General features: G+C 40.2%; 1 protein-coding gene across 2 annotated transcripts; it reads right to left on the reverse strand.

Annotated features, from left to right (window-relative positions):
- Positions 1–27,122: 27,122 nt before the first annotated feature.
- On the reverse strand, positions 27,123–79,702 carry LOC136881909 (gastrula zinc finger protein XlCGF57.1). 2 transcript variants are annotated; one of them, XM_067154364.2, is made up of 5 exons: positions 79,568–79,702; positions 59,350–59,418; positions 59,061–59,189; positions 44,533–44,603; positions 27,123–28,765 (listed from the first exon to the last, which is right to left on the reverse strand). In XM_067154364.2, the coding sequence occupies exons 2-5, from the start codon at positions 59,407–59,409 to the stop codon at positions 27,862–27,864; spliced, it is 1,164 nt and encodes a 387-aa protein (XP_067010465.2). In that variant the 5' UTR covers positions 59,410–59,418; positions 79,568–79,702; the 3' UTR covers positions 27,123–27,861. The 2 variants fall into 2 exon arrangements, with proteins under 2 accessions (XP_067010465.2, XP_067010456.2); XM_067154355.2 differs by lacking the exon at positions 79,568–79,702 and adding an exon at positions 79,430–79,546.
- Positions 79,703–144,179: the final 64,477 nt, after the last annotated feature.

Raw genomic sequence — 144,179 nt, forward strand, 5'->3', positions numbered from 1 at the left:
ATTATTTTTATATACCACTCTCCCATCGTCCCCCCATCACGAAGGGGACTGAACTTGAAAAAAATTCCGGAGTATCATTATTCATCTCAGCGACCCCAAAAGTATGGATTCGACACTACTTTCGATTATTTTTATATATCAACCCCTTCGTCCCCCGCCCCTAAGAGTTGCTGGGGGCGTCCTACACCCACGTGGTTTGTCTCCTGATACTAAAAATTCGAAGTGTACAATTCTCCCCGGCGACCCCGAATACTATGTCTTCGACACTATTTCCCCAAAGGGGGATGAACTTGGACTTATAAAATATCCGGAGTCTCACTATTCATCTCAGCGGCCCCGACAACTATGGATTCGACACAATTTTCTCCCATCGCCCCCACCACGAAGGGGGCTGAACTCGGACTTTAAAAACTTCCGGAGTGCCGCTATTCGTCTCAGCGACCCCGGAAAGTATGCATTCGACACTACTTTCGATGATTTTTACAGTATATCCCCAAGACCCCCGCCCTTAAGCGTTCCTGGGATGTCCTACCCCCAAGTGGTTTGTCTCCTCATACTAACAATCCGAAGTTTACCATTCACCTCGGCGATTCCTAAAACTATGTATTCGACACCATTTTCGATTAATTTTATATATCACTCCCCCCTCGCCCTCCACCCCAAAGGGGGATGAACTTGGACTTATAAAATATCCGGTTTTTCAATATTCATCTCAGCGACGCCGACAACTATGGATTCAAAAATATTTTAGATTATTTTTATGTATCACTCTCCCATCAACCTCCTACCAAGAGGGGGGCTGATCCGAGACTTTAAAAAATTCCAGAGTGTCACTATTCATCTCAGCGACCCCGAAAAGTATGGATTCAACACTACTTTCGACGAATTTTATATCTCAGCCTCCTCGCCCCGCCTGACCCTAAGGGTTCCTGGGGTGTATTACCCCCACGTGGTTTGTCTCCTGATACTAAAAATTTGTTGTGTCACTAATCATCTCAGCGACCCAGAAAACTATGGACTCGACACTATTTTCTATTACTTTTATATATTACCCCCAATCGCCCCCACCCCGAGGGGGGCTGAACTTGGACGTTAAAAAAAATTCGGAGTGTCACTATTCATCACAGCGAGCCCGAAAAGTATGGATTCGACACTACTTTCGATGATTTTTATATATCAGCCTCTTCGCCCCCTGACTCTAAGGGTTCCTGGGGTGTATTAACCCCACGTGGTTTGTCTCCTGATATTAAAAATCGGTTGTGTCACTATTCATCTCAGTGACCCCGAAAACTATGGATTCGACACTATTTTCTATTACTTTTATACATTACCCCCATCGCCCCCACCTCGAAGGGGGCTGAACTTGGAAATTAAAAAGTTCCGGAGTGTCACTATTTATTTCAGCGAGCCCGAAAAGTATGAATTCGACACTACTTTCGATGATTTTAATATCTCACCCCCTTGCCCCCCTGCCCCTAAGGGTTCCTGGGCTGTCTTACCCCCTCGTGGTTTGTCTCGTAATACAAAAATCCGGAGTGTACAATTCACCTCGGCGACCCCGAAAACTATGTATTCGACATTATTTTCGTTTAATTTTATATATCACTCCCCCCTCGCCCCCACCCCAAAGGGGGCTGAACACGGACTTAAAAAAATCCGGAGTGTCACTATTCATCTCAGCGACCGCGAAAAGTATGGATTCGATACTATTTTTCGTTAATTTGTATATCTGACCCCCTCGTCCCCCCATCCATAAGGGTTCCTGGGCTGTTTTACCCCCACGTGGTTTGTCTACTGATACTAAAAATTCGGAGTGTACAATTCAACCTCGGCGACCCCGAAAACTATGTATTCGACACTATTTTCGTTTAATTTTATATATCACTCCCCCCTCACCCCCACCCCAGAGGGGGCTGAACATGGACTTTAAAAAAATCCGGAGTGTCACTATTCATTTCAGCGACCCCGAAAAGTGTGGATTCGATTTCGTTAATTTGTAATATCTGACCCCCTCGCCCCCCCGTAAGGGTTCCTGGGCTGTCTTACCCCCACGTGGTTTGTCTCCTGATACTAAAAATTTGGAGTGTACAATTCAACCTCGGCGACCCCGAAAACTATGTATTCGACACTATTTTCGCTTAATTTTATATATCACTCCCCCCTCACCCCCCACCCTAGAGGTGGCTGAACATGGACTTTAAAAAAATCCGGAGTGTCACTATTCATTTCAGCGACCCCGAAAAGCATGGATTCGACACTATTTTCGTTAATTTGTATATCTGACCCCCTCGCCCCCCTCAACGTAAGGGTTCCTGGGCTGTCTTACCCCCACGTGGTTTGTCTCCTGATACTAAAAATTCGGAGTGTACAATTCAAACTCAGCGACCCCGAAAACTATGTATTCGACACTATTTTCGTTTAATTTTATATATCACTCCCCCCTCGCCCCCCACCCTAGAGGTGGCTGAACATGGACTTTAAAAAAATCCGGAGTGTCACTATTCATCTCAGCGACCCCGAAAAGTATGGATTCGACACTATTTTCGTTAATTTGTATATCTGACCCCTCGCCCCCCTCACCCGTAAGGGTTCCTGGGCTGTCTTACCCCCACGTGGTTTGTCTCCTGATACTAAAAATTCGGACTGTACAATTCAAACTCAGCGACCCCGAAAATTATGTATTTTCGTTTAATTTTATATATCACTCCCCCCTCGCAACCTACCCAAAAGGGAGCTGAACTTTTACTTTTAAAAAATCGGGAATGTCACTATTTATCTCAGTGACCCCGAAAACTGTGGATTCGACACCTTTTTCAATTTTTTTATACCTTGCCCCCCCTGACCCCCACTCATAAGGGAGCTACGGATGGCTTACCCCCACAGTGCTCGTCTCCGGATAGTAAATCATAAGTGTACCAAGTTTGGTTGAAATTGCTCGAGTGGTTTAGGAGGAGATGTGTCATTTACACACATACACCCATTTTTATATATAGTAAGATAAGATATTGTAGCAACTTTATTTTCCATCCTTGTCTAGCGATTGTCATTAAGTCACGACCACTAATAACATAAATATTTGAGAATTAAATTTAGGCCTTCCCCTAAACTACCATTTCATTTAGCGTGATGAAAATAATTTATAGCCTGGATTGTAGCGGTTCATCACCCGACTTTACATTCCGATTTTCATAAAATTCTCTTCAGCCGTTTTCTCGTGATGCGTGTACATACATACATACATACATACATACATACATACATACATACATACATACAGACATACAGACATACAGACAGACAGACAGACAGACAGACAGACAGACAGACAGACAGAAATTACGGAAAAGTAAAAACATGCATTTTCTTGTTACTGTGGACATGACCGATCCAGAAATACCATTCTTTTCAAATTCTGAGCAATGTATAGACAAAACTCTTATTTTATATATATAGATTACATTTCAGGCCTTCCCCTAAACTACCATTTCACTCAGTGCGAATAACATTATTGATAGCCTAGATTATAGCGACCTATTCCCCGACTTTGCATACCAATTTTCGTGAAGATACGACCACTAAAAAATAAATATTTGACAATTAAATTTTAGGCCTTCCCCTAAACTAACATTTTTCTTAGCGTGTATAGCCTATATTGTAGCGACATATTTTCCATCTTTGTCTAGCAATTTTCATTAAGACACGACCACTAATAACATAAATATTTGAGAATTAAATTTCAGGCCTTCCCCTAAACTACCATTTCACTCAGCGTGATTAAAATAATTTATAGTCTAAATTGTAGCGGTTCATCATCCGACTTTACATTCCGATTTTCATAAAATTCTCGTGAGCCGTTTTCTCGTGATGCGTGTACATACAGACAGAGACAGACAGACAGACAGACAGACAGACAGACAGACAGAAATTACGGAAAAGTAAAAAATGCATTTTCTTCTTACTGTGGACATGACCGATACAGAAATACCTTTCTTTTCAAATTCTGAGCAATGTACAGACAAAACTCTTATTTTATATATAGAGACTAGCTGATGTACCCGTGCTTCGCTACGGAATTCTAAATTTTATACAGAATTCTAGGTTAGGTAGTGTAAACGTTGTGAGCAAGATTGTATTAAGTTGCATAGCTCTTAAAGTTGCCCCAGAAGCACGACGGGCAAGTCACCAACGTCTTTTTTTATATGAAGACTGGGTTATCAGGCCTTTCCCTAAACTACCATTTCACTCAGTGCGAATAACATTATTGATAGCCTAGATTATAGCGACCTATTCCCCGACTTTGCATGCCAATTTTCGTGAAAATACGACAACTAATAAAATAAATATTTGACAATTAAATTTTAGGCCTTCCCCTAAACTACTATTTTTCTCAGCGTGTATAGCCTATATTTTAGCGACTTATTTTCCATTTTTGTCTATCGATTTTCATTAAGACACGACCACTAATAACATAATTATTTGAGAATTAAATTTCAGGCCTTCCCCTAAACTACCATTTCACTCAGCGTGATTAAAATAATTTATAGCGTAGATTGTAGCGGTTCATCATCCGACTTTACATTCCGATTTTCATAAAATTCCCTTCAGCCGTTTTCTCGTGATGCGTGTACATACATACAGACAGACAGACAGACAGAAATTACGGAAAAGTAAAAAATGCATTTTCTTGTTACTGTGGACATGACCGATACAGAAGTACCATTCTTTTCAAATTCTGAGCAATGTACAGACAAAACTCTTATTTTATATATATATATAGATTTGAATATATATATTATTTGGCATACAAGTGCTTACCTTGAGGAAAGGTTGAACTTGATGTAAGCGAGCGAGCTCCGCTTGATGAAAGAGGGGAGGGAGTATCGATCGCATGCTGTTATATGTATCCGCATTGATCAAAGTTCAATCTATGGTCATTATTATTTTAACACCGTTGTGCGCCCCGGATGTAGGAGTTTTACACTGCTTCACTGCTGTTGTCGAACATCGTAAATGATAATTTTTAAAAGAAAATAATCATTGGATTATTACATAATGCACACACGCGCACACACACGGCAGTTCAGACGAAACTGATTGGCTACTGCCTGCCACACTGATAAGCTCGCTCCCTGTACAGTCGAAATATAGCCAAGGATGTACCACATCGGAGCGGGACTGCACACAGCAAGAAATATTCCACATGAATAATCACGACCAAGAAGCAGCTGTGGCCTTAAGTTAGGTACCATTCCGGCATTTGCCTGGAGGAGAGGTGGGAAACCACAGAAACCACAGAAAACCACTTAGAGGATGGCTGAGGTTACTACCCCGGCATTTGCCTGGAGGAGAAGTAGGAAACCGCGGAAAACCACTTCGAGGTTAGCTCAGGTAGGAGGAATCGAACCAACCTATACTCAGTTGACCACCCGCGGCTGAGTAGACCCCGTACCACTTTTCAAATTTCGTGGCAGAGCCGGGAATTGAACCCGGGCCTCGGAGGTCTGTGGCAGCTAATCATGCTAACCACAGAGGCGGACACTGATATTATTATTATTATTATTATTATTATTATTATTATTATTATTATTATTATTATTATTATTATTATTATTATACTTAAAAAAAAAGAAACTGCAACACCATGAAGGCATTGGTCGTTTGTGTTGATTTTCAAGATATGGAGCGATGCCATGTACGTATGTAAACGATCAAAGTTTCAGACCCATTGGATTGTTGCTACAGGTCTCCCCACGTGATTGGTCGCGGAGGAATCAACTCCAGTATACGGACTCTGGTGTAGCGTAGTTGACTTGCAGTCTGTGCAGTGAAGTGTTCCCCGTCAAACATGCCTCGACGACAGAGAAGAGCACGCTATCAACAACTGTCGCCGTCTGAGAGGACTCGGGTAATTGGGCTGTGTGAAGCTGGATTATCGCTAAGGACTGTCGCTGCACGTGTTGGCCGACAGGCATCTACGGTACAACGTGTATGGCAGCAGTGGTCAAATGAAGGTACCCCACACTCGTAGACCTGGCACAGGCCCAGCGCGACGGACAACTGTGAGAGAGGATCGCCGCATCATTCGGATGGCCCATCGCCTGCGTGCAGCTGGCTTACTAGCCCGTATCCCTGCAGGTGTTTCGTCGACCCCACAACAGCGACGTATAAGGCTGGCCTGGTGTCGAGAAAGATCGACGTGGGTCGACGAATGGCATAGGGTCGTCTTTAGTGATGAATCGCGCTTCTGTCATGGCCGCAGTGATCGCCGGAATCGTATGCGCCGACGTACCGGGGAGAGGGACCGCCCAGATCTTATTGTCGAGAGGCACACAGGGCCAACACCAAGCATTCTGGTCTGGGGAGCTATTGGTTTTAATGTGAAATCACAATTAGTGCTTGTTGAGGGCACTATGACTGCTCGACAGTACGTTGATAGGGTACTCAATCCAGTGGTTGTCCCTATGATGGCGAACATTACTAATGGGATGTTTCAGCAGGATAATGCCCGGGTTCACACTGCACGCATCTCCAGAGAAGCTCTCCACGACACCACAACCTTAGAATGGCCCGCCAGATCCCCGGACCTCAGTGCTATTGAGCACGTGTGGGACATGATGGGTTAACAACTGGCCAACCGTCCTCAGCCACCCACAACTCTGGAACAACTGACCCGTGCAGTGCAGCAAGCATGGGCCACAATTCCTCAGGAAGCGATCCAGGGCCTTATTGAATCCATGCCTCGGCAAATTCATCAACGTACTGCAGCTCGTGGTGGGCACATTCTGTATTGATTGTTGTCCAAACTTGCGGTCAGAGGGACCTGAAAGTGTAATCATCGAATCACAACCGAACACTCGTCCTACATGTTCAATTGCAGCAATGTAGCACTACTCCTTCTGGGTGTTGCAATTTCCATTTTCTTCAGTGTTGTATTATTATTATTATTATTATTATTATTATTATTATTATTATAATTATTATTATTATACCGAGCAAAATAGCCACGCGGTTAGGGGTGCGTACCTGTGAACTTGCATTCGAGAGATGTGGGTACGATTTCCATCGTCGACAGCGCTGAATATGGTTTTTTCGTGTTTTCCTATTTTCCATCACGCAAATACTGGTGGGACTGTACCTTAATTAAGGTCACAACCGCTACCTTCCTAATTCTAGCCCTTTCCCATCCATGTTTTACCTTTGATGTGATAGTGCGAAGTAATAATAATAATAATAATAATAATAATAATAATAATAATAATAATAATAATAATAATAATAATAATAATAATTGTACCGGGCGGTACACCTCCACGCCGCTAATTTAAAATGTGCGCCAATTGAAACTCCTCTGCTGGAGGAAGTCTGAACCTTATTGATGGTATTAATTTTCAAGTTTCTCAGAAGATGTCACTACGTGGAAAATTTGGAGTTTTTGAACTGTGTCATTTTCGACGTATTTTTGTTTTGCTTGTAGTAAGAAGTGTGAACTTTCTCTTCTAAGAGGACACTACTGAAGATCAACAATAGTGCACCCTAGTGCGGAGTGAAAGAACTGTTTTTTTGGAGAAATTTTTATTTCAAAAGTTTGTTTCTTGTTAAATTTCTTTCTGTTATTGTTTAAGTTGGCTGTATACCCCTCTCTTTCCCCTTGTTTTATATGTATCCAATCCCGAATTTCTTCAATTTATTTCTGACCAATCCGAGGTATCTTCCCCCAACTTGAATATGTTGCTGTATCCTACCCAATAAAGAGTTTGTGGGAGGGTGTTTTCATTCCCCTAACGCCTCGAACCTTCCACGAGAGGATATAAACTGCTGATTTTAGGGTCTCCGGGCCACTTCTGTTCCATCTTTCTGTGTGTAAAGTACATAGCAGGGGGCGGGAAGCGCCTCTTTCTCCGGCAGCGGTCAACAGCCAGGTAATGGCCGATTAATTACTTCTTTTCTTGCTTGCTCAGCAGTTTAACTCTCGGGGCGGGTCCGAAGTTTTCCCATTATGTAACCTTCCTTAAAATGTAAAGAAACTTGTATCTATTCTATCTTTCAAACTACATATTGGGATAGAGAGTGCTTAACCCTCTCGAGCTCCCACTCACATTGTTTTGAGGTGAACTTATTTTCTCAACCTATTCTTCCATAACATTATGTAAATTTGTTTCTTTTCTAAAGTCACCTCCGTAGTATGGGATTAGCCCTTGCATCAGTGGCCTAGAGCCAAATTAGGTTTTGAAACAAATACATTAGGAGTGCAGATCGCCTCCTCTCAAATTGTTATTTTAGAGGTCATGTAATTATCCCCTTTTTTTATCTAATAGACCTCAGTAGGTTGGGTAGTTTACCCCTGTGTCTATGTCCAGAGAGGACAACTTGAAGGTGGAGTTTGGTGTGGCCTTTGATAGGCTTAAAGTTGAGAGCGAGTGGCTCTTTTTCTAAAACTGAGTGTTGTATGCCTCGAGGAGGCTTTACTGTGTAATTTGGAGCAAGTGCTCCAGGGTTTGATTGGGGTCTTCTGCCCCGTTGTTGAAATTGGTATATCGTAAAGTTGAGCTAGTTGCTCAAGAATTGTGTTTTCAGGGCTCGAAGCCCAAATCCTGCAAATACTGTAATTGTACTTTGTTGCCTTGTTACTCTGTACCTGCCATTCTTGTTATTTCTTTATTTTAAAAAGAAAATATAACCTTGTTAAATTTTACGTTAACTTTGATTCCGTAGTTTGAGACCCGTTCACGCCCGCACCTTCTTTCACCTCTACCTACCACTAAAACACGGTAACAAGTGGTAGCAGAGCGTGGTTGAATGGGTCTCATTTTAGTCCCTTTTGACGGCTAAACATTGTTTTGATCCCAACTCTAACAATTTTCTCAGTTGCTGGAATTTTTTTTTGATTTTTTTCAAAATTGTTCTGTCATCATGCCCGGCCCTCGCGAAGTTCTCCATCTTAACTACTTGCGCAAAGAGGAGTTGATCTATGAGTTGACTATCAGAAATGTGCAATCTGGAGGCACGGTTGCAGTAGACACCAATAAGCTTAGAGAGTCCCTTGATTTGCCCATTTCCATCCCCACCTTGGGAGAGAAAGAAATTGACGACTCTCTTTCCACGATCGTCGAGAATATTACTGGGCTAGCCTCTGTAGTTAGTTTTTTTGATGAAAATGATCCTTCTCCTAATCAAATTAAGCGTGTGCAAGCCAGGCTGTTTCATTTTTCAAATAGAGTTAACGATCTGTTGTCTCTAAATTTGAATGACGTTCAGAAGAAGGAAGCTAGTACGCTGCTTGAAAATATTTCTGAGTTATCTAGCAAGGTCACTCAATTGTTAACTGGCGAAATTCCTCCCAAAAGCGATCAACCCACCACAGTGAATGTGGGTAGTGAGGAAGAGCCTCCTAAGGGAGAAGTCAATAGAATAACCGTTGCTGCTCAAACTATCTCTGCCCCATTGGACAACGAGTCTGAACGCCGCACATCGTTGAATAATGTACGTGCTGAATTAACTTATTTGCCATTGAAACCTTTACCTACTATGTCACCCGGGTTCAGCAGCTTGCCTCATCCATTGGCAATGTTGCTCAGAGGTATATCGAAGTTTTCCGTTAATACCACCAGTGACGTAATTTCATTTTTAAGATTTCTAGTTGAATTTCAGGATCATGCCCTTGTGTTTTCTCTTTCCCCATGTCAAATTTTGCAAATCATCTATCGTTATGCAATTGGTATTCTCTCCGACAAAATAGTAAGAGCCATAGCTGAAGAGTCATCTATTGAAGATTTTCACGCACACTTGCTTGCAAATTTTATTCCTGCTCGCGCGAGGTCATCTCTGATTCAGAAGTACTATTATCGTGTACTGATGAAAACTTGGCTGATTTCATACAGGACATTAAGTTTTATACTAGGGTGTTTGCTCTTCACTTCCCTGAGGATCAGATTGTACAAGCCATTGTAGAAGGCATTTCACCACCCTATAGGTCATATCTGTGTTTCGCGGCGTGCCCGCAAACCTTCTCCGAACTTGAAGCGTTGGCCGTCTCAGCGGAAGGAGTGAGATACGCCGATTCCTTGCGGGTCGCGAAAGAACCCCCGCCTTCTTTTAGTAATACTCGGCCTCCACCTCGCCGATTAGTCACACCCCGTAAATGTTATGCTTGCGGGTCGCCTGACCATCTTCGCAATAAGTGTCCACTGATCAAGTCGAGTGGGACAAGGAATGGGGCTGGTTCATCACAAGGCTGTTTTAAATGTGGGGCTTTCTCACATATCGCCAAAAATTGCCCAAATTCAAATAGCACCCCCTCCTGCTCAACTTCTGGTGCAACTTCCAACAAGAATCAAAAGTGACTAGTGGTTCCGGCTGAGTCGACTAATTCTGCTCCCCAAGGCTCAGCCCCTGGCAAAAAGGTCGTGAATTCAGGGAACGTTCAATTTGCAAATCCTTCTTTTGAATGCCCCAAAGAATGTCTTAGGATTGCGGCGGATACCCCCGCACCTGTCCCTTTTCTTAAGATTGAGTTAAATAACGAGCCTGTAACCGCTCTATTAGATTCAGGCAGTGTTTGTTCAATTATTTCGGACCAATGGTATTCTAAATTGAAATCGGTTTGTAAACTACCGGACTATGACTCCTCTCCTGTTCAATATGTTTCGGCTAATTCATCCCCATTAGAAATTCTAGGTTCTTTGCAGGTCAAAATTCGTATTTTTAAATTTACATGGAAAACCAAACTGTTTGTGGCTAAGCACTTGTCTTGCCCCATCATTCTGGGTGCGGACTTCATTTCTCACACTGGTCTTGTGCTCGATCTTCAGAGTAAGTCGTGCACATTCAAGTTTGCGTCCAATTGTAAAATTCCCTTATTGACATGTAATTCTGTATCATGTTCATCTATTGCGCCTACCCAGGATGAGATGTTGTTAGACCTTAGACATCTACCTGAGGAGCAGGCTGATAGTATTCGGAAATTGTGTCAGTCGTTTCCCGAGGTGTTCTCTGATACTCTTGGTGTTACTGACCTTATCGAATACAAAATTGAGGTCACGGATTCGATTCCTGTTCGTTTTCCACCATATAGGCTATCTCCACCTAAAATGAAGGCTCTGAAAGAAATCATCGATCAAATGTTGAAGGATGGTATTATTAGGCCCTCTAAATCGGCGTATTCTTCGCCTATTTTTCTAGTCCCTAAACCCCAAGGAGGCTTCAGGCCTGTCATTGATTATAGGGCTCTCAATCGGAAGGTGGTGTTGCAATCTGTGCCCCTTCCCGACCTTCATTCTTGTTTTTCATGGTTTCGTAAGGCCAAGTTCTTTACTATCTTGGACTTGAATCAGGCCTATAATCAAATTCCCCTTGCCGAAGAGTCTAAACATCTTACTGCGTTTGCCACGGACTGGAATTTATACGAATACAACCGCGTGCCTTTCGGGCTCCCCACGGGAGCAGCTGTACTCACTAGGCTACTAGATAGGGTCTTCTCCGATATCAAATTTGAGTACTTATATCACTACTTGGATGATGTCGTCGTATTTTCAGAGACTTTTGAAGAACATCTAGATCATCTGCGAGAAGTTCTCAATCGCCTTCGTAAGGCTGGGTTAACTGAAAGTTGTCCAAGGTTGCCTTTGCTAAGCCCTCGATGTCATTCCTAGGGCATATTGTGTCACCTGATGGTGTTGCAGTCGATCATTCTAGAACACAGGCCATCCGTGATTTTAAACCTCCCAAGGACGTTAAAGGTATCGCCAGGTTCATTGGTATGGTGAATTTCTTCAGGAAGTTTATTCCTAACTTCGCTAATAGAGCGGCGCCCTTGAACCTTCTTCGTAGGAAAGGCATCAAATTCGAGTGGGGACCTTCTCAACAAGCCGCTTTTGAAGATCTTAAATTAGCTCTCTGTAATGCCCCTGTACTTGCTATGCCTGATTTCTCGAAGAAATTCATCGTCCAAACCGACGCGTCGTCGTCAGCAGTAGCTGCAGTCCTTCTTCAAGAGACTGAACTAGGGAGGCGACCCATCGCCTATGCATCTAGGACCTTGTCGGCTCAAGAAGCCAAGTATTCCATCTATGAGCTCGAAGGTTTGGCAGTCTTATTCGCCTTAGAGAAGTTCCGTCTCTATTTGGAACATGTCAAATTCGACCTGGAGACAGATAATCAAGCCTTAAGCTGGGTCTTAGGTAGGCCGCGTCGTACTGGTCGTATAGCCCGTTGGGCCATCCGTATTTCTGCCTTCCAATTCGATGTCAGGCATATCAGAGGTACCGAAAATGTTGTTGCTGATGGACTCAGCCGTATGTTTTCCAACGACGTCGAGACCCACGAACCGGCCAACAGTTCATCACCTCCCGAGTCCATACTATCTGGTGTTAATGCCATCTTAACAGATGCTCCCATGCTGTTTAGGGATATCGAGAAATACCAACGTGAAGATCCGACGCTGGCTCCGATAATGGAAACCCTTTCTTCTGGGGAACATGTTGTCCCTTATGTTCTGAGGAATGGTGTTCTATGTTGCCCTTCGAGGCATGATAAGATGATGAAAGTTGTCGTTCCAGCTGTGCTTGTGCCTATGATCTTCAAATACTATCATGAGACCCCATTAGGGGGGCATCTTGGAATCTTTAAAACTCGTGAGAAGATTCGTGAAATGTTCATTTGGAAAGGTATGGACGGTGACATCCGTGAACTTGTAAAAGCTTGTAAACCTTGTTTGCTCAGTAAACCCACCATGTCCACCAAGGTAGGCCTTTTGTCTTCGCATCAAGCGTCGCGCCCCATGGAACGCCTGCATATTGATTATGTAGGACCCTTCCCCCAGTCAAAGGGAAACGCCAACAAGTTCATCTTTGTATGTGTAGATGGTTTTACAAGATTTTCCTGGTTATTTCCGACTAAGCTGGCTACCGCTCAGTCCACCATTACTTGCCTAAATTCTATTTTTGCGTCTTTTGGTCCGTGCCAATATATTGTGTCTGATAATGCTAAGGCGTTTACATCAAATCTTTTTCGTAAATTCTGTTTTGACTTGTCCATCTCTCATGTAACTACTTCTGCTTATTACCCTCAACCATCTCTGGCTGAACGGGTTAACCGTAATCTCAGGTCCGCGCTTATTGCCTATCATCATGAAGATCATTCCAGGTGGGACACGTCCCTGCATTGGTTAGCTTTTGCTTTGAATTCGGCGGTTCATGAATCACATAAATTTACTCCAGCCTCTTTGATGTTCAAGTTTGTTCCCAACACGCCGCTCTCTAACCTCTGGTCTCTGAGTGACATTCTACCCGAGACAATAGATCCGGACAACATCAAAGATCTTTGGAAGAAGGCTAAAGCCAATCTTAAAGTCTCTCATGAAAAGGTTAGGGAAAGGTATGATCGTGGACGGAGACCCACCCCTTTGAAGGTAGGTGACCAAGTTATGGTCAAGAATTTTGTTCCCGCGGGCAAGCTTGCCCCCAGATTTCATGGGCCTTGTATCATTCTCGATTTTCTTACGCCGGTTACGTTGTTATTAAGTAATCCAGCCACCGAGAGGATATTTAGGGTTCACCTGTCACAGGTGAAACCGGTGTAATTTCTGGGTTAACTTGCTTCATATAATCGTGAAAGGAATATGAAGGTTAAATTTTTTTTTGAGTTTTCAATTTGTAGGCATTCTGCCCCTTCTATAATATTTTTTTTTCATATGTAAGTATTTTTGTAAACCCTCCCCGCACCGTTAAGCTGCCATTCTGTCCTTACCTCGGCCATTACCACGCTCCCGTCTCCTGCTATACACACTGCGGCTTGCTTATTTTAAATGCCATGGATATCTGCACGCCGCTGGCCCCTCAACCTCTCCACAAAGTCTGTGCCCTCAAAATGATGATGGTCCAACAAATTCTGCCGCCTAGTTTTAATGTTTCAGTGCCCCCGCAGCCGCGCGGCGCCGTGCCGCGACTGGGTTTGAGGAAGGGCCCCCTCGGCCCCAGCGAGGACGACATGTGCACGGCGAGCCGGAGCTCTCCTCCCGGCCTAGGCTGATGTGCGGCGCACGACCTGCTACTTGCCCGCAGCCTGTATATGTTCACCGCGGGCGCGGCGTGCTTCAACACCTCTGCTCCCCTCATAGTGCGGGCGAGCGGTATCTCAGGGTACTTGAGGGGTCCGAGCGGCCTCCTTTGGACGCAAGCTGCAACGGCCGGTCTGGCCATCCAACTTAATCAACATTAACTACATGAACTATTACTATCAGCAATTACTGCACTTGGGAATTCAACAGCAATATTTGGTGGACCTTGCAAAATTTTTCTTCACTTTCAAGTATTAAAAGTTTATCTTCTGAATTCAACTTCTACAACCATAAAGACTTTACTTCACCTGCAACAACAAAATTTTGAAACTGAATCAAACCACATTAAGAAAATCTTATAAATTTTTCGGCAATTAATCTCCATATCTACATCAAAACTTGGACCTTGTTTTCAAACAAATTTCATGTGTCACCCCTGGAGGAACTTTTGGGGGGTGAGGCCTGTACCGGGCGGTACACCTCCACGCCGCTAATTTAAAATGTGCGCCAATTGAAACTCCTCTGCTGGAGGAAGTCTGAACCTTATTGATGGTATTAATTTTCAAGTTTCTCAGAAGATGTCACTACGTGGAAAATTTGGAGTTTTTGAACTGTGTCATTTTCGACGTATTTTTGTTTTGCTTGTAGTAAGAAGTGTGAACTTTCTCTTCTAGAGGACACTACTGAAGATCAACAATAGTGCACCCTAGTGCGGAGTGAAAGAACTGTTTTTTTTTGGAGAAATTTTTATTTCAAAAGTTTGTTTCTTGTTAAATTTCTTTCTGTTATTGTTTAAGTTGGCTGTATACCCCTCTCTTTCCCCTTGTTTTATATGTATCCAATCCCGAATTTCTTCAATTTATTTCTGACCAATCCGAGGTATCTTCCCCCAACTTGAATATGTTGCTGTATCCTACCCAATAAAGAGTTTGTGGGAGGGTGTTTTCATTCCCCTAACGCCTCGAACCTTCCACGAGAGGATATAAACTGCTGATTTTAGGGTCTCCGGGCCACTTCTGTTCCATCTTTCTGTGTGTAAAGTACATAGCAGGGGGCGGGAAGCGCCTCTTTCTCCGGCAGCGGTCAACAGCCAGGTAATGGCCGATTAATTACTTCTTTTCTTGCTTGCTCAGCAGTTTAACTCTCGGGGCGGGTCCGAAGTTTTCCCATTATGTAACCTTCCTTAAAATGTAAAGAAACTTGTATCTATTCTATCTTTCAAACTACATATTGGGATAGAGAGTGCTTAACCCTCTCGAGCTCCCACTCACATTGTTTTGAGGTGAACTTATTTTCTCAACCTATTCTTCCATAACATTATGTAAATTTGTTTCTTTTCTAAAGTCACCTCCGTAGTATGGGATTAGCCCTTGCATCAGTGGCCTAGAGCCAAATTAGGTTTTGAAACAAATACATTAGGAGTGCAGATCGCCTCCTCTCAAATTGTTATTTTAGAGGTCATGTAATTATCCCCTTTTTTTATCTAATAGACCTCAGTAGGTTGGGTAGTTTACCCCTGTGTCTATGTCCAGAGAGGACAACTTGAAGGTGGAGTTTGGTGTGGCCTTTGATAGGCTTAAAGTTGAGAGCGAGTGGCTCTTTTTCTAAAACTGAGTGTTGTATGCCTCGAGGAGGCTTTACTGTGTAATTTGGAGCAAGTGCTCCAGGGTTTGATTGGGGTCTTCTGCCCCGTTGTTGAAATTGGTATATCGTAAAGTTGAGCTAGTTGCTCAAGAATTGTGTTTTCAGGGCTCGAAGCCCAAATCCTGCAAATACTGTAATTGTACTTTGTTGCCTTGTTACTCCGTACCTGCCATTCTTGTTATTTCTTTATTTTAAAAAGAAAATATAACCTTGTTAAATTTTACGTTAACTTTGATTCCGTAGTTTGAGACCCGTTCACGCCCGCACCTTCTTTCACCTCTACCTACCACTAAAACACGGTAACAATAATAATAATAATAATAATAATAATCTCCAAATTGAACATTATTAGGGTATGTGTTTAAATGTCTCCCCTGTCAGACACGAGAGGACAGGTGATGGACCTGGAGAACATTTTAGTCTTAAATCAACTTAAGTAGTTTGCAAATAATAACGTTCTCCTTTCTTGAATATGTACACAAGGCGACTTCATTCCTTTCCTGTTGACTGCTTCTATTGAATTGTAACTCACGAAGTCGTCTTTCTAATAATACGCACTTCACTCAAATCGATTAAAGAAAACATGCCTCAGACGCTACTCAGTTTATTATTCAGACACATACACATAATACCTCCAAACATTTTACCACATTCATTTAGCACGACAACCATTGCACGATCTTAGGCCAGTCTCTTCAACACACAGTCCCTCAAAGTTTATTATTAACATATTTTTTGTGTGTTTGTAGTTACGTATTTAACAAAAACATGTTCTTAATTGCTTCAGATATTGAAACTTCTCTTCAGCCGTTGTTCTATTTTTCTATGGTTCTTGGTTTAGCACCAGTAGCTTGGAATCGTTCTACAAATAGTAGAAGAGTACCTTGGGGTTATATAATCTCATTTATTATATTCGTGACGATTATGACCTTGTGGTCCATTTCTCTAGTCGACAGGCTGACAGAACACTCCATTCTCAATATTGGACGACAGAGCGACGCAATTGACTTCAGTATGTTAGCGTTTGCTGCTATTTCTTCTGTGATAATTTACAGCACAATTAGGAGGAATAACATCAGGAGGATAGTCGACTCATTGTACAACATCGACAAGCTCTTGATAACTCACGATTCATCAACTCATACCACGACAGCTCGGCGATGTTTAGCAAAACTCATGGTTTATTTCCTGGTACGAATAATTTCCTGTGCGTTTGAGTGGTATGTGCTCTATAATGGTACCCACGCTTTCAACAGCCCATTCTATGTCATAATATATAATTCATTTCAATTCATAATGCTGGCTGTCTACCTCCAGTTCCATGAGTTTGTACAAATTCTGAAACAGAGGTTTGCACTTCTAAATAACTTGATCAAAACATGTTGTAGAGAAGAAACTACTTTGCAAGAGAAATATTCTGTCTCACGTGGATGTTTTAAGAAACGTCAACATGGTGTCACCATAGCAGCAAGAAAATTACAACCTTCTTCAGCAAGTGTCTTACACATCTCAAGTCTACCGCACTGTAGTGTCAAGAACTGGTGGGATGAACGTAGAGCTGGTATATCAGGCGGACATGTTCTTCATAACCTTCGTGTAATACAAAACAAACTGTATGCTATCGGGAAACTTTTGAACGAAACATTTGGCTTCCAGATCATGGTTTCAATCGCTGCATCATTCATAAATCTCATTGATTGTCTTTACTTCGCACTATCAGTAATAGCGGGCAGGGAGAAGACAGTAAGTGGTTTTTCAGCGATCGTGGTTGTGAATATGTGTAGCAATGCAGCTGTTCAGTTGACAGCGTTGTTCATCATTACCAAGACCTGTGAGAGCGCCATCGGTGAGGCGGGCAGCACGGCAGATCTGGTAAACAAGTTACTGTTGGACGAGACACAAGAACATGACAGTATCCAAGAACTGCAGCTCTTCTCCCAACAGCTCCTACACTTCAAACTGAAATTCACAGGATGCGGGCTCTTTGATATAAATCTGAATCTCTTGTTTTCCCTTATCGGAGCACTAGTGACTTACCTCACTATTCTTTTGCAGCTTCAGCCCAATTCTTGTTCATAGACTTGTGTTTAGGTTTAGATCTCACGAACTTCCAGATCTGGGTGCACTTCTTCAAAGAGGATCTGGAAGATGAAGTAAATGGGGTAATTATTAACAACGACAGTTATTTTTTGTTTTGTTAAGAAGAAAGCTATACTTTTCAGTGTTGACTAAGTTAATGCAACTTTAAAGCTTATTAGTGTGTAGAAAACACTGATTATAACATACATGTAAACAAATACACACTACTAAATAATAACGTGTTTCGTTAACAAGAACATCCTCAGATTTTATATAATCACTTTAAATCATGCGCTATACGTGCAATATTGTTTACCTTGTGTATACGTGTCAATAATAGGTGATATTATGAAGACGTACAAACAAACTTTAGTTACTAATGGATATTTTTCTGTACTTATCTAAACTTCTAGGGCTGTTACCTTCAACAACTTCGTTTGCACTAAACCAAGTTTGCTTCGAACGTGTTCGCGGTAGTTAGGTACGGGTGGAAGGGGAAATCTATAGGTAAATACTCTGTTTTGTGGAAAGGGGAAGGGAAGTGGGGGTTGAGGAATGTTGTGGACATTGACTCTGAACACTGGGGACTGGAGGAAAAATGCTACTTATCAATCTTATAATGTATTTTTGTTTATTGGGGAGTAAATGTCAAATAATGATTTTGATGAAATGAAAGTAAGGAATTGAATTAAAGAGTATCTTGTAAGATATTATTTTTAGTGATATATAATTATCTACTAAAACGTCTCAATTGGTGAAGACGCTGCGAAAATTCAGAGAATTTACTACAGATGAGAATATCCTAATTCACAGACATTTAAGTCAGAGTACCCTACTGTGGAACTCATTACGAGCTACTGCAAAAAGTTTGAACTGTATTCTGGTAATGGAGAAAGTTCAGAATAGTTTTGAGAAGTGCTTTCGCCCAGTTGACCACCACTACAACCAGTTTGAATTCTTTCTCTGGGACTGCCTCCACAAAGAACAAGTTCTTCCTATTTTGTGTTTGCCGTATCAGAGCTGCCGTACCGAGCAAGTGACCGCGCGGATTGAGTCACGTAGCTGTCGGGTTGCATTTGGGAGACAGCGGGTTCGCAATAGTCACCAATGCAATCAATTTTTGTCTAGTCCAATAGCCCTCATTCTCATCAGTCATCTCCCATGATCCACCCTTTCAAAAGCCTTGGGTACGTCAATAGCGATACAGTCCATTTGATCACCTGAATCTAATATCTTGCTGGAAACCTACAAGTTGAGCTTCACTGGAATTCTCTGAATTCATTGTACAACACCTCAATTCCTTCACAAAACATTTCCCTTAATCTATCCTTCTGTGCTTCTCTCAAAACTTCGCTCATTCGATACCGTGCCAGCGAAAGAGTATAAATGCACTACCGGCACTTAAATTGCTTGAAACCAAAGGTCTGCTACCAATTACTATACCAGCCGTACCGGCGATTACTGGTACAAGTAAACAAAGAACAAAAATGACCAGAAATCCTAAGAAATTAACCATCAAAATTGTCAGTAAATACTCATCAACTAGTTAGCCGACGGCCCATAACACAGAGAATAGTTGGATCCAAAATTAAGCATAGGCACGTTATGAAATGAATAAAGTTTTGAAAGAAAAACACCAATTTTTTTCTCTAAACAATTAGACTTTAATTAATAATTCATTTGCAAAAACTTTACAATTATTTGAAAGAATACCTTTTTTTCTTTAAAAATTACGGTGCACCGTTTAAGACAAATTAAATTTAAAATTTTAAATTTAAAAGATAGAAATCAATTAAATAAAATAAGAATGGATTATGTCAAAACATTTTCCACTGAGATGAGGGACGCCCTCTAAGTTAAAAACTAAAATTATAAAGAATAAAATAATTCATGAGAAAAACTATCTCCTGGCAGAAGCCCCTAAAATAAACAGTTTTTCCAGCACATTAATTTCAAAATATTACAGGGTTTCTTGCCCTTTAATTTATTATCGGACTTAATAATGAGAGGCTACCGAGCTCGATAGCCACAGTCGCTTAAGTGCGGCCAGTATCCAGTATTCGGGAGATAGTAGGTTCGAACCCCACTGTCGGCAGCCCTGAAGATGGTTTTCCATTTTCACACCAGGCAAATGCTGGGGCTGTACCTTAATTAAGGCCACGGCCGCTTCCTTCCCACTCCCAGCCCTTCCCTGTCCCATTATCGCCATAAAACCTATCTGTGTCGGTGCGACGTAAAGCAACTAGCAAAAAAAAGAAAAGATAATGAGAGGCCACGGATTTTCTCGAAGAAACCAGAACTCAAGGGGACTCCAGGAAAAGTAAAAGAAAGTGGACCGAGTACTAGTTCAAACCCAAAAGAAACACCAAGGATAGCTTAAACAGGCCACAAACACGACCCAAAATTCACCGCGCTTCACTAAAGATACCAGGTACCTCGAATTTTGGGCGACAACCCACGCAAATTAATCATCAAACCCCTAAGATATAGGGTTTAAACACAACACAAGAACCACGCCCAAATCAACACAATTACATATATCATTAATACAGAGCGAATGCACTCCAATAAAATAATAAACGAAAGGGAAATAGCTCAAACTTCAGGCCACTGCCAAATTATCACTCCAATCTCACTTTCTTTCTTTTTTAAAAAAAATAATCATCATCAACATCATGCCAACAACTCATCACCATGAGCAACGGTTGCCATAGAAACAACCAACAAGAGCTAGAACCAAAATTAATTATATACTGCATATATTGCATACTGAAAAGGAGAACTAGAGAATGGAAATTACAAGAATAAGAAGATTCGGGTTTCCTGAGAAAATCGCGTGGTCTCAAGTTTTACAGCAGACGACTACGCGTTAGTAAAATTGTCATTTCTTGTTAACAACATATCTTTTACAGGGTCCGAAAAATAGTTAAGATTTACAATGTTATTTCTCACAGAAAAATGCAGAGAGATGAACAGGTTTTGATAGAGTTCTTCCTGCGGTACGGAGTTTGAAGAGGTGGAGTCAGTAAGCCGAGTACTTTTCACTTTACAAAATTTCCAAGTTCATTCGGAAGAAGATCAGTCAGAATTGTTATTCGTAGGACGGAATAATATCCACAAATTTAATCAAGTTTTGAGGCGAGGCAATCCAGGAACAGGAGAAAAGAACATAAAATTATCTTGAAAAACATAACTTACTTTTGGTCTTTGCACATAAGCTAACACATGGCGTCAGCCGGGATCTTATACTCACAACTTTCCAAATGAATAAAATTAATACGTGAGTTGCGGACATCCACTCCCAGAAGAATCATATACAACTTTTGAGGGCATAAGCCCCCATACTTTATGAATTACCCAGGCATGCTGTGGTATTTTAATGCTCTAGCAATGAGCGAACGCAAAACACGTCCAACATCCATGATGGACGACAATGAACTGGCCTCACGCCAATAAGCTACGCGAAGCCGAACTTAGCCGGATAGCGAACGAGCTGCGGGGGACAGACTCGCTCTAGAGTTGGTCCAACACTGGAACAGAAAATAACGAGGATAGGAGCAGAATACATCGTATATGGACAATGGAGTATAACCCCGCGGGCGGAGAAGATGCAATTAAATTTAGCGACATAAGTCGTACAGGAAATAAAATTAAAACTGAGTTGGGATAAAATTCCAAGGTGATACAAATTTCAAAGGTGAGTCACCTAGGCCTAAAATGTTTGGGAAGAAAGGCTAAAAACGTGTCCCCCTGGGACAGCCTCCCTTCGGTAAGCCGAGGATAATCTCCTTCCACGTACAGTGATCCAGAAACAAGCTAGAATTTCAAAATACTAGGTCCATAAAGGATAATGATCACTGCATCCAAAACCATCGTGATATATCACTAGAACACCCAGTTTCAATACATTTTCAATCACAAATATCAATTGCAACTCACAAGAGCAGTTCAATGTCCAGTGAGCACCACATTTACCACAGAAAATCATGACATAAACTAATGTAATTGATATACGCTGAACCTCCTTTGCATTCATTGGGGTTAATTCCTTTTCACTTCCTCACTTATTTTCCACCAGAGGTTACTAATTTCAATATAATTCGAACCAAATCAGTGTTTATAAGAAAATTTTCACCTTTCATTAATTACCCAAGGCACATTTACAACCAGAAACACACTTTTCCGCTTAACTAATTGCAGATTTTGGCATCTCAATCTTTAGTAACTAGTTATACACAATCGTCAGATCATATGAGAATGCTTAAATTAGATTTTACAATTTTTAATCTTCTTCTGAACTCTAAAGTAGTGCAAGTTCGTGCTTCATATTAAGCCTCAAGTTAGGCAAAACACAGAAATAACCCAAGGGAAAAGGGAAAATGAACACAGGGCAGAAAAATAGGTAAATGAGTCACCGCATGACGTCCATTACCATAAGTTAGCTTAAACATACCTCCACATTCAAATCAATCGACTCATCCTCAGAGCGCACCAACACATAAGGAAATAGGTGAAATGCACAAGAAACATAAGATAAACCATAAAATAAAATGGCTTAAACACTACAAGGCAATTAAATAATGTAGAGTAAAATACACCAAAACATCCTTTAGTTCACACTTACCATACAAATGCATACATCACAAGGTTCAATGAAATAGTTTATTTACATCCATCTACAGGCATACATAAATGCACAGATATTTCATCATCGAAACTCCCAGATACATTAGTTTAAAGGAGAAGGAGAAGTATCTCAACCCAGAGTACACTAATCACCATTACATGATTACCAAACATAAACCCAATAACCATCGAAATAGGTTTCCACAAATTATCTGAAGGGATCAAGAAATTAGAATTGCAGAATAAAGTAAAGTTCTAGCTGTGCAGAACTACAAATCAGTTATCCCAATCTTTTCCAAAACCTCAACGTTAACCACAATGACCATTTAACAATTTTGCAGTTAACTAAGTTTGATCATCTCACATGCATAATACACCACCTGCTTAGGAAAAGGGTAGAACTAGAAAACAGTGAGGTTGACTGATAAATAACATACAGAATTACAAGCTTGGAAAAATAATCAAAATCATGGTTAAGGTATAATAATTTCGTGTGGCTATTTCTAGCCGAGTATGTATGTTTAGTCCTCAGCCCGAAGGCTGGTTGGATCCTCAACAGCTCCACCATCAGCTGTCATAGATGGCCTAGGCATCACTGAAGAGGCGTACTAGGGAAATGAGGAGTGAGGTAGTTTCCCGTTGCTTTCCTCACCGAGCCAGCCCTTGTAAGGCAGACCCTCCGATGAGGTGGGAGGCATCTGCCATTTGTAGGTAACTGCGTGTATTGTGGTGGAGGATAGTGTTAAGGATACTGAATATCTCGGAAGAAGAGCGGGAGAGAAGAGAAAGGATGAAGAGGTTCTGGGAGGAGGAGAAGAAGAAAATGCAATCCATAAAGGAGCTGTCCATAGTCCTACAGAGGCCGTAATGCAAGAAGAAGAAGAAGGAGGAGGATAGTGTTATGTGTGGTGTGTGATTTACAAGGATGTTGGAAACAGCACAAACACCCAGCCCCCGGGCCACTGGAATTAACCAATGAAGGTTAAAATCCCGACCGGACCGGGAATCGAACCCGGGACCCTCTGATCCGAAGGAGGTACGCTGACCATTCAACCAACGAGTCGGACATGGTTAAGGTAATATCTATATATATATTTAGGCAAGATTGATCATGGAAAAACACTGTCGGAGATCTCTATGCATTACAAGATGGTGGGGTCTGGATAGGTTTGTCATCAACAACAGGTATATCCACCAGAATCAACCCAAAAATAAATCACAGTTTCAGTTAACACGATTACTCAATCACCTTAGACTCCATGAAAAACGGGACAGCATAATGATAAGAAGAAGAACCTCAGTAGAACAGAAAGGTTAGAAGTTACAAAACCTCCCAGCTTCATATAATTACAACAATTACTATCTGCCAAAAATATCTCATCAAATTTTAAGAAAAGGATTAATATACCTTCAAACCAGATAACCCAGAGAGTTACAATTAGCCAGGGCTTACGTCAGCCAGAAAGGCTAGGATATAAAAGGCCAAGGTCAGGGCCACTCTAGTAGTGTAAGTTGCTGCCTGGAGACTGATTACCTCGGATCGAGTCGCCTTGACAAAGAATACTGCAATGTATTCAAAACGTCGGCAAACTGTACGTGATGTACAGACAACTACAACACGGTTCAACCCGGAAATTAAACTAAATAAATAGTTACGATTAATGTCACACGCAGCACAATCTACCTGTTGCCCATAGGGCCTCAGTAGTTAACCGGCCTAAAGATAAGTGATATCAACCACCCTATCGCTTCGCAGCGAACAGGTACCTTCCTCCAAATCCACCGGAGGCCAGGCAAATAATTAAAAATAAAGGTAGATAATGATGCAGCATGCTAGGAAGCACAGGTTAATCCCAAACTTAAATCCACAGAACGGCAAGATGACTAGTCTACTGTGTCAAGAGACACAAAATCCACTGAGAAGTGAAACACCATAGAGTGGTAAGTTAAAATTAAATGAACTTTATATGGTTTTAAATGAAATTCCTAGAAGTCATCAGCTTGGCTGCTACTATTTACTATGTTGAGCACCTAAAAGGCATTACAAATGTCATAAATGATTGTGATGCCATAAGATTCCTAAACTGTCAAGTCCAAGAAATCGTTTGAGTGTCCCACTCTTGTCTCTTCCCTTGCTTACCCAAAGCTATTTTCCGGTTGCAAGGTACAACCCTGCCACTCAAAAGTGCTCTGGATATTAATAGAAATGAAATATATGGACCAGTGCATGTTCCTTGAAGCAGCAGTATATTCTTCACTGCAATCCTGGTTTTGAAGATATGAAAATCATCAGTTCAGTATTACAGGAAGAAAGGTATAGAGGAAAATTAACCCTAGAACATGCAGAATTAGAATCTAACCCTGACGTTGCAACAAGGTCATGTTCTGCTGAAAGAACACTTTTCAAACATACGTGTGTTACGTAATAATAGAAAATCATTTAGCCAGAAAAAGTATGCAAGTACACTGGCAGAAAATGAAATCCCAAAACCAAGAAGCAGTTGTACTAGATAAATAAAATTTGAGAGATGTTTGAACATCTGAAAGATGACACTTATTCAAATTTGCATACTAGTTGACGAAGAGTGGTGCTAGTAGGGTCACTATGCCCTTGCAAAGCAAGTTTGCTTTAAATATGTGCTGTACACTTAATGAGTGTTAATCATCCTCCAGTGTTAGTTTTGCAATATAGGTGTGAGTCAGACATGCTTTTAATTAAATATAGAAGCCAGTATCTTACAGCCTACCGAGTTTGAATGGCGTCATGCAATAGAACTACGAGAAGGTGGGTGTACTTTCAGTGATATTGCAAAAAGGTTTCACAGGGAGGTTTCCACAGTGCATCGATGTTGGCAAAATTCATGGTCAAGAAGAACAAGGGCAGCCGCACACAGGCCAATGTGAAGAGGGAAGATCATGATATCCGCCGCATGAATCTGTTGGATTGTACTTCATCTGCAGCAGCCATTACACATTCAGTTGGCACCAGAATAACAGCAAATTGCAACAAAGTGATCAAGTGACGGAAAGCTCTGAGCCAGACATTCTGGAGAATTCATGCCACTAACTCTGAATCACTGCCACCTCTGACTTCAGTGGTGTCGAGCTACAGAGTAGAAATCTGTTGTGTTATCAGACAAGAGACGTTTCTATCTTCGTACCAGTGATGACCACAGTTTGGTGAGGAGGCAGCCAGAGAGCACTACTGATCAAGCTGCCAGCAGGTCAATAGAATGGACCTACACTAGGAGTTATGAACTGAGGAAAAAATTGCTTTGACAGCAAGAGCACACTCATTATCCCAAGAAACTCTACCGTCAATACATGCTGCTATGAACAACCTCTTCCCTTAAATGAAGGCTGCAGTAGTCCAGTCTCTCGAAGACTCCGAAGAACTGCGAAAAATATCCAATCACCCGAGTGAGGTTAGATTTCATCGAGAATGACCCGGGGAAGAGCACTATTCGAATAGCCCACAAGCAATGTGTTTGTCCTTAAAAACAACAGTCGATCAGTGACTTCCATATTTACCAGACAGGCTACACAGTACTAGTGGTCCAAATATCCCAATCCTTATGTGAGGTTGCAACTACAACAATTTATGTACATAGCGATTTTACAAGAAGAGTACCACATTTCCTCCATGCCTCACCCCCGCAAGCATGCAGTCATACTTGGATTATACAACAACTTCCCCTAACCAACCTTACCTCACACCAACTCTGTCAAGCTACACCAAACTTAGTTTGTATTGCTGCCTGAAGAGTTAATGGAAACAAAAGAAAATTGGCTTTTTTATATTTAATTTTAAATTTAAAGGTGCCTCACAATTTCTTTCCACAGAGTGCATAGAATAGTTCAATCTATTACCTGTTAGACGGGTCTACTTTACTTATATTACATCCTGTAAATAAGAGAGGTAAGGAATGATTGATTTATCAATGTTATTGATATAATCACTCAACCTATTTGGATTCTCATAATTAATTTTTACATCCCAGATGTCTTCCCCACGGCTCACTTCCAAGGACTTCCATGTGATCTTAATGCTATGGTGACCTAATTATTATGTTTATAATAGGAAAAAATCTAGTGCTTTCTAATGTTGTTTATAATTTGTGAGCTCTGCTCTGACATTTCTGTACGAAATAAAAAGATTTTTTAAATTTTAAAATGCATACTAACTTTTTGTTGGTTAAACAATGGCATGACTGTCATCTGAAATTATAACAATACCGTCTAAGAGAGTCTAGTCTACAAATAGTTCACGGATATTATTTTACAATAATCTGCTATGGCAACAAGAACAGCAGAATTCCGACACATAATTATGCTTTTTACAATTTGCTTTACATCACATTGACACAGATTTTATGGCAACAATGGGATAGGAGAGGGCTAGGATGGGAGGAGGCCATGACCTTCAGGTGCAGACTAAGCATCCCAGTATGAAAATGCAGAAACCATACAAGACCATCTTCAGGGCTGCCGACAGTGGGGGTTCAAATCCACTATCTCCAGAATGCAAGCTCACAGCTGTGCAGGCCTAACCACATAGCCAACTCACTTGGTATGTTTATGGTTAAATGCAACTGCCACTCACAACCAGATATGAAGTTTAGCCAGGTGCAAACAGCATGTTAAGTGCTATATGTATTGAAGTACTGACGATTGAAACGTTGACATTTTCTATTCACAAACATAGCAGAATGGCAGTATATTGTATAATACATAGGCGCAAAACTTATTTTTAGCAGAACAGTATGAAGTGTTGAAAAATCTTTCAAACATAAGCAATCACACATAGATGAAAGTATTTTCTGACAAAAATTCTTATAGAAAACATTCAAAAGGTTCCACAGGCAGTCATAAGTCTTCGAAAAATAAGAATTCTTGTTTTTGAAACAAGAGATGACTGGGATGTTATAAAACATTAAAACTTGCAGCCAAATGAGGAAAATGGGAGGTGTTTGGAACGCATGCAATACCATAGGTCAGGTAAACATACAGCACATAAAATTCATAAATTGATGCAGTTAACACACAAACACAAGTATTAAACATGACCGGATTTGTAGGCCTCGAAATTATGACTTTTATATCAATCCCAATGGAGTTCTTCTATAAATATTTCAATGTCCTATCATAAATAGTATATATCGTCATTGCCGGGACGAAACCTCCTATGTGTTAATATTTTTGGAGATATACTGACCCGCAGCACATACATTATAAGAGCGAGAATGCCTTGACAACAGTCACACAATATTGGACCTAAGCTGACAAAGTTCTAAGCTAAAATATTTCACATAGGAGGTTTTGTCCCGGCAACGACGATATACATGTATAGTATAAAGAGAACATATCCTTAGTTCTGTACATTTTAAGAAGACATTACAATCTCATCAAGATCTCAAGTTATTAAATTAATGAATATCGGAGAAATAAAATTCTACCCTTCATAATGATTGTGCTTTATGTACACCGGTAACATGTTTTGCACGATTTGACCAATTCCTAAAAGCTTTCGGACAGTGAGGGCATATATAAGGCCTTAGTCCTGAATGTAGTATCATATGCTGTACAAGACCATGTCTCAAGCGAAATCGCTTACCGCACACCTCACAAACGAAAGGACGTTCTCCAGTGTGGACTCGCAAATGTTCGATAAGGGTATGACGTTGGTAGAAAGACTTCCCACATTCAGAGCAAGTATAGCATTTCACTCCGGTGTGTTTCACCACGTGTTTGTGCATAGCTGATCGTCGGCTAAACGCCTTGTCACACTGAGGACATTTATAATTCTTTAGAGAGCAATGAATTGCAGCCATATGCTGCTCAAGATTGAACTTGTGAGCGAAACGCTTATCACATTCCAAACAAGAAAAGGGTTTCATTCCAGTGTGACCGTTTTCATGGCTCTTCAACGCTCCTGCTTGTACGAACTTTTTATCACAGTATTGACAAGCATGTCGCCTCATTTTTGTGTGAGTGAGTAAATGATTCATGAGAGTGCAACGCATGCGAAAACCTTTATTACATTTGGGACAAACGAAAAGTTTCTTGTCACCATGACTAATCATATGCTGGAGAAACTCCTTGTTCGTGCAGAACAGCTTGTCACAATGACAACATGGTACAACTTGCCTCCCCAGATGGAAAATCATGTGCTGTGAGAGAACAATGAATGTACAGAAACCTTTCTTGCATATTTTGCAACAGTACAACTTCTGCCCTGCAGACCTGTGAAGCAGAAGAACTGAGGAGCTTGCATATGTTCTACCACACTGGATACACATACAATCTTGGTCAGAAGTGTAGCTTTCTTCACCTTCCATGCAAGATGAAGAAAGAGAATCATTACTGAAAGCAAGAAGACATTTTAGGGAAATTTGCAAATTATGTTTCATCTAAAAAAACAAGTGTTTAATTTTTTAAAAATTTTTTTTGCTATTTGCTTTACGTCGCACTGACACAGAGAAGTCTTATGGTGACGATGGGACAGGAAAGGCCTAGGTATTAGAAGGAAGCGGCCATGGTCTTAATTAAGGTACAGCCCTGGCATTTGCCTAGTGTGAAAATGAGAAACCACGGAAAACCATCTTCAGAGCTGCCGACAGTGGGGCTCGAACCCACTATCTCCCAATTACTGGATACTGACCGCACTTAAGCAACTGCAGCTACCGAGCTCAGTACAAGAGTTAAAAAACTTCTTAGCCTAAGTATTGCGACAATGAAATAATGTTCAGTATGAATACATACATCAAAGCTCCTTCTTCAGACCTTGGGTTGGCGGAGATAAACAGGGCGAGAATGCTGGCAATACTATACTAAACACAGAACAACTGTGAACATGAGGGAGGAACTGGATTTGCTCGCCTGCCAATGCAGCGAAAGGAATAGCACAGCACTGACTAGGTAAATAAATTAACATGCTGGCAAGCTGTGTTTGATATGTGGATTTCTTTCTGAAAATCATTGCAGATTCAATTGCTTTGGTGATTCCACACGCGAGTGCTAAAAATTCTGAAGCTGTCTGTCCACACCCCACAATTCTATGACCAGCTGTTCAGAGAACGCCATCTGGCCTTAAACTGAAGGGATAATTTCAATATCTGCTTCTCCAACATTAACGAAAAATATAAGAAGATACTGAACTATTTAGATTCGCTGGAGAAGTGTGTTTGGAGAAGATCCTTCGGCAAAATACAAGCTATGGTGAGAGTATTACAGTATCAGGTTAGTGCGGTGGAAGTGTGAGCTGAAGTTTTGTATTCATAATGTCTCTTAGCAAACCAAGTAGCAGGTGAATACTTGATAATCATATTACTCATAAAGTTTCACACAGTCAAGGAAGGAGTACAATTTACAATGTGTATGATTTTTAAAGAACCTTCCAAATACAGAAGTGCATGAGAACACAATCTTTCACAACTAAGTATTTTTATTTTCCACCTTGTCGATACACTAAAATTGATACTTTGTCATTATATGAATGTTTCATCTAAACTGTGTTATGTGGCTGAAGATGTTAATATATGAAACATGTACCACTTTTAATCAATTAGTTGCCTTAAGCAATTTAGTGTATAGACAAGGTGGAAAATAAAAAATACTTAGTTGTGAATCTGTTTTAAGTGCGATACGGACCATGTAGCTGAGTTTATGTAACACAATCTTTCTCAAAGCCTGGGTCTGACAGCTCAAGCTTGCAGTGTGAGTGTACACATCGTGTCCAGTATTCTTTCCATGGGCAGAAAGAATGTTGAAACAGGGAATACGGCCGCATTTAGAACACCAGGGAAAAATCACACAGTTCAGAAACATGCAACAAATTTGGGCGATTTTGAAAAGTGTGTTTTACATCAAACAATATTTGACTTGTATGATAACAAAGAATTTCCAACAGCTAAGAAACTGATGTACTTACTGAAGGAGAAAATTGAAAATAAGGACTCGGTATCTTCCATGTACACGTTATTGAAATCCCTCGGTTTCAAATACAAGTGAACTAATTATATTAAGAAATTACTTTTCAAAACAAGTGGCACTGTTGCTGCAAGACTAAAACTTTTGCCTAGAGTGCATACTCAGAATCTATAATTTTGACCATATTGGCCACTATTGGTCCATATTGACTGTAATCAATATTAAGTGTTTATGGACTTCCTTGTCAATACATTACAATACCATATTTATTCTCTTGACAGTAAATATGGTATGGTAGATCCAAAAAGACATAATATTGAATATGGTCAATACAGACCAAAACTGATCATGATGTGTCCGACTCGTTGGCTGAATGGGTTCGATTCCCGGCCGGGTCGGTGATTTTAACCTTAATTGGTTCATTTCTATGGCATGGGGCCTGGGTGTATGTGTTGTCTTCATCATCATTTCATCCTCATCACGATGTGCAGGTCACCTACGGGGGTCAAACAGAAAGACCTGCACCTGGCGAACCGAACCCATCCTCGGATATCCCGGCACTAAAAGCCATACGACATTTCATTTATCATGATGGTCAAAATTATAGATTCTGATTATGCCAGCCAGGCAAGGAAATTATTTTAATTAATTTAAGAACACAGAAGTTAAAATCCTTAGCATTTCCAAATTTTCTTTAAATAATTAAGTAATAAATTTACATCCAAGCATTTAAATCCCTCTGGAAGACAGGTAAATTACAACACCATGAAATAAGAACACAGCCTAAGGTGAATCACATTTGGATTAAGAATGAAACTTGATTTTTGAATCTTTAAAAAAATGAAGTTGAATAGCATACAATATGGTTTGCATTTATTAATTGCCAGTATAGTTTTGGATCTGGAATGGGAGGAGGTAAAGATTAATATACATCATTCTTTACTTGCTATTTTAAAGAAAAAACAGGAAACTTTAAATAAAAATACTAGAATTTTATTAATGAAAAACATAAGGGAAGAAAGGATAAACGTAACAAGATAAACGTTTTAACCACCAGCGAAAAATCTAACCAATGTCGACTTCAATGGAGATGAAGTTAACATTCTGGAAAAAAGGCCCTAAATATAACTGGGTTTTTCATTCTCATCCCCACAGAAAAGATTCGGATTATCAATCATAAGACGATCCACAATAGGAACTTAGATGAATTAATAGCCGAAATGGAGGTTGCATTAGCAAAGGTTTCAGTAGGAAAAAAGGAGACAACAAAGTATGAGGCTACCAAGAAATTTTTTAAAAATAATGGAACAAAAAACTGCCACAAACAGTAGATAACATAGGGAGAAATTTGCATTTGATCAGAAAATAAAGGATTACGACATAATCATTATGAAGGCAGACAAAGGCAATACTATAGCCTTGATCAATAAAGAGGCTTACATTAATAAAATGAACGATTTATTAACAGGAGATAAGTTTCGTCTTGTAGACTGAACACTGAAAAGTGATTTTAAACCAGGAGCTGAAGAAGAGAATTTTTTCATATTCTTGAACATGTATTAATATGTGTTGTAAAGTATTGACAAGGCAGATCCATAAAAACATAATATTCAGTGTTTACTCTACGGACCTCTGGTGATAACAGACCTTTCTTCTATCTGGATGAAATCTGGATTAATCAGAACCACTCCGGGAAGGACACAAGACAGGGCCTGAAAGTACCTGTAGGAAATGGAGGCAGGCTGATCAAACGTCATATAGGGTCAGTGAAAGCTGGCTTTGTATGCAACAGTAAGTGGGTTTTTCATTCTCGACCCCACAGGAAAGGTTCAGATTATCATTCAGAAATGAACGATGACTCATTTAGACTGGTTTGTCCATCACTTTCTGAATTACTTCGAAGAGGGATCAATCACAATGATAATAATGCTGTAACAGTGCAGAGATGCAGGCTGTGGTTTGATTTATGGCGGCATGGTTCTGGTTGTAATGTGTGCAGGGGTGTTTAAAAATTAAAAAAATGTATATCTGTTTATAAATTGTAGTAGTTGTGAAATGTTGATTTGTGTTGTATTATGGCTGGTGAATTGCTTGAATGTAGAGGTTTTGAAAGTGTATACATTATACGTACAATAGTTATTTTTAACCCTTTTACTCCCACTGGGACATACAGTATATGTCCCGCAAGGGCATCAATCAATACTAATGGGATTTAATTCAATTATAATAGCAAAGGACCGTGTCCCAGTGGTTATCTATATATTTGTTAGCTATAGCATTGCCATAAATTTCCAACAGATGGCACTTGTTCTAAGTTTTATTCATAAAACGGGAGATTATCGATACGGGTCACTGTTTTCGTGCCAATTCTCAGATGTTGCATTATTGTGTTCATTGCCTAATAAGCGCATGTGCTTATAGCGATAATAAATACCACTTTCTTGCATCTTACATATTATTATATCAGGTTAGTACAATGTTATATCTAATTTCTTTACAATGGGACACATATAACCCATTGGTAGTCTTCGTTGGGACATATAGTCCCAGTGGTATTTTATAACCTGGTTTACGGAATAGCTTTTGTTTATTGTAGCTAAGATGACTTCAAAAAGACGGCATTGGGAGGATGTCTTTTCGAATGACAACCAACTGGCAGAGTTCTTACAGACCAGTGGAGAAGATTCAGCGTCAGATTTGGACTTCGACTCTGATGACGTTGCGGATGTAAATTACATGCCTAGTGACAATGATTCGGTAGGTCTGGGTGGTGATACAGCCTCAGAAGCAGACAAAAATGACAATTGCAGGGAAATTTAGACAGGAGCCAATGTCAGTATTTGGCTAATGCTTCTGGAACGCTTGCTGCAAGTTGGCAGGATTCTAACAAAGTGGTGGTACTTAGCAACTGCCATATGGCAAACGAAGTCGAAGTGCTAAAAGAGAAGAAAGATAGAAGTAAAGAAGTAGTTCCCTGCCCAGAATCAACATCATTCTACAATGAAATTATGGGAGGTGTAGATCTATCAGATCGGAAAGTTGGCACATACGATTTTGATAGAAAATCTCAAAAGTGGTGGAGAAAGTTTTTCTTGAAGGTCCTCTTGATGGCTGTTGTCCATTCTTGGATTTTGTATCAAGAAACCAAGCATAAAAACATTCTGTTGCTGGAGTACATTATTCCCCTTGCAGAACAAATGATGGCTGTTTGCAAAGCAAATGCAACAGTAAAAAGGAAGAGAATATCCGGGCGACCTACCCTGGCATCAAAATTGATGTTGAATGTCGGAGATTACTTGACGGTGGAAGGCGATGTGTGAGGTGCTCAAAGCTGAAGAAAGAAACAAGAACCAAAATTCTCTGTACAATGTGTAAGCTCCCTCTGTGCAAGAACTACTTTGCACCTTATCACACTTGATCTGTTGCACCTAATCTAACCTACGTGTGAAGTGTTCTAAACCTAATAATTTGATCTTATACATCATCGTTTTAAGTTTGGCTATTTAGTATTCTGTTTACCATATTTTGTATTTTATACTCTTATACATAATGGTATTATAAATAAGGGTTGGCATCTTTCAAAGTATACCACTGGGACACATATGTCCCACACAGAAATACTAGTGGGGCACATATGTCCCACCTCTCTCAGAGGCACAACGTATCAGATATGAATTAGATATTGAAATTACATACTAACTGGAAGTTCGTTGACCAGTAAATGCAAAGAAATAACCAAAATTATGAAAAAATAAAATTGGTAGTGAAAAGGGTTAAATAACAACGGAAAGGGGAAAGAAAATTGTTGCCATGGTTACATTGTAGATATGAAAAAAGTAGAGACTGATTGATTGACTGATTGATTGATTGATTGATTGATTGATTGATTGATTGATTGATTGATTGATTGATTGATTGACTGGAGATGTATGTTGTATAAAGAAAGTGATATTGAAAGGATATACAGTACTAACTGAAGTACAATTTTGGTGAGATCATCAAGGTTTGTAAGTGTATCATGGATGTATGGAGTAATGATAGAATTAAGAAATTGGACAGTACTCTGAAGGAAGTCAACATGAGGGATATAAAGCATAATAAGGGGGTTGAGAAATTAGTAGTGCAGGAGAAAAATTAAGTAGTGAAGCTGAGAACATAAAACTTAAAAGAAGTCTATAAGGGAGTCTGGAGACTTGGAGTTTACTGAGATATAAGTGTCTCAGCAACATAGCATTACTCACACATTTGTATATTGGTGGGAAGAAGAAGAAAGTGGAGAAGTACTAAGGACAAAGAACTTCAGAGGAACTGAAAGCATTTATTTGTATATGTTGCACCCTGAACATTCTGGAGCTCCTATAGAGAATGTTGAGCAAGATAATGGAAGTCCTGTGGCTTCTTTTTCAGGAGAGAATTTTGAATATGTTATTGTGAAAGCTTCATATTGTAAAATTTTAGTATGTGCATATTCTTTTTTTTCTTTTGCTCTGAAAAATGTGCAGTGCATGGTAGTTTGGAAGTTAAATTAGGGAGCCTCGTCAGGTTTATGACCATCACCTGTGAAACAGAGTTAAAATTACTTATTGTACTGAAATAATACTAATGAGAATTGTGTTTCTTGCCCTATTTATCTTTATAACATATTCATAACTGCCTGCCTTAATGACAAAGGTGGTCGTGATCAACAACCAGTGAATTTCAAATTTGGTGTAAATGTAGGTTACTGCCCAACACTAGCTCTGCTAAATCAGATATAAATCAGAACACAACATGTAATATGATCCAACAGAAACAAAGGGCGAGTTACTAACCTGTGTCAAGCCATATAAAACAGGAATTAGGCCACCAAGTTATCCGCTTGCCTCCAAATTATTGTCAATATAATCCGATTGAGATGATATTGGCTAAAGTGAAGAATGAAGTGGCCAACTTTAACAATACATTTCGACTTGTGGACTCTTGACAGAATTACGATCAGGGACTAGGAGACATGGCTCATGCTGATAAACTGCAGGAGTGTTTTCACAGAGAACTGACATGGGACAACACAATTCGGGAACTTGTAATAGATCTTAGGGACAGTGATTTTGACTCCAACACAAGCAATGATGAAGACAAATAGGAGGAGGAGGAGGAAAAAGTCCTAGCAATTCCACTGTAGGGGGGTTTCAACTTATCAGTCTAAAACATAATGTGTTTTCTTATTCTTTCAGTAAACATAGTGTACTCCTAATATTACTAATAGTGCTAATAACGGTTAATTCAATAAACTAGAACTGGTCGCATTGAATTAATTTATGTATTTATTTTACTTTATAAAGACACCACAGGATATCTTACTCAGAATGACATGCGGTACAGATTGCATCTTTTCAAATAATAACACAGCCTCGCATAGATTGAGTATTGCATTCACAAATAACTTTCACATATCTTCCAGGAGATACTTACTCTATACATGCCTCATATCATGCATGAACATTTTAAGCACGGATAATCTTAGGATTGAGCCTTCTATCACATTCATGCATTTCAATTCAGAAAGCATGCTGTTTAAGGAGAATATCGTGTGCACACTGCAAGCATAGAACCGTGTCCAATCTCTCTTTCTTTCACCAGGCTGTTAAGACAGCAACAGCGCTCAGCAGGAAGGATGGTACTGGACGACCCCAAGTTCATAGTTGTTCTGTGTTTGGTATAATTAAAAGTACAATATAATGTAATACAGTCATAGGAAAATATTCTGGACAATCAAACACTGTGTACAGGAAGAAACAAAATCTGAAACAAGGTGACAGTAGCTAATCCGTGTTGCAGGTGTAAACCACTTCTGTATAGAACAAGTACCTTCTTCTTCTATATCATGTGCCTTGTACACACTTACTGATATTATTGATCAAGGCATCCAAACTTTCCTGATCCAATTTTTCCCATTCCTCTTCCACAACTTTGTGAAGATCTTCAAGTATTCAACGTGGAAGAGTGTGTCCTCTGAAGGCTCTTTTGAGCACACCACACAAATACTCAATGCACTTCACGTTAGAAGACACTGCAAGCTACAGCATCTTTGTGATTAAAACCTCCTTGATGAATGATTAACAAGAAGTGGACAATGAGGATATTACCATCATCCTGCAAGACAAACTCTCGACAGAAATTCTCCTGAAGATCTGAACACATTATACGAGAATGTGATGCTGGTATTTCCTGTCTGTTATTGTACCATGCACTGGTCCAAAAGGTTACAGGACCTCCATGGCTGCCTACATGAAGTATCTCTCTTTCTAGCTGTTACACACATGACTGAGTATTGTTACCCAAGGACTTCAATGTTTTCCCATAAGATGATACCATTCTGTGCGATCTTTCATCTTCTGGACGGTAGTTCTCTATGCTAAGTTAGTTATCTCTTTGATCTGACCAACCCATCTTTTTGAAACTCGTCCTCTTGAACTTTTGCCATAAATATTTCCTCGGACAACTTGTTTTTCCAAGTTGTCATCTTTTCTCCTTATAACGCGGCCAAATAACTGCAGGATTCTCTCGTACACAACTTGACATAGAACGTCTTCAATTCCTGGAAATATACCATGAGAAAAATGTGTAGTTCCGTCAGGGCCTCTCCATACATCTTGTATGAGAGATAAGAGGGTCTCCTTGGAGAATAACACATTGTACCACGTGTCCTCAACTAAACTGATGGTCTTCAGCATGGCACAGCACAGAGTGTAATGATCGTATGAGTCCAAAATTTTGTAGATAAGCTAACTAAGCAATGCATTCACAAATTATGCCATAAAAAAATATTAGTTCCAAATCTTGCCACCAGAGAAAAAATATGTTGCTGTAAGCAGTCAGAACATGCAATATTCCGTAACTCTGATGTCAGAATGTTCTCCTGGTGGAGTTGTGTTGTGTCAATTCCTTGGATGTTGCTTGGTGACATATACTGATTCCTTCTGTGTAGTGAATATTCGTTTATATAGGCCAAGTCATAAGTCATGGCAACTATTTTTTTCTCGCGAACAGGAGACAACACGGAAAATCTATGATATGCATTTGGAAACGTATGGTATGTACTAGCGTAAGATGCCACTAGATGGTGTACATAATCAACAGTGTGGGTCTAAGCATGCCCCCAAGTTCAGTGTGTGAGTGAGAGCATCACAAAATGGAAGTCAACAAACAGGAGCAACGATCGCATATTAAAATAGCAGTTCTCCGTGGCAGAAATGCACGCCAATGCCATGCAGAGCTGCGGGAAGCATTAGGTGTGCATGCCATGCCCTATAGAATAGTGGCGAAGTGGATGGAGACGTTCAAACAGGGTAGAGTATCAACTGCCGATTTAACTCGCCCACGCTGTCCAGTGTCCATGGACAAAGATGTACCACTGGCAACGCACAGTGGAAATTTTGGGTGATTATTTCGAAGGTCTGTAACCAGTGGGGACCTGTCCTTTGTATGTAGTCTTGTGTATTTGCTGTCTATACCATAATAAAACAATGTTTACCAATGGCCTGTGTTCTGTCACTTTCCAACGAGAATCTCCTGAAGTCAAAATTTGTCTTCAGGAACTATGCATAAGTACATGCCCTAGGTTTCCAAATGCATGTCTTAGATTTTCCACCTTGTCTCCTTTTCGCGAGAAAAAAAATAGTTACCATGACTTATGACTCAACCCTGTAAACTTAAGAAAGTTGAACTTTTCCCATGTGAAACGTAACGGCTATTGAGAAGAGAGACCGTGCACTGCTAGTGAAGTTGTTTTACCAGAATGGCAGCAATAGCAATGCTGCATTCTGGAAATATCACAGACAGAAAAAGATGAGAAGTGGTCCCATGTAAAAATTAATGGGCTAAAGAATGTTGTTTGTCCAACCCTTGCCCCGCTTCCTTACGGGGTCGGGTATGAGGTGAGATGAATCTGTCGTGGTGGGTTATTATGACCGGATGCCCTTCCTGACGTCAACCTCATCACAGGAGTTAATGAGATGAAATGAATGACATGATATATGATAGTAGGAAGAGGGTGAAACCTGGTGCCGGCACATAGCCTGCTCCTGTCGAATAGCACCAAGGGGTCTGCTCAAGGCTTAATGTCACCATCCGATGGATGAATCACCATCAACAGCGTCATATGCCCTCACTCCATATGAGCACTGCGGAGAAGTTTGGAATTTAATCCAGGCTTTTGGCACGCAATCTAGTGATTAGAAATTGTATACCACCATCTCCCCTACCCTGTCAGCCAACATTCTGATGGTGAAAATTTTTTCGACCAACAGGACTCGAACCAGCTAACCTCAGTGTCAGACCGTTTAGACTTCAGCGCCTTAACGATCATGGCCACCAGGCGGGCTATATGGGCTAATGAATATGACTAACAAATTTGAGGAAATAGGTGAATTAGGTGTCGCACCAAGGAAAGGTCAGTGGCCTATCCCCATGAATGAAGGCGTGAATATAGAGGTTCCAAACAGAGAAGACATAATGTCTTTTGTAAATTATTTTTATTAGCAACAATTTTTTTAGTATGTTTTTGAGCAGACTAACTTATACACACAGCGAGTTATCAGTAGTGCACTGCATACATTCATGAAATATTAAATCTATCAAGCTTGGAAACTTTTGACAATGACCGAAATGAAACAGTTTAATGGTTTGATGTTAGTTACCAGAATCATACAGAAACCAATCTAAAAATGTACTGGAGAGATGATCCTGTATTTTCAACACCTGTATTTTCCAAGACAATGTCCACGAACAAGTTTGAAAATATTTCGATGCTTTTGCATTTTGTGACATTAGTAACTATGGAAACAGTGCAGACAGGCTCTATAAAATCAGGTCAATATTACAAAAACTTTCAGATAAGTTTTCAGTCGTTTACAGTCCCGAGAGAAAGATTGCTTTAGATGAAGGCATGTTTGCTTAGAGAGGCTGGTTGCATTTTCGAGTGTACAATCCATCTAAAATAACTAAGTAGAGAATTATGGTTAGGATGGTTTGTAAATCTAAAACTGGATACATTTGCAAATTCCAAATTTATGACGCAAGTGCAATGGCCTTAAACACTACTGTCCTCGAATTTCTTAGTCCATACTTAGGCCTAGGGTATTCTGTTTACACTGATAACTACTACAACAGTGTTGCTCTTGCAAAAATCCTATGTGAACAAAATACCACGGTTTCTGGGACAATTAGGCAAAACAGGGGAGTACCAAAGGATCTAAGAGACTAACAAAAAAATCCTTGAAAAGGGGGGAAATGACATTCAAATGTGATGGGGAAATTCTTCTTGTCTCTTGAATGGACAAGAAAATAATCACCATGATTTCATCCATGCATTCTGCTGAAATGGTTGAAGTCACTTCAAAGTTTGGCAGAAAAACAATGAAACCAGTATCCCTAGCAGATTATAATCAGCACGTGCATGGAACAGACACAGCTGACCAATACTTTGCTCTATACACCTTCAAGAGGAAAACCTGTAAATGGCCGAAAAAAGTTGTCTTGTATTCACTATAGTGCTAGTTCACTTCCTTCCACTTCTTCCAGATATCCAATACCCAGAAACAAATTACCTATCTACAGTTCATAGAAACAGTTTCTAGACACTATATTGAAGGTCATCACCCAAGTCAGAACAGACTCTCCAGCGCTCTCTGACATGTCATCACTAGCATCTACTTCAGTGCAATCCATTCACCAGAAACCCCCACAAAGAGAACCAGCTAAAGATCCTCCATCACATCTAGATGGAAAAATGAATGAACACGTTCCGTTATAATTCCCACCACTGAAAAGTGACCCCTACCTGACAAGAAGATGTAGAGTTTGTCTCAAGGAAAAAAAAAAAAAAAAAGGAAAAAAAAAAACGTATCTGACACAAGATGGTACTGCAGGAAATGTGGCATCCCCCTGCATCCTGGAGCATGTGGCATCAGATATCACACCTTAATTCCTTCCCCAGGTATGTTCTAATTTGCACATTATTTCGAAGCATAATATAGGAGTAGTAAATGTTTTTGTTCCACAGTGCAGAAGGTAGGACTGGCAGGCAGGGAACTCTTTAAAAATGCCTAGGCTGGAGGTTTAAATACCCTGGCAACTTCCTGATAGTCAAAGTGTTAAGTGTACAGTGACATCTGCACATTATAGGGACCTCCTTGTGCAAGACCTGATTCCAGCTGTGCAACACATGATTCCAGCTTTACAAGAACGCAACTGTGACCACATCGTTATCTTCATGCAGGATGGGGCAACACAACATGTCGCTCACCAGGTGAAAGATTTGCTGTGAGAGACCTCCAGTAACAAGCACATCATCTCTAGGCATTTTCCAGATGCATGGCCTTCAAGATCCCCGGACCAAAAACAATGTGACTTCTGGAAATGGGGATATTTAAGGGATCGTGTCTATCAAGGAAATATCTGGTTTATGCCTGATTTAAAGGCTAGTATACAATGACATGTCGCTCTGATTTTCCCCAATATCCAGCAGGCAACTGTCGAACATGCCGTCTTACAGATGCAGCATGTCGCTGAGTTGGGAGGCTATACCGAACAGTATTTGTAACCATAAATCCTTATAAATCTGCCAGAACCACCAGTAACATATAATATCTGATCTTCCCTGCATTTTTTCTGCAACCTTACCACTGCTTACAGCCCCATATTTTTAGAGTGAACGCTGAAAGGCATAACAGTCTATAATAATGATGTATGTATGTATGTATGTATGTATGTATGTATGTATGTATGTATGTATATACGTATGTAAGTATGATTAATAATTTATGTGGCATAATTGACAAACACATTGCTTAGTTAGCATATCAACAGAATATCAGACTCTTATGGCCATTACAGCCCAAGCTGTGCCACGCTGAACACTGTCAGTTCAACTGTGGACACCCGATACCAACAAGTGATGATTCACTGTTGTTGTTCCCTGGTCCAAGCATCCTGGGTTCTACGAAGATATGTGGTGAAACTGAAACTATGCTGAGATCGTCTAACCTTCAAATTATTCTGAATAATCTGCCTTCATATTGGTGTGACAGTATTCAGTAGTTTCTTTTTGGCGATTACCATGTCCCTAAAGAACAGCAACATTTAAAAAACTTACATAAAATCATTTAAGAATTTGGTGATGCTGTAAACTGATCAATTGTATTCTATAACATCTGTCAAACATCAGTGAACAGTACAACTAAGTCCCATATTCTCCAACATGTAGAAGCTCCAAAATACAAATATGCCCTGTGTGAAGAAAAGTGGGAAGCTAAAAGGCAAGAATTGCCTAGTGCCCAACCTTTGGTCTGTTATAGATAAACCACAGTAAAAGTATTATGCAGCACAAGATAGAGAAAATTAGGATTGATATATCTATATGAATTATAAAATGTACAGGCATTTCAGGGACAATGAATGGAAGTGTATAACAATCTGAAGTTAACATATCATTCAACTTAAAATCATGCAGCTTGAATTTGTTTAAATATATGAAGGTATACATACACACATTCTCTTGATAATAATAAAAACGTTATGCATATTACGATTTCACACGGCACACATCATGGTAACTCAAACATGTTTACAGCATGTACTTTAGGCCAATGTCTGAAACACATAGAGACATCAAAACCAGATCACTTTCTATATTTGTCCAATAGCAGGACATAGCTATATATAGAGGTGAGTAACAGGAATGTGTCTGTCCCCTCTGCTTTTTATATCTACTCTGAGACTGTGTTGAGAGAAGCTGTCAAGGATGCTAACCTAGGGATCTGGAAGATCTGCTTTGCTGATGATACCGTTGTTAGCTAGTAACCTTGCAGATCTTCACAGTATTATTAGTATAAATTGTAAGGATCAGTGCAGCATTTGTTCTGTTCATGAATATTGGCAAGACCAAGCTGATTTTCTTTTCGAAAACACCTATGCATGCCTCCCTGCACATCAACAACACAATTGTTAAGGTGGTAACAGTTACTGTTTTAAGAGGAAATACAACTAGGCAACCATACTCTATATAACATTAATTGCAAATGTCATCCTTCAAATACCTTGGGACTGCAGTGAGTAAGCATTGTGATCCAAAGTATGAAATCTTATCCAGGCTTGGGCAAGCCAAAAACGTTTTCAACAGTATGAGGGCCCTATTCACATCAAAGATCTCAACCTTCAGCTCAGAGTTTGGATGTTGCGATGCTATATTTCCCTGCCCTTCTGGATAGTTCTGAAGGCTGGATGCTCAACCCTTTGCTGGAGAGGCAGACTGAAGCTTTCTAAATGTACTTGTACAGAAGAATGCTTTGAATATCCTGGGTAGAAAGGAAGACCAATAAGGAAGTCCTCAACTTGTTAAATAAGAGAAAAGAGCTTCTAAAAACTATCAAGGAATGAAAGCTCAGGTACATTGGGCAGTTCATGAGAGGTGAACGATATGAACTTCTCCAACTCTTCATCGTGGGGAAAACTGCAGGAAAATGATCTATGGGGAGACAAAGAAGCTCCTGGTTTAAAGACCTGTGCCAATGGTGTGGATGAACTTCCATTGAAATCTTTCAAGCCACCGCTTCACGAGTTGAATCGCCAACCTTCGTAGAGAGCATTTCCCCCCCCCCAATGGAGGTGAGCTGCACATACCATTTCAATCACATACCAGCTCTCCTGCCATTCTTAAATTTGTTGCAGTACTGGGAATCCAACCCGGACCCCCAAGTATGGCAGCTAATAACACTAACCGTTATGCTATGGAAGCATACAGCCATCAGGTGTAGGATTGAGGTAAATATGGCAAGAAAACACATTCAAATTGAGAGATCGCTGCAAGAAAGATGGCGACATGTTGATGTAATTGACCATATTGGAATGAGTCAGGACAATGTCTGCAGGGTTAGGAAAAAGTTCAGGGAGACACGAGTCTTGATTAACATGGGGCACGAGGCCAATGCAAACAACCTACAGGAAGTATCTTTATTTGTTGCTACCAGCACGTCGAAAATCTACTATCATCTTATTCTGGAAGGTCACTGGAGTGAAAATGTCAGATCAGATAGTGAACAATCAGCTGCATGACTGAGGACTGACATCAAAGAGGTCTGAGACTAAATTTTGTCCATAACCACACCATACAGCAGCTCATGTGAGGTAGGTAACAACTCAACTCATGGCATTGGGAAAATTGAAATAATAATGTTATTGTTTTTACATCCCACTAACTACTTTTATGGAGGTTTTTACAGACGGCCAGGTGCCGGAATGTTGTCCCACAGGAGTAAATCTACCACGAGTCTGAAGTATTTCAGCACCTTCAAATACCACCGGACTGAACAAGGATCGAAGCTGCCAAGTTGGGGTCAGAAGGCCAGCACTTCAACCATCTGAGACACTCAGCCCAGCAGGAAAATTGGAAGAATACCCTCTTTGCTGATGAGGTTGCCATAAGTTTGCACCCATCACTAGCATCAGATGATCCAGTAAGTGCTGTAATTAGACTCCATCCTGGAGCGCTATCAGCAGCAACGAGATTCTGCCATATTTTGACGTGGGATTATGTTTGGTTAATGCATGCCCCTAATTGCTATCCAGGGAAACATGACTGGTCTTGTATACAAAGAAAAAATCCTCCAACCTGTGGCTGCATGATTTGCTGCCACCGTGGGTGAGGTCTTTACACTAGTGGACGTTAAAGCTCATACCCATCATGCCAGAGTGGTCAGTCGGTTCCTTAAGATGCATGGCATATAAAGAATGGTGTGGCCGGCATATTCTGTGGACATAAACTGTGTTGAATATGCATGGCATGAACTGAAGAGAGCAAATGCCCATCGTCGTAATCCTCCTGCTGACATTCACCAACTGACTGAAGCTGCTATCCAGGAGTGGGATGATCTTTGGTGCTGAGTATGCATCATCGTGTTCAAGCATGTTACATGGCCCGAGGTGGCTAAACATGGTACTGATCAGCCACGCAATGAATGATAATTTTGTGTTCAAAATCCCACATTACCACTGTGCCCTTGTTGCATTTCTGTTGCTCTTACATAACTGACTGCATCTTGTTTACTTTGTAAAAACCCTTTGTAATTTCTAACGTACATACATACATAGCAAAATAAAAGGTGCAATAAACAAGAACATGCAAAACCATCTTGAGCAATGCAGAAAATCTGTGTATTACTTACTGACAATCCTCCCAATCAGCGAGAGTTTCATCCGAAATTTCTTCCGTATCATTAGGTTCTTCTCTAACATCCTGCCAAAATAATACAAAAAAGCATTTATCTGAATTATATAGGAGCACAAAAGTTCTCTTGAGAACATTTCATTGATTATTTTCAAAAAGGCTAATAACTAATAAATTGCAATAAAACCCTCCTAGCTGAAAATATGACTGTTTCTGTAAAAGTTGTGTTAATCTATTGTTTCAAGTTTTTCCCAATGATAACAGTGGGTAAAATGTTTGACAACAATGGATGTGCGGGGAAGTTTTGCAATTGCTGCCCACTACTCGATAAAATTAGTTCCTTTCATCTTTTGTCTTCAGCTTCTCTTGGTAGACTACTGTTCTCTGTAGTATTTATTCAATTTATTGATTTATTTATTTACCCTTGATATACAAATATCATGTATCTGCTATGCTTATTGGTAATATGTCTGTTGAATATAATTTAATATTTTTCCATTGACACACATTACTTGCTTTACTGTCTTATATAAAATATACAGGGAGTATAATTTAAGACTTTGCACTTCTGCCCAAAGGCCATGGAAATCCCCAAGCGAGCATCAAATGGCTTGTATCAAGCTTGGTGTTGATAAAAAGTCTTGACATCTAACACAACGGTTCATAGTAACTATTGTACTTTAAAGATGTGTTGTGAGGTTATTATCATGATGGTTAAGTACACTACAGTGCAGAGAATATTTCTGGTCGAGTGTTACTTGCACAAGAAGAAGGAACCAGTTAAAGAGCCTCCGAAATTTCCAAAGATAGTTTCCTGGTTCTACAGTACCATCAAAACATTACAAGTAACAACTCGTTCACAAGCAGCATAGTATTGGTTCTGTACAAGAGAATAGCTCTCTCAAAGGAGAGGTTAGAAGATATACAAGAAAGACTGCAAGTCAGCCCACATAAGTTGCTTCAGAGAACAGCTCAGGAAACTGGTATTTCACATTCGTCAACATGTAATGCAACAAAATTAATACATTTACAATCTTACCAGACCCATTCAGTCCATAACAGACAGCCTACAGACTTCATTGCAAGAATAAGATTCTGCATTTGGCTAATGAATAGTGTTCATGATAGTATTGTGGATTCAAACTTTCTTTTTATGAGTGATGAAGCATGTTCTCATTTGAGTGGATATGTCAATTCACAGAAAAATAGGATGTGGGATACAGAGAACCAGCACATTTTACAGCCAAGACCTCTGCACTATGTGAAGGTGGGTGTATGGTGCGCTATTTTTGCCTGATGAATTATTGGTCCAATATTTTTCAGGACACAATTACTTCCCACCAATATACAGCATTCACAACATTCTCAAATCATTTTTTCGTTGAACTGACTGAAGAAGAAAGAAGGTATGGATGGTTATTTCTCTATGCTACTGTTGCAGGAAGTATTCTACAATTATCAGATCATCAGTAAAGGCTCATTCACCCCCTCATTTGCCTGATTTAAGCACCTATGACTTATCTATGGAAAAATATCAAAGGAAAAGTTACAGGAATAATCCTTGAACTGTAGAATTAAAAATCGAAATTAGGAACACTGTGCATTCCATCAGTGTCCATGAATTGCAAAGTGTGTTTCAAAATTTCATTACAAGATGTAAAGCTTGCATCACAGCTCAAGGAGATCACTTTCTAAATCTTCTGTATATACTGGTGAGTTCAGTTTCATTTACTAGTTTATTTGTCTGCTTTATTTATTTATTTATCCTAAGTATGTATATCTGGCAAGTTCAGTTTTGTTTCCTTAGGCATAATCCTGCAGCTTCTTGGAAATGATTAAGTCCACTCACTGTTGCAGGCACTCAGCCTGCTGTGACCACTTCCCTATGCTCCTATGCCTTGGTAATCCGCTAAGAAGTCTTAAATTATACTCCCTGTATAACAAAATAAACTAGAGATATTTTAGCTCAGCAGAATGACACCAAATTAACATGCATTATATTTGTTACAAACTAACAAACTTCCAATGTACTAACTGACAACTAACCTATCAATTCACACAATATTATCATCAGTCATCTACATTATATAAAGAAATAAAGTAAAATACTCTTATTGCATTCTCTGAGGTGAACACTTCCAACTCAGGAGGTTACAGCTGCAGGAACGAGGAAACAATGGATAAGGCGTACTGAAAGAGAGATGGCAACATATGGAAATAGCTGATACAGACCTAACTGTCCATATGAATCACAACTTTGAATCAGTTACAAAGGTATTCCAAATGGCTGTCAAAATTGTGGCAAGGCCATTCACTTGTTTTGCTATAGGATATAAATATCTGATGAGGGCACATTAAATTAGTCATGTATGGGACACATATTGTTTGAAAGGACCTAATTTTAACATAAAAACTATTGAAGTACTTTTTATACTCATGCTTTGCCTGTATACTCCCCACAGCTTATATTTCCTGTTCTTGTCCCAATAATATTGGTATACTAACAAAAATAATATATAGCTTACTGCACTCTCCAGATATCTCTTAAATACTGAGTTACATGAAATTCTGTCAAGGCGTTTGTCCGTGATGTACATATAAACAAACAAGCAAACAAAATGTGAAATTAATCTATGTTCCATTTCTGTATAACTAATGTGAAAAAATGAAGTATGGGGCAAAAATATGAAGTTTACAGTTAAATTTGGAATGTATTTATTTGTTAGAATTTAATTCCTTCGCTAGGTAAAAGTACTAAGTTTGCAGTATTGTCTGAGGCATGATGTTAGCACAGCTTCCTCTCCTCGCACATTAGAGGTCAGAACAACACGCACACCAAACATTTACTTGCACAAAGCGAGACAAGACCTGTCACTTACTGGTACCTAAACAGCCAATACTCTGGTGTATTTTGCGTTGAAGGAGCTTGACTATATGAGGCAAGGCAGCAAAAGGAGTAGGCAGAAGAGAGGCCTCACCCGTCTGAAGATCCATCCCTTCTTATAGAAACATCTTAAAAATGTGAATTAGATTCAAAGCATGAAGAAACAATCCATCTCTGGTGGTATGAGTGCAACACTGAAAAAAGTCTGTGTTTCTACTGACAGTGTTTATTTACAATCCTCATGGCTATGTTATCTTAACCCTTTCCCACAGATATTCTTTGACTCACTATCTATCGAAACCAGGAGTAATAATTTGCTTGTAGGAACAGTTGTGGGGTACCTTCACTAAATAATTTATTTTCTAAAAACTGCTTAAGTTATCTCCCTGAAATTTTTCAAGAGTAATACATGTGCTAAACTAAATCTCAAATGATACAAAGACCTTACCTAATTACACACAGGAACTCCCAGATCAGTATTAACATCAAGAAGCATCCAACACAGCACAAGATGATGTCACATTGCTTGCGCTTTAAGGCAGACTGAATCAATTGCTCTACCTGGTGGGGCTCTTCTTTTTTTTTGTTCATACAGAGAACACAGGACTTAACCTCCCATCAATCTTTATAAGAGTGTGATTAATTGCTGGTAAAGGGCATGACAAGGGAAGAGACTGTTTCCTGCTCCGCCGTTTCAGTGGAGAAAAATTACCAATCATTTCCTGTACAAGAAGCTTCCTAAATTCCAGCTGTGTATGTCCATGCTTTGTCCTAGATGGAGAGTTAGTTACATCAAATATTTATGATGCAGACGTTGTTTACAAAACCAAATACATACTTCCACCACTTCTTACAAGGCCTAGCAACTGTGTAGTAGCTCCTCTTCTGGTCTGCTCGATCAACCCCTCCCATGTACTTTGTATATTTCTGTCCAGACAGAGGACACTGCACTTGTACCCTTTCCTCAGATTTTCCCACTTTCCTCTGTACCTCAAACTGTAAAACGGGGTCAGTACTTGTTGACAACATGGTAATGTCTTGCTTGTCTTTCAAAACAGTTGCAAACATATTCTCACACTGCAAACTTCTACTTACACCTTGCTTTAGTTTCAGTTTCTTGGTATATTTGAATTCAACTGGCCAGTCTTTTCTGTTGATATTTACAGCACCACATCCATAAGTGCCTAGGATATAGAGTTCATTCATGAGTCTAACAGATGTGAAAAAGGTGATTCTTATGCAGATAGTTTTTCATTAGATATAGCACAACTTTTTCCCCAAGTAAAAAGTCCTTGTAGCGATTTTCCATCTTTCACTAGTAAATAGTAGCCTCCAAGACATAGCCCTCAGGTGTTGCTAAAACCCACACTTTGAGACCCCATTTAGTGGGCTTTTTAGGAAGATACTGCTTCAGAAAATGTCTCCCTTTGAAGCCAATCATAGCTTCATCAACGGAAAGTTCACATCCTAAACTCACACTTTTCTCTAAATCTAAATATCCTGTCTGGAATTAGCCTTATTTTCTGAAGACAATCATACTCTGAATTACCCAATTTATTTTCATCTTTAGGGTCCGCCAGATGAAGATATTTACAGAGCAAGTCATACTGCCTCTCAGACATAAAATTACTAACTAAATTACACTGAACGAGGTTGGAAGAAAAATAATATCTTTTTTCAGACAGCTGGTATATTCCCATATAAATTAGAATACCTATAAAAACTTTCATTTCTTCAGGTGTAGTGATTTCCCAATCTTTCTCTATTATTGAACCACTTTCTCTCTTACAGATCGCATGTAAGTTTGTAGTCTCAGCTAATTTTGAGAAAAAATCTCCACCAATCATGTCCTCAAAATATTGAAATTCAGTGCCACCAGTTGGAAGATTATGCACAGGTCCATAGTCTGAAACAAAATTAGCTAGGGGATTGAAACTAAATTTGCTTGTCCAAGTAGGCCTAATAGCTTGAGCAGGGACAGTACCTGAAAGAGCATCTCCGGTCCCATCCATTGCATTTTGAGATTCTTCAGGTTCATCGTACACACCAACTGCTTCCACATCACTTTCACTATCCTCACGACAAATTCTGAACTCACTCTCACTGCATTCGTCAACAAACTGATACAATTCTTCATCAATATTATCTTCATTAAACTCGCTATATGCAGCCATGTTACTACGATGTGTTTACATTATATCAGCTGTCTCTTTCTTCCAAGACAACCTATACAAAAAGGCAGTACTTTAGCAAGCTGTGCTGGTCATTTGGCCCCGATTGTAGAAAAAGTAAGAGAGGCAAGGCTCCAAAGGTATGGCCATGTCATGCGGCAAAGTAGCCCTTCAGTTTGACTCTGAAAGTTGTCGTCCATGTGGAAGACCAATGAAACGATGGATCGACTCCATCACGGAAGACATGGTTGGCTGCAGACCTCAGCCCAGAAGATGCACAGGATCGAGTAAGGGGAGAAGGCATAGCAAGACAGCGGACCGCGTGCCGCAGGACATACGCTAGTAAAGAAGTCTTGTTTGTATCATTTAGCATTATTACCACTGACGAGCAACAGTAATAAACAAGAAACTGTGTGGTTTTGTTATGTAATATATTATTATTGAATATCCAGTATTTCCAAATGAAAGATTAAGAGTTCAATTTGTTAAAGATGTGCTGAATGAATGTTAAGAATTGCTTATAACAACAATGCTTCTTGAAAATGGTTCAGAAAATACAAGATCACAACTGTTCAGGTGACACACAAATGTAAGTCTTTTCATCCCAAACAAGGGGCAGGAGAAAAGTAGATGATCCACTGTCTGAGGAGAACCATAAAAGCATAAATATCCAACTGTAATTTGGATTTTAAATCACTCAAAGATTTAAATTTCTATGTCCCAATATAAATTCTGTTAGGACAAAGTAAGGCACTATTACTTTACTCTGAAGTTGATCTTTAACTTCGGAGAAGAATATTTCTCTTGTAACAAAGGGGGAAGGCAACAACCTTCTCTAACGCCCCTTCCAATTCTGCTTTCTTCCGTAAGAAAAGCATTAACATTTTAATTTTGGTACCAGTTTGCTAGGTTCTGCTATCATGAGTGCCACCATCTGCCTGTCCTCAGTTTCTCTGTATTAACAGCTGCGACTGTCCCATACTTATCTGTCGAGTACTTGATACCATTCATGAAAACTGAACATGTACATTAAAACTGCAGTGTTCCTTTTACATAGCAGCAGGTAAAGTAAAACTGTTTCTTTTATGGACACTGCGTCATGATATCAGAGGAAGTGAGCATCAAACTACCCTGGTAGTATCTAAGGGAACACTTTTACTAGGAGGATGAACTGTTCATTCTGTTTTCAAAATACCATTTGTCCTGAAAGCTTACTCTATCTACAACTTAAAGTCAAACACACATGAAGCAAAAGCCCTCCCAAATAGAAAATGAATAGTATGAAGGTTTACTGATGCAAGTGCATGAATTTTTAGTAGCAGATGGACATCTCAAGGATCTCATTAAATTTGCTGAAACATTCGTTGGTAAAGTAATCCTACAGGGTGGGTATTTCCATCAAATTGGGTTCGGAAGGCCAATGCTTCTACCGTCTGACCCACTTAATCAGACCCACAACAATGTTATTATTATTATTATTACTATTATTATTATTTCTCAATTAGGGTCTTCTAGGGACCACGTGCCAATTTCCCTGCTTCATCCTTTGTTGTTCCTTCTTCCAATACTTCATCTTCTCACTATGTCCCCTTTTCGCCTCCTTGGAACATTTTGAGCCCCTTTTCTTTTCGTTCCAACCTTAGAATCCTTCCATTATTAATATTTTCTAAAATTCTTCTTGCTTCTTATTATTCTATATTGATCCTTTCCTAATCTTTATTAACTTCATGAATCCAAGCTGTTTTTGACTTCTTGTTCCAAAGATATTTGAAGATCTGTTTATACTTTAAGTTGTAAAGATTTAGGCCTAATATGTTTAAATTATATGTAAAAATTTATTGTAAATTAGTACTCATTTATATACATGAAGTGGTTACATGTAAGAAAGGGCCAGGAGCCCTAACTCCACCACAATAGTCATTTTAATAATAATAATCTGTTGTTATCCTTTCTGTATAAATGTCCAAAAAATGTCAATTGTCAATGTCTGTATTGTTTCTGTTTATGGTTTCTAGGTTCTGTTATATTTCATCATTATTTCTTCGTTTCCAGAGCTCTGTAGTTCTTAGTGGACTATTTTTCATTATAATTTTTCTTTCAACACTTCTAATTTATTCAGCTTGTAATTCAGTACTAGACATTCACTTGCATATAGGCATTCCAGTTTGACTTATTACTATTATTATTCATCAAATCATATCTGCAATAATAAGAAGCTCGCATCAGCTGTTTGAAGTGGCACAAACTATGGAATAATTTCCATTTACCTAAATTCTCTCAGAGCATGCACACTCTGAATTCTGAAATGCAATTTTCAATATGGCTGTAACTTCGGGGGAGAATATTTCTCTTGTAACAGATCCTTTCAAGCTAGAAGTCCAGCTATTGTTCCATTGATGTATAATATATTTCTTGGTTTGTGCTTAACATAGCACACTGGAGGTTCAATATATGTAATTTCGATGTTTGATGTGGCGGCTAATTTTGCTAAAGAATCCGCTCTTTCATTTACATCAAATCCTGTACAACCACGAATCTAAGACATACAGATGTAAGGACATTCTTCAGCTTCTGTTCTTGTACCGACAGCAATCAGATTCATATTGTACTTGTTAATAGAACTCAACACTGCTTGCAAATCACTGAGTATCTTCACATTCTTGTTATTAGTTTTACACCACAGCACTGCATTCATTATAGCCCACAGTTCTGCCTAAAAAAACTGAGCAGCTATTTGAAAGCCTATACTGGGCTGAAAAAATTTCAACATTTAATTTGCAATCCATATTCTTACTTTCTGTTGTAAATATAGATTGTGTACAAGTCTTCTCTACTTCCAATCTACTCCTTTCCCTGAAGATGTCCATCGGCTTGCTCAATTGTACCCTATCAAAAGCTTTCTCCATGTCAATAAAGACAACATAAATATATCTTCCCGCTATGGATCTTAGCAGGCTAACGCCATCTCTTGTTCCTTTTAATTTCCTAAATCCAAACTATTCCTCTCCAATACATCTATCTCATTTCTCATCCAGCCTTCTATTCAGCACTCTCAACAATACTTTAGCTGCATGAGAGATTAAACAGATAGATTTTTTTAAACATACAATTTGTTTGACATCACACTGACACACATAGGTCTTATGGCGATGAAAATGAAAAAACAGCCGTAAGCTCTTCATATTTTTTGGAATTCCTATTTTTCTCAATGGGCATCATTAATATTGCTAGAAAGTCAGTTTCTTTTTTGGACATGATAAAATTCATCCAATATGTAAAAAACATAATTAAAAAAAGAAAACATTCTAGAACCTGTTCTGGCAAAGGTTTGCTTCTTTACTGAAACCCTTAAATGCTTCTATATGCTAAGTAAAATATTAATAACGGTAAATTTTGGAATCTGAAATGAAACATATATTAAATAAGTGATATAATCTACTCTCTGATAGTAATGAGAAATTATAATATTTACAGTATAGTTGACTTTTCTTTTACTTGGGTGCTAGAACCCCTTTTTTCAGAGTGCTGTTTTTTCCACATTTCAATTAATATAATTTCTTAACAATGCTGGGATAGTACAAACTACTGTTTGGCCATCACTCGTCTCAAGTACCGGTATGAGATTTTTACACACTTGCTTCATCCTGCTTTGTCTTGGTCTGCACCTACATATTTTATCAATCATTAGCCTTTCACAGCCAGTTGTGGATACTGTGGTTTGTGTCACCTTTATGAAAAAACTATACCTAACTGCAGTCTTAGTTGATGGCAGATTCATTTCTAACTTGACCTTGTTTGATCTTCATGATACTTGACCAAGAGAACAAAGTCTCTGCAACCAATATAAGATGTTGAACAGTCTATTTTATAACATTCTTGCTTAAGCCTATCTTGATTTATTCACACATTAAGCAAAAATATGACCCTCATTCTGAGAAAGGGTGTGTGTGTGTGTGTGTGTGTGTCTCTCTCTCTCTCTCTCTCTCTCTCTCTCTCTCTCTCTCTCTCTCTCTCTCTCTCTCACAAACTTAAACTGCAGTTTCCTGCAAACTCATATTTTTCACTTTTACGTACACAGAGTATGTTAACTATTACATTGAAAGATTTTAAATTTTGCACATTTATTTATGACTATACTGTGAGGAAAGCAATGGCAAACTACCTCCATCCTAATCTTGCCTAGTATATGCCTCATTTTGGTGCTACCATTGGTTTTTGTGCTTTTCCTATAACTGCATAGCCTTTGGTGATGATATTTGAGGATCAATCCAGCCTCTGGGCTGATGACCTAATCAAACCACCCCCCTCGCTCTTGTGACACTGCTACTCTATAGAGTTGAACATAGCTAAGCTATTTTGAAAATATTATACAACTGATGTGTAATACCATTACACGCAGGAACATATTTAAGGAAGTCTTACAATTGGTTTGCACTGAATTTAATGTTAGAAACACTTCTTTATACAGCTCACATCACTTTACCAAAACATAGCGCCCATTACTTGCTTCCACTGTTTTTTTTTTTCTTTTGTCCAGCATGTGGCACTGCCAGCAAATGGCTGACAGTATTGACAGCAAAGCCTGATGCAACATACTCCCACCTTGAGTAGCAGAATGCTACTCAACAATACCAACAAATACAAACCTGCTGCTTACAAATCAAGTCTGTCAGGAACTCTCACTGCTCGACCACTTCGAGTAACAATTGGATCACCACTGTTGTGATCCTTTGGTACACCTGAAGAATCACCGTTTCTAGAGAGTACAATAGGGTCATCTCGGAAGGTGATCTTAGTTTTCAGCCTAATTATTCCTTCATGGTCTTGAAACACTCTGAGTGTTCGCAGTCTGTCGTCCCTTAACCCAGAAAAGGAGTCCTCTTGAATAAACCGAACAACTCTTCTTTCTGCAGTGGCATACTCTTCCACAGTTAATTCACTTCTCTGACGCAGATCTGTAGGTAAGCGGCTATTACGTATAAACCTTAGCAACCACCCCAACATGCAGACAATTCTTATAAAATTAGAGAAGTATTTGAAATACCAGTCTTTTTGGTTCTCTGAAACCAAACAGTTAATATTCACAACAGCTGGGGATCTAACCTTTTCCATGCTGATCTCATCTTCTTTGGGATCATCATTGCGAGCAAACCACTTTCCTGGTGATTCCTTCAACCATGCAGGTCCCTCCCACCATGTAGAAGCTACTAATTGTTTAGCTTTGCAGCCCCTGGAAGGTAAATCTGCAGGGTTAAGTTCCCCTGGGACAGACTTCCAAGATTCAGAGTAAGTGATTTTCCTTATTTCATCAACTTGATTTCTGACAAAGACTGTCCATTTGTCTCCCCTGGTAATCCATGCAATTACTGTAGTAGAATCGCTCCAGAAAAAAAGTCTTCACATTTTTCCATTCCAATCCGTCCAGAACTGACTTCGCAAGCCTTGCTCCTATAGTTGTAGCCATAAGCTCCAAACGAGGCATAGAAATCTTCTTTATAGGAGAGACTCGTGTCTTGGCCGCCAACAGATGAAGCTGGACGTTGTCGCTTGTCTCTACCCTGAGGAAAACTACTGCAGCATATGCCTTTTGACTGGCATCACAAAAGGTGTGTTGATGATGATGCTTGTTGTTTAAAGGGGCCTAACATCAAGGTCATCGGCCCAAAAGGTGTGTAAAGTGCATTAATCTATATTCACAGGTTCCTGTACCCATCGGGGGATGCCTATTTCTTCTAAATGAGAGAGTTCTTCAGACCATGACAGAAATTCTTTCTTGATAGTATCGTCAACTTCTGTATCCCAAACAAATTCCATCTTCCACATTTTCTGCAGGAGCAATTTAGGACACAACATAACAGGGCAACTAAAACCTATAGGGTCAAACACTTTGTGAGAGATGGACAGGATTGTTCTCTTGGTAATGGTGTCAAAAAGAAAATCTCTAATCCAACTCATGTTAACTTTGAGTTCATCACTTTCTTGATTCCACAACAAACCCAGTACTGCAGAATAAGAGTTATCATGAGCACTCTGACACTTGTCACTTGTCCATTCCCAACCCCTAAGCTCGAATTTTGCCTTTACCATGACTTTGACCGATTCTGACATAAATGCATTGAGCTCAGCTTCAGTGTCCACACTAGAAACAACATTATCAACATAAAAACTGTGCAGTAACTTTTCTTTAAGAGAATGATTTGAATCCTCTTCCCTCAATAAGTGATATTCGATTACAGATCCTAAGAGGAAAGGACTACACTTTACACCAAAAACCACTCTTGCATGCCGGAATTCCGTAACCTCCAGTTTTTCATAACAGTTCCACCATAAAAAACAGAGGAAGTTCCTGTCTTCAGGGTGAATACCAATCTGTAAAAATGTTCTTTTAATATCAGCAACCACTCCTATCTTCTTTTCTCTAAATCTTAACAGCACATTTGGGATGAGTTCAATCAGATTTGGACCAGTTTCAAGACATTGACTTAAAGATGGAGAACTGCCTAGTTTTGCTGAAGCATCGAAAACAGGTCTGATTCTGGTAGTTGCACTGTTTTCCTTTACAACTGGTCTATGCGGTAAGTAGTGACAACAATGAACATGTTCAGATTCAGGCACTTCTTCTATAATTCCCTCAGCCAACCAATCTTCGAACACTTCATTGTAATCTCGAAAAAAGTCTTCAGATAATTTCTTCCTCATCGAATCCAGTCTTCTTTCAGCAAGATTCAGGTTTGATGGCAAGTCCAAGGTAGCCAAACTTGGTATCGACCTTCTTCTGTGCGATAAACGCTTTGGAGGAAATGATCTTTCACTGCAATTTCACGTTCCTTCTTCGTAACTTTCCCGACAGGGTCCGAAATGCCTATTACATCCAACCTCAACAAATCAGTAATACTTGCCTCTTTAATAAACATGGAAGTTACAAGCAAGCCTTCATTTTCTTCACTTCTCTTGGTATTAGGAATCTTTCCCATCAAAGTCCAGCCTAACAATGTCTCTACTGCAACTAAACCACACGACAGCACTTCTCTTCTTCCTGTTAAAAGTTTGCTAGCCACGTCCGCCCCAATAAGTATTTCTATAGGCCCCAAACTTTCCTCATTATCTGTGATATCTATCTTCAATTTCTTTAGCTCGTTCATTCATTCCCCTTCCGTAACATGTGAAATGTCTCCACAGATCACTTCTTGGTCTAAAGCCTCAAAATTACACCGAAATTCATCGTTCAGGTCCCTTACACGCACCCTGTAAACTTCATGCTCATTCTGTTGCGTTGTTACACCACCAAAAAGAGAATGTGAGATGATCTCCTTTCGTAGTAAAGTGTAACCCATCTTTAAAGCCGTCTTTAGCAAAATGTATGACTTCTGGGAGCCTGTATCCATTAAAGCACGAACACATTCAGTCTTTTCATCAGATCTTACATTTACACGAAGAGTTTGTAACAACACCTTGGGCGAAGCGGAAACATTTGCCAATGTGATTTCCTGAGTTGCATTTTCTTCACTGTTGCTAACTGCTTTGGGGACATGTTTTTCTAACAACTGTCTGCACATTAAAACAACATGCTTCCCACCACAAATTATACATTTTATGTTTTTTGCCTTGCAATTCTTTACCATATGCCCTGACTTCAGACACATATAACAACACCCCTTACCCTTAACAGTTTCTGTTTACTTTCCATTGACATTTTTCTAGCGGAAAAGCAATCTGCACTGGTATGATGACCCTCACAAAACACACATTTGTCATCCTTACGCTGATTTGATGTTAATAACCACATAGCTGTAGGAATGTTGTCATCTGAATCCTTCCCCTGGTGCTTCAGTTTTTCTTTTGCCCCTTCACACTTTAAGTCAATCCCAGATGTAGCAAGGTTTATTCTCTGTTCACCCTCCACCTCCGACTTCAGGAATTTCATTAACCCCTCCAGACGGTCTTTTGCATTTGTAGCGGAGGTGAATAGAATACTGAGTTGCCAAGTTCTTAATAAGTCTTCAGGGAGGCACGATTCAACAAGAGGACATAACATAGAGGCACATTTGTCCGTTGTGACACCAAGCAATTCTAGTGACCTCAACTGTGTTTCCAACTGATCATAAAGTTGAGACAATGCAATTCTGGATTTGGATTGCGAGGCCTTGTGTAAAACTAACCTCAACAGTTCACGTACATAAACCTCCACAAGAAGATCTTCTTGGCCAAAACGAGATTTTAGGCTTTCAATTGCTTTGCTGTAATTTATTCATGTTGGGTGGGGGGAGCTCTCAACCACCTGCCTAGCACGTGATCCTTTTACTGTTGCCTGTATTAAATATTGAAATTTATCCTCCACAGCTATTTCGGGATCTCCATCTATTTTTGAGAACTTACTCCAGAATGGTAACCACTCCTTTAAATCCCCTCCAAAAGTGCGGAATTCTAACTTCGGCAACTTGAATTTATTGGTTTGTTGGTTGCTAGATCTACTAGCAACACTACCTGCTTCATATACAGTTTGTTGAACCTGTATTCCCGAAATACGCAATTTAAGGTCCAGATACTTTTTCTGATACTCATCAGCCCCTTCCATTTCCTTGTCAATATCAGCCTCGTCATCGTCTAATAACAAATCGAGCACTTTCGAATCTAGTTTGTTCAATATCGCTATCTTACTTTCTAACAAGGTAGATAATGATTGAAGTTCCGTAATATTAACATTTTCCTCTTCAGTCAAATCACTAACCTGTTTAGCAATTTTCGTAAACGAAGTCCTTGTCGCTCTCCTATGCTTCAGTAATTTATCGAGGCTTCCGCGCTCCATGCTCCTCGTGGGTTCGATGATTCTTCCTCTTCAAGTCGTAAATATCCTGTCACGGTCGCCACTAAATGATGTGTAATACCATTACACGCAGGAACACATTTAAGGAAGTCTTACAATTGGTTTGCACTGAATTTAATGTTAGAAACACTTCTTTATACAGCTCACATCACTTTACCAAAACATAGCGCCCATTACTCGCTTCCACTGTTTTTTTTTTCTTTTGTCCAGCATGTGGCACTGCCAGCAAATGGCTGACAGTATTGACAGCAAAGCCTGATGCAACAACAACATTAAAGATGCTGTAATTCAATTTTAATTAAAGTGTATAGTAAATATTTATCAAATATATAAAAAATGTTTTGAAAAGACATGGCAGGCAGTGTTAGGTAGAGTTGTGAGTGTTATTTACATGAAGAGTCTATAATGTATTAGAATTATAAATAATAAACAAATCAAAATGTTCACACTGTTTATGCTTTCATTTAAATTTGCATAATTTTTAGCAATTGTCAAAATTCTATTGAATGATGCAAGGAGTATGATATGTATGACCTTCATTTGAATTTCTTATTAATGTGAATGTTTGTCAATACAGATCATGATGAAGTTTATATCATGCGAGTCTTATATACAGTCAAACATTAGTCTGTTGTACATCTTCTTACCTGATTGCTCTCCACAGCTTCTATCTTGATAGGTTCAGTCTTTACTATGATTTCCTCAAGAGGAAAAGAAGAATTACATCCATCCACTGCCAGTGCTTCACCTTGCTTTATTACATCAGGTTTAATCAACTGTAGCAAACAGAAGAAAAGAGGAAGTTTTGACATGGAATAAAAAACAAAGAATGGTTTCCTGAGAGAAGATTTAGCAGTATTTATGTCCACCCCCCCACCCCACCCTTCAATAGTTTTCTGAACACAAGTTTCTCATAAGAGAAGGAGCCTTACTCACCTCATCCTGTGTTTCTTCTTTTAGCCCAATTGCTTCATCCTTGATGGTTATTTCCTCCATCAGATATACCTGAGAGAAAATGTAACAAATTAGGGCTTCATACACAAAGTAAACAGACAGAGTGGAAAGTTTAATAGGTTTCTCTTAATGGAGAAGAAACAGTGCAATACAGTCCGGCTCCATGGCTAAATGGTTAGCGTGCTGACCTTTGGTCACAGAGCTCCCGGGTTCAATTCCCAGCAGGGTTGGGAATTTTAACCATCATTGATTAATTTCTCTGGCACGGGGGCTGGGTATATGTGTCGTCTTCATCATCATTTCATCCTCATCTTGACGCGCAGGTTGCCTAAGGGCATCAAATCAAAAGACCTGCACCTGGCGAGCCGAACATGTCCTCGGACACCCCCGGCACTAAAAGCCAAACGCCATTTTATTTCAGTGCTATAACGTGCTCCGAATTTTTCTACTGTTTTATGGATTCTACGTTTACTACGCTGCATATGCCGCTACTAACCTGCCTGTGCTCTCTTCGCCCGTCCAGTTTCAACTGCTCGTGCTGCTTACCCTCCCTCCTTCCTTCCCCTACCGCTTCGCTGCGCATTGGGTACTGTATGCTCTCGTCCTTTCTGGACGCTTCTACCTCAATATAAATTGGCCTGCTCTGGGCTTGAGCAGGGAGTTGGGATGACCACGACGATCTGTGTGGAGGGAGGACTTGGTTTTATTTTGCTACCAGCTGGACTGTGTGCAATGTTTCTTTTAAAATGTGCTTTTGTATACCATTGAAAAGCTACGACTGCTGGACGGGTGAGCGAAAACTTTAATTTATTTCATTTTCATGTTGTTCTTTGAACTTTCTTGTAATGCTGCACTTCCTTAATTTTCAAATTGCCGTTACTGGCCACCAATGACAGTTCATGTTGATAATAAGCTAACTGCAGCTATTGATAGCGGTACCTTACTTTGGAATTACATTACCATCTTACTCCGAAGTTGGACTTTGTGATACGTCAAGTGATTGCTGCGATATGAACCATTGAAATTCAACTGTTTTCCCGAGCAAACGCATGAATAGAATCAATTGAACTATCACCTAGCTTCTGTTTGCTATTTTGGAATTTCATCGATACTGACTGATCCTATTTTTCCAAAACCCTGTTGGCAGCCATTGGTACTCTTTTCTTTCACGTCCCTCCCCTTTCCCCACCTTCCTACTCCGCATCCCTTCCACGCTTTTTTTCTTCTACTTGTATTATTGTACAGTGGCCCATGTGTCTTTCAAATTTTAATGTCTTTTTTGTGTTCATACGTAAATTTCTGTTTTCCTTGTGTAGGACACTCCTCATGTAAAAGAGGTTGTATTATTATTGAAGGTTTTGACTCTAGCTGTTCTCTTTGAAAAACAAATTAGAAAATTAATATGGTCGTCCCATTTGTTTTTTCCTCTTTTGGAAGTCAGAACTAACTGACCTTTGGATGATTGTTGTTTTTCTTTGGCTTGTAAAAATGTTTCTTCTGGGTGTTTTTTGTTAATATATTGTTATTATGAAAAAACTATTTCTTCTTTGCCCTTTTTATTTGTCGTACGCCTTTCCTTGCCTTCAAAATTTGGTACCTACCTCGGTTCCTCTGAATATATGGACTCAGTGAAAATGCTTCCATTATGCGCTCTGCTGAAAACCTTTCACCTCGAAAATTGAAAACTACCTGTGAAACTCGTGCACTGACGGACTTATATATATATATTTTTTTTTTTTGGAGTGTTGTTACATCCCTTTTGCTACGCCATCAGGTGCGTTGATTAGTACTACGTCAGTTGGATTAGTATCCTGGTTTATGCCTTGTGTTTTTCTTGGTGCATTGTCTTACCGTTCCCATTCTGGTGCATGGCGAGATCATATTCTGAGCGTACATACTTTACCTAATAATACGACACAAACCTACCCATACCACCAACCGTCCGTCAACGTCACACGTCTCACTCACTCAAACACCTCACAAATGGTTGCAGACCTTTTTCTCTCATTACTCCATTTCTTTTAGTAAATTTTCCATTATGGCATGCTTCTCTGATAATTTCCCTTTGGGTGACGACAATTCTTCTCCCCCTCCTACTTATCATAATCTTTCTTTACCTAACCCTCCCGTCAATGACTTGATTTCTTTTTCTATTTCTACTCCTCCGAGTTCCTTCTCTTATCCTTCGACTCCTTCATCCACCAACCCGTTTCCTGATCACAAATCTTTCCCATTTTTTCACCATCACAACATGGCTCCCGATCTAGGCCCCCATTCTTCTCCATCCACTCCCCAACTTAGTGCTGTTGACAGTTCCTTGAATGTTCATATTATCAAACAATCTTTACTTCAGGTTCCGCAGTTAATAGCGACTGATCCTCGTAACCTTACTATGTGGCTTTTCTCTGTTCGTAAATTTCTCAATCTCAATTTAGCCTCTTTTCCTCAAATGCTTGGTTTGTTATCCGCTAAGACCACGGGTTTTTTTTCTAAATTTTGGTTGGATAACATGTCTCATTTTTCCACCTGGTATGAGTTACGTAATGCTATTCATAATTATTTTTTGCCTTATGAGATACGTTTTAAACTCGGTACCGAGTTCATTCGTCGTCACCAACTGCCGACTGAATCCGCACATGATTATTTAGATTCTATCACTACTTATAGTGATGTACTAAATATTGCCCATAATGTTGCTGAATTAATTTCGATTGTTCAGTTTTATGCTACTCCCTCCTTTCGACAACTTTTTAACGCACTGAACCCTCCAACTTCTATGCTTCAATTATATAATCTAGCTCAATCTCATGCTTTGTCTGCGTTAAGCGATACTTCTTATTATTCTTCCGTTCCACCACCGCCTATTCCGTCTTCCTTTTCCTCCACATCATCTTCTGCTCTGCCTCCTTCTAATGTTCGTTCCCCCATTGTCTGTTTTCGCTGTAAAGGACCGGGTCATATTTCTAAGTTTTGCACCACTCTGCCTGTGGGAAACGCCTTTCCCCCTCGCCGCTAGGCAGTCGGCGTATTCATGGGGAAAATCTGCCTTCCCACACTCTTCAGACACCTCGTCCTACCTCTGTGATTTCACCCATTCCCTTCACCTCTTCTTCCTTTTCGCCTTGTTCTACCTCTTTCCTACCTCCGACCTCTCATGTTCTCGTCACCGTTAATAACCTACCCTCTCTTGCCTTGTTAGATTCTGGTGCTGCTGTTTCTCTTATTAGTTTGTCATTTTTTCAATCTTTGCAATCTTTATGTCCCCAGCTCTCCTATTCTCCCTCTACTGTACGTTGTCTTTCTGCCTGCAATCAACCTTTAGAAATCGTTGGTGCTATTTCTTTGAATATTAAGATGCAAGATTTTTCTTGGCCTTTTACCTTTTTGGTTGTTCAGACCTTATCATCACCTATTATTTTAGGTTTTGATTTTTTTTTTCCCATACTGGACTTATATTGGATTCGGTCAACTCTACGGTCTCCTTTCATTTTTCCTCTAAGTCTATTCCATTGGTTCATAGTTTTGACTTCCCTCTTTCTCATCCCTCTACATGTTTACCTATAAATTCTGTTCATTCTGACCGCGTTCAGTCCTTACTTGAAGAGTTTTCCAATGTCATTACCCCCACTTTGGGCACCGTAAAAAAATTTTCTGCTCACATTGATCTTACTGATCCTACCCCGGTTCGTTCTTCTCCTTATTTTTTGAGTCCCCCTCGCATGAAAATTTTGAATGCCTTAGTTGACCAAATGCTTCAAACTGAGACTATTATTCCATTATCTTCTAATTATGCCTCTCCCGCTTTCATCGTCGATAAACCCGATGGATCCTCTCGTTTCATAGTGGACTATAGAAAATTAAATTCTCGCATCCTCTATGATGCCTATCCTATGCCAAAATTGCAATCTGCTTTTCAACATTTTTCAAATGCTCAGTTTTTTACCATCTTTGATTAAAATTCGGCTTATAATCAAATTCCTTTAGATGACGTTAGTTCTCGCTATACGGCTTTTATTACCCCGAATGGACTATATCAATTCAAAAAAGTCCCTTTCGGTTTGAATCTTGGCTCACAAATTATGCAGCGGTTTGTGGATTCCTTGTTTGCTGATATCAAATATACATACTTATTTCCTTTTATTGATGATATTCTTATTTATTCTTCAGATTTTGAAACCCATTTACTCCATGTTCGTGAAGTATTGACTTGCCTCCGCTCAGTCGGCTTAACTGTCAACCCTTCTAAGGTGCTTATCGCCCAGACATCTATAAAATTTTTGGGTCATATCTTAAGTTCACAGGGGGTGGCTGTCGACCCTGAAAGAGTTTCTGCCATTCACAACATACCTCCTCCTTCTAATCTTAAGCAATTACGTTCTTTTCTTGGGATGATTGGTTTTTATGCCAAATATATTCCCAATTTTTCTTTACTTTCCGAACCCCTTAATCTGCTTAAACGTAAAGGTATCAAATTTCATTGGTCTTCTCTTCAACAAACCGCCTTTGATACGTTAAAATCTAAGCTCTCTCAGGCCCCTCTCTTGCAAATCCCTGATTCAAGTTCGTTTCCGGGTATCATAATTCTGTTGCTGACGCGCTATCTCTGCTTTTTGATGATACTTCATCTCATTTTTCTGAGCTTAATCAACTTCCTATCAACTCTGTTACTTCTATTTCTTCCCTTATCAATTTTCCCCTTTCCTTTCAATCATGTCTTGATCATCAAAAACTTGATCCTTATTGTCAACAACTTTGTCAAGATCTTTCTTCTCCCGATTATTCTGGCCCCTTTCGTCTCCACAATCAGCTTTTAATTTTCAAACCTACTCCGCGCGCCACTCCTCGTCTCGTTCTCCCTTCCAGTCTCCGACAAATGGTTTTTCAATATTTCCATGGATCCCCTGTTGGGGGTCACTTTGGCATGTCTAAAACTTATGCTCGTCTTGCTTCTCAGTTCTTTTGGCCTCAGATGCGGAAAGAGGTATATTCGTGGGTCCGCTTATGTGACTTGTGTCAGAAACATAAGCCCCCCAATCATCAGCCCTATGGTAATTATGCTGCCTTCCCCCCTACTTACCCTGCTGAGAAATTCTATGTTGATATTGTGGGACCTCTTGTAAAATCTTCGAAATCTAACTCTTATATTTTCACCTTACTCGATGGTTTTTCTAAATTTATTGTTCTTCGTCCTTTACGAACTATTTCTTCCCAGATAATTATTAACTTACTATCTACCCAAATTTTCCCCATCACTGGAATTCCTAAAATGTTGGTGTCTGATAATGCTACTGTTTTCACTTCTAAACTCTTCTATAATTTGTGTTTTTCTCATGGAATTAAGAAAATCAATATTTCCTCCTACCACCCTCAAGCTAACATCGTTGAGCGTTATCATCGTAATCTAAAATCCCTTCTATCTATTTTTCATTCACATGATCACCGGACTTGGGATGCCGAATTACCTTATTTTGCCTTGGCCTCAAACGCTACTGTTCATAATTCAACCTCTTATACTCCGGCTAAATTATTTTTAGGCCGTGAATTACACACCCCTCTCTCTTTGACATGGGATTTGTCCTCTTTGTTGAACACACCACCTCATCTTCTCACCCCTGATCATTTGCAAGATGCTCTCAAAAAGTTGTTTCAAGCCAGAGACCTGCATAAAAAAAACTTACAATTCTCGGGTTCGCTCTCCCACCTTCAAACCTTTGGATTTAGTTCTCTTCAAAAACCATCCCATCAGTTCCTCCTCTCAACATTTATCTGCTAAGCTTTCTCCCCGTTGGCTTGGGCCCTTTCGCATTCTTTCCTTTCCGTCCCCTGTTACAGCTTTGTTGCAATCCTTGGACAATCCTAACGATATTCGTAAGGCTCATTTTTCCCTCTTAAAAAAGTTCTCCGCTTAACCCCTTGGCTTGCCGCAGGGATGGACAATTCATACTTCATTTCATCTTTTTTCCTAGTGTACTATTGTTTTTTCTTTACTTGCGTTTGTTCACCCATGTTCCCCCCCCTTTTTTTCTTTCTCTTTTTTTCTGTGGTTCATATCTTTGCTTTTTTCTTTTGCTCACCCGGTCATGCTCCCTCCACACACTTCGTCGCTTCCTCCGGCTCCCCCATCGATCATTTCCCCTGATGGGTTTCTTTTTTTTTTTATGGGACACCATCTTATTAAATACTCCTCTGTCATTGTACTTTCATTTACTTAACTTTTTGTAAAATTTTTTGTACGGCCATTTATATATACATATTGTAACTTTTATTGTAAAACTTTTTTGTAACCCCTTTCCTTTTCTTGTCTCATCCCTCCCTTTTTTTTCGATCTGGATCGTTCTTTCTCCTTTATCCCTTCCCTTCTGCCCCTCCCTTTTTTTTCTCTTCTCTTCTTACTTCTAATTCATGCCTGTTCTTGTTTTTTGTTTTTGCCTCCTCGACGACAACTCTCTCTTCGTGTTCCTGAGTTCGGCGCCCCTCTGGAGCATCAATGGACTTTCGTCGCTTCTACACCCAATCCTTCGGATTTCTCCGGCTGCTGGGAGTATATAACGTGCTCTGAATTTTTCTACTGTTTTATGGATTCTACGTTTACTACGCTGCATATGCCGCTACTAACCTGCCTGTGCTCTCTTCGCCCGTCCAGTTTCAACTGCTCGTGCTGCTTACCCTCCCTCCTTCCTTCCCCTACCGCTTCGCTGCGCATTGGGTACTGTATGCTCTCGTCCTTTCTGGACGCTTCTACCTCAATATAAATTGGCCTGCTCTGGGCTTGAGCAGGGAGTTGGGATGAACACGACAATTTGTGTGGAGGGAGGACTTGGTTTTATTTTGCTACCAGCTGGACTGTGTGCAATGTTTCTTTTAAAATGTGCTTTTGTATACCATTGAAAAGCTACGACTGCTGGACGGGTGAGCGAAAACTTTAATTTATTTCATTTTCATGTTGTTCTTTGAACTTTCTTGTAATGCTGCACTTCCTTAATTTTCAAATTGCTGTTACTGGCCACCAATGACAGTTCATGTTGATAATAAGCTAACTGCAGCTATTGATAGCGGTACCTTACTTTGGAATTACATTACCATCTTACTCCGAAGTTGGACTTTGTGATACGTCAAGTGATTGCTGCGATATGAACCATTGAAATTCAACTGTTTTCCCGAGCAAACGCATGAATAGAATCAATTGAACTATCACCTAGCTTCTGTTTGCTATTTTGGAATTTCATCGATACTGACTGATCCTATTTTTCCAAAACCCTGTTGGCAGCCATTGGTACTCTTTTCTTTCACGTCCCTCCCCTTTCCCCACCTTCCTATTCCGCATCCCTTCCGCGCTTTTTTTCTTCTACTTGTATTATTGTACAGTGGCCCATGTGTCTTTCAAATTTTAATGTCTTTTTTGTGTTCATACGTAAATTTCTGTTTTCCTTGTGTAGGACACTCCTCATGTAAAAGAGGTTGTATTATTATTGAAGGTTTTGACTCTAGCTGTTCTCTTTGAAAAACAAATTAGAAAATTAATATGGTCGTCCCATTTGTTTTTTCCTCTTTTGGAAGTCAGAACTAACTGACCTTTGGATGATTGTTGTTTTTCTTTGGCTTGTAAAAATGTTTCTTCTGGGTGTTTTTTGTTAATATATTGTTATTATGAAAAAACTATTTCTTCTTTGCCCTTTTTTTTTGTCGTATGCCTTTCCTTGCCTTCAAAATTTGGTACCTACCTCGGTTCCTCTGAATATATGGACTCAGTGAAAATGCTTCCATTATGCGCTCTGCTGAAAACCTTTCACCTCGAAAATTGAAAACTACCTGTGAAACTTGTGCACTGACGGACTTATATATATATATATATATATATATTTTTTTTTTTGAGTGTTGTTACATCCCTTTTGCTACGCCATCAGGTGCGTTGATTAGTACTGCGTCAGTTGGATTAGTATCCTGGTTTATGCCTTGTGTTTTTCTTGGTGCATTGTCTTACCGTTCCCATTCTGGTGCATGGCGAGATCATATTCTGAGCGTACATACTTTACCTAATAATACGACACAAACCTACCCATACCACCAACCGTCCGTCAACGTCACACTCTCAACACCCCACAAATGTTTACGTATGAACACAAAAAAAACATTAAAATTTGAAAGACACATGGGCCACTGTACAATAATACAAGTAGAAGAAAAAAAGCGCGGAAGGGATGCGGAATAGGAAGGTGGGGAAAGAGGAGGGACGTGAAAGAAAAGAGTACCAATGGCTGCCAACAGGGTTTTGGAAAAATAGGATCAGTCAGTATCGATGAAATTCCAAAATAGCAAACAGAAGCTAGGTGATAGTTCGATTGATTCTATTCATGCGTTTGCTCGGGAAAACAGTTGAATTTCAATGGTTCATATCGCAGCAATCACTTGATGTATCACAAAGTCCAACTTCGGAGTAAGATGGTAATGTAATTCCAAAGTAAGGTACCGCTATCAATAGCTGCAGTTAGCTTATTATCAACATGAACTGTCATTGGTGGCCAGTAACGGCAATTTGAAAATTAAGGAAGTGCAGCATTACAAGAAAGTTCAAAGAACAACATGAAAATGAAATAAATTAAAGTTTTCGCTCACCCGTCCAGCAGTCGTAGCTTTTCAATGGTATACAAAAGCACATTTTAAAAGAAACATTGCACACAGTCCAGCTGGTAGCAAAATAAAACCAAGTCCTCCCTCCACACAAATCGTCGTGTTCATCCCAACTCCCTGCTCAAGCCCAGAGCAGGCCAATTTATATTGAGGTAGAAGCGTCCAGAAAGGACGAGAGCATACAGTACCCAATGCGCAGCGAAGCGGTAGGGGAAGGAAGGAGGGAGGGTAAGCAGCACGAGCAGTTGAAACTGGACGGGCGAAGAGAGCACAGGCAGGTTAGTAGCGGCATATGCAGCGTAGTAAACGTAGAATCCATAAAACAGTAGAAAAATTCGGAGCACGTTATAGTGCATACAATAAGTTGAATGCAAACAATAAACCTCTTGATAGTTCCATATTGACTTACAAATCATAAATCCTAACTCTTAAGAGAATTTGTATTATTGGTTCATCTTTCAATACAATTCAAATCTTACACTACAACTCATGTGAAAGTTTTTTTTTTTCTTCCATTACATGTTTCAGCCCTCAATGAGCCATCTTCAGCTGGTTTGAACAATTGACAACAACATCTTAAATACAACTAGAACTATTTTTAAAATATGATACAAAAGTGATGGTGATAAGTTAACCTAGAAGTTGAATCGGTTACGGGCAAAAGGAGTGCAGTAACTCATTCTCCACCAATCTAACTGTCTGCTAGGTCATCAGCCCAAAGGTACCACCAAAACTTATGGAGTTAAAAAGAAACTGCAAAAACCAATGGCAGCACCAAAATGAGGTATACTATAGAAGATGAAGAGTGGAGTGGTTAGCCATAGCTTTCCTCACTGGGCCAGGAATGGCTACTGTAGCACGACTAACCCCATGAGTAACACCATTCAAAACATTCAGATGGATTAATCATGTTCTGACTAGCATCACTCAGCACCATCTATACCTCAACAGCTACAGTACTGTCACAGCCATGGATGAAACTGAGTCTTTGATGGTAGCTATATTTTTCCCCTGCCTCTGCCAAGAGACAGATGCAAAAATACTGCATCCATCAAGAAATGGCACCAGATGAGCTCCACCAATCAGTCATGGTTTTCATTAAATTTGCACTTTTCTGTGAAATCTTTCATTTCTAGTTTGTACATAAGTAGACTGAACAGTAATGTTGATGGATATGGTATTGTTTTTGATAGAGACATTCATTAACCAAGCTTCGTACTAAAGATGTTCTGTGATAATACTGTAAATGGTTTTTCAACCTAGTTTTTACATCCCACTGACTACTTTTGACAGTTTTCATAAATACCAAGATGCCAGAAATTTGTCCTGCAGGAGTTCTTTTATGTGTTAGTAAATCTACCAACACAAGGCTGACATATTTGAGCACCTTCAAATACCACCGGACCAAGCCAGGATCGAAGCTGCCAAGTTTGGGTCAGAAGGCCAGCCCCTCAGCCGTCTGAACCACTCAGCCTGGTGCCAAATATTGATGATGGTGATGTAATTGATTTCAATTTGCTAGTATCAAAGGTCAGACACACAGATATTGCTGCAAGACAAATCAATGACACCAACAATTCTTCTATTCAAATAAGTGAGATTAAGCCTAACGCAGAAACACTGTCAGAAAGAAACAGAGATCAAAAGCTAAAACATAAATGTTCTAATTTTATTTCTTCTAATACCGGTAGATGTTCCCACAAATGTTATTGCATAAAGTTTCACATCAGGGGACAAATGTATAAACTATTCTGGGACCTCAAAGATCACGATTTAAGAAGAGTGTGGATAGCCAATCCTTTTGAGGAACATCCTGTGAAATAATGACACACTTTCCTGATAACTTTTCAAGAACATTCTTTCTTCCAATACCAATGGATAATGGTGTGGATGAGAATCGACATGTCTGCAAATCGACTTTCCTAAGTGTTATAGGTTATACTAGTTAAAAAATGATCACAGATACATTATTTATAGCTATCAAATATCTCAGTGGTAAGGAAAAGTCTGAGACACAGTTTTTGCATTACTAGTAATTCCCAACACTCTCTATTGTTTCTTTCACTTCTTAGAAGTAACAGCATGTTGGAGGTGATGTAGCTAGTGATGATCGGCATATGAGGGGGAGTGAGCTTCGGGTGCCCACTCCGCAGTTTAAAAAAATGTAAAATATAGGCTGACCGTTATCTAGCATCATCAGATGCAGACTTGATAATACAACTGCTTTTTTAGCAGTATTCAATTTTAGTAGAAAATGGCAGTGAATTGGACTATAGGTCTTGGCTTTATCTTCCCTATCACCTATTTACTTTTTGCCATAGAGGGATGAATCACCATTAAATAGCGTCATGGTGAGGTTCGAACCTTCAACCTCCAAGTTCAGGAGTGAACAAGCTACTTAGCCAAACTAGCACTGTTAACAGAGCGGTATTTTACGAAGCAGAGACTCTGGGCTCTTTCAATCGGTGCCTCCGGAGAACCTCCGATTGAATGACAAGCGCGTAGTATGAATTTGGTACGGGAAAAAGCGAACACGTATTTTTACAGGAATGTATAACTTATTGCTATTATTGCGCGAAACTACGCACCTCCATTAACTTAATACTTGAATTATTTGGCGGTATTAAAGATACCAGACTTATCGATATGTAACCCAAACAGTGTGGCCACTTGTTGGGTATACTTATTAAATGACAACTAATTTATTATCATCCACCTACAATCATCCCCGTACAATTGGTGGAACCGATATCATCAACTGTTTTGACTCTACTCCTCATCACTATTGGACAGAATTATATTCTCTTGGGCTGGTCCCAGCCTCTGGCAGACCTGAGAATGGTTTTCCATGGTTTTCCATTCTCCTGCACTAAGATGAATGCCGGAATAGTTCCTGCTATAGGCCACAACTACCAAACCCCTCACCTTTACCGAACATCTTCATCGGATAAAATCTCCCTTGTCTGAGAGACGGCGTTATTCTAGAAGACCTGCCATCCCCGTCAGGATGGTAGTGGTGGTAGTAGTAGCTATATCATCTTTCATTGAATTTTATTTTCAACACATATTCTTGTGAACAACTGAAAGTTTCTAGTTCTCTTAACGGAGCGGAGGTGCACTTTTACTCGGAGCTTCCGATTCAATTGTCCCATGTTTTACAGCGCAGCATTTAAAGACATGAACTCCATCACTCATAACTAACTTTTCACCCATTAAAATGAAACTTTTAAAATCCATAATTACAGAAGATAGTTAACTACTATACTGCAAAAAAATGAAAATCCACAGCCTGTTTTCAGTCATTCAACCGGGTCAGGGATGGAATGAAAGAATCCCCCATCTAGTGGCGAGGATAGGAACTGTGCCAGCTGCCGAAGCCTGTCGCCTGGGGCAATTTCTAATGGCTGACACATGAAATAAAATTATACTGGAGTGTGTTAGTGGAATGAATGATGACAGGGAAAACCAGAGTACCCCATGAAAAGTCTTTCCCACCTCCGCTTTGTCCACATGGAGTGACCAGGATTTGAACCACGGAACCCAGCGCTGCACTGCGGAAAAGAAGAAAGAAATACTATTATAATAATGAACACTGCGTATTGTATAAGTTCTTCACAAGTAGGGTCTACACTTTTCTGAGAAATAATTGAACCTATGTAGATATAATGTTAGTTGTGGGTATCCACAGGGCTTGTATCTAGGCCTACATGAGATATGAATTATATGCTGATGGTAATTACACTTTTTTATAAAGAATATTACATGCGAGGATGCATTCATTCTTCTGAATGGCTATATGTTCTTTATTAAGGGGTGTTGTATGGAATTTCAGTGATATTGATCAATTTCTGTTGGCAAAGCTATAAAGTCCACTCCGCAATGTTGGTAACACAAGGCAACACTATGTGGTGCACACGAAGCGACTGTCCTTCGTTTAATACTTAGGTTTCCACTAGTAGCGCTGAGGTAAGTAGAGACGAGTAGAATACCACTGCTGCCAACTATTGGTTGTTGGTATGATACGGCTATACTTTTTTTCCTTGCCATGCGGACAGTATGCGCTGTGGCGATAGAAAAGAGCCTTTCGAAGGGAGTGTGGCCCCAAAGGGGCCAATGTTATCATAACAGAGATTGACCTGAAAGTGTAAAAATACATTAAAGCTAATAAATGACCTTTATTTCTTGCCGTACGCCCCAAGATTAAAGGAGGAATTGAGAAAGTGTAAGATTACCGTCCGATGCCATGACACTTCTTCATGGGCCTTTTTAGTCTTTATTCTTTTGAAGTGGTTGGTAACATCGGCCAATGCCCATGATCCTTGGCAGAAGCAATGGTTAATGGTGCCTGGACCACTACTTTAGATTATGAAAGTAAATATACTTCTAAGGGCAGGTGGGTTGGACCCTGGCAGGCATAATGAACACATCTATCCTCCAGAATAATTTATAGGTAAGAATAGCAGCATTGAAACTATTATGAAATAATCCTTGCAGAGTGGACTCTATACTTCTACCATTTCTGTGTATGTAGGCAACGCTTTTATGAAGGTCAATCAAATATAAAAATATAAAAGAGCATGCTGTTAGATATTTAATGCCGTTTCATCAGTATCGCTCACAATGTCGGAGCAACAGGTGCACCCCTCCACTGCGCAACGCATAATTATAAAATTTCTTGCTCGTGAAGGAATTACAGCGGCGGAAATTTGCCAGTAATTTACTGCACAGTTCAGTGATCAAACATTGTCAAGGACGCGTGTGTTTGCCTGGCCTAAAAAGTTCAAGGAAGAACGAGAACGTGTGGAAAATCAGGAACACGATCGCCATCCTCGGACCAGCATTACAGAAGAAAACATTCATGCGATTGAAGACATTATTGACGCTGATTGACGGGCGAAATTATAAGAAATTGCAGAACAAGTCGTAATTAGTTATTGGAGCTGTCAAGCAAACATCACAAATGACCTGCAGTTCCATAAAGTGTGTTCCAGATAGGTCCCTCACCTTTTTACCGAAGACCTGAGGTTGAGACGTTTGGAGGTTTGTCAGAGGTTTACATCCAGGTTTGCGGAAGAAGGTGATGCATTTTTGAGTGGGATTGTCACCTGTTACGAAACATGGGTCTACCACTACACTCCCAAATCCAAATAAGCCAGTAAGGAGTGGCGGATGAAAGGGGAGGCAGCACCAGTGAAAGCCAAGGCTTGATTGTCCATTGGCAAGGTTCTTGCAACTGTTTTTTTTTTATCGGCGAGGAATTTTGCTGATCGATCTTTTTCATCATGAGCGACGCACAATCAATGCTGCTTACTACTCCGAGCTGTTGAACAAGGCAAGGGTTGCATATCGCCGCGCCATGCGGTTAGGAGAAAGCATATCGCCGCACAAGACGAGACTAACCGATTCGACAGGTCATCCTTCTCCACGACAATGGGCGGCCCCATACGGCTCTCTCTGTCTTCAAGCTACAGGAAACGCACTGGACTACACTTGATCACCCTCCTTACACCCCGGACTTATCGCCCTGCGATTTCCATTTGTTCAGACCGCTTAAAGAAGCTCTAGGTGGGCAACGATTTGAAGATGACGAGAGTGTCAAAGACTCCGTGCGCATCTGGCTGCTGACACAACCCTGTTCTTTTTATGACGAGGGCATCAAAAAGCTGCCCATATGCTGTGACAATGCATTTTCAAAGCAGGAAACTATATGGAAAAATAAATTGTAATTGCCTTGTGTTTTTCAATAAATTAATTTAAATAAAAAATAAAATCCCGTTTATATTTGATCCCCCCTTGTATAGGGTGCCTACATTCATGGGCATAAGTTTGAAATTAGAGCCCAAGACGTGTGTACAGTGGGAACTATTGCTGCGAAGAGGAGGCGGCCCTCAGGTAGTGATGTGCGCGAGTGACGCTTGGACTCGCGAGAATCGAGTCTGGCGAGTCCAAGCCTCGCCGAGTAACCCGTGCGAAGTACTCGAGTCTCCACTGTGATGTCACGATCCGTAACTGCGACCTGTTGCCGAGCAGTCGGAAGAAATGCCCCAATCATTAAGTACTATTACAACAGCTACGTAAATGATGACCATAACGTGAAACACGCGAGTGTAAGTCCGTAACATATTTGTTCCAAAATGTCATTCATTTAGTTTGTCGCACAATGACATTCTTCCTTTTCTCCTTCGTCTATATTTAGTTGGGCTCGTTCATTACAGTGCCTCTGTAGCGTAACGGGTAGTGTTATTAACTCCCATCCTTGGAAGCCTGGGTTCAATTCCCGGAACCACCAGAAACTTTAGAATGTCAGGAAGGCTGGTATGTGATTGAAATGGTACATGCAGCTCACCTGCAATGGGGGTTTTCCCGAAAGGAGCTGCACCACCTCGGGATGAGGATATGAGTTTGCATATTTGCATTATATCGCCCTGTAGGTTAGCCTTTGGTAACTTGAGATACGGAGTGAAGATTAGGAAAATTTAACTATTCATTGTAGGCTTCCTTCCCTCTTCCTTGTCTATCCCTTTCAATCTTCTCATCCCCCACCAAGGCCCCTGTTCCGCATAGCAGGTGAGGCCGCCTGGGCAAGGTACTGGTCATTCTCCCCAGTTGTATCCCCCGACCCAATGTCTCACGCTCCAGGACACTGCCCTTGAGGCGGTAGAGGTGGGATCCCTGGCTGAGTCCGAGGGAGAAACCAACCCTGGAGGGTAAACAGATTAAGAAAGAAAGATTACAATCTAGCTGTATCCCTATTTCACATTATCAGGGTGTGAAGTGTGTTGAAACAGATAAGATGACAAACTACAGCTCCCTGCAAGACTTTTAATTAAAGAAGTCCAGATGTTTTATGTTTATTAGGAGTCTATGAGACCTCACGTCACCGGTTAAAGGATATAATGGCATTAAGAAAAGCAATGAAAAATCGATATTTATTATTCAGCAGGTTAATATTAAATGCACACCGGTACCTAAGATATTTATAATTTGGTACAAATGTAAATATTAATCGTAAATCCTCCATAATTTCAGGTTGTGTTCACTACGGTAACTGTTGGTGGGACTCATGATTCAAAGCATGACGAAAGAGATCTTAACATTATAGCTGCACTGAAAGAGCCAATTAGAGCCTGATGAAAATCCGTTCGACACGAGTTCTATTTTATTTCACGATTTATTTCCCGTATTGGAAGATATATCTACAATAGAGGCGTCATGCTCCGAGGAGATTATAACCCAAACAGCTGGGGCAGATGACACCATACAAGTGTAATCAGTGACTAAAGCCAGTGATAACATGGAAGTAAACGTACTAACCGAAATATTGTCGAGTCCAGCACACCCAAGCACATTAAAACTACAATGAATGACTGTAAATATATTATAACCACTTCATTATCACTTTCTAATGTTTACGAAAGTAATATAAGACCTTGTACGAAATGGTAGGGAGTGGCGCCTCATAGCGGTATTTGTTGGAATCAGTTCTAACATAGAGGTAACTACAGCACTAGCTGCAGTTACCAGTCTTCGCGGAGATAACTGTGAAGAAGCCGATAACTGTTGTTTCGGAAACTCATTTTAAACATATCACCATGTTAAGTCACTGGTATTATGAGAGATTATCACATGCTGAATCAGACTGATAGGCATGACTGTGTACGTATTTGCCAACCATTTTTCATTGTAGAAAACTTCTGCTAGTAAAAGTAACTAGATATTACCAAAATAACCCTAAAAACATTTGCGTAGAGACATCTATCGGAGGACGAGAGGTACTAAACATGACGATAACTGTATATACTGTTTATTACCAGGGCTTATAAATCTGGATTTAAGTTTCCGGAAACTCATCAAAGTTAACAGCACAGTTAAAGTTACAAGCGCTTTTAGGTAACTCACAGGTAACTGTGGTGTACCAGAAACCGGCCATAAAAATATCTTAAGACAGTCGCTAGTTATGTACATTCATCTGAACACACTGCAGACAATTGCCAGTGCGAGACGCAATGTTCGGTAGGGGGCGCAATGTTCACACAATATTGTAGAGATCAGATATACCACACACAGCATTAAAAGCTTTGCGGTCAGCTATTCTTTGTATAGTCACGAGCGTACAATAATGCCCTTTATAATATCAATAGATTAGTTGAAAATGTACTTTTGTCCTGCCTGATCTCTACAATTTCACACTGTGCGCCGGTAAAATGAAATGGCGTATAGCTTTTAGTGCCGGGAGTGTCCGAGGTCATGTTCGGCTCGCCAGATGCAGGTCTTTCGATTTGACACCCGTAGGCGCCCTGCGCATCATAATGAGGATGAAATGATCATGAAGACAACACACACACCCAGCCCCCCTGTCGGCAAAATTAACCAAATTCGCGACCCTGCCGCGTATCGAACCCGCGACCCCTGTGACCAAAGGCCAGCACGCTAACCATTTAGCCATGGAGCCGGACTGTGGTTCATAAGCACGTGTCCATACGTTCCTTAGTTTACGTTACAATATGGTTTTGTTGTGTAGGCCTATACATTCATGTAAATACGGCATAATGTACATGTTCGGCTGTATATATTGGTGTGCAGTAGAACAACGAATGCCCTAGCTGAACGTCTACAACGATCAATTGATTGAAGGAATGCTCTGGGCATTTGGTGAGGTATCCAAGAATAACATAATTATATTGTTTCCAACTCCGGTATTTTGTCCTGCCGTATAATATCGTACTTATTTTTTCGGTAAGGTACTGTGTATATGCTTCGGGATTAACGACTGTTTCAAAGGGTGACTGTGTACACACTTCTTTAAAGTGATGTTAAGTACCGGTACCGCATCGCAACATCAGTTTGTACATTATATCACTGTGCATTATTGGGAAATGGACCCAATACTTGTCCTTGGCCTACCTACAATATTAAGCATCGTGTTGTTTCCATACACGGCTCGCAGATAACGCTGCCAGCGTCCTCGGCCTCGAGTCCCTCGAGTTTTACGATCCCAGACTCGAGTCTTCGCAAGTCCATTCGCAGCCCATCACTACCCCCAGGTTAACTACCAAAGATCCGTAACTGCTTTGTCTTCGTCGGTAGTAGGCTACCGGAGATCACCGGAGGAGCGCTGTGATTGCGTTATCCGATTCAATCAGCAGGAGGGCCGCCACCTCTTCACAGCGCTGAACTAGAGGTGTGACGGTCCAGAAATAATGTGTCACTGCTCCAACTGCTCCAGTGACACGACTGGAACAGTGACACGTTGCCGGTCCAGTGACAAACCGGTCCAACCACATATGGAGCTGAGGAGCATGGCATAGTATGCAGAGCGCGGTGACACGCTGCCGGTCCAGTGACAACCGGTACAAGCACAAATGGAGCTGAAGAACATAGCATAGTAGGCTTACGTAGTCAGCGGACGCACGATTTGCTCTGTTCTTCGATTATGTCATGATCACGCCTGTCTTATCTGATTCGATAATGGCACACTGGTGGTAGGTTGAAAGTATAGAAAATATTTTTTATCTTCAATTAATAAATTCATACATAATAATGTTATTTGTTTTACGTCCCAATAAGTACATTTACGGTTTTCGGAGACGCCGAGGTGCCGAGATTTTGTTCTACAGGAGTTCTTTAACTTGCCAGTAAATCTACTAATAATAATGTTATTTGCTTTACGTCCCACTAACTACTATTACGATTTTCGGAGACACCGAGATGCCGAAATTTAGTCCCGCACGAGTTCCTTTACGTGCCTCTAAATCTACCGATACGAGGCTGACGTATTTCAGCACCTTCAAATACGGTACCACCCGACTGAGCCAGGATCGAACCTGCCAGGTTGGGGTCAGAAGGCCAGCGCTGAACCGACGAAGCTACTCCGCCCGGCACAATTTTATTTCAAGAAGTAAATTACAAGTAGACTTTGTGGAAAAAGTAACGATACCGGTATTTTTTAAATGTAATCGTTACAAGTAATCCGATTACTTTTACCCAGTTACTTCCCAACTAGGAAAATGATAAAATGATAACATTTTGTGTGCAATTCTTCCCTAAGATTCTGACATTTGAATTACCTATAATGTTGTTTAGAAATCGCCGATGATCATTTTGAAATATCTGACGTTTTAAAAGGTATTCAGTGTTGTGAATTTAAAATGTTCATTGATCATATTCGCCAGATTAAATGATTAGTTATAGTATTAAAAGTGACGTTTAACTATATTTTAACTGTGTTAAGAAAAACAGTCATTAATAATAAATTATTATTGTTTGTAGAAACGTTTTAATGCTGAAGTAGATTACTGTGGATTTCTTTCGTTCACATGAAATATTGAACACCATACCGGTATGTCTCCGTCCTCTTCTTGTCACAACCTCCCTAACGGTACGGGACGACGACGGCTGTGTCACTGGACCGTTTGCGAATAGCAGTAACAACACTTCCCGGTACAGCAAACTGCGAGTCGCAGCGCAAGACCGTCACAGTTTGGTCACAGTAGCAGACAGCAGTGGACCGGTAGCAGCAAACTGCGAGTCGCAGCGCAAGACTGTCACAGTAGCAGTGGACCGGTAGCAGCAAACTGCGAGTCGCAGCGCAACACTGTCACAGTAGCAGTGGACCGGTAGAGAAGAGGATCCTGGAGCAGGTTGTCACTGCTCCATTCGGAGGATAGGTGATGCGTACCGGTACGCCAGTACCGACACACCTCTACGCTGAACTACTTAACCTACATGGGCGCCCGCAGGATCTTTTCCAAGGGGGGGGGGGGGGGGCAAATTAACAATTTTCTTGAATATAAAAACCAATATAACGTCAGCAACATTAAATTGTTTACAGAAACTTCCTGTTATAACATATGCTAGATGACTGTCAGTAATTTCAGTTTATGAAATAGTCAGGTATTATATTAAACAATTGAACATCAACATCTTTAGAATTCCAGGGGGGGGCAAGTGCCCCCCCCTTCCGGGCGCCCATGTTAACCTACTTTCAACGAGATATGATCTATTAAGTATGCGTTGTGACAATGGACCGTATTTTATACGCCTGTTCATTGATGGAAAAATGAGAATGAGATACGATTACGGTCGACTTACAGTGAATAACAGACCCTCGGCATTACTCTATCACCGAACGCCCACTTCACAAACAATGCATAGTTTAAGTGCACTGAAAAATAAATAAAGAGAATAGGAATCATGCCAGCACGTGTAAAGAACAATTGTAAGGTGAACAACAATGTTAAAAAGTGAGCATCATTTATAAAGAGAGTCCTTTATAGATTCTACAGCATTGTCACACTTGGAACTATTCGGTATATAACATTAAAACTACCGATACAGCCTACATAAATAATAATCAGATCACTCAAAAATTAATTTACCATGGTCTTGCTGCAAGAATTACTAAATACTCTATAGTATATTTGGTATTACGTACTATTAATTCATAAGCAATAGACATGAAGTTGTGAGTCAGGCTAGGATGCACAGGAACAAAATATATATATATTTATATCTATATATAAAGACGATGGCAAAATAAGCATAGCATGCATAACGTATTTTAGAAACTTGCCGGTGTTAATACCGTATCGCATATGGTACTGCACGAATGAAAAGTCTTCTTTCTTCTTCTTGATACTTGATTGGGCTCAGTATTTAACTAACACCCAGTTCCAATACTGTACGTATAAAACATATGAATGAAAAGTCAACGTTACGCTGAAAACCTCTTTCGTTATACATGCACACACCAAAGAGAATGGGTAAGAGGCGACTCTGAACGTTATTTTCCACTTCTGTACACCACGGCTGCCGCAAAGATTGACGGGGATTGCATGTTAACGCCTCTGGCCGTCATAGGGCGAACTAAAATTACCGGGCGGGCGATTTAAGTCGTTTAGCTTGTCGGGTCCCCAGGTTCTCATCCTCCCTCCACTCTTAAATATATTCATTTCTTTTCTTTCATATATGTTTTCTTTCTTCCTTTCTTTCTTTCTTTCTTTCTTTCTTTCTTTTTTACCTTTTTTCTAAAATACTTCCTTTTGAACAATGATACACCTGGAGGTTGGCCTGTGCTTTATTATTTTTTACTCGAGAAAAGAAGCTTGCTAGCCTGTGCTGCTTATTATAATTTTAATTTTACTAATTCACAAAGCCATGAAGGATGGGAGTAACCGGCCTGGCCCAAAGAGCACTATAAAATAGAGGTGCTAACGCTGCGCATTTCGTCCCGCGGATGCGCAGCATTGTAAGCAAGCAGGCAGGCAATAATGAGTGTATGTACACAAGCCGTGAAGGTTGGGCCAAGACCAACTAATATTGGGCCGAAAGCTGGGCGAAGTTCTCCCTGTCACTCTCGATCACTGCGGCGATACACGACTCTGAAATGGAGGCAGAATATAATGAAAGAAAGAGGGCAGAAATCCACGTCATTTTCAATTTATTAAGAGATAAGTTATTTCTGTTCATTGCAGTTTATGTATTTTGACCGGGTACAATAAAGAGGTCTACAACCTCAAATATTTTTTAAATGTACGTAATGAATTACAATTTTCACCGTTAAATTTGAAGAGGTGCTTTAGAAGCACTTTTGATATAAAACAGAAATTAAGATGGATAAGCTGTGGCTTGTGGTTGCTTGGGTTTAAATTGTCTGATAAACTCACGAACAATCCAGTCATGCTTACCGGGAATAACATCAGTTATCAGTTAGATTATTTATTTGAAGACATACTGTACATCTATTTGGTAGATCCGTTTACTTCGTTGTACTTCAATCTTGGAGAATAAATATCTATGTCCCCACTCGATACGAAACTCCCTCGCCACTTAGAGGCCAGCTATTATCACCGGGCCCCTGATAAGTTTAAAATAATATTTTGAAATTCAGTGAACAGGGAAATTCAATCAACACATATGGCTGATAAAGCAGGCATGAGGCAGTTTCTAAAAAGTAGCTAAGATCGGTGGAGAACGGTAAATAAAAATGTAAACAGACTCTGGGATGGGTTAAAAGAAATTGTTGAGGAATGCGAAAACAGGTTTGTACCATTAAGGGTGGTAAGGAATGGTAAAGACCCACCTTATTATAATAGAGAAATAAAGAGACTAAGAAGGAGGTGCAGACTGGAAAGAAATAGAGTTAGAAATGGCTGTGGAAGTAAGGAGAAATTGAAGGAACTTACTAGAAAATTGAATGTAACAAAGAAGGCAGCTAAGGATAACATGATGGCAAGCATAATTGGCAGTCATACGAATGTTAGTGAAAAATGGAAGGATATGTATAGGTATTTTAAGGCAGAAACAGGTTCCAAGAAGGACATTCCAGGAATAATTAATGAACAAGGGGAGTGTGTATGTGATGATCTTCAAAAGGCAGAAGTATTCAGTCAGCAGTATGTAAAGATTGTTGGTTACAAGGATGATGTCGAGATAGAGGAGGAGACTAAGGCCAAAGAAGTAATAAAATTTACGTATGATAACAATGACATTTACAATAAGATACAAAAGTTGAAAACTAGAAAAGCGGCTGGAATTGATTAGATTTCTGGGGATATACTAAAGACAATGGGTTGGGATATAGTACCATATCTGAAGTACTTATTTGATTGTTGTTTGGTCGGAGGAGCTATACCAGATGAATGGAGAGTTGCTATAGTAGCCCCTGTGTATAAAGGAAAGGGTGATAGACATAAAGCTGAAAATTACAGGCCAGTAAGTTTGACATGCATTGTATGTAAACTTTGGGAAGGCATTCTTTCTGATTATATTAGACATGTTTGTGAAATTAATAACTGGTTCGATAGAAGGCAATTCGGTTTTGGGAAAGGTTATTCCACTGAAGCTCAACTTGTAGGATTCTAGCAAGATATAGCAGATATCTTGGATTCTGGAGGTCAAATGGACTGTATCGCGATTGACCTGTCTAAAGCATTTGATGGGGTGGATCATGGGAGACTACTGGCAAAAATGAGTGCAATTGGACTAGACAAAAGAGTGACAGAATGGGTTGCTATATTTCTAGAAAATAGATCTCAGAGAATTAGAGTAGGCAAAGCTTTATCTGACCCTGTAATAATTAAGAGGGGAATTCCTCAACAGGCGCGGTTCTGCCTTTAGATCACATGGTCACGTGCCCCTCCACCGATTAAAACTATTATAAAAATCAGAACAACATTATGCCCGATTAGTGTCACGAGCATCTTCAGTGAGTTCAAGAGGCTATGATTCACCATGGTTGTTCTTGTTCTAGCAGCCCTGGACTAAACTAGGCAACATAGTAAAGGTCTAATCCTGGATGGGACCGACTCGTTCTTATACCTGAACATCATCCCCTCATTCTGCGAGCTGTGAGGGGTGAAGGGGGTTATCGCAAATTCCATTGAACCGGTCACAGTATTTCTACGACGTGACACTTCAGCGCTAGTTCGTATTTTGAAAATTTTTCTACAGCCTACTAGATAGCACCCGGCTACTTTCTTGTCGGCATATGTATTATTAACGCGCGCAAAAGTAGTGTTTGTAGCAAACCTGTGTTACCTTGTACGTCTGTTACATTGATCGTATCCATCGGTGTCGATGTTCATTGTAAGTCTGAAAAGTGTGTGAAGATTATTGTGATGTATCTGAGTGTATTCCTGTGCGAGCATAAGTGTTTTTAAAATGAATTAAGTGAGCTACTTACAAACAAATTCGCTTTATTACGAAAACAGATTATTAGCTAAAGAAATGGGCCGACCAAGACCAGAGCTTAGCATAAATCAAGTGTTCGAAGATAAAAATAGAACCTACAATCACAGTTTTATATGCAAGAAATAAAACATTATACATACATACATTATCATTATAGACTGCTATGCCTTTCAGCGTTCATTCTGCAAGCCTCTGTGAATTTACTAAACGTCGCTACAATCCTCGATTTTCAACTAGTGTTTTGGCCTAATTTAGTTCTATACCTCTTATCTTTAAATCGTTAGAAACTGAGTGTAACCATTGTCGTCTTGGTCTATCTCTACTTCTCTTACCCTCCATAACAGAGTCCATTATTCTCCTAGGTAACCTATCCTCCTCCATTCGCCTCACATGACCCCACCACCGAAGCCGGTTTATGTGTATAGCTTCATCCATCGAGTTCATTCCTCAATTAGCCTTCATCTCCTCATGCCGAGTACCCTCCTGCCATTGTTCCCACCTGTTTGTACCAGAAATCATTCTTGCTACTTTCATGTCTGTTACGTCTAACTTATGAATAAGATATCCTGAGTCCACCCAGCTTTCGCTCCGATGAAGCAAAGTTAGTCTGAAAACAGACCAGTGTAAAGATAGTTTCATCTGTGAGCTGACTTCCTTCTTACGGAATACTGTTGATCGCAACTGCGAGCTCACTGCATTAGCTTTACGACACCTTGATTCAATCTCACTTACTATATTACCATCCTGGGAGAACACACAACCTAAATACTTGAAATTATCGACCTGTTCTAGCTTTGTATCACCAATCTGACATTCAATTCTGTTGGATTTCTTACCTACTGACATCAATTTAGTCTTCGAGAGGATAATTTTCATACCATACTCATTGCACCTATTTTCAAGTTCCAAGATATTAGACTGCAGGCTTTCGGCACAATCTGCCATTAAGACCAAGTCGTCAGCATAGGCCAAACTGCTTACTACATTTCCACCTAACTGAATCCCTCCCTGCCATTTTATACCTTTCAGCAGATGATCCATGTAAACTACGAACAGCAAAGGTGAAAGTTTGCAGCCTTGTCTAACCCCTGTAAGTACCCTGAACCAAGAACTCATTCTACCATCAATTCTCACTGAAGCCCAATTGTCAACATAAATGCCTTTGATTGATTTTAATAATCTACCTTTAATTCCATAGTCCCCCAGTATGGCGAACATCCTTTCCCTGGGTACCCTGTCATATGCTTTCTCTAGATCTACGAAACATAAACACAACTGCCTATTCCTCTCGTAGCATTTTTCAATAACCTGGCGCATACTGAAAATCAGATCCTGACAGCCTCTCTCTGGTCTGAAACCACACTGGCTTTCAACCAACTTCCTCTCAACGACTGATCGCACCCTCCCTTCCAAGATGCCAGTGAATAGTTTGCCTGGTATACTAATCAATGAGATACCTCGATAGTTGTTGCAATCCTTCCTGTTCCCTTGTTTATAGATAGGTGCAATCACTGCTTTTGTCCAGTCTGAAGGTACTTTACCAACACTCCACGCTAATTTTACTACTCTATGAAGCCATTTCATCCCTGCATTCCCACTATACTTCACAATTTCAGGTCTAATTTCATCTATTCCTCCTGCCTTATGACAATGGAGTTTATTTACTATCCTTTCCACTTCCTCAAGCATAATTTCACCAACATCATTTTCCTCCTCCCCATGAGCTTGGCTGTTTGCAACACCACCATGATGATTTTCTTTTACATTGAGAAGATGTTCAAAATATTCCCTCCACCTGTCCAGTGATTCCCTGGGATCTATTATGAGTTCACCTGAATTACTCAAAACACTGTTCATTTCCTTATTCCCTCCCTTCCTAAGATTCTTTATTACTGTCCAGAAAGGTTTTCCTGCTGCTTGACCTAGCCTTTCCAGGTTATTACCAAAATCTTCCCGTGACTGCTTTTTGGATTCAACAACTATTTGTTTCGCTCTGTTTCTTTCATCTACGTACAAATCCCTGTCTGCCTCAGCCCTTCTTTGGAGCCATTTCTGATAAGCCTTCTTTTTACGTTTACAAGCTGCTCTCACTTCATCATTCCACCAAGATGTTCGCCTTTTCCCATCTTTACACACAGTTGTTCCTAGGCATTCCCTTGCTGTTTCTACTACAGCATCCCTGCATGCCACCCATTCACTTTCTATATCCTGAACCTGCTTACTGTCTACGGTTCGAAACTTCTCACTAATCATATCCATGTACTTCTGTCTAATTTCTTCGTCCTGGAGATTTTCTACCCTTATTCGTTTGCAGACAGATTTCACTTTCTCTACCTTAGGCCTAGAGATACATAGTTCACTACAGATCAGATAGTGGTCTGTATCATCGAAAAATCCGCGATAAACTCGTACATTCCTAACAGATTTCCTGAATTCAAAGTCTGTTAAGATATAGTCTATTATAGATCTGGTACCCCTAGCCTCCCATGTGTAGCGGTGAATAGCCTTATGCTTGAAGAATGTATTCGTAACAGCTAAACCCATACTAGCACAGAAGTCCAGCAAACGCTTCCCATTCCCATTAGCTTCCATATCTTCCCCACATTTACCAATCACCCTTTCGTATCCTTCACTTCTATTCCCAACTCTCGCATTGAAATCGCCCATTAGCACTATTCTATCCTTGCTGTTGACCCTGACCACGATGTCACTCAATGCTTCATAAAACTTGTCCACTTCATCCTCATCTTCAACCTCACATGGTGAATACACGGACACAATTCTAGTCCTAATTCCTGCAACTGACAAATCTACCCACATCATTCGCTCATTTACGTGCCTAACAGAAACTATGTTGCATGCAATGGTATTCCTGGTAAAGAGTCCTACCCCAGACTCTGCGGTTCCCTTTCTAACACCCGTCAAGTACACTTTATAATCTCCTATCTCTTCCTCATTATCTCCCCTTACCAGAATATCACTTACTCTTAGCACATCCAGATGCATCCTCCTTGCTGACTCAGACAGTTCTACCTTCTTTCTTCCATAAGCCCCATTAATATTGATAGGTCCCCATCAAAATCATTTCGTTCGCCAAGTTGTTTCCAAGGAGACCCTCGCCTGTCAAATGGGAGTGGGACTCCATTACTCCCATAGGTCCGAGGCTTGCTTAAAGTGTTCTGAGCTCGGTAAATTCATGAAGCAGGATGCTACCCTACTTGCACATAGTCCAAGTGAGGATCTCTCCTCTAACGGGTTATGGACCACCGGTGAATTGTATAGTCCTAGCCGCCTGAGCACAAGGAGGGCCACGACTCAGAATATGTCCGAGATGCCCACTCCCATTCCATAGCAACTGGTATCCCGACTCTCAGGACCACTTACTAGGCCACTCAGCCGTTGCCCATGGTTCACGAACTAGGACGTGACTACAGTAACCCACAAACATGAACCATCAAGAAATAAAAAGGTAAGATTAATGTAATTGATTTGATTCCTAGTGTTCCTAATATGTTGAACGTGCCCCACCTATTTTTATCATCACGAGCCGCCACTGTTCCTCAAGGCAGTATTATTGGACCTTTATGTTTTCTTATATATATAAATGATATGAGTAAAGGAGTGGAATCGGAGGTAAGGCTTTTTGCGGATGATGTTATTCTCTATAGGGTGATAAATACGTTACAAGATTGTGAGCAACTGCAACGTTACCTCGAAAATGTTGTGAGATGGACAGCAGGCAATGGTATGTTGATAAACGGGGTTAAAAGTCAGGTTGTGAGTTTCACAAATAGGAAAAGTCCTTTCAGTTTTAATTACTGCGTTGATGGGGTGAAAGTTCCTTTTGGGGATCATTGTAAGTACCTAGGTGTTATTATAAGAAAAGACCTTCATTGGGGTAATCACATAAATATGATTGTTAATAAACGGTACAGATCTCTGCACATGGTTATGAGAGTATTCAGGGGTTGTAGTAAGGATGTAAAGGAGAGGGCATACAAGTCTCTGGTAAGACCCCAACTAGAGTATGGTTCCAGTGTATGGGACCCTCACCAGGATTACCTGATTCAAGAACTGGAAAAAATCCAAAGAAAAGCAGCTCGATTTGTTCTGGGTGATTTCCGACAAAAGAGTAGCGTTACAAAAATGTGGCAATGTTTGGGTTGGGAAGAATTGAGAGAAAGAAGAAGAGCTGCTCGACTAAGTGGTATGTTCCGAGCTGTCAGCAGAGAGATGGCGTGGAATGACATTAGTAGACGAATACGTTTGAATGGCGTTTATAAAAGTAGGAAAGATCACAATATGAAGATAAAGTTGGAATTCAAGAGGACAAACTGGGGCAAATATTCATTTATAGGAAAGGGAGTTAGGGATTGGAATAACTTACCAAGGGAGATGTTCAATAAATTTCCAATTTCTTTGCAATCATTTAGGAAAAGGCTAGGAAAGCAACAGATAGGGAATCTGCCACCTGGGCGACTGCCCTAAATGCAGATCAGTATTGATTGATTGATTGATTGATTGATTGATTGATTGATTGATTTATTGATTGATTGATTGATTGATTGATTGATTGATTGATTGATTGATTGATTGAACACCACACTGCAAAGTAAAGCAGTAAACGAAACCGACTTTCAACCTATTAGGTCGTATTACGTACATTTAGTACGTGTTGAAGAGATGTTAAGTACCGGTACAGAACAAATATGGCCAACCGGACACCAGTGGGATACGAACCCACAACCTCCCGATTTCGCGTCGATTGCTCTACCAATTGAACTATGGTGGCCTAGGCCATCTTTGTTCTGTTGGAAAGGATCGGGAGGTTGTGGGTTCGGATCCCACTGGTGTCCGGTTGGCCATTTTTGTTCTGTACTTAACATCTTATCAACACGTACTAAATGTACGTAACACGACCTAATAGGTTAAAAGTCGGTTTCGATTACAATGCGGTCGTGAACATTTAATATTCATTGACATGGCCCTCAACGGGCTACTTAAACGCACTCTACAGTGCGATTGCAGTAGTGCCAGAGCTGTAGCTTATACTCCGCACGGCCTTACTTCTAAATTGAAGTTTCGCAAAACAAATGAGCATCGCCTTTCCTCTGTTGCCAGCGCGCTACGTCCGCGAGAACAGCTGATGCAATACGAGCGCGGTAAACAGCCCTTGTAAAATGTAATACCGTACTCAGAAAAACTAATGAATATAGATTGAAAACAAATTCACAAAACTACACTTACTAACAACATCTGACACTAATAAGTATATTATTAAGAATAAAAGAGAATGTGGAAACAACACATCATTCACCGCTAACGGCTGGCACAGGAAGGAGGTTATGGCCTACAAAGGGAACACTCCACCATGGGCGCCCGCAGGATCTTTTCCAGGGGGGAGCACATTAACAATTTTCTTGAATATAAAAGCCAATATAACGTCAGCAACATTAAATTGTTTACAGAAACTTCCAGTTATAACATATGCTAGATGACTGTCAGTAATTTCAGTTTATGAAATAATCTGGTATGATATTAAACAATTGAACATCAACATCTTTAGAATTCCAGGGGGGGGCAAGTGCCCCCTTGCCCCCCTTGCGGGCGCCCATGCACTCCACTAATCTCAGAGTCACTGGAACCCTCCAACAATATGAAAAACACACTAATTACTGAAGGAAAATGCAAAAGATCGCGAACCATACCGAATACCGTACACGCTGAGCGAGATACGTTAACCACGTGGTGAATATAAATAATATAGTTGGCAACTAGGTTTCGAGATCGTGCTCTGCCGATATAAATCAATATGAATGGCAGCTTGGGATTCGTTGGATGTCTATGCTTCAGCGCATAATCACCAGAGAGAGCCAAAATCTTCCAAAACGTCAATTTAGAAGTATAGCCGTGCGGGGTGTAGATCCTTTCCAACAGAAAAAAGATAGCCTAGGCCACCATAGCTCAATTCGTAGAGCAACCGACGCGAAATCGGGAGGTTGTGGGTGTCCGGTTGGTCATTCTTGTTCTGTCCTTAACATCTCTTCAACACGTACTAAATGTACGTAACACGACCTAATAGGTTGAAAGTCGGTTTCGATTACAATGCGGTCGTGAAAATTCAATATTCATAAAGCAGTAAACTTGTTGAATTATGTAAATATATTACTCTTTGCTGAATGAATTCCAGGAATTTTACTTTTTTAAATTGAAATACCGATACTATCATTCTCATCCAAGGAATTATAAATCGTAGCTTGTATACTTAAACCATGCACGGTACCTTTGTAAAGAATGAGTTGGCTGTATAATTTATAGTTTCCAATAACGGACCATATAATATATTAAAATTATGTATTTAACCATTCAGGACAATTCTGTAAGTTTCGTATGGGAGTCGAAATCTACGAGCAGTAGCGTCGATCGAAGGGGCGAAGGGGTCAGTGACCACCCCCCCCCCCCCTACTTTGTGGAATAAACATTTTTTTTTTCGATGTTAGCCTATGAAAATAGGAAATATAGGAATAATTTTTAAAAAGGAATTTCTACAAGCCATATTGTCTTATCAGCTAATTCCTTCCTTTATTTCCTTTAATGTTAACAAAATTGTTAGCGTAAATGCGCACAAAATGTCGTTCGTCGCAGCTAACCTATTTATATAGCGGTACAGCAAGTAGTGGAGACTGCATATGCTGTGAGAAAGGGTAGCAGGAGATCTTTTTTTTTTTTTTTTTTTTTGCCAAGGTCATGGCCACTGACGTACTGGTATGATTCACCCACTTGTCGCGCGCATTCGTCATTTTGGCAGTCTCATTAGTGTCTGTTAGTTTTTAATGTGTAGTCAAATACTAAATGATTTAAATTGTATAATCAAGCCTTGCTTCTGTTTATTTGTAATACATCTGTAATATTGTTCCTTTGGAGAAAGTTGTATTGTAAAGTATTGAATCAAAATCTCAAAAAGTCTATTATTACTGCACTTAAGTTTGTAAACTGTCAACCTTTACCTCTCTGTCTAAATTTGCTCAAAAACTTACCAGTTTGTAGCCTCACCGCCCCCAATATTCCAAAAACCCTGGTTATTTTGGTTGTCTGTACATTTTTTGCCCCCTTACTTCCAATTCCCAATCGCCGCTACTGTCTACGAGTACCTAAATCAACAAAATATCATTCACAAAGACCTTGGGTTGCCGATGGACCAGTTCAAAGAAGGCCATACGCGGTTCATAATATCTCTCCGCTAGGTGCTGACCACACTGCAGAAGGTACGGGAACTGTCAGTCTTTCCGTGATGTTCGTAGTACGGTCCATTGGGACCAGGGGACCACGGTTACTGGACGTCACTAGACGTAGGAGTCTCGCGAGGCTCAATTTGCCTGGTGACGTCATCTGGCCCCCACTGCCGGGCTTGTAGTGAACACGACCCATTGTAATTGTGCGTTTCTGTTAATGATTTGCTTGTTTTCATTTAACCACTTGCATAATATTTTTCAGCTTTGTAAAATATAATTGCCAGTTGATATGTGTAGATAATTATGTTGTAATTTATTTCAGTATTTTTCAGAACATTACAAGTACACTGATGAAAATGGAAATTGCAACACTCAGAAGGAGTGGTGCTACATTGCTGCAATTGAACATACAGGACGAATGTTTGGTTGTGATTCGATGATTACACTTTCAGGTCCCTCTGACCGCAAGTTTGGACAACAATCAATACAGGATGTGCCGACCACGAGCTGCAATTCATTGATGAATTCGTCGAAGCATGGAGTCAATAAGGCCCTGGATCGCTTCCTGAGGAATTGTGGCCCAATCTTGCTGCACTGCACGGGTCAGTTGTTCCAGAGTTGTGGGTGGCTGAGGACGGTTGGCCAGTTGTCGACCCATCATGTCCCACACATGCTCAATAGGACTGAGGTCCGGGGATCTGGTGGGCCATTCTAAGGTTGTGATGTCGTGGAGAGCTTCTCTGGAGGTTCGCCACCATAGGGACAACCACTGGATTGAGTACCCTATCAACGTACTGTCGAGCATTCATAGTGCCCTCAACAAGCACTAATTGTGATTTCACATGAAAGCCAGTAGCTCCCCAGACCATAATGCTTGGTGTTGGCTCAGTGTGCCTCACGAAAATAAGATCTGAGCGGCCCCTCTCCCCGGTACGTCGGCGCACACGATTTCGGCGATCACTGCGGGCAAGACAGAAGCGCGATTTATCACTAAAGACAACCCTATGCCATTCGTCGACCCACGTCGAACCTTCTCGACACCAGGCCAGCCTCACACGTCGCTGTTGTGGGGTCAATGGAACACCTTCTGCAGGGACACGGGCTCGTAAGCCAGCTGCACGCAGGCGATTGCCAACTGTTTGTTGTGTAACGTGGGGTGCCACAGCTGCTCGAATTTGCGCTGCTGTTGCATGGGGTTCCATCCGGGCCATCCGCATAACGCGGCGATCCTCTCTCACAGTTGTCTGTCGCGCTGGGCCTGTGCCAGGTCTACGAGTGTGGGTACCTTCATTTGACCACTGCTGCCATACACGTTGTACCGTAGATGCCTGTCGGCCAACACGTGCAGCGACATTCCTTAGCGATAATCCAGCCTCACACAGCCCAATTATTCGAGCCCTCTCAAACGGCGACAGTTGTTGATAGCGTGCTCTTCTCTGTCGTCGAGGCATGTTTGATGGGGAACACATCACCGCACAGACTGCAAGTCAACTACGCTACACCAGAGTCCGTATACGGGAGTTGATTCCTCCGCAACCAATCACGTGGGGAGTCCTGTAGCAACAATCCAATGGGTCTGAAAGTTTGATCGTTTACATACCTACATAGCATCGTTCCATATCTTGAAAATCAACACAAACGACCAATGCCTCGTGGTGTTGCAATTTCCATTTTCTTAAGTGTAATATAATAACACTATGCTTAACACGAACTATTCCAGTACCTTTCTCAGAATTAAATTATCTTTCGCCTCGCAAATAAAGTATTTACGGTTCGGTTTTCGTATTTTCTATCCACCCACTGATTTTAGAAAGATTTTACACGTAGTTTTATTTCTAAAACTAGTTACCTAAATTAAAGAAACATGTCCAATCGCACGGGATGCTTTTTACCTTTGTTTTGGTGGATTGTTGGTATTAAGTAGTACTGTAAACACTTAATATTATATTTATTATAAAAATGTGTATTGGGCGGTGGAATGTTGGTAAAATAAAAGCCCCTGAAGAAACGTCAGCCTCTTCCACCTTATCAGGGTTCACTCTTTTCTTGGGGGAAAGAGGGTTCCACAAGCTTGGTCCATATGGACCTGTGGTATGGAGAAAACAGTCACAGTCAGAAAATGCGATCAGATGTTCATTAGGTGTTCGTTACATCTCTTGTAAAAATTCGTGTGCCTAAGTTTGTTTATGTTTTTCATCCTTACGAAGGTTCTGGTTCTAACAAAACATAAAACAACAAAATCTTCAAGATCAGGATATTTTTCTTAATTTTTCTCTTTAGAAACCTAAAAGTTCGCCTCTGTGGTGTAGTGGTTAGTGTGACTAGCTGCCACTCCCGCAGGCCCGGGTTTGATTCCCGGCTCTGCCACGAAATTTGAAAAGTGGTACGAGGGCTGGAACGGGGTCCACTCAGCCTCGGGAGGTCAACTGTGTAGATGGGGGCTCGATTCTCTCCTCAGCAATCCTAGAAGTGGTTTTCCATCGTTTCCGAATTCTCCTCCAGGCAAATGCCGGGATGGTACCTAACTTAAGGCCACGGCCGCTTTCTTCCCTCTTCCTTGTCTATCCCTTCCAAACTTCCCATTCCCCCACAAGGCTCCTGTTCAGCACAGCAGGCGAGGCAGCCTGGGCGAGGTACTGGTCATCCTCCCCAGTTGTATCCCCGATCCAGAGTCTGAAGCTCCAGGACACTGCCCTTGAGACGGTAGAGGTGAGATCCCTCGCTGAGTCCGAGAGAAAACCTACCCTGGAGGGTAAAAACATGATGAACAAGAAGAAGCAACCTCAAAAATCCTGAACATTTCTTAATGTAGTTTCCATGGAAGGCACTAAATTCATTTTCCAATTTAATACTAGAATTAAAGCACTCATCCGTGGGTTTCATTAAGTACCGTCTTGAAATGGTTTCTAGCCAATTCCTAGGTGAAGGAGAAATATTCACGGTTTGGATTCCGTACATATTGGCGTTCTGGGGGTACTTTTTCTTTGCCCTATAAGCTGCATAGCCAGCAAACATTTCTAGTAGCTCGGTCTTCTCGCTAACTACTTCGACAGACACGTTTGCGTTATTTTCAACTTGAAAATGTTCCAGAATTCCATTAACAGCTGAAGTGAAATCATCATCACCATCATCATCATCATCATCATCATTATCATTCTCATCCGCATCATGAATTTTAAAATTTTTGTCACCAGCTTCTCCATTTCGGTTGGACACTGCTTGGCAATGTTCGTCATTATCAACTATGAAGTTTTGAGGCACCTCATCCTGAGCAGACAAAACATCTGCGCACAGAGACTGGAAATTCTTTTCATCTGGACAGTTTTTGCTGTTTATCACTTCACCTGCATTCTGGCTTAAAATTAATTATTTAATTCGCTGCGATACAATGGTAGAAAGACGATGATCATAAAAGCGACCAAGTCCTCGGATCTGGGAAAAGTAGCTCTCAGTTATGTCCTGGTTACACTTGGCCGCCATTACGTAAGTATAGCCTTCTGATTTCAGTCCTTAAATAGACCACGAAGGCTATTTATAGACATTAGAAAACCTTCTTGAAAAGGAAGGAGTTTGTTTTTTGCCACTTATTTCATGGTGAAAATTAATTGGAGTAATTTTTCAAGAGCATGATTTTGTTACTCTATGGGCACTTTTTAAGCTGTTTGTACCACACACGTGGACATAGAGTTTAGGACGTCAAATCCATTATTAATCGTAACAGTCTCTCCTATAGTGGAGCTCTGGGAAGTTACGGCACATTACTTTACCCACAGTCAGTGACAACAGTTCAGCGGGTTTCCGTACATTTTGGCTCTCCGTTCCAGTCACAAGAATATGCTTCATTGAGACCTTATGCGCATACTGTAGGTCTTCGCCCTCACTTTGCACTTCAGTTAATTGTGTAAATGCTTCTTTTTTAACACATTGCCTTCTTTCGAGTTGATATCCTTCAAGAAGGTGATTCCGCAGTAATTTAAGTGCATGAGGCACATTACAAAAAAAAACATATGCTACGTTCTTTACTTGATGGGTTTTCCAGCGACGGTTTGTCCCACGAAATATTCAGATCAGTTATACATTTCCTATTTGAAGGTCTCGTGTCACATACAATTGCTCTAACTTTAAATCCGGTGCTTTTTACGACATGAATTACTTCTACTAACAGTTCTATTGACATCGCTGTATCAAAGTTATAGTAGATAGGTTGCATCCACTTTTGAGCTAAATTTCTTATTATAATGACTTGGACACTATCATGGGATCCTCTAATCATTTCTTCATTTTGATCAAAGCACAGTCGTTGTTAACCTTCATTTCATCAAAGCTGAGAACTACATCTGTTTCAAAATTTGTAAAAAGACTTGATTGTGTTTTTAAGATATTAATGCTCAACTCAATGAATGCAGGAGAAATAGAAAACTGTCTTAGCCGTCATTTGATTGTAACTTCGCTAGGAAGAGGGTAATTAATCATGTCTGTAACAAAACACATTGCTTTATAGAACGTTAGGTGACTGCCTTAGCAATGTCCTCAGATGACCAGCTTGAGCATTTGCCTTTTACTAAAGCTTGCTGTTGACATTTAGAAAAAGTACCCGCAAAAACTTGAACATTATTTTTTAAAATTATTATCTCGGTATTAGCTGCACTAAGACGGTCCTGACGATTCTTATTTTTCTGTTTTAAGTCACAATTTTCTTGTCTAATTAACTCCAATTCTGCAGACACTTCCGAAATTTTCTTATCACAGAAACAATGATGTTTACTTTGTTATCTAATACCTTCCTCAAGATTGAATTATTAACATTTTCTGCTTCAATTGGTGCCAGCGATTGTAAAATTTGCCTATCTCCTTACGATTACTTCGCTTTTGTGCCCTTATTTCACGATCGCTACAAGACTGACTCGCTAAATCATTACTATCCAGTGGCAAATTTAAATGTGGTACCGCGTCAGGCCTTCAATCACGTTTAATTGGAAGGTTTTATAACTCTTCTTCTTCTTCTTATTATTATTATTTGTCTATTGAAATGTTCAAACGTATGCTATGTGTATGCCGTTATTTCCGTATGTCTGTCAGAGTGTGTGTATGTTATCAGTGTTTGTTCCAGGAATGTGTCACCTACCCTTTAAACATGTCAGCAGCTGGTGTCCTTGAAACTACTGTTACGGTAGATGAGGCATTCCTGAATGCCATTGACCCGAATGTATTCCAAGACGAAAATAACCCTCGTGTACCTTCACCAACTGTCTCCAAGACTCAGCCTACTGAACTGCTATTGAAACGATCTCTGTCCAGTTCTCGCGAAATCTACAGTGTTGCCATATCAATTGTCTCTCACTCCTCAGTCACATAGATGAAGTTCGTTCGATAATATCAACCTGTAACATGCATATTATGTGTATTACTGAAACCTGGTTGTCAGATAAAATTAGCTCTACCCGTGTAAATCTAGATGGATATACTCTCTATTGGCATGTTCGCACTACCAGACGCGGTGGTGGTGTAGCAGTATATTGTAGAGATGATATTAAATGTTGAATAATTATTAAATCATCATCTGGCATCACTCCACATACGGAGTATATGTTTGCTTAGACCATAATTAACCGTCAAAAGGTATTGATAGTTGTCTATAAAACACCGAATGTTACTAACATCTCTGACCTTGAATCTGACTTTCTCAAACTAGTACCAACCTACGAGCATATACTACTTCTTGGTGACTTTAACTCGAATATCTTAGCCTGACTTGCGAATCAATCGACATGACGATCTTACCACTAGATGAAACTAATCATGATCATACACTTAGATATACAAGCCATACTGTAATTGACCTGATTACAAATAACCCGCATAAAGTTCTTAAGTACGGTCAATTTCCTGTACCTGGCATCTCAACTCATGACTTAATTTACCTGTGCTAATCTCTGCGTGAACCAAAATACAAAGCTAAATACATTGGTTATAGGGATCTGAAAAATATCGATCTACAACAACTCCAAAATAATGCGTACAGTTGACCTTGGGAAAATATAAAGCAGTTGCGCGACACAGACATGAAAGTGACAAGATTTAACTCCTTACTCATAGGACTATATGACAGGCAAGCTAGAGTCACTCGCTCGCCTGCACCTTGGTTAACAAGCTATAAAAAAGCAACAATGGCTCGCCGTGACGCAATGTTCCACCGATACAAGGAAACAAATAATGAACTAGGTTTTGAAGTGTCGTCGTTTACGTAACAGAACAAAGCAATTAATTCGGAATAGCAAATTTAATCACATTAAAAATGTAACAAGGGACTTAAATGCACGTGAAACCTGGAATGAACTTCGAGCTATGGATGTTGGAAAATGCAAAGATCCACATGTGCCAACTATATCACTCGATACACTTAACTCTCACTTCGTAACTAACCAAATAAAGGAATCTCAACCTCAAAATCATATCAATCTAAATAAAGTAATCAGTGACCCTACATAAAACGAACATAATTTCTCTTTTCACCCCGTCAGTGTAAATTATGTAAAGCGTATTTTGAAATCAGTTAAATCACAAGCTAAAAGAGCAGATAACATCCCAGTAGGCTTTATAAAAACATTATTGGCGCGGTCTTACCGATTATTACCCACATTGTAAACCACTGTATCACCACAGGGACGTTTCCAACTGCATGGAAGGATGCTCTAGTAACCCCAATATTAAAGCATACCGGTACCACAGCAAATGCGCCATCTGATTACCGGCCTATTTCGATTCTTCCCCCTCTCTCGAAAGTTCTTGAACGAGTTGTACAAGACGAGCTAGTAGAACTCTTAACCAGACATTCTCTTTTTGACCCACTGCAATCTGGCTTCAGAATGGGACATAGTACTACGACTGCTCTTCTTCGGTTAACAGATGACATAAGACTAGCAATGGACAAACGGCATGTGATGATACTGACACTGCTTGACTTTCGTAGTGCGTTCGACACGGTAAATATAGACATACTCTTATCCAAGCTATGCTCTCTGCATATCGGCCCAATGGCCCTAAATTTTATTAAGTCGTACCTTACAAATCGTTGCCAGTGCGTAGTTTTTAAACAATCAAAGATCCCAATGGGCTACAAAATCATCCGGTGTCCCTCAAGAGTCTGTTCTAGGGCCCTTACTGTTCGTTTTGCATATTAATGACATATCTTTCAGACTTCAGTATTGCAACTACCACTTATATGCTGATGATATGCAGATATACAAACACACCACTACAAACAATTTTCATGAAACAGTTCAGTATGTTAATTCGGATATTCAAAGCCTTACCGCCTATGCTAAAAACAACCACTTAATCCTAAATTCTCGTAAAACACAAAGTATTGTCATAGGAAACTCTAAATTATTATATGTAATAAGCAATATCAATCCTCCTCCAAACATAATCAATGACATTGCTGTACCGTACCTTAAAAATGTAACTAATCTTGGAATCTCCATTAATTAGAATCTGACCTGGAATGAACACGCAACGAATGTATATAGAAAGGTTCATGCAGCTCTATATCCCCTGAAACGTCACAAGAATTCTTTTCCTCAAAAACTTAAATTAAAATTAATCCAAGCACTACTATTCCCAATTCTAGACTACTGTGATACGGTACCAGTCAATCTAAATGCTGAACAAGCTTTGAGACTTCAGCGAGCACAAAACTCATGCATACGATATACTCATGTTACACCATATTTCAAAACATTGGGATCGCTACCTATAAATGAACGAAGGAATTTTCACCTAATGACACTTGTTTACCAAGTGCTCTCGACGAACACTCCTACTTACCTCTCTCCTAATTTTCGTTTCCTTTCCTCATTCCATGAAATTATAACCCGTTCTGGTTCCCTACTTGAAATTCCACTAAGTCGAACGAATTCCTACAATCATCTCTTTTTTAGTTACTGCATCGAGACTCTGGAATACACTCCCAATGGAGATTCGGCATCTTACTTCCTCTCATAAATTCAAATCTGCCTGCCGAAAGTCTTTCCTGGGAACATAAAACTGAGTTGTGTGTCGTGTGTATGTTGTGTGAATGGGTTTTCTTCATTTAGTATTAGTATTAGTATTAGTATTGTCACACTAATTGCCGTGCTGATATGTATGGCCTAACTTAGTCTTAGAATTATCTGTCCGTAGTATTATTTCCTTTTAGAATTTCTATGTCTTACTTTTATATTTATAATTTAAATTTTATTTTTTATAGTGGTTAAGTGTGAGAGAGGGCCTTGAACCCTAACTTCGCCACAAATGAAAGTCAGGAATAAATAAAATAATAAATAAATAAAAAGTCCCTTATGTAGTCCGAGTCGTCGAAGTGTACAGAGCACACACGAGCATTCTCAACAGCAAACGGAGTCAGTCCCTTTATAGGCATTAATCCACTTTAAATTTAATGTCACTGTTTTTTGTAAAACGATGGAATTTAATGTCTAAGTCCTTCTGGTGTCTATCGTGTTTAAAGCAACCAGCGATAGCACAACACACCATGGAACAGCAAACCACAACAGAAAAGTTAAACTCTTACACTGTTGCGAAGGTAAACAGTATCACTAGACTAATTGCGCTCTGCTTGATTTAGCGAACTTGGGGACCGCATGACGTCACGAGACGTGGCTTGCTACTGCGCACCCAACTGATGATCCCTACCGTCTAGTCTAGTAACCGTGTGGGCGCCTGCTGAAGCTAGACCAGTGCGGCCGTGCTGGCGTGACGTAAATGCGGACAGCTCACGTAGCAAGCATATTTCACAGTGACTTTGACTTCACGTCGCACCGACACAGATAGGTCTTATGGCGACGATGGGATAGGAAAGGTCTAGGATTGGGAAGGAAGCGGCTGTGGCCTTAATTAAGGTATAGCCCAAACATTTGCCTGGTTTGAAAATGGGAAACCACGGAAAACCATCTTCTGCCGACAGTGGGATTCGAACCCACTATCTCCCGGATGCAAGCTCGCACCTTCGCGAACTCACTTAGCTGGGAAGGGAGCAGTGACGTTCGATTGTAATTACAAAGCTCTCCTCCAGTACTCGGCGAAATGCTGAATGGGGTACAGTACTCAATCGCTATAATCGCAAGAAAACCGACCTTTTCAAGATATTCCGGTTTGATTTACACTGTTCTCGATGTAGGCCTAAACAGTCAGTTTTATTTTCTTATATTTATACATTCAAAGAAAATTAACACGTTATAAGTTTTGTGTTGCAATTCAATTCATTCACCATTTTTCTGCATTTAGGTCTGTCACCCAGGTGGCAGATTCCCTATCAATTGTTTACTTAGACCTTTCTTAAATGATTTCAAAGAAGTTGGAAATTAATCGAATATCGCCCTTGGTAAATTATTCCAATTCATAATTCTTCTTCCTACAAATTAATATTTGCCCCAATCTGTCCTCCTGAATTCCAGATTTACCTTCATATTATGAATTTCCTTACTTGAAAAAGCCGGCCCCGTGGTGTGCCTGCCTCCTACCCGGAGGTCCCGGATTCGATTCCCGGCCAGGTCAGGGTACCTGGATCCAAGGGCTGCTTCGAAGTCCACTTAGTCTACGCGATTACAATTGAGGAGCTATCTGACGGTGAGATAGCGGCCAAGAATAACGGCCGAGAGGATTCGTCATGCTGACCACACAACACCTCGTAATCTGCAGGCCTTCGGGCTGCAGCGGTCGCTTGGTAGGCCAAGGCCCTTCAGAGCTGTAGTGCCATGGGTTTAGTTAGTTACTTGAAAGAAAAACTACACTGAAGCATATTTATTTATTTATATCGTGTCAGAAGCATACATAAGTTTAAAATTAAATATAAGGAAAAAAAATAAAACAATATAAATACTTCAATGACGAAGAGCCACGTTAAACTATGTGAGCTCAAAATCTTGCGACATCAAGTGCATTTGGCTTCGCTTTAACCAGGTCTTCTGTTGTGCAGCTGAATGGGCATGAACTACATTGCAGCAAATGGGCTGTGGTCTGCTCTTCTCCACATACATCAAGGTATTATCCACTTCGAAACCCCATTTCTTCTGGTTTACCCTGCACCGCGTAACACCAGAGCGCAGTCTATTCAGTGCTCTCCAATTCACCCAATCTGTGACATGGCCAGGAGGGAGTTCCTCTTTTGGAGTCATCCATTGACTGATCCTCGTATGTTGACTCCTGACGCGCCATTCTTGAATTCTTGCTTGCTGCGCTGTTCCTGCAAGTGTTTCGGTTACTCTCAAGATGCTTTTCCTAGACTTAAGCCGCTGGCGTGGTAGCTCATATCCAAACAAAGGGTGGGCTTCCGATGTCAACACCTTATTCTTTTCTTTCTTGGCTGCCACTTCACGGCGGATATCGGGAGGTGCTATCCCTGCAAGGGAATACACTTTTTCCAAAGGTGTAGGTCTCAAATATCCAGTAATAATGTGGCAGGTTTCGTTGAGTGCTACATCAACTGGTTTGGCATGGCAAGATTTGTACCACACCGGGCATGCGTATTCAGCTGCGGAATAGCAGAGCGAAAGGGCAGATGTCCTCACTGTGTCTGGTTGTGCTCCCCAAGATGTTCCAGTTAGCTTCCGCACAATATTGTTTCTAGCAGCCACTTTCTGCTTGATGTTCAAACAATGTTTTCTGTAGGTTAAGGCACGATCCAGAGTGACTCCGAGGTACTTCGGGGTAGGATTGTGTTGACAAGTGACCCTCAGAGTTCGGGAAGCTTCTCTGTTGTTTAAATGGAAAACACAGGTTTGCGTCTTAGTTGGGTTTGGTGTTAGTTGATTCTTCTTGTAACAGCCAGCAAGAGTGTCTAGAGCTTTGGACAATGTTTGTTCAATCGCCTCGAAGTTATCCCCCTGAGAAGTGATGACAGTCATCAGCATAGATGAAACTATTGGTCCCGGCTGGAAGAGGCTGATCATTTGTGTAAATATTGAAAAGCATTGGTACCAACACACTTCCCTGAGGTAGTCCGTTCTTCTGTTTCCTCCACCTGCTTCTTTTTCCCTGAAACTCAACGAAGAACGATTTTGTAGTAGGTTTCTAATGGCACAAGTCAGATGAAAGTCCTTTGCCATGCTATATACCTTTCCTAGAAGAATTCGGTGATTAACAGTAGCATATGCTGCCGAGAGATCTATAAATGAACCTCCTGTGATTTTCCGGCTTTCAAAACCATCAATCATATTCATCTACTGTCTCTACTAACAGCTCGGATAGTAAATTCATATCCTCACTCTGAGTTGGCGCAGCCCTTTTCAGGCACCCCTTCACTGGAGGTGAGCTACAAGTTCATACCACCCCTCCTGCCTATCTTAAAATCCTTCCTACCGGGCGAGTCGGCCGTGCGGTTAGGGGTGCGCGGCTGTTAGCTTGCATCCGGGAGATCCCACTGTCGGCAGTCCTGAAGATGGTTTTCCGTCGTGTCCCACTTTTACACCAGCGCGACCGCCGCTGTTGCCATAGTAAAGTGACGTCTGTATTTATTGTTTTCAGGTTTTTTCTAGCTAATATAGTGTATAGAGTGTAAAAATCTATGCATCTGTGTTTTTGTGTACAGGCAAATACCTGTTTTTAAAAAATGTAAATTTTTAGAAAATTATCTGTTACTTGTTGAATGACCCTCGTAGGTATAAAAATTTCTATTTCGAATTTGAAAATAAGTGTTTGTTGTGCCCACCCCCATCCCCAACATCACCCTACTTTGTTTTTGGTGTACAAACAGTAGTTTTAGTAAAATTATTTTTTAATTTTCAAGGTCATGGACTTTAACTTTTTTCTGGTCGGTGCAAGTCCTTACAGCGTCTGCGCTCCACGTAATACTCGGAGCGCGACCGCCGCTGTTGCCATAGTAAAGTGACGTCTGTATTTATTGTTTTCAGATTTTTTCTAGCTAATATAGTGTATAGAGGGTAAAAATCTGTGCATCTATGATTTTGTGTACAGGCAAATACCTGTTTTAAAAAAATTTTAATTTTTAGAAAATTATCTGTTACTTGTTGAATGACCCTCGTAGGTATCAAAATTTCGATTTCGAATTTGAAAAATTAACATTTTTTAAAAAACAAGTATTTGCCTGTACACAAAAACACAGATGCATAGATTTTTACCCTCTATACATTATATTAGCTAGAAAAAACCTGAAAACAATAAATACAGACGTCACTTTACTATGGCAACAGCGGCGGTCGCGCTCCGAGTATTACGTGGAGCGCAGACGCTGTAAGAACTTGCACCGACCAGAAAAAAAGTTAAAGTCCATGACCTTGAAAATTAAAAAATTAATTTATCTAAAACTACTGTTTGTACACCAAACTGTACAACTGTACTGTTTGACCGCTTCCTTCCCACTCCTAGGCCTTTTCTATCCCATCGTCACCATAAGACCTATCTGTGTCAGTGCGACGTAAAGCAAATAGGTAACGAAAAAAAAATCCTTCCAGAAGGGCCGAGGAAGAGTACATAGGACAGAAAGGATCGACCACTGACAGAGAATGTCCGCATCCATGGCTAAATGGTTAGCGTGCTGGCCTTTGGTCTCAGAGGTCTCGGGTTCAATTCCCAACACGGTTGGGGATTTTAACCAACATTGGTTAATTTCGCTGGCACGGTGACTCAGTGTGTGTGCCGTCTTCATCATCATTTCATCCTCATCACGACGCGCAAGTCACCTACGGATGTCAAATCAAAAGACCTGCACCAGCGAGCCGAACATGTCCTCGTACACTCCCGGCACTAAAAGCCATACCGGAAGGCCATTTCATTTTTACTGGCAGTAAATGACGTCCACGTTACCTGACGAACGCTCAGTTTGAATGTTCTCAAATCTCACTTTTAGTTTACGGTAGTTATAAAAGTTAGGGGGCGGATTTTTATGACCTAAAAACATACAAATATGACCTATAAAATTCAAAATATGACTAAATGAATAGCATCTACGTTACATAGAAACACTTTTATTACGATTGCTACAGGCTGCAATTAATTTAGAGTTTAAAAAGTTTTAATTCTTCGAAATCTTTAACCCAAAATCAACTAAAATGATGAATACATCATGAACTCGTTAAGGTTACGCTGCATACTCCTAGGCAAGGACGGACTCTGTGGAAGACATAAACACTACAGTTCCTTTCACTGTTCAGTATTCAATCAGTTTTAATTTATACACAAAACACATGTTATTTGAATGAATCTTTCATACGTGATCTAGTCTCAATTATCAGAATTGTTGCAATTTATGACCACATGCATCTTAAGATTGTTGAATGAGAATCCCCTCCTGTTGTCGCTGAGTATCGTCTTGTAGCGAGAAAAACTTCCTTCGACATCACACGATGTAACGGGAGTGTACGTGAATAGAGTTAAATCACTTGAGGAAAATTCCTGGAAATCTGTAGATGAAGGGTTTCCACAAAGAATGTCACGTATTCCACGCAGGTACACAAGTTCGCTATTTAGTTCAAGTACATTTTCTAATTTTCTACACACCCTAGATGCTATTGTTCCTTTCGTATTTTAATTCCTGTTCAATGCACTTTACAACATCAGTGCCTCGCTTAGTTCTGTACCTGAAACTTCCAGTTACGTGATTGCTCCAGATAAATAATTAAAATTGGACTCTATGTAAGCCAGGTCCGCTTTTAATGTAGTGCTTGAAAAATCTTGAGTGGTTTTTATGGAGGACGATTCTGCAGGATCAAAAGACTTCACGATCTTCTCCACGACATGTAAGTTGTTGCAATAGTACACTGCGGCATCAAGCCAATTATCCCATCGCCTTATAACTGGCTGGGGAGGTAGGGATAGTGAAGGTGCTTCTCCTTGAAATTTCTAAACGTGAAGTGGAGCTTTGACAAACACTTTCTTACAGTTCGATATTCATTTATCAACTTTAGGGCAGCTACTTCTAACTTCTTCAGCTGCCCTAAGCAAGGCATGTGCAAAACATGTCACATGTATCATTTTCGGGTATAGCATTTTAAGTCTCTTGGCTGCCTTCACCATATACGGAGCAGCGTCAGTTACAAATAGAAAAATGTGCTCTCTCTTTGCCCCGTTTGGTCACAATAGATTCATTGAATTGTCGAAGAGAACTGCAATGGTGGAATGATTTGTCTTCTCTAGCACTTCCCATGTCAGGAGGAACGTATCTCCAGGCCGGTCTTCCTTCGGCGTGCCAACGGTCACATTTGCTACATATCTTCCATCCACATCTGTGGTCTCGTCTATTGAAACCCATATCTTACTGTCTCCCACGCCACGCCTTATTATATCCAACATCTCTTCATAACAAGCGGTCAGATAGTCCCTCCTGAGAGTATATTCGTTGGGAACAGGATGCCTTGTATATTTTTCAAGAAACTGTCTGAAGCTTCGGCTGTTAGGTTTCTTTAAAGGAATATTAGACGAAACCATCATCTTGCAGAAATCTTGTGAAAATTGTGAACACTGTGAATTTGATGTCGAGGTTTCGAATAGCAGACGTTGCCTATTTTCGAGTGCAGAATATCTAGTTACACAATTCTTATTTTTACAGTATTATAGTGTTGTTGCACGGAGGAGCGATTTTCGGCAGTAACTTTTACCTCACACAATTTACAGAATAATATCACTCCATCTGTGCTGAATATGTTTTCACCGAACTCGCGAACAAAATTTCGCAACTTCCCATAAATTGAGACTTTCGTTTCAGGCATGTTGAAAGGAAGTGAATGACTGAAGCTCCCTAATGACCAAGGTCATTCAGTGTGTTGAAGGTGGAAGAGGGAAGGGCGAAGGAGAGAGATAAGAACAATGACAAATAACTGTAGAATTACCTCTGCTTCCGTGTAAACAATAGCCCGGTTTCCAGGAATTGACCCAGCTAGCAAACAATAGCTCCTACCTGTTAGAAACATTCCATACACTACTTTAGAATGGTTCTTCAGTAGTATATTCCAGTCTATCTTGAAAAATAATTTCTAGAGCTTATTCTGATTTTTATAAAACGAAATTCTAATGAAAATTACCAAAATATAACATTATAATGATATTTTGTTCAAAATATGCCATAAAAGATAAGAAAGCCTAAATATGCATTCATATGCTCAATAAAAACCTGTTTAATTTTGATTGGAAACGTGTTGAAAATACAAGACTATAAGATATAATGTTAAGGTAAAAAATATGACTTGTCATAGAAATCCGCCCCCTAGTTATAAGGAATAAACAAAGAGGAAACACATTGGTGTTGTGGAGAACAATGCCTGACTACGTTTTATCAGTACTTTATTTCTTCCCTTCCAGTGAGATGTTGTCTATCTTACTCCGTAGTCGGACCTCTCTAGGTCAACATCTTCACTCCATTCTTGTCATTTCCTATCAGAGGTTGTGTAGACTGCTCCACAGCGTAACATCTCTAGGCCAATAATGTTTCTTCGTTCTTGTCTCTTCAAGTGAGATGTTCTCTACCCTATTACACGTCCTGTCTAGGTTAACAACTTCACATAATTCGGCCCTCTTCCAGCGAGAGGTTGTCTATCCTAGTGCACAGTCGGACCTCTCTAGGTCAACAGCTTTAATGAGAGGTTACCTTGTAGCAGCTATGCAGGCATAAGCTGACATTGGAAATGTCATACCCAGGTGTGAAGCTGGTGGGCCTAGACGTGATCTTCATGCAGAAGACCCTGGCAGGAGTACGGTACTCGCCAAATCGCAACAGTGGTAGAAAAGTCCAACTCACGGTTACTAGACTAGACGGTAGGGGTCATCAGTTGGGTGCACAGTAGCAAGCCACGCCTCGTGATGTCACGCGGTCCCCAAGTTCGCTAAACCAAGCAGAGCGCCATTGGTCTAGTGATGCTGTTTACCTTCGCAACAGTGTAAGAGTTTAATTTTTCTGTTGTGCTTTGCTGTTCCAAGGTGTGTTGTACTATCGCTGGTTGCTCTAAACACGATAGACGCCAGAAGGACTTAGACATTAAATTTCACCGTTTTCCAAAGGACAGTGACACTAAATTTAAAGTGGATTAATGCCTGTAAAGGGGCTGACCCCGTTTACTACTCAGAATGCTCGTGTATGCTCTGTACACTTCGACGAATCGGACGGCATAAGGGACTTGAAGAGTGAGTTATTAAACCTTCCAATTAAACGTGATTGAAGGCCTGACACGGTACCACATTTAAATTTGCCACTGGATAGTAATGATTTAGCGAGTCAGTCCTGTAACGATCGTGAAATAAGGTCACAAAAGCGAAGTAATCGTAAGGAGATACGGCAAATTTTACTATCGCTGGCACCAATTGAAGCAGAAAATGTTAATAATTCAATCTTGAGGAAGGTATTAGATAACAAAGTAAACATCATTGTTTCTGTGATAAGAAAATTTCGGAAGTGTCTGCAGAATTGGAGTTAATTAGACAAGAAAATTGTGACTTAAAACAGAAAAATAAGAATCGTCAGGACCGTCTTAGTGCAGCTAATACCGAGATAATAATTTTAAAAAATAATGTTCAAGTTTTTGCGGGTACTTTTTCTAAATGTCAACAGCAAGCTTTAGTAAAAGGCAAATGCTCAAGCTGGTCATCTGAGGACATTGCTAAGGCAGTCACCTAACGTTCTATAAAGCATTGTGTTTTGTTACAGACATGATTAATTACCCTCTTCCTAGCGAAGTTACAATCAAATGACGGCTAAGACAGTTTTCTATTTCTCCTGCATTCATTGAGTTGAGCATTAATATCTTAAAAACATAATCAAGTCTTTTTACAAATTTTGAAAGAGATGTAGTTCTCAGCTTTGATGAAATGAAGGTTAACAACGACTGTGCTTTGAACAAAATGAAGAAATGATTAGAGGATCCCATGATAGTGTCCAAGTCACTGTAATAAGAAGTTTAGCTCAAAAGTGGATGCAACCTATCTACTATAACTTTGATACAGCGATGTCAATAGAACTGTTATTAGAAGTAATTCATGTCGTAAAAAGCACCGGATTTAAAGTTAGAGCAATTGTATGTGACATGCGACCTTCAAATAGGAAATGTATAACTGATCTGAATATTTCGTGGGACAAACCGTCGCTGGAAAACCCATCAAGTAAAGAACGTAGCATATGTTTTTTTTTGTAATGTGCCTCATGCACTTAAATTACTGCGGAATCACCTTCTTGAAGGATATCAACTCGAAAGAAGGCAGTGTGTTATAAAAGAAGCATTTACAAAATTAATTGAATTGCAAAGTGAGGACGAAGACCTACAGTATGCGCATAAGCTCTCAATGAAGCATATTCTTGTGACTGGAACGGAGAGCCAAAATGTACGGAAACCCGCTGAACTGTTATCACTGACTGTGGGTAAAGTAATGTGCCATAACTTCCCAGAGCTCCACTATAGGAGAGACTGTTACGATTAATAATGAATTTGACGTCCTAAACTCCTATGTCCACGTGTGTGGTACAAACAGCTTAAAAAGTGCCTATAGAGTAACAAAATCATGCTCTTGACAAATTATTCCAATTAATTTTCACCATGAGAATAAGTGGCAAAAACAAACTCCTTCCTTTTCAAGTAGGTTTTCTAATGTCTATAAATAGCCTTCGTGGTCTATTTAAGGACTGAAATCAGAAGGCTATACTTACGTAATGGCGGCCAAGTGTAACCAGGACATAACTGAGAGCTACTTTTCCCAGATCCGAGGACTTGGTCGCTTTTATGATTATCCTCTTTCTACCATTGTATCGCAGCGAATTAAATAAATTTTAAGCCAGAATGCAGGTGAAGTGATAAACAGCAAAAACTGTCCAGATGAAAAGAATTTTCAGTCTCTGTGCGCAGATGTTTTGTCTGCGCAGGATGAGGTGCCTCAAAACTTCATAGTTGATAATGGCGAACATTGCCAAGCAGTGTCTAACCAAAATGGAGAAGCTTGTGACAAAAAAAGTAAAATTCTTGATGCGGATGATGATGATGATGATGATGATGATGATGATGATTTCACTTCAGCTGTTAATGGAATTCTGGAAAATTTTCAAGTTGAAAATGATGCAAACGTGTCTGTCGAAGTAGTTAGCGAGAAGACCGAGCTACTAGAAATGTTTGCTGGCTATGTAGTTTATAGGGCAAAGTAAAAGTACCCCCAGAAAGCCAATATGTACGGAATCCAAACCGTGAATATTTCTCCTTCACCTAGGAATTGGCTAGAAACCATTTCAAGAGGGTACTTAATGAAACCCACGGATGAGTCCTTTAATTCTATTATCAAAATGGAAAATGAATTTAGTCTCTTCCATGGGAACTACATTAAGAAATGTTCAGGATTTTTGAGGTTGCTTCTTCTTGTTCATCATCTGTTTACCCCCTTGATCGGTTTTCCCTCGGACTCAACGAGGGATCTCACCTCTACTGTCTCAAGGGCCGTGTCCTGGAACTTCAGACTCTGGGTCGGGGATCCAACTGGGGAGGATGACCAGTACCTCGCCCAGGTGGCCTCACCTGCTATGCTGAATAGGGGCCTTGTGGGGGAATGGGAAGTTTGGAAGCGATAGACAAGGAAGACGGAAGGAAGCGGCCGTGGCCTTAAGTTAGGTACCATCCCGGCATTTGCCTGGAGGAGAATTCGGAAACTACGGAAAACCACTTCCAGGATGTCTGAGGAGGGAATTGAGCCCCCCTCTATTCAGTTGACCTCCTGAGGCTGAGTGGACCCCGTTCCAGCCCTCGTACCACTTTTCAAAGTTCGTGGCAGAGCCGAGAATCGAACCAGGACCTCCGGGGGTGACAGCTAATGACACTAACCACTACACCACAGAGGCGGACTTTTAGGTTTCTAAAGAAAAAAATTAAGAAAAAAATATCCTGATCTTGAAGATTTTGTTGTTTTGTGTTTTGTTAGAACCAGAACGTGCATAAGGATGAAAAACATAAACTAACTTAGGCACACTAATTTTTACAAGAGATGTAAACGAACTCCCAATAAAAAAGGAAAAGTGTGAAAAAATTGATAGTTTTTGGATAGACTAATTTTAAAGTAATGTAAAACAACCAAAGAAAAATCTAGATGTAAATATTTTGTGTGGTATATAATATAAATATGTATACAGTTTTACTACCATAATCATAATTAGGAGTATTTATTAGGTGACTTGAAATATTGAACTTTTTATCTTATTATCTGACTGTGAGGGTTTTCTCCGCACCACAGGTCCATATGGCCTAAGCTTGTAGAACCCTCTTTCCTCCAAGAATGAACCCTGATAAGGTGGAAGAGGTTGAGGTTTCTTCAGGGGCTTTTTTACCAACATTCCACCGTCCAATACACATTTATAAACAATTACTTATACATAAATATAATATTAAGTGTTTACAGTACTACTTAACACCAACAATCCACCAAAACAAAGGTAAAAAGCATCCCGTGCGATTGGTCATGTTTCTTTAATTTTAGTAACTAGGCCTAGTTTTAGAAATAAAACTGCGTATAAAATCGTTCTGAAATCACTTGATGGATAGAAAATACGAAAACCGAACCGTAAATACTTTATTTGCGAGGCGAAATATAATTTAGTACTGAGTCAGCTGCTGGAATAGTTCGTGTTAAGCACAGTGTTATTATATTACTTGTAATGTTCTGAAATATACTGAAATAAACTACAACATAATTATTTACACATATCAACTGGCAATTATATTTGAAAAAATTGAAAAATATTAAGCAAGTGGTTAAATAAAAACAAACAAATCATTAACAGAAACACACAATGGGTCGTGTTCACTACAAGCCCGGCAGTGGAGGCCAGATGACGTCACCAGCCAAAGCGAGCGTGCGCGTGACGCCTACGTCTAGTGACGTCTAGTAACCGTGGGCGCCCAGTTGAGCACTTCTTCGTATAAAATTCGTTTTTGGGCGAGACACACACCAATGTCCCTTCGAATTGCTTTAAACAAGGCAGGGCGTGTTTTGAAGTCTTCGGATAGCCTACTCGAGCGTATCCATCGACTATCCATCTGCGCGTTCTTAACTCATCACATAACTTCACAAGGCGTTGTGCAGTGCGCTTTCATCTTTTTAAGCGATATTGTAGCTTTATTCTTCTTGTTATTCTTCTTCTTTTTCTTGAAATGTTTGTTGGACACAGTCAGCAAAGCTCTCGTCCAGCAAAATGTTGAATTCAGTAGTTATGAGGTTGATTATTTTAAAAGTGGGCATAAGGGAATGTTGTAGTGTAAAAACTTGTAAAAGAGAAAATATGAATGTACAAAGTTGTAAAAAGGGATACAATATCCACTTATAACGTTAGAAACAACTTATGACGACGTGTCAATTTTTACTGAGACCCTGATATCAGTACCGGTAAGTTAAAAAAGACCAAGTTGGTTAGAAAGACACTACAGTTTCAGCAGTCTCGATCATACAGTAACTGAAAATAGTTCACATCATGAAAAACGTATGGCAGGCTACTCATGCACTCATAAAGTTTAAAATTAATTTTTAACGTAGCTTCAAGGCTTACCTCAGTATTTCCTATTTGTACTTCAGATCGATACGACGACATGTTGTGGCATCAAAAATATCTATCACAGCATCGTAGAAATTAGGCCTCTTCATTAAGTCACTGAGAAATTTCTTCTCAAACGCAATCAAAGGAAGTGCAGAGAGGTGGTGGTGGTGATTACTGTTTTAAGAGGAAGTACAACTAGGCAACCATCCTCTATATAACACTAATCAGAGAGAAAATATGGAAAGGATCCGACACTTCGAAAAATGAAGGTATTGGCCAAAGGAAGACAAGAGCCACGAAGGGCGTGAAAATGAAAGATTCCCTAGCTTTCGGAAACCTAATAGCATCGGGATTGGAAAAGAACAAGAGTTGACCAAGTGAGTGGTGGTGGTGATTATTGTTTTAAGAGGAAGTACAACTAGGCAACCATCCTCTATATAACACTAATCAGAGAGAAAATAGGGAAGGGATCCGACACTTCGAAAATGAAGGTATCGGCCAAAGGAAGACAAGGGCCATGAAGGGTGTGAAAATGAAAAACTCCCTAGCCCTCGCAAACCTAATAGCATCGGGGTCGGAAAAGAACAAGAGTTGGCCAAGAGAGGTCGGGTAGCACAGATGAAGGTGAAAAGCCTGACACAAATAAGTGGAAGCAATACCAGCTAAGAGCCCCGTGGTCACCAACCCACGCTCCGAAGTTCAGAGCCCCTGGGGCCCCGTTTAGTCGCCTCTTATGACAGGCAGGGTATACCGTGGGTGTTATTCTACCGCCCCCATCCAGAGGGGAGGGGGAGTGCAGAGAGCCTGTCTTGTACTTGTGAATTTCTTTGGAAGGTCTGTATCCTTTTTAATGCCGAGAAGCTTCTTTCAGCGGAAGCGCTAGTTGCCGGGATGGTGAGAATGAGGTCAATCAATTTCGTTGCTTCTAGATATGCTTTTTTAAGACCAATGGTGTGAAAATACTGGTAGAAGTCATAGAGCCTATACATTATTTTTCACAAGGTCCGGCTTCATGTAGAGGACAGACAATTCACTTTTAAGTTTCATGCAGCCAAAATTTCGTCCATAGGTCTTCACTAACGACTGATAGGCACTGTTCGGGAACTCCGCGAAATTGCTAAACTGGTCAATATCAATTAACTAAATGAACTCCAGCTTGTTAATATCAGAAAATCTATCTGATAGTTGCACGGATGTGATGTCAATTATTTCCAAATACAATCGGAGATACGATGTTTTCTTAGTTCCTATAAAATCAATTCTCTATCGCTTTTGAGGGTAAACTTGCCTTCCTTCATTGTCTTGCAACTTTGGCCACATAGTTTCAAAATTATTTCTGGTTGTCTGCAAAAACGCTTTAAATTGTTGGATCCCTTTGAAGGATCTGATACAGAACATCAAATTGAGGAAGCACTTCAGCAAATAAATTTAATAGGAGAGAGAAATCAAAGTCTTGCATGGTAACATAGTAACCCTTGGCTTGAATTCTCGTTCCACCGTCCCGTTCGTCTGCCTTATCTTTCATTTCTTTGAAGAATTCAAGGAAATCTGTATAGAGAGAGGCCACAACTTCAACGAGCCTAACAGCAAATATCCATCGGGTAGGCGCTACTGTTGGTAATCGTATCTGTATTACTTTGTTAAGAGCAGCGGTCCTTTTAGGGGATGATGAAAAATCCCTGCTAATCTGGACAAGGCTTGAAAAAATACTTTGCATTCCTTGATGTGGTTAACAGACTGCTGTAATACCAAGTTGAGCCTATGACCATAGCAGTGAACAAATATAGTCTGGTCATATTTATCCCTGACTAACTTCTGCAACCCACTGTGCTGTCCTGCCATCACTGCTGCGCTATCAAATGTTTCTGCTACTAACTTTTCACCACACTGAAATTCGTGTAACACTCCAAAGGGATGTTTATTGAGAGAAACGGCAGAACGGCAGAACGGTCACCGCTTACATCACTGAATCTCAAAAATCTCTCTTGAATTTCGCCTTCGGAACTATCATATCTAAATACAGTCGAGAGTTGTGCTCTGTAAGAAACGTCTGTACTTTCATCCAAAATAACGGAAATATTTGCTTTCTTATCCTAGTCTTTAATTTCGCTGGACATAAAAATAGCTATGGCTTCAATAATATCATTTTGTATATCAGATGAAAGTCCTGAGAAAGATGTTTCTAAGTGGTACCGAAATACGTCTTCTTTCTTAGAAATTAATGCTAGTAACTCCCTGTAATTACCTCTGTTATCGAATTCACCAGTTTCTCGATGACCACTGAAAGGTAATCCTTGCTTTGAAATAAAACACACAGTACCTATTAAAATGCTCACAATATATATATTATTTTTACAAGCTTACTATTCTTTTTGTAAGTTGTACTCAAACAGAACTCTATTCTGGACCTTCCGTTGATGTGCGCTTGTGACACCTCATGGCGTCTCTTTAAAACTCTGAAACTATCTAAATTGTCCACACCGTCTTTATTCCAAGCATTATTTTCTGAGGAAAATAGAATACATGACCATCAATACAGTGTATTCATTTTTGCACAACCATATAACCAGTCCAGATTTATGTACCACGAGTCATGAAAACATCGTACTGTTCTTTTCGATTCCTTGAATAAATTTTTAAGAGTAGGCGCGGGTCTACCTTTTTCAATTATGTGTTTCTTTTCTTCAAAAGTTCCTAACGAAAATGGCGTGTTCATTAAGGTTTCTCTTATACATGAACATTCTGGGCCCGCCAACTCACTTAGTTTCGAGGTGGAAACGACAGCAATCACACTTCGAGAGAACTCACATCGTATTACACTGACTGACAGTGACAATGCAACACCAAGGAGGAGTGGTTCGAAAGGGATGAAAGTTGGGGAAAAAACAGAGACGGCACGGACGAATAATTGATGTTTATTTCAAACCGATATGCAGGTTACACAATGCGCACGGCATCGACTCAGTAGGATGTAGGACCACCGCGAGCGGCGATGCACGCAGAAACACGTCGAGGTACAGAGTCAATAAGAGTGCGGATGGTGTCCTGAGGGATGGTTCTCCATTCTCTGTCAACCATTTGCCACAGTTGGTCGTCCGTACGAGGCTGGGGCAGAGTTTGCAAACGGCGTCCAATGAGATCCCACACGTGTTCGATTGGTGAGAGATCCGGAGAGTACGCTGGCCACGGAAGCATCTGTACACCTCGTAGAGCCTGTTGGGAGATGCGAGCAGTGTGTGGGCGGGCATTATCCTGCTGAAACAGAGCATTGGATAGCCCCTGAAGGTACGGGAGTGCCACCGGCCGCAGCACATGCTGCACGTAGCGGTGGGCATTTAACGTGCCTTGAATACGCACTAGAGGTGACGTGGAATCATACGCAATAGTGACCCAAACCATGATGCCGCGTTGTCTAGCGGTAGGGCGCTCCACAGTTACTGCCGGATTTGACCTTTCTCCACGCCGACGCCACACTCGTCTGCGGTGACTATCACTGACAGAACAGAAGCGTGACTCATCGGAGAACACGACGTTCCGCCATTCCCTCATCCAAGTAGCTCTAGCCCGGCACCATGCCAGGCGTGCACGTCTATGCTGTGGAGTCAATGGTAGTCTTCTGAGCGGACGCCGGGAGTGCAGGCCTCCTTCAACCAATCGACGGGACGGGAAATTGTTCTGGTCGATATTGGAACAGCCAGGGTGTCTTGCACATGCTGAAGAATGGCGGTTGACGTGAAGTGCGGGGCTGCCACCGCTTGGCGGCGGATGCGCCGATCCTCGCGTGCTGACGTCACTCGGGCTGCGCCTGGACCCCTAGCACGTGCCACATGTCCCTGCGCCAACCATCGTCGCCACAGGCGCTGCACCGTGGACACATCCCTATGGGTATCGGCTGCGATTTGACGAAGCGACCAACCTGCCCTTCTCAGCCCGATCACCATACCCCTCGTAAAGTCGTCTGTCTGCTGGAAATGCCTCCGTTGACGGCGGCCTGGCATGCTTAGCTATACACGTGTCCTGTGGCACACGACAACACGTTCTACAATGACTGTCGGCTGAGAAATCACGGTACGAAGTGGGCCATTCGCCAACGCCGTGTCCCATTTATCATTCGCTACGTGCGCAGCACAGCGGCGCATTTCACATCATGAGCATACCTCAGTGACGTCAGTCTACCCTGCAATTGGCATAAAGTTCTGACCACTCCTTCTTGGTGTTGCATTTGCTCTGTCAGTCAGTGTATAATAGAAAACAATAACACAATAATATAACAATGCACTGCTGAGCGCGGCAGAACTAACGGCCGGAACAGCTAGCACCGACGTTATAAGCTTTTGTTTCCACTTTCCACTGTGGTAATACGACCGGAGAACGTAGTAGCACTGCCTTCGTGATGTACAGGCCGTACTGTACCTCCGATGACGTCACACAAAGAGGCGAACTGTTTCCTCCGCCCGACCCGTGTAATGAAAGGACATGATGCGTCTGTACCTTTTGTAATTATGAAATATTTACAAATGTTGTATTAATATTACAGATGAGATTACTAAAACCTGTAATCGCATCATAACTCGTAAGTCAGGTCTATGTAATTTTAGGAGAAGTAGGTTTGAAGCCCAATTTACGCGGTCAAAGCTTCAGTGTTTTACTCGTCAATGTACCCAACAAAAAATTATTATGAATTAATACAAATATGGAGACAACAGACGTTCAATAATAAACTTTACTTCCATACCTCTAGATCAGGGCCATCCAAACAGCGCTCCCCGAGCGCTAGCGCTCTGGCCGCGCTCCAACCCAGTGCTCCGAGCGCTTTGGGGAAGGTAGTGGTGGGAGAAGCTTGGCTGGCTGAGAGAGCGGTCTGCCCGCCACGCCGAAGAGAGCAGACGGTCCATCAGTCGTAGTCTAGTCTACAGTGACTCTATACAGTGACATTTTTAGTGTCACTGTAGTCTAGTCCAATGCGCTTTGTTGACAGCGTGTAACTAAATAACTAAATCAGTTTCGCAGTTGTCATGACTGAACATCATACAAAAAAAGGAGTGGTGAAGCAGCAGCCTTTAATGCAGAATGGGAAATTTCATTTTTCTGTAATGCTTATAAAGGGCATGCCAAATTTTTAGTGTGCCTTCCGAGATTTATTGCGTTAAAAAAAGCTCAATTTGGAACGGCACTACAGTGCCAACCACAGGAATGATTATGGTGATTTGGGAGACGCCAGTCGCCAATCGAAGTTGAAAGAATTGAAAGAAAATTTCAAGCACTACTGTCCTGTAAATATGATTTTTTAATTTTTTAATGCTTATTTAAAAATGGGAATGAAGAAATGATTGAATTATCTGAATAATACTAAAATTGTGACTTGCCGTATTTTTGTCTGACAGATGATTGAGGAGAGTGAGGTTGATGGACCCATTTTACGAACAAGCTATAATTGTTCGCCGCGAATTGCCAAAGCTGGGAAACCCTTCACGGAAGGGAATGTAATCAAGGAGTGCTTAATGGATGCGGCGGCATGTATTTGTCTTATGGAGCTAGTTGAGAAATTTGATAAAATCTCTCTTTCTCCTCAAACTGTGCTCGCAGAATAGACGATATGGCCGTTGATATGGAGCAGCAATTAATGGAGAAGGCAGCAAATTTTGTATCCTTTTCCATCGCCCTCGATGAATCAACCGACATTGCGGACAAAGCTCAGCTCGTTATTTTCATTCGAGGGGTGGATGACGATCTTCGGGTCACCGAGGATTTCCTAGACTTGGTAGCTCTCAAAGACACCACTACCGGTTTCGATATTTTCCAAGCAGTGGAGGGTGTTTTTGAGTCAATGGGATTAAAATGGGAGCGGTTGACGAGTGTAACGACGGATAGAGCTCCTGCTTTACGTGGTCTGCGCACGGGGTTCCTCAGCTATGAAAAATTAAACATGGCTGAGAGCGGTAATACCCTAATGGCGGCGATCCAGTGCTTTATACACCAGGAGGCAATCTGTGCAAAAGTCGCCAAGCTTAAAGATATAATGGGAACAGTTGTGCGAATGGTAAATTTTCTTCGCTCCCATGAACTCACGCACGGTCAATTCAAAGAGTACCGGGCGAGTTGGCCGTGTGGTTAGGGACGCGCAGCTGTGAGCTCGCAATCGCGAGGAAATGGGTTCGAACCCCACTGTTGGCAGCCCTGAAGATTTCTTTTTGTGGTTTCCCATTTTCACACCTGGCAAATGCTGGGGTTGTACCTTAATTAAGGCCACGGCCGCTTCCTTCCCATTCTTGGGCCTTTCTTGTCCCATCGTCGCCATAAGACCTATCTATGTCGGTGCGACGTAAAGCAAGTAGCAAAAGAAAAAATTTCAGAGTTCTTGGATGACATCGAAGCGGAGTATCCGGATATCCCGTACCATGCAGAAGTAAGATGGCTAAGCAACGCGAAGTGCTTCATCGAGTTTTTTGCTTGCGGAATGCAATAGATACCTTTTATGACATGAAAGGGTGGCCCGGAGTTCTTTTGCGTGGTCCTAAGTGGGTGGCGGACTTGGCCCCTTTAAGTTACTTTACTGCCCATGTGAATACTTTGAACACTTCGCTTCAGGGCGAAAAGCACATTATCTCCGATTTGGTGGAAAAAATTCCAGCGTTCGAAAGAAAATTGATTTTGTGGGAAAACCAGTTGCGTGCAAGGAACACAGGACATTTTCCATTGCTTGAAACAGTGAAATACGGCGTCGACTTTGATGAGTATTTGCAGGTAATTCGCCAATTACAAGAAGAGTTTGAAAAGAGATTTTCAGAATACAGAACTCCAAGCGGTGTTAGATGTATTTGTTCGACCATTTTCTCTTAGTGCAGACAGTGCTGCACAGCTATTTCAATTAGAGTTGCTTAAACTGCAGTGCAATAATGAAATGAAATGTCGTCTGGCTTTTAGTGCCGGGATATCCTAGGACGGGTTCGGCTCGCCAGGTGCAGGTCTTTCTATTTGACATCCGTAGGCGACCTGCGCGACTTGATGAGGATGAAATGATGATGAAGACAACACATACACCCAGCCCCCGTGCCATTGGAATTAACCAATTAAGGTTAAAATCCCCGACCCGGCCGGGAATCGAACCCGGGACCCTCTGAACCGAAGGCCAGCACGCTGACCGTTCAGCCAACGAGTCGGACATAATCCAGATGATAATTGTATATGCGTTTTATGTGGCAAACAGTGTGACAGGTATCACATCAAGACTTGCAACAAGAGAATCATGTCGATAAGTGAATATTGTAAATCCTAATCCCCATTCGAGCGTCCTTTCTAATAATAATAATAATAATAATAATAATAATAATAATAATAATAATAATAATAATAATAAAGGATTCTTTAAGTATGTAAGGCGCAATATTGCTTTCGCTTTTCGTAATGTTTCATTTTATTTCGTGTGTTCTCTTATTGAAGTTCAAAGATATTTCTTCGTGCGGATTAAAATTTTTATTTATAACTCTCTGGCAGTGTTATTCATGTGTTGTATTTGATTATTTGCATATCAATGTAATTTCTATTGAATCAGCTGACCGTGAGCGTTGGTGTTTGGCTCCACTAGCGCCGCTCTGCGGGAGAGCGCTTGAACTCTGTGAGTGATCTCACTTGGTATTCTATTCGTCATGCTTAAACTATTCAACTACCGGCAACTTCTTAATAATTAAGCAATAAGCATGAACAAAATGAACGCGATTCACACTAGTCCGCTACAAGAGACACTTTCCACAGATGTGGCGTAAAGAGCACAGCCTTTGTGATTGGAACCTGTAGTAACGAGGGATCTTCGGTCAGAACCAAAGAACACACAATATTTTGTACTCTCTGATCAAAAGAACCGTAACTATGATCTAACCCGCGAGATCTGAAAAAACGGGACATTCGGCTTACGGTTCAAAGGGCTCACCGCACGCGGGATAAAATGAGAAAAAACAGCGCATTTTGGGGAGGTAAAACCGTACATCAGGCAACTCTACTAACAGTATTTCAGTTAAAGTAGGAAGCTAAAATGTAACTTAAAAATCCTGTTGAGATTGCAACACCCTTAGGAAACACTTCTGGGATTCATGACCTAAAATGTAAATAATCGCCTTCTCTAGACACATTTTCAAATGAAATTATGCATGTTAATGAGTTAAAAAGATGGCAAAGATGTAGGCTACTCAGAAAGTAGCAACTCAAGACTTGGCCGCGCTGGATGTTACACAGTATCGTGAAACTGCTGATCATCTGTTTTGGGTTTAAATTGCAAGCGGAATCTGGCGACTGTTATGTCTAACTACATGTTGAAATTCGAGTTGGCGTAAAATACATGTCACATGGATTCATATAATTATGGTTGTTTATTATAAATTTAATACTACGTATTATGGCAAATTTCAGTAAGTTTTCGATATTTTAAGTATAGCCTATATTTTAGTCTACTTCCTGATTTAATTGAATTACCGTGGATTTGAATGCCTGAACGTGAATTATTTAATCTGTCCTCATACAGGAAAGTAAGTAACTTTTGTGAACTATGTAGTCATTAATTTGTTATGTTCATGTATATACGGTATTGTGCTGTAGTTTTATCAATGATGTGAATATAATTCAATCATATTGTGCGAGAATTTACTATAAATCTTTGGTTAGAATTCTTCATTTATTCCATAAAGAATTCAACCAAGAGTTAATTAATTTAGATGAAAAGGTGCATTTGCATCCTGCAGCTTTTTGTAACGTACCGGTACCAAAGTTCTTTGAAGATCTCCTTAACTGTGAATCGCCACAGGAAATTTTTGTAGATTGGTAGATACGGCGTAGCTACAGTATTTGTCTTTCTATTTGGTTAATACATAGAGACGTACCGTAGCATGAAATATTGAATAGAAGAAGAGTTTTCATTCCAGATATTAATGCATTCTTATACCCGTCCTTCGCTGACGTTTATATTATTACATCCGGCTGTGTGGTTAGCATGCTGACCTTTAGTCTAAGAGGTTCTGGGTTCGATTCCAGGCCGGGTCGGAGATTTTAACCTTCAATGGTTAATTCCAATGGTTCGGGGCCATTCGTCAGAGGTTGGGTCCCATTCTCAAAGATGCGCAGGTCGTCTGGCAAGCGTCGACTCGAAAGACTTGCACCAGGGCTTTATCATTATTATTACTATTATCATCGTATTGCCGGGCTGAGTGGCTGGCCTTCCTAACCCAACTTGGCAGGTTTGATCCTGGCTCAGTCCAGTGGCTTTTGAAGGCGCTCAAATACGTGAGCTCACGTCGCTAGATTTACTCTCACGTAAAAGAACTCCTGCGGGATAACATTCCGGCACCTCGGTGTCTCCGAAAACCGTCAAAGTAGTTTGTGGAACGGACATAAAATAATAACATTATCACTATTGGTTCCTGGACTTTTTGCCAACTATCTGCGTACCATCCCTGTGCGGAAGAATGTGTTAACTGCAGTATTTGCCTGTTTCCGTGGTGGTTAGTAATATCATATGTTGTAACGTATATAAATGAGGATTTACATGTTGACAACCACAAAGGCCTGCAGTCTTGGGCATATCGACTGAGGGGCTTCATCTCCCAACTTACCGACCCTTTTCATTCGCCTTCACCGAAATACAGAAACCACGTTCGACAGCATGCATCGACGGTCCTAAGTTTACAATGTTGCCACGTTTTTCTCAATAGGCTGTATGGGTGTTTAAGACTTGTTGTCTTATAGTGAATGATACTGCAGCTACGCAGTATTAGCGACTTCACGCCAAACAGGAACTACATTCTAAACTCTGAAATGGTATTGAGAACGTTGTATCCTACTAATGATAGTTGCGCTACGACTGGTCTTCGTTATCCTCCCTGGAAATTTCGTTTCACAGACTTGAATCCTACTACAATCCTTTGATGTTAATGTGCAGGTTTCTAGAAAATATGTAAGGATGGGAATGAAATATAACTTGTACAGCTATTTTCAGCATACGTTGATATATCTCAAAAGCTTCGAGGTATTCTCCATAGCTACTTTGAGAGTCCATGATTCTACTCCATATACAAGAACAGAGCAAACATAGCACATAACAAATCTAATTTGTAGATTTAAATTAAGCTGATGTTCACAGAGTACGGCAATGGCTTCATTTGCATAAACTAGCTTCTTACTAACTCAATCCTTGTTGAGGAATGTGAAAATAGGTTTGTACCTTTAAAGGTGGAAAGGAAAGGTAAAGATCCACTACATTATAACAGAGAAGTAAAGAGACTAAGAAGGAGGTGCAGGTTGGAACGAAATAGAGTTAGAAATGGTTATGGAAGTAAGGAGAAATTGAAGGAACTTACTAGGAAATTGAATCTAGCAAACAAGTCAGCTAAGGATAATATGATGGCAAGCATAATTGGTGGTCATACAAATTTTAGTGAAAATGGAAGGGTATGTATAGGTACTTTAAGGCAGAAACAGGTTAAAAGAAGGACATTCCAGGAATAATTAATAAACAAGGGGAGTGTGAATACAAGGATCTTCAAAAGGCAGAAGTATTCAGTCAGCAGTATGTAACGATTGTTGATATATCTCAAAAGCTTCGAGGTATTCTCCATAGCTACTTTGAGAGTCCATGATTCTACTCCATATACAAGAACAGAGCAAACATAGCACATAACAAATCTAATTTGTAGATTTAAATTAAGCTGATGTTCGCAGAGTACGGCAATGGCTTCATTTGCATAAACTAGCTTCTTACTAACTCAATCCTTGTTGAGGAATGTGAAAATAGGTTTGTACCTTTAAAGGTGGAAAGGAATGGTAAAGATCCACTACATTATAACAGAGAAGTAAAGAGACTAAGAAGGAGGTGCAGGTTGGAACAAAATAGAGTTAGAAATGGTTATGGAAGTAAGGAGAAATTGAAGGAACATACTAGGAAATTGAATCTAGCAAACAAGTCAGCTAAGGATAGTATGATGGCAAGCATAATTGGTGGTCATACAAATTTTAGTGAAAATGGAAGGGTATGTATAGGTACTTTAAGGCAGAAACAGGTTCAAAGAAGGACATTCCAGGAATAATTAATAAACAAGGGGAGTGTGAATGCAAGGATCTTGAAAAGGCAGAAGTATTCAGTCAGCAGTATGTAATGATTGTTGGTTACAAGGATAATGTTCAGATAGGGGATGTGAGTAACACTAAAGAAGTATTAAAATTTACCTATGATAACAATGACATTTACAGTAAGATACAAAAGTTGAAAACTAGAAAAGCAGCTGGAATTGATAAGATTTCTGGGGATATACTAAAGGCAATGGGTTGAGATATTGTACCATATCTGAAATACTTATTTGATTATTGTTTGGTTGAAGGAGCTATACCAAATGAATGGAGAGTTGCTATAGTAGCCCCTGTGTACAAAGAAAAAAGTGATAGACATAACGCTGAAAATTACAGACCAGTCAGTTTGACATGCATTGCATGTTATCTTTGGGAAAGCATTATTTCTGATTATATTAGGCATGTTTGTGAAATTAATAACTGGTTTGACAGAAGGCAGTTTGGGTTTAGGAAAGGTTATTCCACTGAAGCTCAGATTGTAGGATTTCAGCAAGTTATAGCAGATATCCTGGATTCAGGAGGCCCAATGGACTGTATTGCGATTGACCTATCTAAGGCATTTGATAGGGTAGATCATGGAAGACTACTGGCAAAAGTGAGTGCAGTTGGACTTGACAAAAGAGTGACTGAATGGGTGGCTATATTTCTAGAAAGTAGAACTCAGAATTAGAGTAGGCGAAGCTTTATCTGACTCTGTAATAATTAAGAGGGGAATTCCTCAAGGCAGTATTATTGGACCTTTATGTTTTCTTATATGTATCAATGATATGTGTAAAGAAGTGGAATCAGAGATATTTATATTATTTTATTAATTAATTCCAATGAGCCAAAGGCTCATGTACAGGAATTGTACAATACAATTTGTTTAGCGTCTAAAATTAATATGATACATATACATTGGCTGCAAATAAATATATAAATTTGTTATATGAACGTTACTCTAAATATTTCCTTTACGTTACCATTACACAAAGTCTTATCAAGAAAGTCATCTACTTACTTAGGTACTGACTCCATAGCACTTTCTTTAATTTAATTTTGAAAGATGACAGATTGGAAACTGATTTTAAATCTCTTGGAAGATGATTATATGATTGAATGGCTGAGAACTTAAAGCTACAGATGCCATACTTATATGAGTTTATTTGAAAGAGAGCTATGTCACCTGTTTGTCGTGTGTTATAATTATGAATTGCGAATGATGTTATTTTGTACAGAGTAATAAACAAGTTACAAGATTGTGAGCGGCTGCAGGGTGACCTCGATAGTGTTGTGAGATGGACGGAGGGCAATGGTATGATGATAAATGGGGTTAAAAGTCAGGTTGTGAGTTTCACAAATATGAAAAGTTCTCTCAGTTTTAATTACTGCGTTCATGGTGTGAAAGTTCCTTTTGGGGATCATTGTAAGTACCTAGGTGTTAATAATAGAAAAGACCTTCATTGGGGTAATCACATAAATATGATTGTATAAAAGGGTACAGATTTCTGCACATGGTTATGAGGGTATTTAGGGGTTGTAGTAACGATGTAAAGGAGAGGGCATATAACTCTCTTGTAAGACCCCAACTAGAGTATGGTTCCAGTGTATGGGACCCTCACCAATATTACTTGATTCAAGAACTGGGAAAAATCCAAAGAAAAGCAGCTCGATTTGTTCTGGGTGATTTCCGACAAAAGAGTAGCATTACAAAAATGTTGCAACGTTTGGGCTGGGAAGACTTGGGAGAAAGGAGACGAGCTGCTCGATTAAGTGGTATGTTCCGAGTTGTCAGTGGAGAGATGGCTTGGAAGGACATAAGAAACGAATAAGTTTGAGTGGTGTCTTTAAAAGTAGGAAATATCACAATATGAAGATAAAGTTGGAATTCAAGAGGACAAATTGGGGCAAATATTAATTTATAGGGAGGGAAGTTAGGAGTTGGTATAACTTACCAAGGGAAATGTTCAATAATTTTCCAATTTCTTTGCGATCATTTAAGAAAAGGCGAGGAAAACAACAGATAGGGAATCTGCCACCTGGGCGACTGCCCTAAATGCAGATCAGTAGTGATTGATTGATTGATTGATTGATTGATTGATTGATTGATTGATTGATTGATTGATTGATTGATTCATTGATTGATTGATTGATTGATTCAGATTTAGGTGATGGTTATTCCAGCAGCCAATCTGTTTACTACAGGTATTTTACCATTTTAATTGGTCATAGTTTTGGCCCCGTGAGGCTACTCAGAATTGTCCAGCTAAGCGGCTGGTACGTTGTTGCACTCAGTGTGTTGCACTTTGCAAAGTGTTTCACTGCATTACGTATCACTTGCACCAGGCTGAAATAAACAACTAGAATGGAAGCAGTTTCCCACTTGACACAGAACATAGATGACTCACTGGGATGCATGTATCAATGCTGCCAGAAGCCATTTTGAACATTTCACCTGAGAAAAAGTTTCGTGTGATATGCTGGTATATTCTGTTCCTGTGTATTTCCCATGATTAATGCATTATGTAGATTTGTGGAAAACGAGTTATAACATGTAAATAAAGCGTTTCTGAACACATGTCCATGAAATGTATTTTCTTCTATGTGTGAGGAGTGTGTTCTGAAAGTACCGTACCTTATTGTTATATTCTGTATACCAGTACCTAATGTAATTATAATGCACATGAAGCATTTACATAAATTATGCTCAGTGGATGTATTTTATGAGCTTAGAGAGTTTGTACTGGGTGAGTTGGCCATGCGGTTAGGGGCGTGCGGCTGTGAGCTTGCATCCGTGAGATAATGGGTTCGAATCCCACTGTCGGCAGCCCTGAAGATGGTTTTCCATTGTTTGCCATTTTTATACCAGGTAAATTCTGAGGCTGTACCTAAAATTAAGGCTATGAATGCCTCCTTCCAACTCATAGGCCTTTCCTATCCCATTGTCGCCATAAGACCTATCTGTGTCGGTGCGAAGTAAAGCCACTAGCAAAAAAAAAAGAAAAAAGAAAGAAAGAAAGAAAGAATTTGTAAGCAGGAAACGGGCATTAATAGTGGCAATGTAACTGACAATTTGATTGACACATTGCCCGATTAAATAGATTTGAACAAATAATATGAAACGCTCCAAGCCTTTTCAACAAAGTACACCAAAACCAAGGTTGCCAGATGTCCCCCGTATTGGTCAACCATAATTTAAGAAAAATATCCCATGTCCTTGGGATGCAAATTTTCTCAAATTTTCAAGAATAAAAAGAATTTCTGTTTTACTTCAAATTCAGTAAGTAGGTGATTATTTAAAGTGTTTAAATAAGATTTTTATATATTTGGTATGTTATGTCTACATTTGGAGAAAGCTCATTCTACACATTTTTAATTAATTTCTATGATGTAAATTGCAAAAGAATATATCGCTTTCAGTTTGTTTAAACTTAATAAGTGTAGGAAATGTCTTAAATGTTGATCATTCATAAGTTGAAAACTGATAAAAGCTTGTGTTCTTTGGATAAGACAAATCTGATTTTGAATGTTTAGAACACTGACTGAAAAGCCAAGTTATCTGGGAACCAATTAAATAAGAGTTTTTCAAAGCCAGTGAGAGTCATGACCTACTCATAGTTTGTTTATTAATGAACCATATAATATTTTTAATAATTAAGGTTCTTTTATATGTTAAAGGCTAACTGTAAAATAGTGTATGTGCATTTTTACAACATTCAGACATGCCTTTTCACTATTAAAAACTCACAACATAATTTTCTTACATTCATAGTTTTAAGAAATATTTTCTGGAGAAACTACTTGAATATGAAAATTCTGTAATTTTATATAACATCTTTTGTCATATTAATGACATACCGGTACTAAACTTGAGTTATTCTTCTGCAGAAATGGTGGAGGAAGTGATAATCAAATGTGAACCTTTTACACCTGACTGCCAAGACAGCAATTCGGTGAGTGCTTTATGTCAGCTATGAATAAATATATGTGACCCATTGCTCGGAAAGGGACTCAAAGTCGGCACTGGATGTTTCATAGCAGAGTTGAACGGAAGTGTCTGCAGTGTTTCAACTTCTTGTGCTGCCTATGGGTCTTCTTAACAAATTAAGTTACATAGGAGTTCGAGTCTTCGCCGCTTGATATCATGAAAACTTTGTACAATTGGTAAGAAAATTGGTAAAAGCTGTAATTGAATTTATATCAAAATATAGTTTTCTAAATAGCAGCAGTCAAAAATTAATATATTCTGAAGTATTGCACCTTGAAGATGATCCCTTTTTTACAAATGCTTATTATCTTATACCAATTTTAGAACCACAAAAATCTCAAAAATGAAAAATCACGTAATGATTAAGAGGGGGGGGGGGAGTCCCACAGGGCAGTATTACTGGACCTTTATGTTTTCTTATACATATGATATGAGTAAAGATTTGGAATCAGAGATAAGGATATTTGTGGTTGATATTATTCTGTATAGAGTAGTAAATGAGTTGCAGGACTGTAAGCAACTGCAGGAGGACTTAAACAATGTAGTGAAATGGACAGCAAACAATGGTATGACTGCAAATGGGATGAAAAGCCAAGTTGTAAATTTCACCAAGAGGAAAAGTCCTCTCAGTTTTTATTATTGTGTTGAGGAGGTAATTGTACCTCATGGGGAACAATGTAAGTACCTAGGTGTTAATATAAGGAATGATCTTCCCCAGTGGGTGTGGGCGGTAGAATACATCCACGGTATCCCCTGCCTGTCGTAAGAGGCGACTAAAAGGGACCCGAGGGGCTCTGAACTTGGGAGCATGGGTTGGCGACCACGGGGCCGTTAGCTGAGTCCTGGCATTGCTTACACTTACTTGTGCCAGGCTCCTTCCTTTCATATATCCTATACGACCTCTCTTGGTCAACTCTTGTTCTTTTCTGACCTCGACGCTATTAGGTTTGCGAGGGCTAGGGAGTCTTTCATTTTCATGCCCTTCGTGGCCCTTGTCTTCCTTTGGGATATCTTCATTTTTCGAAGTGTCGGACCCCTTCCATATTTTCCCTCTGATTAGTGTTATATAGAAGATGGTTGCCTAGTTGTACTTCCTCTTAAACCAATAATCACCACCACCACCACTGATCTTCATTGGCGTAATCATATTAACGAAGTAGTTAAGAAAGTTTACAGATCTCTTCATGTGGTGATGAAAGTAAGTAAGGGCTGTAGTACGGATGTCAGGGATAGGGCATATAAGTATCTGGTAAGACCGCAGTTAGAGTATGGCTTCAGTGTATGGGACACTCACCAGGACTACTCGATATGAGAACTGGAAAAAATTCAAAGGAAGCAGCACGGTTTGTTTTGGGTGATTTCCAGCAAATGAGTAGGGTTATGAATATGTTGCAAACTTTGGGCTGCGAAGACTTGGGAGTGAGGAGAAGAGATGCTCGACTATGTGGTATCTTACATGTTACAAATCTCATGACTTCTGTATCATTGTTGAATTCAGTGGTGAATTTGTGTGGAATGACATAAGTAGAAGAATAAGCTTGAGTGGAGCTTTTAAAAGTAGGAAAGTATTAAGATAAAGTTCAAATTCAAGAGGATAGATTGGAGTAAATATTCATTTATAGGACAGATAGTAAGGGATTGAAATAAATGATCAAAGGAAATGTTCAATAAATTTACAAGTTTGTTGAAAATATTTAAGAAAAAGCTAGATAAACAATTATAAATAAATGTAAATACAAGGTAAACAATTGATACAGAATCTGCCACCTGATATAGATGTTGATTCCCATAGGAAATCTGAAATAGTTGTTCCGAATGAGTAAATTTATAATACCAATATAAATGGTATGCCTGAAATGCAGATCATTGATGATTGATCGAAATCGGACTTTGGGTCCCTTTCCATGCAACAGGTCATGTATCGGATTATGAATTTTATAGGTCTTGTTTTAATAGTGTCAAACATAAGAGAAAACCTATACATTTAATATTTAAATTAATGTTTTCATGTCCTGAAATTATTCTAGACATGATAGTACTGTACTTTTTGAGTTTATGTTATTGGAAGTTAAATTTGTCTTTCAGCAGATTGTCTTGTTTCACATGCCCTAAACAAAAATGACTTCAACTCATCATCATCATCATCATCACCATCATCATATTGAACACTCTCCAGTCTTTGACGGGTCTGTTGTTGTTTCTGGGGTGAAGTTTTATGACCGCATAACCTTGCTACCACAAACCTTCTGTGGGATCTAAAAAGGCTGCACCTAACCTGGAGAACAGATGCTATCTGATGGATTTCAGGGACATTTGCTCTTCTCAGGGACCATCACCCTCCCAAGATGGTTCAACTGTCCAAAGTGATTGGCCCTCTCAGGGTGTCAGGTTATTAACTGTCAGTCAACAGATTTTAACGTAGGTACTATCACACCAGTTTCACATCAATTTAAAAGGTGTTAAAAATACGGTACCGTATTGCAGTATGTACGATCAGCTGTTGCCTTGCAGTGAGGTAGGGGACTGCCAAAGGCTAACAGAAAATCCTCTGAAACGTTAGGCCTAGCAAGTTAGCGGAAGAGAGAATTTTTAAAGAGGCCTCGGATTGTTACACAATCCCAATAAGGACGCAAGTTCTCCTGGTATTGATATTAATGACAGCTCAACACTCGATGCTCCAACAAGATCCAGCAAGAGAACTAACATCTACAAGACAACGACCACAATCAGAGTAGCAATTCTGAATATCATTTCTTTGACAGGGAAAGTAGAAGAGTGTGTTGATTTGATGAAAATGAGAAATATTAATGTACTTGGACTGAGTGAAACTAAGTGGAAGGGATAAGGGCCAAAAGAACTGAGAGAAGGTTACCAGTATCATCTATATTGGTTGGGAGGAATTTCAGCTAAGAATGGAGTGAGTGTTATAATGGACCATTCAATGAAACAGCATGCAATAGACTTAAACTTCAAATCTGACAGGATTATCCAAGTCAGTGTAAAATTAAACCCTACCCAGAACATTAGTATCATTCAGTGCTATGACCCGCAAGTAGGCTGTGATAGTTCAAAGGAAGACCTATGTGAAGAATTCTTGGAAGAGCAAGTTAGAAGTGAAGGAACCGTTGTTATTGGTGACATGAATGCCCAAGTTGGGTCTGATAGGCAAGGTTATGAGAGCATCATGGGCACACTTGGATGGGGACCAAGGAAAGCTGAGGGAAGCAGACTCCTAGATTTCTGTCTGAGAAATAACATAGTTATTGGTAATACCTGGTACCACAAACAGAAACGTCACAAAATCACCGGATATGGATGGAATGGGCAACAGGAGTCCTTCATTGATTTTATTATGGTAGATAAACATATACAAGAAATGTTGCTGGATGTGAAAGTGATCCCAAGTGTGTCTCTTGACAGAGATCATAGGCTCCTTGTTAGTTGTTTCAGGTTTAAAAAGTTGAAGGAAATAAGAACCATCCAGGACAAGAAATTAAAGGTATGGAAATTGAAGGATAAAGAGAAGGTCACAGAATATCAAGAAAAATCCAGCAACGAATACCAAAAACAGACACTGGAACAGTTGTTGAAGAATGGAAAAATTTCAGGGAATGCTTGGTTAGGACAACAGAGGAGACATGTGGAATAACAAATGGAAAAAGGAAATGGAAAGAGACACCAGGGTGGAATTATAAAACAAGAGACACAGCCCTTAAAAAGAACAATGCCTACAGAAAATATCTCAAAAGTCGAACAGATAACGACAAAGAACTCAATAAGTTGGCAAAAAAAAGAATCTAAGCAGGTTGTTAGAGCAGAAAGAGAAAATGGTTGAATTTATGGAGATATAAACTAAATAAAGATGTAGATGGCAACAGAAAAATGTTGTATGGAATGATAATAGGAGGAGGGACACAAACAGACTAATTATATGACTAGTGATAGTGGGTGTTTCATTACAGATGAGAGAGAGATCAAAGAAGAATGGAAGAATTATTTTGATAAGCTGTTAAATGCGAATATCATCACAAACATTCCATTAGATAATGGAATGAAATGACATATGGCGTTTAGTGCCGGGAGTGTCTGACTACATGTTCGGCTCGCCAGGTGCAGGTCTTTTGATTTGACTCCCGTAGGCGACCTGTGCATTGTGATGAAGATTGAATGATGATGAAGACAACACATACACCCAGCCCTCATGCCAGCGAAATTAACCAAACATGGTTAAAATTCCTGACCCTACCGGGAATGGAACCTGGGACCCCTGTGGCCAAAGGCCAGCATGCTAACCATTTAGACATGAAGCTGGACTCCATTAGATAAATTAGTTAATGATGGAAGGATGGAAGACACTACAACAGATCTGGCATGGAATGATATGGAATGCGCATGGAAGTACATTAAAACAGGAAAATCTACAGGCATTGATGAAGTGTGAGGTGAAGTGATCAGATCTATGGGAGATGCAGGAAAGCAGTGGATGTATAGACATTTTCACAAGATATGGAAGGATGGGAAGATACCAGCAGATTGGAAAAAAGGTATCATTATTCCACTTTATAAGAGAGTTGACAGGAAGAAATGTTCAAATTACAGAGGAAATACACTGATTGACAGTGACAATGCAACACCAAGGAGGAGTGGTTCGAAAGGGATGAAAGTTGGGGAAAAACAGAGACAGCACGGACGAATAATTAATGTTTATTTCAAACCGATATGCAGGTTACACAATGCGCACGGCATCGACTCAGTAGGATGTAGGACCACCGCGAGCGGCGATGCACGCAGAAACACGTCGAGGTACAGAGTCAATAAGAGTGCGGATGGTGTCCTGAGGGATGGTTCTCCATTTTCTGTCAACCATTTGCCACAGTTGGTCGTCCGTACGAGGCTGGGGCAGAGTTTGCAAACGGCGTCCAATGAGATCCCACACGTGTTCGATTGGTGAGAGATCCGGAGAGTACGCTGGCCACGGAAGCATCTGTACACCTCGTAGAGCCTGTTGGGAGATGCGAGCAGTGTGTGGGCGGGCATTATCCTGCTGAAACAGAGCATTGGTCAGCCCCTGAAGGTACGGGAGTGCCACCGGCCGCAGCACATGCTGCACGTAGCGGTGGGCATTTAACGTGCCTTGAATACGCACTAGAGGTGACGTGGAATCATACGCAATAGCGCCCCAAACCATGATGCCGCGTTGTCTAGCGGTAGGGCGCTCCACAGTTACTGCCGGATTTGACCTTTCTCCACGCCGACGCCACACTCGTCTGCGGTGACTACCACTGACAGAACAGAAGCGTGACTCATCGGAGAACACGACGTTCCGCCATTCCCTCATCCAAGTCGCTCTAGCCCGGCACCATGCCAGGCGTGCACGTCTATGCTGTGGAGTCAATGGTAGTCTTCTGAGTGGACGCCGGGAGTGCAGGCCTCCTTCAACCAATCGACGGGACGGGAAATTGTTCTGGTCGATATTGGAACAGCCAGGGTGTCTTGCACATGCTGAAGAATGGCGGTTGACGTGAAGTGCGGGGCTGCCACCGCTTGGCGGCGGATGCGCCGATCCTCGCGTGCTGACGTCACTCGGGCTGCGCCTGGACCCCTCGCACGTGCCACATGTCCCTGCGCCAACCATCTTCGCCACAGGCGCTGCACCGTAGACACATCCCTATGGGTATCGGCTGCGATTTGACGAAGCGACCAACCTGCCTTTCTCAGCCCGATCACCATACCCCTCGTAAAGTCGTCTGTCTGCTGGAAATGCCTCCGTTGACGGCGGCCTGGCATTCTTAGCTATACACGTGTCCTGTGGCACACGACAACACGTTCTACAATGACTGTCGGCTGAGAAATCACGGTACGAAGTGGGCCATTCGCCAACGCCGTGTCCCATTTATCGTTCGCTACGTGCGCAGCACAGCGGCGCATTTCACATCATGAGCATACCTCAGTGACGTCAGTCTACCCTGCAATTGGCATAAAGTTCTGACCATTCCTTCTTGGTGTTGCATTTGCTCTGTCAGTCAGTGTACATTAAATTCCTAAGTGGGAAAGCTGTATGAAAGGATTTTGGAAAGAAAATTTAGACGATTGATTGAAAAGTTATCTGAAGAAAAATATGGATTCTGGAAAGGCAGATCAACAGTTGATCTAATATTTGGACTGTGTCAGCTAATGGAGAAGTTGTATGAACATAATAAGGTCCTTTGGTTAGCCTTCCTGAATATCAAAAAGGCCTTTGATGCTGCAAGCAGGGACAAAGTCTGGGAAGTGTTGAGAAACAATGGAATCAATGATGACATAATAAAACGAATTGAGATTGTATGTGAAGACATCAGTAGTCGTGTCAAAAAACCATCAGGAATTATGCAATCCTTTAGAATAACTACGGGCCTAAGATAAGGTAGAGTTCTATCACCTGTTTCCTTCATTACTGTGATGAATTATTTCACCAACAAGTATGCCAAAACATTGGTGACAACAAAATGAAAGTCATGCTATTTGCTGATGACATCTGTATATGGGGAGATTCCAAGGAGGAACTTCAGGATTAGTTCAATGCATGGACAGTAACAGCTAAAGGGTATAGCCTAAGACTCTGTTAGGAAAAAAGTGAAGTGTTGGTTATGCAGAGTAATGGTCAACCTGAAGGATACATTAAAATACAGTGTAAACAACTCACAACAATTCAAATATGTAGGAAGCATGATATCAGCAACAGGCTCCATTGAAGAGGAACTTACCAGCAGGATTCAAGCTGGAGAAACATGCTGTGGAGTTGTCAGAGACCTAATATGGAACCCAAAAGTACCATTGAAATACAAGCTAGCAATTTATCTGACTTATTACATGCCAGTTTTGACATATGAGAGTGAGACCTGGACCATAAGGAAAAAGGATGACGTAAGGATTCAGGCAGCTGAATTGATATTCGTCCGAGCGATGGTTGGCAAAACAAGACGAGATAAAATTCGTAATGAGAACATGAGGGACATGGCACAAGTTGGCAGAATGCAGGATAGCATAATTCTGCGTAAACTCAAATGGCATGGTCACATGCAAAGGATGGATCCTGATTGCATACCCAGAAAAATGTATGCTCTCCAGTTAAAATATTCAAGGCCAAGCGGGCGGCCAAGAATACCAAGAATGCCAAGAATACCGACCTGGTGAAAAACGATATTCAGCAGCGAGGAGGGGACTGGGACAGCACTGAAGAAGGAGAGAACTATAAAGACAGAAGTTGGTGGATGGACTTCATTCGCTGACCCATCATATAGACGGAACAACGTAGGATATGTATGTATGAATGTATGTATGTAAGTACCGTATAGTAACAGTAAATGTTGTTTAAGTCGGCTAGCAAGGCATGAGACTGACACAGGGTGTGTCCGGTCTCCATCTGAAGTGTTACAGAGGAGTGGTTAGCATGACATAAGTATAATGGAATTTTTCTTAAAATTGTTGAAGAGTTTATTCACAAAATAAATGTTAAAATTCAATTGCACCTCAGTACAGAAGTTAAAATGAGTCCCCTCTTTGGATTGAGCTGGAACCGGTACACTGCGGTTCTGTTACTTATTCACATCTGCATCATCTTCTAATGGAGGTCCGGAAGATCTTGAATTTCATGATCTCGAAGATTTCAAAGATCTTGAAGATCTAGGAGCTGTTGCAGAAATGGAACATGACAATGCACTTGTGCCTGAAATGAACTCGCTTAGGCACTCGACTTTTGCACAGACAAAGTTATTAGCAGTAATGATTTCAAACAGATCACAACTAACGATAGAATGTCCCTGAAATCTGATCGCACTTGAAAATTAAGAGAGAATGCCACTGAAGTTGAAGTTTACACACAATCGATAATACTAGACCGAGTTAAATATGAAACTGAACTGAACTCGTAATGTAAAATTGAATTGAACTTGTGATGTATCAGGCACTTAGGAAGGAAAAAAATTGTCACTTTATCACAGTCCAATATTAACATCATCGGCTGAAGAATAATGTAGAAAATAAAGTACTTCACTTGTGATTTCTTTCAAGTTCACACAGTTCTGTTTTGAATTAATCACTTGTAATAAGTCGTAAATAAAGAATTTAATCTTGTGAATTTAGTTCCGTTCACAAGTAATAACGTTGAAATGAAAACACAGTCTTTTCGATAACTGTCCTGAGTTCGGTGTATTCACAGGTACAAGTCCTGTCCACAGCAGCAAGAAGCGTCTTTCGTACGTAAAACACAGTTTATTAAATCACAAAGTCGTGACTAAGTCCTACCGAGAATGTTATTCACTTGAAAAAATATATAAGTTCGATTGTAATGTTTAACTCGGTTAAATGTCAGTCACTTGGTAAAGTAGACGTACAGTTTGACGTTTTACTGTCAGAAAAATTCTACCACCTTTCGAATTCAAATATTGAATTAATTACTTGGTAAAGTAAACGTACACTTTGACGTTTTACTGTCAGAAAAATTATATCACCGTTTGAATTCAACAATGGGTTATGTTTTATCACTTGGTAAAGGAAAATCGTACTCTTGAGAGAAAAAAAAGTTCTAATTGCACGTGTGCTGGGCACATAAATAATCACTTGAAATGCACATAGATTAACACGTCCTAATTTGTAGTGGAACTTTTCACATTCACACACGAATGGTGTTGAAATTTCTAAGTCCGATACAAGGCGTCGTAGAGTTAGAGTTTATCACGCGGATTTTAAACTCTTGTCGAGGATCGAACTGGTGACTCACATCACGGCGCCGGAGAATAACCATCAGCCGACCGTCCGGCCTCGACTGTGGCACAAAGTTGACTGATTTTACAAACAAATACGCCTCCCTTTTATACAACATCCGGGAGAATTGATGCTATTCTATTTCATTAAATATCTCCCTTATTCTTCGTTGGATTTCTTTCAAACTTGGGAACGATGATCGCAAAAGTTGGTCAACACGATGACATTGTTCATTTACTCGTACGTTAATCCGAACAGAAGTTATTAGTGATAGAATGTTCTCTCGGCTGACGTAATTTAGCCTTGACTGTGCTCTGCAGAACATGACGTCACATGCTCCACGTTGCTTGCAGCTGCCTTGCTTGCAGCCGGCCGGATGTTATCGCTTGGCGCGGAGTACGACTTAAACATCGGGAACTCTGTCTAGGACCAGCATTCCTGGTACATTTTCCCCTCCCACCATGAGAAAGAAAATCCGATCACGGATTTTTTTGCTTAATGTTCCCGATGGTAATAATGCTTTAAGTTAGCTGCATTGTAGATTCCTTCCATGTTTTCGTCCAATAGTCAGAGGATTGAAATATGTAGCAATACATTTGGAAATAATGCCATCGTTTTTCCATCTACCGGATTGCAGTCCTAGCTTCCTCCCGGTACTTTTCGGGGACAGGATAGGGTCGTTTTCTATAAGGTGAGGTATCCCTGACATTCAAATGGTACTGGAAATTTTCAATCACACCAGGCTTGTCATTGAAGACGTCTGAAAATTCTTCAAATAACATCTGGGTCGCCTCTGCCACCTGAGAATTAAACTCTGGGCTTTCAGTTACACTGGTAGAAAATATGAAGTCAGTACTACCCAAGTCAAACTCATGATCGATGATGGGCGCTTCCTGGCCCTCGACTGGTCCCTCTTCATCGGGTCTACCCTCTTCATTGATAGGCGGAGCATCGCTCATATTGCCTTCGGCATCAATTATAGGGGCATCTAGGGCCTGGTACTTCATATCCACACTATTTAGCAGTTGTAACTGTACAGAGTTAATATTGAAAAATTTCAAGGTCTTGGCAGGATAGTCAATGGTACCATTGTACTTAACCAGAAAATCAGACCCCCATAACAATGTTAAATCTCATCTGTGTGATTACGAGAAGTACATGTTCAAATTGGACACATTCAGTTTCAAATGTCAAGAATGCCTGTGTCTTACATTTGATAAATTTGTCAGGTACAATCCCCTTAACCTTACGTTGAACGACTGGCATTAAAAGTACATCCTCAGATTTCTTTAAATCATCAATCAATCTGTCGGAGACTAGTGAAGCTTGACCTCTGGAATTGACTAAGGCAGTTATAATGAGCTGGCCTATTGTAACATTAATAACTGGGAGAGTGCGTTGTATCCTAGGATTTATAATTGTAGGGTCTTCAAACAGTAGTTCGGTATCATCCAAGTGCCAATAGTTAATATTCGTGATGCAAACGATTTCTTCTCCACATCGGTTTTCAGGCAATCTTATTGCTGGGAAATTGAAGCTTTTTTTTATCACGTCCTTGGATTCAAGATTTGGCTTCGACGTCTCATTCCGTCTACCAATGTTTTCCTGGTACTCCAGTGAAGCGGCGCCTCGCAATCCTTCGTCTTGATTTCTACGCTGGATATAGTCACGAGTGGCTCTCCACCTTCTTTCAATTTCGCCCCTTTGTGTACCTCGGTCTGGGTTAGTTGATTCAGTGGGATTTTTTCAAGTCTGATTACGCTCGTAGGGTGTTCTACCCTCATATGGGCGTGTTCTAAATCTTCGGAAACGAGGCGGTGGATCTCTTATCTGCTCCATTTCTTTGCGAGGTTCGGGGTTCGACCTCGGCTGTGACTTTATTTCCACATAATTATTCGTAACATCCTTCGGTTTATTAGCCTTCGTTGGATTCTGCGTGTGAGCAGTGTCCAATCTCCTCAGAACGTCGTCAAGCTGCTCTAACTCTTGAACATTACCTGCTACGAGAATCTCTTGAACATGTGCAGGAAACTGAAGCGTCACTACCTGAATTAACTCATGCTCGGGTAGAGGCAGATCGAAGAACTGCATTTTCTTTAACTGAGAAATTAAAAAATCTGAGTAACGTGAGGAATTGATAGCCGTATTATATTTTCTCTAATATAATTGCAACTTGATTAAATGCTGAATTTCCGAGTTCCAGAATCTCTTTATTAATGCTTCTTTAAACTCATCGTACGTCTTAATATTGAATTTGAACGCTGAGTACCATGTTAGCGCTCTTCGCTCTAAAAATCGGGAAGCTATTCGTAACTTGCAATCAGGTCTAACTTGATTTTCCAAAAAAATATTCTTCAATATTAGGGAGAAATTCCTTCGCGGTATACTCCTCTTTCCCAGAGAACTTCGTGGGTTTGTCATCTGACATCCTTATGATAGGAGAAATGTTAGGAGTTTCTTGCTAGTACCTTAAAAGTTTAGCAGTGCTCTATCCTTTTCGATTTGAGAAAATGTATTACTGAATGTCTCAATTTTCCCTTGAAGTTCTACTGTAATGGTTTTGACCTGTCCACCAATTGAAACTTCTACATCCTGAACTTCTTTTTCAAGGTCTTGTTTGACTCGGCAACATCGCGGCTTATGCGGGCGATTTGCGTGTGCGCGCTATCTAGTTGGGATCGAACATGCTTGTCGGTTTTCTCTTGTTGAGTTTTTAATAAGTCGACTTAGATATTTAATTTGTGAAGACCATTCTTGAAAGATTCGCGAATATTATCTTGTATTGAAGCTATCTTAGCTTGTGCTTGAGAAACATGACCTTGCGATTCTTGAAATTCTGCTTTTAAACTTCCTACTTGCTCATTTAATTGTTGCCAAGTAGGGAAGGCAGTCTTTAAATCTTCAACTACTTGCCGTTTTATGTCCTATCTTACTGTGTCTAAATCGCGAGTAAGGCGCTCATTTATTTAGAAAACTGAGAATTTATTTTGGCATTGGCTTCAGAAAATATTCTCTATCTCTGAACCAGCTTTAGCAAGCCTACGCTCAAGATTATTCTTTACCTTAGAAAACTTATTATCTATATTTTCTGTCATATGGGTAATACGAGTTTCAAGATGAGTACGGTATTGGTTGCAGTACTTAACTCACTGAGTTGATTTATACTAGCTTCTAAAGTGGTGTTGGACTCATTAATACGGGCTTCTAGGCTAGAATTAGATTAATACGTCGTCCTAAATTGGTCTTAGATTCTGTAATACTCTCATTCGAGCTAATTTTCAGAGCTTTTATCGCGGCTAATATATTTTCCATTTTGAAAAGATTATATTTCACCACGAATAAGACAAATAAGAAATTATCAATCACTTATAAAATTGTGAGTATCAGCATTAATGTTCAATGGTAGACAGTTTGTAAAAAAATTATCACTGGGACACAGACAAATATTTCAACATAAAACATCAAAGATCAATACAGTCTAAATGTATCATTTGTAGTTCACTGTTCTTTAAATTACACCAAGTATCACTTTTAAATGAAGTCAACTAAGTTCAAAAATGTATCCGTGGTTGTTTACTTTAAAACTACATTGATTAAATGATACACAATCAGAGTTGCTATTTTGACCACTGCACTTTAGTAAAGCTAACACGATCTGAAACAATTCATTGATATTTCTTTACTTCAGTTCAAAATTTATCATGTCTGTGGTGTAACTTATACTTGTGCACTTGTTATACTTATTCAGATCGAGTCCTGAATGTCTGAGTTCCACTTATACTTAAGCGCCTATTATATTGATTTAGATCGACCCACGCTGGGCGCCATTTATACTTATTTCCCTCTCTCTGTAACAGCAAATGTTGTTTCTTCTTCTCCTTGGTTAGTTTTTGGACATCGTCGTAAGACGCTACGTCCAGTCACTGGTTTGCGGGATAATTAATGTCTGGGAGAGGTACCAACATTAGAAGAAAGTAGTACACTACCAGATAGTAGGGTTAGCTATGTAATGAAGCTAATGACAGCCGGGAATAATGAAACTGAGAAAATTACCAATAATATGGAGGCTAAACTATCTAGGAGAACACAAAAACACTGGGACACAGGGTTCTAATGCTTCACGTCTGTGTGGTCTGCCACGACGTCTTACTACAAACAAACCAGACCGGACCACAAATAAGGGTTAGGATGCAAAAGTTCGTACCTATAGGGAAGGAAAAGGTTACAATTGGATTGTACAGGTAACTAAAAAATTAAGTATTAAGTCTACAACGCGAAAAGTCGGTTGAAACACTAAACACGAAACATTTAACGGCAGTTGGTAACCCGCATGAAAAAGCTTAGCTATGAATTCTCGACGGTGATGTTCATATGTCTGACACTGAAAAAAGATATGGTTGACAGTACCTACTGCACGACCGCATGGACATAAGTTACTTTCGATAAGATTAAGGCGATAGAGATGAGCAGGCGTACACACATGATTTAAGCGGAAATGTATGATTTGAAGAATATGACGCCGAGTGTAGTAATCAACGGCGAACCACGGTTTAGTAGGAATATCAGACAGTATCGTGAATAAGTGCTTACCTTTCAACGGGGAAGTGCGGCGCCATTGCACACCACTGATCGTGGATGACGTGATGACAGTATTCCCATGAGTCTGTGTGTGAAACTGCGTTATAGTAGACCAATCCAGTACCCTGGGCGGCCTCGTTAGATAGGATATCCGCTATGACGTTGCCGTGTTTTCCAGAATGGCCCGGAAGCCATGTGAATAATACTTGAACATGACGGAGGGACAAGTCTGACGTAATTTACGGAAATGTTGAATGTACCAAATATTAGAATGTTCGGGATTGTCTAAAGCCATCAAGGTGCTTTAGTAGTTAGTACAAATGAAAGCTGTGAATATTCCAAAATATTGTATGATGTTGCATATGTAATATGTTCCGATAATTCCATTACAGGATCCGCATGTATTACTTAGCAGTAGGGGAAAGTCCAAGTGATAGAAAAAGGTCATCATATACTTCTTGTAACTGTTGTTTCCATGGGTCTTTTGGGTCCATTACTGCGATTAAAGCTGCAAAATCGTTAAAGATTTTTGGAAGCTGTACATCAGAGAGATCGTTTGATTTACCATGTAAAGCCATGACAGAGGGAGAGACCGATATTGGCGCAGGAGGCGCCGAAGGTTGCCCTTGAGGACTCGGCTTCCGGGATGTAGATGCAGGCTCGTTAGAAGTAGCAGGTATCAAACGTACGACTGGAGTGCCAGAATGTTCTGGAACCGTCTTCGGATTACTGAGCAAATTAAGATATGATACCTTGTCATAACCTGGTTTAGCAGGTGGGCGGGAAGGGTTACTAACCACCATAGTAAATTTACGCTTTCGAGGGAAAGTTTCATCCGATTGAGATGATCTATTGGGTAAAGGAGGAAAATGTTGGGGCATCAGAAGGGGGTTAGATAAGGACTGTAATGGGGCAAAATAGTTTTTCACTTCGAAATATGATTTGTTTTCAACACTCATAATGCGTTTAATTTCTTTTTGTTGTTTGTGGATTTCACAATGTTCTGCTCCCGCAAGATGATTTCCGCCACAGTTAGCACATTTAACGACTGGGTGAGTGCAGTCGTCAGTAGAATGAGTAAGGGAACACTTTCCACATCTCGGCTCCCTGGAACGACAATTAGTAGCGGTGTGTCCATACCGCTGACATCGTTTACATAATAAAGGAGAGAATATAAAGGCCTGAACCTCTAACATGACTTTAAAAATGGACACACTTTTCGGAAGTTGTTGACTCTCGAATACAACCTTCACAGTACCTGTAGGGATATATTCAGTTTTTCCGTCTTTAGATGAACGTCTATTTAGACGTTGTACCTTCACCACTGGATATGGCGAGTCTAAATAGGTGAGAATGTCGGATTCGGAAATAGTAGTGTCTACTCCCCGTATGACCCCTACTCGCTGAATATTCGAAGACGGAATAAAAGCTGTCAATTTCTGTTCCGTAAGAATGGGATGAGAGAGAAAGGCGTTTGCAGCCTTACTAGACATGAAAGTAACTTGAATTCTATTTCTTCCCTTCCTATGAATGGCCTTGACGTCACTAATGTGCCTCTCGTAGAAAATCCGTCCCAGAGCCATAGGGTGAATATGTCCTATTTTATTTGTAGAGTCAATCGATTCGACAAATACTATGTAAGGGCCAAGATGAGTGGTAGAATAAGTAGCTACAGGAACTTGCGGACGCTGGTCCGAATCACGTATTGTATCTTGAGAACTGTCACGTTGGGTAGAAGTATTACTGACGTCCATGGGGGAATCCTTACGCACGGCACCTGTTCCAATATCAGGAGGCCGGCCTAAAAGGCCGCCGCCACTATCTATAGACATAATAGCCCAAAAAGAATTACCCTACACTAGCCCCAGAACAAACACCAAAAAAAGGACTAGAATATGAACACAAACATAAAAAACTCTCCTTATCTACAGACAGGAAAAGGCCGCTGCACCAGTGACCGGAGCGAGACGTGTGCACCGCACAACAGCCGAACACCGAATGAAATGTTGTTTAAGTCGGCTAGCAAGGCATGAGACTGACACAGGGTGTGTCCGGTCTCTATCTGAAGTGTTACACAGGAGAGGTTAGCATGAAATAAGTATAATGGAATTCTTTTAAAACGTTGAAGAGTTTATTCACAAAATAAATGTTAAAATTCAACATCACCTCAGTACAGAAGTTATACTGAGTGTCCTCCTTGGATTGGGCTGGTACTGGTACACGGCGGTTCTGTGATACGTATTCACATCTGCATCATCTTCTGATGGAGGTCTGGAAGATCTCGAATATCTAGAAAATCTCAAAGATCTCTAAGATCTTGAAGATCTATGAGCTCTTGTAGAAATGGAACACGACAATGAACTTGTGCCTGAAATGTACTCGCTTAGGCATTCGATTTCTGCACAGAGTAAGTTATTAGCATTAATGATTTCAAACAGATCACAACTAACGATAGAATTTCCCTGAAATCTGATCGCACTTAAAATTAAGGTAGAATGTCACTGAAGTTGAAGTTTACACAGTCGATAATACTAGACCGAGTTAAATATGAAACTGAACTGAATTCGTAATGTTGTAAAATGAAATTGACCTTGTGATGTACCAGCCACTTAGGAAGAAAAAAATAAATATGTCACTTTATCACAGTCAAATATTAACAGCATCGGATAAGGAATAACGTAGAAAATAAAGTACTTCACTTGTGATTCTTTCAAGTTCACACAGTCCTGTTTTGAATTAATCACTTGTAATAAATCTTAACACGTTGAGTGCCAGACCGAATTTCATAGGACTGCCGTCTAGTGCCGTGAGCTAATAACATCGAGTTACTCCCTGGTGCCAAAACGTTCACAGACTTAACCAAGCAAATGATCGCTGAAATGAGGATGTATTTATGATATATTACGTCAACTTATTATGTATATTAGGTAAAATATTGCGACCCCATATGGGGTCGTATTGGTCATTACGAATTGTACACGAACACGCGCCCCCATATGGGGTCGTACTTATACAGTAGTTACTGTCCCGACGCTCGGTCATACTTACCTTTTCCTTTGCAGGGACGCGTTATACCCTGTTGATTATGAGAGATGTGTTAGCTTGTTCATACTGGGGCCGTAAAAAAAGTAGGATCCCCGATTTTAGGTCAGGAAATGTTTGTAAATGGCGATCTTCCGATTTTAGGTTAGGAAATTTTCGTATAAAATGTTGTTATATAAAGTAGTGAAAATCATGTAAATTTGGTTAATTAGAATGTAACAGAATATTATTATAAGAAGAATTAGTAGTTACGGAATATTGAATAAGTATATAATTTTATTTGTATAACATTTAATTTGAGTGAGAGAACCCAGCAGCGATGATCGTGCAACATGGGAAACCAGTGACTATATCTTTGAAGACGGTCATAATTGTTGCAACAGCTGGCTTGGAAACCCGGAATACAGCGGCGATGTGTTTGCTGAAGACTGTAATTTATCAATATGGATGAACATGCGAGATCGCAATTTGCTCTGTACTGAGTTCAAAATTAATGTAACTATATACTACGTTTGCATCATTGTCTGACTTGTTCGATATATCGTCCAGACTATTTGCACTAAGTATTTAACTGCTCGATTTGCTAGTAACGACTTAAAAAAAGAAAAGGAAACTCGCAGCACTGCACAATTACATAAACAATCCGTGTGCGGGATAGACAATGAATTTTTCACACTACATAGCACTCTTGACGTACCCGTATGGGGTCGCGCCAAAACAGGAATTGAAGAATGGAAGGTGGACTATGCACGTACTTAAATAGACGACCAGCAGATGGCAGGAAGGGAACTTATACAGCTTCGAATCACATACTTACTGCGCACCCAAATGGGTTCGCACAGTTCTCGATTTAGAACGTACGTACGACCCCATATGGGGACGTGAAGTTCAAAAACTTGACTACTCTCACGTACCCATATGGGGTCGCTTGGCACTCAACGTGTTAAATAAAGAATTTAATCTTGGGAATTTAGTCCCGTTCACAAGTAATAACGTTGAAATGAAAACACAGTCTTTTCGAGAACTGTCCTGAGTTCGATGTATTCACAGATACAAGTCCTGTCCTCAGCAGCAAGAAGCGTCTTTCGTACGTAAAACACAGTTTATTAAATCACAAAGTCGTCACTAAGTTCTACCGAGAATGTTATTCACTTGAAAAAAAATAAGTTCGATTGTGATGTTTAACTCGGTTAAATGACAGTCACTTGGTAAAGTAGACATGCAGTTTGACGTTTTACTGTCAGAAAAATTCTATCACCTTTCGAATTTAAACATTGAATAACGTTTAATTACTTTTGACATTTTACTGACAGAAAAATTTTATCACTAATTAAATACAACACGGGGTTATGTTTAATCACTTGGTAAAGGAGAACCGTACTCGTGAGAGAAAATATACAAGTTTTAATTGCACTTGTGCTAGGCACATAAATAGTTAAACACTTGGGGCACATAGATTAACACGCCCTAATTTGTAGTGGAACCTTCACTATCACACACGAATGGCGTTGAAATTTCTAAGTCCGATACAAGGCGTTGTAGAGTTAGAGTTTTTCACGCGGATTTTAAACTCTTGTCGAGGATCGAACTGGTGACTCACATCACGGCGGCGGTGAATAACCTTCAGCCGACCGTCCAGCCTTGACTGTTGCACGAGGTTGACTGATTTTACAAGCAAATATGCCTCCATTTTATGCAACATCCAGGAGAATTGAGGCTAATCTATTTTATTAAATATCTCCCTTAATCTTCGTTGGATTTCTTTCAAACTTGGGAATGATGATCGCTAAAAATTGGGCAATACGATGGCATTGTTTTACTCGTACGTTAATCCAAACAAAAGTTATTAATGATAGAATGTTTGGAATGTTCTCTCGGCTAACGTAATTTAGCCTTGACCGTGCTCTGCAGAACGTGACGTCACATGCTCCACGTTGCTCGCAGCTGACTTGCTTGCAGCCGGCCGGTTGTTATCGCTTGGCGCGGAGTACGATTTTAAACATCTGGAAATCTGTCTCGCACCAGTATTCGTGGTACAGTATGTATGTATGTATGTATGTATGTATGTATGTATGTATGTATGTTTCAATGACTTCCACCTAACTGCACACCTCCGAGTTAGTCAAGTTTAATAAACAAAAATGAGAAGGCTGGTTATTATGCTGTTTTAGCCCTTCAAACAATAAACAAATCCCATGGTGTTACACCCCCTCCCACACTCCTACCGAGCGAGTGGCTAAACGGTTTAGGTCACATAGCTGTCAACTTGCAAGTAAGACCACTCTCACTCCTTCCTACTTCCAGATATTTCCTATCCTCTTGT

Source organism: Anabrus simplex, chromosome 1 (genome assembly GCF_040414725.1).
Source record: "Anabrus simplex isolate iqAnaSimp1 chromosome 1, ASM4041472v1, whole genome shotgun sequence".
Taxonomy (NCBI): domain Eukaryota; kingdom Metazoa; phylum Arthropoda; class Insecta; order Orthoptera; family Tettigoniidae; genus Anabrus; species Anabrus simplex.

Excerpts from the sequence above, each read along its gene's own strand:
- LOC136881909 (XM_067154355.2), bottom strand. The coding sequence starts at position 79,453 with ATGTCTATTGCTTATGAATTAATA. Across the intron at positions 44,604-59,060 it reads AAGCTGTGGAGAGCAATCAG|GATGTTAGAGAAGAACCTAA; the intron begins GTAAGAAGATGT and ends TTATTTTGGCAG. Across the intron at positions 28,766-44,532 it reads GCTGATTGGGAGGATTGTCA|TAATGATTCTCTTTCTTCAT; the intron begins GTAAGTAATACA and ends TCTTGCTTTCAG.